Source organism: Monodon monoceros, unplaced genomic scaffold (genome assembly GCF_005190385.1).
Source record: "Monodon monoceros isolate NGI ecotype Baffin Bay Population unplaced genomic scaffold, NGI_Narwhal_1 Super_Scaffold_13, whole genome shotgun sequence".
In the NCBI taxonomy this organism is placed as follows: Eukaryota; Metazoa; Chordata; class Mammalia; order Artiodactyla; family Monodontidae; genus Monodon; species Monodon monoceros.
In genome coordinates, this window is record NW_021703769.1 from 48,267,259 (window position 1) to 48,383,110 (window position 115,852).

The following is a 115,852-nucleotide window of genomic DNA, read 5'->3' on the forward strand; positions in this document are numbered from 1 at the left end:
GGTGAGACCACAGGGCGCAGGAGAGGGGCAGGGGGTGGGCAGGGGGCAGGCAGTGAGTGTCCGGCGCTGGAGCACGTCTGTCCTCCCTCGGGCCAGCCAGCCTCCCCCGAGCCTGGGCCTATAAACACAGGGGACCCTGGAAGAGAGTTTTCTGTCTGGCTGGTTCACTGAGGCTGGATGTTTGTGGGGACATGGGCCAGCCTGGTGGCCCCGGTGAAGACCTCGTTCTCTCTGGGGGAATGAGGTGGACACTCAGTCCCCGCTCTGTGGATGCTCTAGCCCTCTGGGTGTCGTGTCTCTTCTTGGGGGTCACTGGGGCTTTATCCTCACTCCATGGGGTATGGGAGGGGAGGGATGGATTCGTCCTGGCCTAGCTGTGCCTGGGCTCCTGGGGAAGATCTCTCTGGCCCACAAATTCACAGGCCTCAGTCACCCCTGCTCGACATCCCCCTCCAGGAACTCGGCACGAGGACCTGCCCTGTGAAACGGGGAGCCTGGGTCGGGGGCGCTGGTGGGTCACTTCTCAGATGACCACGCTCAGGTCTCAGGGTGGGGTGGGGTGGCCTACATCCACTCGCCGTGGTCACCATGCCGCTTTGGCTCCTTTCTGGGGCCTGAGATGCCCCAGGGGTGGCGGGGGTAAGGTCGCCGTTACAGGGACATGTGGGCTGGGAGCCCTGGGTCCCTCCCCGAGGAGGAGTGGGGGTCATGCCCAGAGGGGAGGGGCCAGTGACGGTCCTGGGTGTCAACAAGCACAGTGTCCCCTCCCCAGGCCGGGTGTGGGTTTCCTGCGGCCCCGTCACTGCACACCAGATGGGGGGCAGGGGTTGGAACAGGGGACATTTACTCTCAGGCCAGGAGCCCTAGATCAAGGTGTTGGGGGCCCTCCCCTCCCGTGGGTTCTGGGGTCAGTCGGTCCCAGGCCACCCTCAGCCCCGTCTCTGTCTCTGCCATCACACTGCCTTCTCCCCCGTGTGTCTGTGTCCAAACCTCTGCCCATGAGGACCTCCCCACACACAGGTCAATGACCTCGCCTCTCCCCGGGCACTTCTGCGGTGGCCCATCTGCCCACAAAGTCCCATTCTGAGGTCCCAGGGAGTCTGTCTTCCAGGGCCTCTTGAGGTGACCAATCCTGGTGGGTGACACAGCTCGTGGGGGTGGGGCCCCAAGGCCGGAAGCCAGGAGCCTCACGGAGGACATGGTGTCCTGACTCAGGGAGGACAGACGGACAGGCAGAGGCGAGAGGGCGGCCGAGCGGGTGGTCAGCCCTTCCCTCCGGGGAATGAGGAGTTTCTTGAGGGCCGGGCCGGAGCTGGCGGGCGGGACGCGGAGGTCAGAGGCAGGCGGCCTGGTCTGCGACATGTGGGTCACCAGCCCCAGCCCTAATGCTAACCCTCCAAACCACCAACACCAAGCCAGATCTAATCAAACCACACAAATACATCATACAAAAGAAAATTACACCAGTATACCTTGTAAATATGAACGCAAGCATCCTCCACAAAATTAGAGCAACATGAAACCAACGGAACATGAAATGGACGATGCCATCAGCAACTCTCTCTACACCAGAAATGTCAGGTTGTCCAACATATTAAAACTAAGCAATGTATTGAACCTCTATAACGGTGTGAAGTAAAAACACATGATCGCATCAATTATTGCAGAAGAAGCTATAATCAAAATCCGGTGCTATTTCATGATACAAACACTCAAGCAAGTAGGAATAAAAGGAAATTTGTTCAATATGAAAAAGAGCAGTACACAAAGCCCCAGCTAGCATCATGCTCAATGTTAAAAACTGAAAGCTTTCCTCCTGAAATCAGGAACAAGGCCAGGAAACTGGCCTCCACCACTGTTACTTAATAGTGTACTAGAAGTTCTACCCAGAGTTTTGAGGAAAGAAATAAAAGGCATCCATGTGTGAATGGAAAAATTAAAACTGTGTCTACTCACAGAACACAGATCACATCATCTTATATATAAAACATCCTGTAACAACAAAAAATTATTTGAGCTAGTCAACTAATTCAGCAAAGTTATAGGACAAAATATCAATTCACAAAAATCTATCTTATACGTATACGTTAGCAATAAATAATCTGAAAAAGAACTTATGAAAACAATTTAAATTTAAATAATGTCAACATTAATATTTAAGAATATATTTAATCAAGATACAAGACTTGCTTTTATGTATGTAAAGTTGTCTATACATTTGAAATTATTGGGAAGTAAAAAAGCCAAAACCATGCCAGAAAAGCAGAGAAAACATCAAACTTCCATACTGAGGCCAAGCCTTACCCAGACCCAGTTCACCCAAAGTCCACATGTCATTTAGAGGCATTGTGGGAAGACTATATTAGGACTTCCCAATATAAAAGACTTCCCTTTCTTCACTGTTGTGGATGACCTGGATGTGGTAGAAACAGTGGGATTTTGGAATTCCAATTTTCTACAACATTCCACCAAAAAGCTATTAGAAATAATAAATGAATTCAGTACAGATCAATTCACAGAAATCAACTGCATTTCTAAACACTAATAATGAACCATCAGAAAGAGGAAAAAAAAAACTCCACTTACAATTGCATCAAAAAGAACAAAATAACAAGGAATAAATTTAAGCAAGGACGTGAAAAACCTGCACACTGAAAACTTTAAGACGTTGATGAAGAAACTGAAGAAGACACAAATCAATGGAAAGATACCACGTGCCCATGGAATGCAAGAATTACTATTGTTAAAATGTCCATTCTGGGCTTCGCTCGTGGCACAGTGGTTAAGAATACGCCTGCCAATGCAGGGGACACGGCCCGAGCCCTGGTCGGGGAAGATCCCACATGCCGTGGAGCAACTAAGCCCGTGCGCCACAACTACTGAGCCTGTGCTCTAGAGCCCGCGTGCCACAACTACTGAAGCCCACAACTACTGTTGCGGAATCCACGCTCCGCAATGGGAAGCCAGCGCACCACAACGAAGAGTAAGTAGCCCCCGCTCACCGCAACTAGGGAAAGCCCGCGCGCGTCAACGAAGACCCAACGCAGCCATAAATAAATTTATCAAAATAAAATGTCTATTCCCCCCAAAGCAATGTACACAGTGAATGCAAGCCCTCCTAAAATTCCAATGGTATTTTTTCACAGAAATAGAGCAAAGTCTCCTAATATCTGTGTGGAACCACAAAGGACCCCAAATAGCCAAGGCGACACTGAGAAAGGAGAACAGGCTGGAGGCATCTCCCTCCCCGACTTCACACTACCCGTATGAAGCTACAGTCACCAACACAGTGCGGAATTGGCACAAAAACAGGCGCACGGGCCAGAGGAACAGGACAGAGAGCCCAAAATTCAACCCACATGGAGGGGGTCCATTAATTTATGACAAAGGGGCGAAGGACACACCAAGAGGAAGGACAGTCCCCGCCATAAACGGTGCTGGGAAAACTGGACACCATCTACACAACACACCAAACTGACTAAAAACCCAGCTTTCCACTGCAAGCGCTTCTGGGTCGTCTGAAAACAGACGTCAGTCACCCAGAGGAAGCTTCTCCCCACTTCTCCTCACCTTTTCCTCCCGGCGTCGCCTGGGTCGTCAGGAAACCCAGCTCCCGTCAGCGTGGACGCAGCCCCGTGTTGTCCTGAAGCTGAAACCCCGGCGAGTCCTAAGGAGACTGAGCTCTGTCAGCAGAGACGCTGACCCGGGCGTCCCAGCCGAAGCCCCGGCGGTGCCTGAGGAGACCCAACTGCTCTCAGCTGGGCGCAAAGTCGAGCCCGCGGGGAACGCGTGTGCGCAAGCTCAGGAAGTCTCCCCACTTTCTCCTCACAATTTCCTCCCGCGTCGGCACCTCTGGGCAGGTCCTGAGGAGACTGGACTCCTGTCAGGGAGGACACGGCCCCGCGTTGTCCCGAAGCCCTGGCGGGTCCCGGGGAGGCCGAGCTCCCGCCAGCCGGCCGCAAACCGAAGTCCGGGGGCGGAACTCGCACGCTCGGTGGGGTCAGCCGGGTGGGTTGCGCGCCCCCTGCGGGACGCCCAGGAAGTGCAGGCCCCGCAGCGCTCCGCTTTCAGCCAGGCCGCACTCCCTGCGGGCCCTTGGGGTGCTCCCACGAAATTTTGGAAATTCAAATTGAAATCGAGTTGAATATCCTGGCGTGTCTTCTCAAAACATAGTTAAGGAGCAACTAATTGGAAACCATATGGAATGAAATGAATGCAGACAGAAGCTTTACAACTGACACCGAAAGGCACTCAAAATTGTCCACAGGCCTTCCCTGGTGGCGCAGTGGTTGAGAGTCCGCCTGCCGATGCAGGGGACACGGGTTCGTGCCCCGGTATGGGAAGATCCCTCATGCCGCGGAGCGGCTAGGCCCGTGAGCCATGGCCGCTGAGCCTGCGCGTCCGGAGCCTGTGCTCCGCAACCGGAGAGGCCACAACAGTGAGAGGCCCGCATACCACCAAAAAAAAAAAAAAAAAAAAAAATTGTCCACAAATTTAAATCGCAAAACTAACAATTCTAGCGGAGGGGCTTCACTGGAGGCCCAGTGGTTAGGACTCCGCACTTCCAATGCAAGGGGCGCAGATTCATCCCCGGTCGGGGAACGAAGATCCTACATGCCCTGCAGCACAGCCAAAATAATAATAATAATAAAATTTTAATTAAAAAATACGAGCTAGTGGACTAGACAGTGATGGCGGGTGGCCTCGGCCTGCAGCGGCTTGAATCAGTGTTTCAGTTCCCTGCCAGAGATTGAAGTCAGGCCGTGGCAGTGAGAGCGCTGAATCCTAGCCACTAGACCACCAGGGACCAGTGGCCAGTGACAAGGCCCTGGCCTATCAGCTGTGTAGAAATGAATTTCCACATAGAGATGGAAAATAGTGAAACAAGTAAAGTGTTTATTAGGAGGAAAAAGGGTACGTGTAGATTGACACAAGGGCAGGCTCAGAGAGAGATTTTGCGCCCTCATGGTAATTTGAATCACTTTTATGGGGCATTTCTTCCAGGTTTCCTTTGGCCAATCATCTTGCTTTGTCTGGTTCTAAGTCTGTATTTGGTTTATCTCAGGGTCCTCCCATGTGTGCGCGTGCATCTCTTAGCTAAGAGGTAGTCTAGAGGAGAGGCCTATGGGTAGGTTGGCATCACTTACTGTGGGGTGTCGCCCCCTCCCTATTTGACCCCCAGGAGCCTTTCTGCGCATGTGTAGCCGGAGAGGTCTCCTTGACCTCGAGAATGAGGAATATGTGGTCTTTTATCTCTTATCTGGGCAGGACTCAGCTCTTCTCTTTCTCCTCATCTTGGAGTATCTGTCCACAGGGGACAAACTCCAGCTGCTCAGCCTGGGGCCCATCTATCTCCTGCCTCAACAGGAATTCTCCTTCCTTGCTGGTGGGATGCACGTACAGCCACGTGGGAGGCCAATTTGGCAGTTTCTTCCAAATCTAAACAAATCTCACTTTAGGATCCAACAATCACACCTCCAGTATTTAGACGACTGCTTTGAGAAACCGTATTCAAACAAAAACTAACATAAAATTATGTTATACAAAACAAACAGTCCAAGACTGTTGTTTTGGGTCTGTGTAGGGATTTTTGGGGTTTTTTTTGTTTGTTTTCTTCTTAACTCCATAGACATTATAACTGTACATACAATCAATGTTTGTATTTACCACTGTTTTTGTTATTCATTCTTTCTTACAGCTCAGACTTCTGAAATATATCCTTCAGTAGAGTGAGGACAGGGTGGGACTAGTGACGCACCAGGGGCACGACATTCAAGGAGGAGCTCCTGGGACTTCCCTGGTGGTCCAGCGGTTAAGACTCCCAGGTTCTATCTCTGGTCAGGGAACTAGATCCCGCATGCCGCCACAACGAAGATCCCACGTGCCGCAACTAAGAACCGGCGCAGCTAAATAAATAAATATTTTTTAAAAATTATGCACAGCACATTCCTAACGGCTAAAAACTTAAAGATATCAGGATGTCCTTCTGTAGATGAATACATAAGGAAATTGGGGCACATACATGTCAAGGGGAGCAGAATGTGCCACCCCAAAATATGTCTCTTTGGCATAAGGATTATTGTGAGCTCATTTTTTTTTTTAATATTTATTTATCTGCCTGCTTCAGGTCTTAGTTGTGGACCGCGGGATCTTCATTGCAGTGCCCAGGCTCCAGAGCACATGGGCCTAGTTGCCCTGCGGCATGTGGGATCTTAGTTCCCTGCAGGGATCGAACCCACATCCCCTGCATTGGAAGGCGGATTCTGAACCACTGGACCACCTGGGAAGTCCCTGAGCTCGTTTATTTTTAATTAATTAATTTTAATTTAATTAGTTAATTTGGGTGTGTCGAGTCTCAGTTGAGGCACACGGGATCTTTGTTGAGGCATGCAGGATCTTTTTTTTTTTTTAAGTTGTGGCATGCTGACTTTAGTTGCAGCCAGCGGGCTTCTTAGTTGCTGCATGCGGACTGTTGGTTGCAGCATGCAGGATCTAGTTCCCCGACCAGGGATCGAACCTGAGCCCCCTGTATTGGGAGCTCAGACTCTTACCCACTGGACCACCAGGGAAGTCCCTCATTTATTTATTTATTTATTTGTTTAATTTATTTATTTTTGACTGCGTTGGGTCTTCGTTGTTATGCGCTGGCTTTCTCTAGTTGTGGCGAACGGGGGCTACTCTTCATTGCAGTGCGCTCCCTCATTTATTTTTAAAAACAGCAGACACAGGAGAATCTCTGAAAAATGAGTAGAATTTGCCCTTTTGGGAGGGAAATTTACATTTATGCAAATCTCCATTTGAAAGGGTTCTCCCTCTCTGCACAGGGAATTGAAGGATGACTAAATCACATGAAACTGTTGTCAGTGGAGAAGGCCTGAACTTAAATCTGCATAAGAATCATACCCTTGTTCACTGTGCTTTGCCTGATAAGCTCCCTTACTGGCTCCCCCCCAACCCCATCATCTTTCTTTTGTTTTTAGCTGAAGATGGCATTTAAGGAAATAACTTGGGTCATTTAAGGGAGTTACTCAGTTTTCCTGGGTATCTCCCATGTATACAATAGGTATACATGTTATCAAACTTCTATTTTTTTTTTCGCCTATTAATCTGTCTTTTATTGGTGGGGGGTAAGGGGATCTCAAGCAAACCTAGAAGGGTAGAGGGAAAATTACTTTTCCTCCCATACACATGCAATGGAATTTACCGATAGAAAGAAATGAACCATCAACCCATGCAAAAACATGGATGAATCTTACATATGTCACCGTGCAACTCAGATTGGGACTTGAACCCACGAGGGAGTGGAAGTTACAGATAAGCAAGGGGAAAACCTTTGCCCTCATAATCCTGGATCTGGGCTTCCTGGGAGGACGGTGTGGGGAGTCGACTGGCTGGGGGAAACACACAAATCTTCACGCTTGGAAGACCCTGCAGACATCGGAAGCTCACACCCCATCTTTCCACCCACACCTGCAGCACACACTCAGCCCTCCATAATCAGCCAGTTGCAGTTTTTAAGACATTCTTGGGACTTCTTTGGTGGAGCACTGGCTGGGAGTCAACCTGCCAATGCAGGGGACGCAGGTTTGATCCCTGGTCTGGGAGGATCCCACGTGCCACGGAGCAACTAAGCCCGTGTGCCACAACGGCTGAGCGGAACGAGAGAATGTGCTTCAGAACCTTCCGAAATGAGGGAGAGAAGAGTGAAATTGAAAGAGAAGAATCTGAGGAGCTTTTCCTATAAGGGCCCCTGTTGGGAGAGGCAGGGATGGAAAAGCAGGGAACTGGTGGACAGCAGCCCTCACCCAGCACCTCCCTCACACATGGGCGGTTTTGAAACACAGAGGACCTCATGCCCTCCTGGAGGAGAGCAGTCCCAAGACCCACATGCATCTCCTGGTTTGGGATGGGGATCGGGGTGGGGGACCCCTCACCCAGCATGTGTCTCTAGGTGACACTCTGGTCACCTGACACATCAAAGGCCACCTACGAGGGGACCCTCCCATGAAGACCTCTGAGAGGTGAGTCCGAGCAGGGTAAAGTGGGCTGGAAGGAGGGGGTGCAGGCCTTACCAGGGATGTCATCTCGAAGCCCCTCCAAGTGTCAAGGTCTCAGGGGGTTCCAGCTGCTGGACCTCATCCCTTCCCCTGGTCACACTGACCCCACCCCCCACTCCCCACCAACCATCTCCTCAGCCTCCACACTGGGATAAGCGGACATCCTAACCATGGGGGCATCTCTTCTAAGGAACACAGGCCTGTGGGTGCTCTGCCCCCTCTGTAGCCCCGAAGTGCCCCTAAAGCACACATGTTCTGGTGGACAGGTTGTCACCCTGAACAGGTGAGCATCTGCAGGCTGCAGGGGGATAAGCCAAGAAAATCATACCCAGTGGTGGAAATGATGAAGAGACACCCAGACCTTTGGAAGCAGCTCTCCTCCCCAACCCCATGAATCCTCCCCCTGGAACCCTGGACCCTAGAGCACCAGCCAGGGCTGGTGTGAAGCGCTGGGCTGACAGCTGCTCTTTGCTTGTAGTTGATCTTTCCTTTCTCAGATGTGACTTGGAGTCTTGGAAAGAAATGCTGATTCTGTGAGATTGGCTTTTTCAAGTGGTCTCCTTCCATCTGGTCCTGAAGCAGGAGGTTGGGGCCGAAGATGACTTGATGCTGCCAGGGATGGGCCAGAAGGGGGAGAAATCGGACCTGGGACAGTTTGCTGCTCTCCACCTCCCAGGGCTAATAGCCCCTCACTCACCTAGAACTGGAATTTCTAGTCAACCGTTTACGGCAGGAGGAGGTGGGGTAGGGGGAGGCCAGGGGGTCATTTCAGCACCATGGATGTCTGTGTCAGCCATATGCCCAGGTAGCTCTGCTCTGAGGGCTGGATCCCCTTGGACGTTACATCTGGGCTCAGAGATTGTTAGTCTCCATTCCAGCTTCCATGCCAGCGGCCCATCTGGTTGTGCTGAGCCGTGTATGTGCCATGGATGGAGGCCAGCCCTGGGGTTGATCGTCACCTGGCAGCAGCAGGAAATGTGGCATGAGCCACGGAGTGGAGTTTATAGGAAAGCCTCAGCTACAAGCCAAGTCACTGGGCTGTGAGTTGCTGCTCCATAAGTCGTGGCTTATTTTCTGGAAAACTTACTTGTGGGGGTAGCCTTGTCAACTCAGATCTTCAAAAATGTCTAATTTGATTTGCTGTGAACTAATGTAATATGATAGAACCTAATTTGATCTTATTGACATGGATGAGGCTGAATTAGCTAATGTCAGGCCCATTTCCAAAGTGCACAAAGGCTGCCGAGGAGGGGGCCCCGTGAGGTCAGACATCGCTGCATTGGAGGCCTCGTCTTTACTGCAGCCCCCTGAGACCTGGAGGCCTGGGGTGCAGCTCGCAGAGACCACTGATGCTCTTGTTCCTCAGACAGCGAGAAAGACACCAGCTTGAGTCATGACTGCAAAGCACCTGCTACAGAGCCTGGGAAATCCCTTGCCCACCGGGGCCATGGCATGCACATCTGCAAGATCAGGCCACGCCTCACTGAACAAAAGAACGGCTCTTGGACCCAAGGAAGCAGCCCTGATACCACCTGCTCTGTGTGCTGGGCTTTTTGATCTCTCAGATCTGCTGCTCAGTTTTCCGGTCTCTTCCTCTGGTCATCGCTGCCAGCGTGCCTCTCCTGCAACAGCAAATACCTCCTGCCTTCCATCCTCTGTGCTCCAGCTGTCCTGCGGCTGCACTTTTTTTTTTTTTTTTTTTAGAATTTGATCTTATTTTTTTAATTTATTTTCTTTACTTATTTTTGGCTGCATTGGGTCTTTGTTGCTGCGTGCAGGCGTTCTCTAGCTGCGGCGAGCGGGTCCTGCTCTTCCTTGCAGTGTGTGGGCTTCTCTTGCTGCAGAGCACGGGCTCTAGGCACATGGGCTTCAGTAGTTGTGGCACGTGGGCTCAGCAGTTGTGGCTCGCAGGCTCCAGAGCGCAGGCTCAGTAGTTGTGGCGCATGGGCTTAGTTGCTCCGCGGCATGTGGGATCTTCCCGGACCAGGGCTCAAACCCGTGTCCCCTGCATTAGCAGGCAGATTCTTAACCACTGCGCCACCAGGAAAGCCCTGCACTTTTTATAACAGAGCAGAGAATAAGTGCCTGGTGAGCGCACTGTGAGCAAAGCGGTGCCCTCACTGTGACTGTCGGGATGTGGTGTGGCTCCTTAGGGCTTCCTGGATGTCTGGGTCAGCCGCACGTGGGTGTCACCTGGTCACATGCACGTACGTGAGTGCCCGCTCTTCTGAACTCTCATTAGACAAAACGTCTGATCTCAGGGAGGCTGCACACCTGTACACCAGGTGACACTCAATCTCCTGAGGCTGACAACCATTAGGGACAGATGCCATCGGGGCCTTGTGTCTGAGTCAGAGAGGGAGCCGATGCCTCCAACACTGCACTGCTCCCTGAGGGCAGGCAGGACGTCTCACCTCCCTCCCTGGACTGGGCACGTGCACTTCCAGAAGGAGAGCAGCCCACACGACGGACACTTCATTTGGAAAAGAGAAGCAAAATTTAAGTGAAGCAATTTGATAACTACTATGATATCTTAATCCCGAATACCACTCAAGTGTATTTTTTAGAAGGTTAACATTATTTATTATAGCTTAAAAAATGGAATATCCAGCAACATGGCACTAAGTAAACAAAGGAACGCTCTGGAACCTTTGCAGACCAAGAGAAGACGTTCACGTAACAGTGTTTACTGAAATGAGAAGAACGCAAACACTATAGCATAGATGAGAATAGGTGCCTGGTTCTGCACACGTGAGACAAGTGACATGACAACTGTGGACCAAGTCTGGGGACGGACCAGGGGTTCTGATGTCAGGCAGCAGTGACCTCAAGTAGAGGCCAGGTTTCCATGGGGAACACCCATCTCCCCCAAACCTAGATGTACCTCCTGAGAGCAATGAACACAGGAAGATGATGTAGGAGACAAAAGAATTCACTCATGGGCTTAATGTCCCCAAGACCGTTTGGCCTTTGTCCTCCACCCACAGATCTAAGTATCTATTAAACAGGAGCTAACCAGGGCCAGAGCCAAACACAGAAGCTGCTACACTGCAGGTGCTCCATAAAGCACCGTTGAATTAATGGAGCTGCTCCTACGTGGAGGCTGAGTAAGGGATCTGACGCATCTCACTGCCCTTTACTGACTGAAAATGCCAGCCCACTAACAAGGTCTAAGTTGATTGATTATAGAATTTAACACATTTATTTTAAAAGGGATTGCAAAAGAGTGTCTTGATAAAAACACATACAAAACCGGTCACATTCTTTATCATACAGATTGATTGATTTATGTGCAATGTAGCCATTTATTGAAAAGCTAGCATTCACTAGATATCAATTATCAGCAGGTGAAAACTGGATATCATGTCCTAGGCATGCATGTTTATTCACATGCTAAATCATGGGTACAATCGCCTCTCTAGATGCAGCAGAAGACACACAACACGAGTTGCCAATTTATTTCTAGAAGTTCATGATGAGGTGGTGGGAGTGTTACCAAACCAAACTCAGGTCCACTTACCTGCGCACAGCAAAGCCAACCTACTGACACCGGGTAGTGGTGAAGGAAAGTGCAGCGTTTATTTCAGGGCCATCGAGGAGGACGGGCAGCTCACGCTCAAAAGGCCCAAACTCCCCGAAGGCTTTCAGGGAAACGTTTTTAAAGACAGGTTAAGGGAGAGGGTTGCGGGGTACGTGATCAGCTCATGGACATTCTTCTGACTGGTTGGTGGTGAGGTAACTAAGAGTCAGCATCACCAACCTTCTGGTTCTAACAGGTCTGGGCTCTATGTGCTTGTGGTCAACATGAAGTTAACTTCTTCACCTGGTGGGGGTTTCAGTATCTGCAAAACAGCTCAAAGTATATGGCTCAGAATATTATCTACAGCCCTTGAGGAGGAATTAAAGGTCCTTGACTTTGTCTAATGGCTAAACTATTATTATTTTGTCTTGCCTGACTGTTTTCCTTTGTCTCTGAATTTTTCCCTTCTCTGATTAAATCTATTCTTTGGAACTTGGGGAAGGCCTAGGAGGCTAAAGCTTTTCTACAAACAAGAGGCCATGGACACAGAAGGCGGGTGGTGTTTCTGTCCCAGGAAAGGCCCTGCAGGGTCCTGCTTGGTTTCAAAACTCTAAACCCAGAGGAAAAGGGTGATTTCCTAGTAAAAATACACATTGACAAAATGGACAGTAAAGTAAGGAAAATATAAAAGCTCCCATTGGAAAATATTGGTTTACAGTTAACAACTGAATGTTAATTGACCTTTAACACATTCTGATTTTAATATCAAAGCTTGATGTACTTACATGTTTCATCTAATATAGGATGTCAACGTTTTACAAAACAGACATTATTTTACGTACCATTACAACTCTGATGCCAATTAAATTTTGACTTGATCAAAAAAATTTCTTGATGAGATTACTTCCATTAAAGCCAGAAAAGTAAATTTTTAAAAAATATATATATTTATTTACTTATTTGGCTGTGCCGGGTCTTAGTTTCAGCACACAGGATCTTTAGTTGCAGCATGCAGGATCTTTAGTTGTGGCATGCAGGCTCTTAGTTGCAGCATGTGGGATCATTTAGTTGCAGCAGGCAGGCTCTTTATTTTTTAAAGATTTATTTATTTATTTGGTTGCACTGGGTCTTAGTTGTGGCAGGCAGGCTCCTTAGTTGTGGCTCCAGGGTTCCTTAGTTGCAGCATGTGAACTCTTAATTGTGGCATGCACATGGGCTCTAGTTCCCTGACCAGGGATTGAACCTGGGCCCCCTGCATTGGGAGTGTGGAGTCTTAACTGCTGGACCACCAGGGATGTCCCCAGAAAAGTACATTTTTAATAAATTCTGGTTTGGGTCTAAATATTAAATTTAAACTTAAATAATGCTGCGAGTTTTAATACACCTACTTTTCAGTGTGTCAATTTATTTTTTAAACTGTGTTAACACTGTAACAAAAAAGGACCATTACAACACTTGAGGGCAAGAACACAGGGGCATCTGGCCCTCAGGTGGACGCAGGACTGCCATCCCCACGGCCCAAGGGACTCCTCCCCATAAACACCCTGAATCTTTAAGAACCACAGGGTGCCATGAGTAAGAGCGCCCAAAGCCTTCATGCAGGGATGCTTTTATAAAATAAGTCCTGCTGAAATACTCCAGGAGAAATAGAGATACACCATGTGGCAGAGTCCAAGAGACAAGCGTAGAAGACTAACATCCCTGGGAGGACGCCACACCTCCCCGCTGCGAACTCAGGGCTGCCAACACGATCCCAGCTGTGTCCTCTGGGATGCAGCGCCCAACACGCCCCACTCACAGTTTAGCAGAGGCCAGTTCATCCCCTCCGACAGTCCTGGTGAACCTCTGAAATTCAGTGTTCTGATTATTCAGTGCCATAATTTAGAAATTCCAAGTGAAGTAGAGCCCACCAGTCCTGTGCCTTGATCAGAAAATATACAGGTAAGGAAAAGCAAAGTAGAAGGTCAACCAAAGTCAACTGATTTTCTATATCACAGTGCTATGGTCGGAATGTTTGTGTCCCCCCAAAATCCACAGGTGGGAATCCTAACACCCATGTGATCGTGGTAGGAGGGGCAGCCTTTGGGAGGTGATTAGGTCATGAGGGTGGAATACTCAGGAATGGGATTAGTGCCCTTGTAAAGGAGACCCTAGCCCCTTTCCTCCATGTGAGATACAAGGAGAAGTCTGCCACCAGAAAGCGAGCCCTCACCCTACCAGGCTGGCACACTGATCTCAGACTTTCAGCCTCCAGAACTGGGAGACATAAATTGCTATTGCTTATGAGCCACCCCGTCTGTGGTAGTTTGTGATAGCAGCCCAGATGGACTAAGGCAATCAGCAATGATGTAGGGGACAAACTGGAATTCGAAATGAAAAAAAAAAAATTACAATAGCGCGCAGCAACAAAGAGTAGCCCCCGCTCGCCGCAACTAGAGAAAGCTCGCATGCAGCAACAAAGACCCAACACAGCCAAAAATAATAAATAAATAAAATAAATAAATTTATTAAAAAAAAAACCACTACGCTAGGAGAAAAAAAATGAACACGAAAGGCCATGCATTATATGACTCCATTTATATGAAATATCCACAGCAGGTAAATCCATAGAGACAGAAAGTGGACTCGTAGTGGCGAGAGGTCAGAGGGAGGGTGGGGAGGAGAGTGACCGCTTAAGGGGCAGGGGATTTCCCTTTGGAGGGTGAAAATGTTTTGGAACTAGATAGAGGTGATAGTTGCAAATATTACAGATGTACTAAATGTCACTGAATTGTACACTTTAAAATGGTTACTTTCGTACTATGTAAACTTCACCTCATCAAAAGCCAAAGAAAGAGAAAGCGTCCTGCAGCCTCCCCTGAGCAGGGTGAGTTTGCTCCCCTCACCCTGCCCTGGCCTGGCCTCCAAGGTCTTCCCCGGTCCAGCCACATTTTGGACCTTTGTGCTCCAGCCACACCATGCTCTCAACTCCTCCACCTGCAGCTTCCTCATCGAGTCCCAGGCCACCTTCTCTGACTCCTTCCTAGACACCTGGGGATCAGCGACTCCTCACCAGGGCTCACGGGGTCTTTTGAACGTTGCGATCTCAGCGTGCGGTTTCCAAGGGTCGTCTCGTCGGAATAAGTGGAAATTAGCATTTTCTGAGCCCCACGACATGCAGACACCTGGCTCAGGTACTGCCAGGCCTGTGTCCTGAGGGGCGGGCGTGGCTCACCTACAACCACCGGCCTCTGCATAGCTCCTCACTCAGGCGCCACCAGGACCGAGTGTGTTAGTCAAACGAACACTGTCCCCGGGTGTGGAATCCCATGGGGGCCCAAGTCCACGTGAAGCCACAGGAGCCATGCAGCTGCTGTCATATACACAGCAGCTGGGGGTTCCAGGGTTGGCTCCAGGAAGTGGAGTCACACTGGTATTTTTACCCTTGGTTAGAGCGGACGGTGCCTGCGCCTCATTTCGATCTACACCCCTCCGCTCTCTGGATACTAAAGATACATGCGGGGTCCTCTTCATCCCTGCTGATCAGGATCTGGCTCTGCTGCGGCCCCCGCAAAACCTCAGGGCTCCACAGGCACACAGAGGGGACCTTTGCCTTCGGGGGCCTGGGGCTGCATGTGCTCCTCTCTGCTCAGGCTGCAGGGGACCCTGGACCCCCAGAGAGGTGCCCCCTCTGGCTCAGCACCCAGGGAGACAAACCTCCATCTATCCCACATTCAGTACTTCAGCACCTCCAACGCCAGGACAGTCTTGGTCCAGCCCTCACTGGGTGGAGGATCCCAGCACCAGACCCAAGTCCTGCAGCCCGGCGGCGGGATAGGGTCTCCTGCCTGAGGCCCCGAGTAAGAGTGACGGGGCTGCCCTGGGAGGGACCACGGCGCCTCAGGCCAGCAGAAAGGTGGACATGGCTGGCAGGGGCACTGCCCAGAAATTCATATGTTGAAGTCCTAACCCCCAGTACATGTGAACATGACCATATATGGAAATAGGGTCTTTACAGATAATCCAGCCAAAATAAAGTCATTCAGGTTGGCCCTAATCCACTATGATTACATTGGTATAAAAAGAGGGGCTTTGGACAGGAACACACAGAGGGAAAACACCTTGTGAGGACTAGAGCTGCGCTGTCCCAAGCCAGAAACTACCAGAGGTGCAGGGAACCCTGAATCAGATCCTCCCTGGTGCCCTCACGGCCCTGCCAACACCTAGATGTCAGACTTCCAGCCTCCAGAACTGTGAGACAATAAATCTCTGTTGTTCTAAGCCACCTAGTTTGTGGGACTTCGTTACGGCAGCCCTAAGGGACGGATATAGGCGCCCTCTGCTCTGTCCCCCTCTCTCCAGACCACGGGGGTGGGGGTAGAAGCAGGGCCCTTCAGAGGCCAAGACCACTGCTGGGTGGTCACTCTGGCCACAGCACTCAGCCCCCGGGGGCCGACGAGGAGGGGCGGGGAGGCGGCCTCCCTGGAGCTGGTCGCTGAGCCTCCCCCTGCTATTCGTGGAGCCCAGAAAGCCCAGGAATAGCCAGACGCCACCCTTCCTATGTCCTCTGGGCCCCTCTCCCAGCCATCAGCAGTTTGAAACAGCTGCTATGTCCCTTTTAATCTCAGTAGGGGAGAGACCTCAGGAAGGCACAGAAACAGGACACTAGGCCTGGTCACCGTGTCTCACCTGTGTCCACAGGGCCCAGGCTGGCCCTTTAAGGGACTGAGGGCAGAACTGGCTGTGGGCCCTGGGATTAAGCCAGGAAGCAGGGAGGGAAGTGGTGGACGGGGGGCCAGGATGGCAGAATGCTGAGGGCAGAGCCCCCTCCCGACAGATGCAGAGGGAGGGGAGAAGGGGAGAGCCTCCTGCCTCCACCCGGACCGGACATGTGACCGCTGCATGGGTGGCCCTCCGCAGGTCCAGTGCCAGTCAGGTGTTGGCTCCATGGACTTTGCTTCATGTTCCCCAGGATGGACGTGCTGCAGCACTGTGGGGACGGAGCCCACGGTCTGCCGAGAGCAGGAGAGCCTCATGCAGCCCATCCACCAGCGTCCTGCCTCTGACTGTGACCAACGCCTGCACAGTTACCTCCTGGCCGGGCATCCAGGCTCTGCTGGTCACAGAAAGGGCCACAGGCCAAGGCAGCGTCGGGCTCAGAGCTCTGCGCGCTTCCTGTGAAGGTGGAGGGGCAGCCCCACCTGGAGCAGCCCAGGGTACAGTAGTCGCTGCTGCTGCCCTGGGACTGCGGGGGAGCCAGTCTGGTAGGGCCTGCGGGGGCCCAGGCCTCCTGTGGCAGGTAGGCGGGCAGCGGCCCCCCCTCCTCCACACTTCCTGCGGGCAGCGCATCTGCTGGGAGGCCGGTGCCCGTGCTCCCCTCCTCCTCCAGGCCCGCTAACGGCCCCACGTCCACCGGGTCATAGGTGAGCAAAGCGATGGCCTCCCGGACACGGGTCTCCCAGGCTCCTCGTGCGGGGCCTGTGCAGTCCGGGCTTGGCTGTGGACCAGCTCTGTGGGCCCCTATCCAGGTCTGGAACAGAGCACCGAGAGGAGGGAAGGCCTCAGGCAGTGTGTTCAGGACTCACTGTGGGAGCAGCCTCCCCTCCTCCAGGAAGCTCTCCAGAAATCCACTCCCAGAGACCAAGAGCACCTGTGCCCAGAACATTCTGTCTTCCCCCCCATGGGCCAGCCCAGCCTCAACACAGAACCCCCATTCCCTTCAGGACCCTCCCCTGGCTCCTAGCACAGGCCTGTGCTCACAGAGGCCTGAACCAGGGTACAGATGGTGACAGGGCTGAAGACACTGCTGCCTCACACACTGCCAGCAGCTGCAGAGCCCGGGCACCCTCACCCAAACCCCACTACACGCACGCATGCATGCACACACAGGAGGTGCTGTTGGGCCTGGCACCTTGGGGCCAAGGCCAGCAGACCTGGACCCTCTGTGGGGCCACAGGAGGCCCACTACCTCCAAAAGGAAGATGTTCCTGCATGTAAATCAATGACGTTAGAACACACCCTCACACCATACACAAAAATAAACTCAAAATGGCTTAAAGACTTCAACATAAGACAGGACACCATAAAACTCCTAGAAAAGAGCACAGGCAAAACATTCTCTGACATAAATCATACCAGTGTTTTCACAGGTTGGTCTCCCAAGGCAACAGAAATAAAGACAAAATAAACAAATGGGACCTAATCAAACATATAAGCTTTTGCACAGCAAAGGAAACCATAAACAAAACGAAAAGACAACCTACAGAATGGGAGAAAATATTTGCAAGCGATGCGACCGACGAGGGCTTAATTTCCAAAATATACAAACAGCTCATACAACTCAATAACAAAAAGAAATCCAATCGAAAAATGGGCAGAAGACCTAAATAGGCATTTCTCCAAAGAAGAAATACAAATGGCCAAGAGGCATGTGAAAAGATCAACATCACTAATTATTAGAGAAATGCAAATCAAAACTACAATGAGTAGGCTTCCCTGGTGGCGCAGTGGTTGAGAGTCCGCCTGCCGATGCAGGGGACGCGGGTTCGTGCCCCGGTCCGGGAAGATCCCACATGCCGTGGAGCGGCTGGGCCCGTGAGCCATGGCCGCTGAGCCTGCGCGTCCGGAGCCTGTGCTCCGCAACGGGAGAGGCCACAACAGTGAGAGGCCCGCGTACCGCAAAAAAAAAAAAAAAAAAAAAAAAAAACTACAATGAGCTACCACCTCACACCAGTCAGAATGGCCATCACTAAAAACTACAAATAACAAATGCTGGAGAGGGTGTGGAGAAAAGGGAACCATCCTTTACTGTTGGTGGGACTGTAAGTTGGTGCAGCCACTGTGGAAAACAGTATGGATGTTTCTTAAAAAATTTAAAAATAGAGCCACCATATGACCCAGCAATCCCACTCCTGGGCATATATCCAGACAAAATTCTAATGCAAAAAGATACATGCACCCCTATGTTCATAGCAGCACAATTCACAATAGCCAAGACATGGAAACAACCTAAATGTCCATCAACAGATGAATGGATAAAGAAGATGTGGTACATACATACAATGGAATACTACTCAGCCATAAAAAAGAATGAAGCAACATGGATGCAACTAGAGATTATCATACTAAGTGAGGTGAGTCAGAAAGAGAAAGACAAATACCGTATGATATCACTTACATGTGGAATCTAAAATATGACACAAATGAACTCATCTACAAAACAGAAAGAGACCCTCATACATAGATAACAGGCTTGTGGCTGTCAAGGGGGTGGGGGTGGGATGAACTGGGAGTTTGGGGTTAGTAGATGCAAACTAGTGTGTATAGGATGGATAAACAACAAGGTCCTACTGTAGAGCACAGGGAACTATATTCAATATCCTATGATAAACCATAATGGAAAATAATTTAAAAAAAAAAAAAGGAAGCTGTTTCCTACGTGGGACCAGGAGTCTCCATCAAGTGCACCACACACCACACCTTCCATCATTGTCCTGCCCCCTGGAGAGCCAGCCCGTGGCTCCAGACCACCTCCCAAGGGGTCTAACTAACCCCTGACAGGTGCTATGGTTCTACAGAGAAGGGGCTGGGTGCCTGCAGCCCAGAAGATGAGTGCAGGGCATCAGAACATTTACTCCCCATGCAGCCCTGACAAAGTGCTCGGCTTTAAGCTTCAAATTATATTTTTGGATGACAAGCTTGAAAACTAGACTCCCTGTTAAGAGAGAAAAGAGCCAGGCGGAAGGCAGCCACGCAAAGCTGGTGTGGGAGAACCTGGGCAGCACCACCTCCATCCTCTGCCCAAAGTGAGGGGCCCGAGAGGGTGGGGACCAGAGACCACCCATTGGAGCTCCTCCTCCCCTCCTCCTGCCTGTGGAGCAGGAACTACCAGGCCAGCAGGGAGGGTCCGACGGGGCCTCCAGGCTGTTCTCAGCGTCGCGGCCTGTGAGAGTCCACCAGGGCACCACGATGTGGGGGTGGTGTAGGGTCAACTCATCGCTACCCAGGGGGCCGGGAGGGGCCAGGCACTCCATGACGGCCACCAGAGTAGCCCAGGGACCAGGGAGGGCCCCAGGGGCAGCACAAGACACAGATGCCTTCAGGTGCACACTGCCCCCTGAGCTGGCACCTTAAACTGACCATTTACCTCCAAGGGCTGCTGCAAACCAGAAGAGGCAGAGATAATGCCATGAGAAACTTGACATTTTTTCCCATCAGCAATGGAATCAGAGACATGACAAGAAAAAGAACTCAGCAATAAAGAATAAAGCTAATTTGTCTTTGGCCCCTTTGAGTCACAGTGCGTACATATACTACATATATACTATATATACCACTATATATAGCAAAAAAGCTCAAAGCACTGACAGAGGCCCCCAACCTCACCCAGAGCCCACACCCTGGGCGGTCCAGACATCTGGGCACCCCGGGCCCACCGGGTCACGAACCTGAAAGTCCCCGTTGTGCACACTGTACAGGGACTGGAAGAACGGGCCTGGGGATGGCACGTCCTGGTACAAGGCTGTCTTCATCCTGAGGTCAGGAGACAGCAGTCAGAGGTCCAACTCCAGGAGGTCACTGCCAGGAACGCGGCTCCTTCCAAGCAGCAGGGACCAGCCCTGCCCCGTCGGTGCAGCTGTCGCCCTCTCCTCTCGTTGGGTCCAGGCCTGACACCTGGCACCTGCGGCCCCCTCGCTAATGACCCCACAGAACTGATTTATACCAAGACATGGGTCCCTTTAAGGTGAGTGGTGATGGCGGGTTCAGGGGTGGGGGTGACCAGCTGTGTCTTCAGCCGGAGGGGGAGACAGCACTTCCGGGAACCCCATCAGACTTCTCCCCGAGCACCGGATCTACCCGCCCAAGACCCACTGCTCCTCCCCTGAGAACGGCGCCCCAGACTCCAACCCAGCAAGTCCAGATCAACCTCACCAGCCTTCCTGGGGGCCTGTCCCAATTCCCCACCCCAGGGTGGCATCAGGGGCCACGAGTCACATCGCATCCACCCAACGTCCCCTCACTTTCCCATCCTGAGACCCTGTCACTCCCTGAACTTTGCTCCAGCTCTGCCTCTCCCGCCAGCTCACACACAATTGCCTCCCTCTGGACCCCACCCCTGGCCACCCCGCAGGTCCTCCTCCTCACTTGTACCACAAAACTCCATTCTCAAAACATAAACCAGATCCCATCCCACGTGACCAGGCTTCAGGAGCTCTCCTGGGACCCGAGGGCAAGCCTGAGCCCTCCCTGGTCTTCTTGGCCACCCATCGGGCCCTGCCCAGCACCCCGTCCCTCCCTCACCCTGGCTGCCTCTGTCCAACCTCCTCTCATCCTCTCTGCTACCCGTCCACGCCTGGCCGGTCTCCTGCGGGACGAGGCCCCTGTACCCCCTCTCGTAAGTTGACATGTGTGATGGCTTGTTTCAGGAGAGCTTTTTTGTTCATCTGGTTGTCCGTGGCACCCATCAGGGCGGGAAACAGGGCCCCGTGAAAACCAGATGCCCAACACTGTCTGCATAAAACCACTGTGCAAATGAGCCAGTGCCAAGCACCTCCAGAGGCAGGAGACAAGGGCCTCAGGCGACTCGGCCCCAGGGACTTTGGGTCCCTCCAGGGCTCTTTTGGGCCACACTGCCCACCACCCACATGCACCTGGCAACTGGGGACATCCCCACTGGTCCGGGTCAGAGGCCTGAAAACCCCTCCCCACCCAGGAGCGTTGTGGGAGGGGGTGCGGGTTTGGGCCCTCAATGCACCGCCTACCCCACACCCACAAACGCACACACACGCTCATGCACATACAAATTCTCACACCCACATGTACAATAACACATTCACGTACATGCACACACTCCCACACACACTCCTTGGCTACAGACCTGGGTGATAGCTTGAACAGCAGGTAGGTCAGGCTGGTCAGCAGGAGAAAGATGGACACAGAGACCAGGGTGCTGTCGCGCTGCCCCAAAGCTGGGACCAGGAGACCTATAGTAGGAAGGGCCCAGGGCTGTGTTCCTCCAAACTCACCTGGCAAAAGCACCTGGATGGGCGCCTCAGGCCAAAATGGAAGGTTTATGTCGCGCCTCCGAGAGTACCCTGGGCGAATCACGCACCCCTGGGCCTTGCCTTTCCCATCCATAAGATCACCAGGGTCCGAGATCCTTTCCAGTACCTCTGTGCACAAGAGTCAGCCCAGCGCCCTAAGCAGACGAGGCCCTGCCCGGGCTCCAGAGACAGCAGCACCAGCCTGCTGTGCAGCTGGGGCCACACTCGCTCCAAGGAGACCGGGAGCCGCAGCTCCCTGGGAGGCCCAGCACTTAGCAGGTGTTTCCCCTTCACACAGACCTCCAGGGGAAGCCAGTCAACTGGGCCACGAGGGAGGAGGTCCCAGGAGGGGTAAGGGGTGGGATGCGAGGGGGCGGGGAGGCCCCACCCAGGCCCCTGAAGGCAGCAGCGCCCACCTTGTCTCTGGGGGGAGTGGAAGCGGGCGGGCTGGCTCCAGTCACTCCATGGGCCCTCGTAGCGCTCCTCCTCCGCCACCGCGTCCTCTGGTGTGGCCATCTGGACACGCAGCCGGGCCTCATAGGTGGAACCAGGGTCCAATTCAGTGGCTTCAAGTTTCAGCCAGGTCACCCCAACGATGTGATCCTTGTGCCGAGCCCGCTGTGGGGTGAACAGTTAGGAGGTGCTGGGGGTGAGACTGGGCCCATCAGCCCTTGAGGACGTGTACACACACACGTGGGCACACTTACACGTGTCCACACACTTACATGCATCCACGTGCATGCACGCTCATCCACACAGGCACGCCCTGTGAACGCTCACAGGTACACACAGGCACACTCACCACACCTGCACTCACTTACCCTTGTCTCTGGTCACTTCCCTCCTCACAATTCCAAGGTGACACCACCCTAGATGGGACGAGGAGTGACCCTGGCTGCTGCTCCCAGGAGAGGCCCCCAGGGTAGGCAGACCCAGCCTTACCTCCCAGGTCTCCTCCTGCCTCTTGAAGGCCAGCTCGTAGCTGAGGAGTGAGGCCAGCGGCTCCAAGGCAGGACTAATGCTCCAGGTCAGGACACAGTGGTCAGAAGTGATGTTGCTCAGCAAGTCAGAGGGAGGGTCCAGCTTCACTGAAACAGAATGAAGCTGTGTAACCGTGTGGGGGCCAGCACGCCCAGGACTGGGGATCGCAAAGATTCCCGGGAAGGACGGGGCATGTGGCCAAGGCCTTCTCAGAGCAGAGGCCTCACTGGAAAACTGGTCCAGAGAAGCCCCAGGTGGGACAAGACAGCAATGACTTCCTCCAGCCTCTGCAGCCAGACAAGGTGAGTTTCAGATCTAAGCTGCTGCTGGAAGTTCTTCCTCCTAGTGTCTTACTGAAGTCCTTCCTGCTGTGACTGAAGTAGATCGCAAGTGACTCAAACTGCAGCTCCTGCCCCAACTCAAAGCCCTGCACCTTCATCCTCCTCCAAAACCCTCCCCCTCCCCGGGGGCCCCGCCTGATGCTAGCCCTGGTTCCATCAGCAGGGACCGTGGCGGGTGATGTAGCCAGAATGCTCCTGGCCAACGCACTGACCCAGGCCTCACCGTGTCTCCGGGGCAGGTACTGTGGATCCACCAGGCTGACCTGCTCCTTCCCAGAGACGTGACGGTGGAAGGTGATGGTGAAGTTGTCAGAAGGCACGAGCACCTCCTCGGGTGGCAGCTCCACTGTGCACACGCTGGCCCGGAAGACGCACCTGTGCTTGCTGCCTGGAGCGTGGTTGCTGGAAAGGGCACGTGTCGGCACCAAAGGGCCACTGCACCAGCCCGGCTCCCTACCCCCACCCCTGCCCTCTACCCCCTGCCCTCCGGCCTCACCTGGTGAAGAGCAGCCAGGGGCCGGCCCCCTGGCCCAGCTCTGGGGCAGACCAGTGGCAGTCAATCCTGAGGATGTTGTTGGTGTGGCACGTGAAAGTCCCAGGCCCTGGGAACAGTGACCCTTGCAAGCCCACAGTGGCTGCTTCAGGGCAGGGCTGGGGGAGGGGGAGGGCGTGGCAGCTGACCCCTCGGACAGGGCAGGCCCCAGAGAACGAGCTCAGGAGAAGTTATCGCGGGCAAGGCTGGGAGACCCCGAGGGGATGGGCTCTGGCCGTGCAACCTGGGTGGGGCTGAAGCCCCGGCTGATCTCAGGAAGATGGGTGCCCGCACAGCCCAAACCCAACCCTTCCCCGTGGAGCCTGACGGGGGCACCCCTGCCCCCAGCTCTGCCCCCACAGCCCCCCCACACACAGTGCCAGCCCTCACCTTCTCCGTCCCCTGGGACAGAGACGCCCAAGCCGGCCCAGGCGCACATGCAGGTGCAGGTCAGGAGCCAGGTGCCCACCTCTCGCATCAGGACCTCGCTCTGCAAGGTCCAACCTGGAAGACGCTGGGCTGAGGGGCTGTGTGCAGAGTGCCCCAGTGGGTGCTCCCGTGAGGGGCACTCCGAGTGGGTCACCACCTACACCCTCACCCTGTCCCGTGAAGGAGGCTGAGCACCGCTGTCCAAGTAGCACCGGCAAGAACCTCCAGCTCAGGCTTCCCGGGGTCGCTGGACTCTGACTCAGCCACGTGTCCAGGTCTGTCCAGTGGGCGCCTCTCTGGGCCCGGCCCCTATCCCTGGGCCCAGGTCCCCTCCCGCAGGGGAGGCACGGTTGGGGGAATGGGGTCGCGGACAACAACCACAGGGAAGCTCTGCTGGACCCCCTGGTCCCACACCTGGGCCGACTGTGTGAGGCGCATCACCCACGCGAATTCCCACCATAGCCACATGAGGTGGGGGACAGTCCCTGATCACTGACAAGGGAGCTGACCCCAGGGTCACACAGCTAGCTGCTCCCATCCTGGTGCTCTGCCCCAGGAAAGTGGAGGAGGATGGCAGCGGGGTGTCCATGCGACAGCCAACACCTCCCACACGCTGTCTGTCACACGCCTGTCCCCAGGTGCCCTGCAGAGGACAGCGCCCCCGGGAGCAGGGCTCTCAGTGCAGGGGTGTCAGCCCCAGGATCCCTGGAGACAGGGGCTGGGTGCTGGGAAGCATCTGGGGGTGAACAGGCCGCTAACACCCTGTCACCCCATTTGCAGCTCCAGATGGTGCACTGATAGCTCCTCTGCAGGAAGCAGGACCAGCCTGGTTATGCAAGCCTGATGAGTGATAAGGAAGCAGAAGAGAAGCAGACATGCACAGACCGCAGCACGGAAGCGCTCCAGGAGCCCGCACACACTCACCTGGTAGCAGACACCCTCCCACCCCGCCCCCTGCAGCCTCTCTGTGGACCCACAGGATGGACCCCTGTCAAGGCCAGCAGTCAAGAAGACCCCACCCTTCCCTAGACTGAAGCATCACCTGCTACAACAGCCACGGCAGGAGAGGCTGCAGCGGCCACTGGATGGAGACAGGCAGCCTGGCAGCAGCTGGCTCCCAGGGCGCATGAGGACAGGATCAGAGGGAGCACCAGGATGGGGGCGGATCAGGCACAGCCACCACTGCCTGGCTAAGGGCTGGCCCAGGCCACAGTGGGGATGGCCACTGCCCCAGCGGTGGAGGGACACCTGCATCTGTGAGACTTGGGCCGGCACGGCCACAGGCTGACTCAGGAGCGTGGACTGGGGCGCTCCAAGCTCAGCTGGCCCCAGGGGCAGGCGTGGGGAGGACAGGACCCACACGGGACACTCATGCAAAGTAGCAGGCCAGGCCCACCCTGGGGAGAGGTGGGCAGGGCACACGGCAACTCGGCCATCTAGGGGGAGGGTCCCTGCTTTTCCTCTGCACAACGATTCTGTCCAAACATGGTGAGCCGAGCAGGGCCACCACCCTCCTATGGACGAGGAGGCTGAGGCCCAGAGACACCAGACTTGCAGGATTGGGGGCACTGGTCACCTGGCCTGGGCACTTGCTCCACCAGCTCCCACGCAAGCCTGTGAGCTTCCCCCTCCCCGGGGCATCAGTCTCTCTCCTCAGGGAGCCTCGACACTGAGGCAGGGCTGCCCCCATCCTTGGCAACAGACACCGGGCCAGGTGGGGCAGAAACCCCACCTGACTACTCCCTGGTCCTGGAAGAGGCACTGGGATGGCCCCAGGGAGGCCTAATCACAGCTCAGACAAGACCAGGTCACGGGACGGCTGTGATGGCAGGAGGATGGGACCCAGAATCTGGGCCCTCGGGCAGAGCCGCCCACTACACCTCCCATCCTGCTGGGAGCCTGGCTGACATGTCCACCCAGCACCGTCCCTTTCCATCAGGACCTTCAGCACACAACCACCCTGGCCCCTTCTCAGGACCCCATCTCCTCCCTGGCCTCTGGGTCAAGTTCTGGCCCAAATGACCACTGGTCCCCACAGCTTGCCTGCCCTGGTTTCCCGGCCCAACATGAAGGCATGGGCTGCCGTGCACTGGACCCCTGCCTCGGGGCCCACAGACGCTGCCAGCCCAGGGCCAGGTCTCCAGAAGGACTCAGCCCCCCGCTCCCCTGAGCGCTCACCTGCTGCCAGGCGAACTGCCCGGCCAGAGCAGGCCTCTGTCATGGGGCTGGTGCATCGCAGCACGCCCTCCGGACTGGCTTCATGGCAATTACCGCACCCACTTTCTGTCCCCTTTCACACAGAGTCTGTATTTTTAATGGGGAGCTAGGAGTACCCTGTTACTCTCCCTGCCCACCCCAGAAGCTGGCAGACACAGAGGGGGGTGAAATGGAGACTGCTGCTTATCCACCACTGTCCTCTCTGCTGGGGCAGGAGGAAGAAATCCAGGTCCTGGCTCCCCAGAAGCAGCTGGAACCTGGGGGAGGCGGGGACTAGCCAGGAAATGAGGCTGGAAATGGGAGCAGGCGGCTCCTGCTCTGGGCCCCACGTGCGCAGGTGGGCGACCCCAGCACCCTCGGACCTGATGCTGTGGGGCAGAAGTGCTGGAGGACTCTGCTTCCCACGGTGGTGCCAACCTTGCTGGGGAAGGGCAGGGAGCAGAAGAGGTCAAGGCCAGCTGGGGAGAGCGCGGAGAAGGCGCAGAGGGCAGAAGAGGGAGGAGGCTCCACGGCGCACTTGCCACCTGCCTTCCTAGAGGGCTGAGCTGGACAGGCACCCGCCTCAGTGGGGTGGGTGTCCGGGAGACACTTTCCTCAGTGGAAAGGCCAGGCTTGAGCCAGGGGTGGCCTCGGGTGGACAGGGGCACAGAGGGCGGGGCCCAGAGCAGAGGGAGGAGGAGGTCCGAAGATGGAAGTCGGAGGAGCACAGAGAGGACCTGAGGGCCCTCAGGACGAGCTCTCACTGTCGCCTCTGCCCAGCTGCCTTCTGCGTGATGAGCCTTCATGAAGCCCCCGAGTCCCCTGGCTGTCTCCCCAGCCAGAGCAGACACCCCTGAGCCAGGCCCAGCCTGCTTAGGACAGGGGCGGGGGCAGGGCAGGTAGTGGCTATGGGCACGGGCTGGAAGGACACTGACACAGGCCTGGGGCTAAATGGGGGGAAACGATGCCCCTGCTCTTCCCGTGCTGCCCCTGCAGCCCTGGCAGTGAGGCTCAGCCGGCATCGCCCCTGCATCTGGTTCCTCCAGGGCAAGAACCTATCTGACTTACGCTGCATCCCCTGCACCCAGCCCCTGACTGTCGAAGAAGCTCATCCTGAACCTCCCCACAGGCCCGCCCTTGCCTGGGGTAGACAGTGTTAACGCCTTAGGTCCCCTGGGGGCTCTGAAACATTATTCAAGCAGAACCCTCTACTCCCCTCCCTCACTTAGCTGAGTAACCCTCCCAGAATCCCACCCTCACCCACTGCCTCGTCCACAGCTCCAAGGGGAGTCCACAGACTCGCAGCTTCTCTTCTGTCCTAAAGCCCCCCAAAGGTGTCGTGGAGAGAAGGGGCTTTACCAAACTCAGGACTGGGCCTCAGCTCCACTTGTGGTTGTCATGGCTGAGACCACCTGGCCCCAGAACTCCCGCTCACTTGTCCCCACAAAGGTCAGGACCTACAAACTGCCTGACAAGCTCAGAGCCCTTCTTTCTGCCCAGAGGCACCCATGACCCCTACAGGCCTGGGAATGGCAGCCCAGCATCCTGTGATCACCACTGCAATCCTGCTGTCTCTGGGAGATGCCTGAGGCCAGGAAATCAAAGGCGGTAAGATGAGGGTGGCGGCCCAAACGCCCTCCGCCCCTCTCGTCCAAGTGTGGTCCCCAGGCTCTTCCTTGGGCCTGGGATGGCAGGCCACCAGTCTCTCTGCCCCACAAAGTTCACGCTGACCTGAGTGGTTGAGAAGCCCAGATTACAGACTCACCTTCCCAGACGCATCTGCTAGGTCCCATGGCAAGTCTGACTGGCCCCCAACCCTGCAGCCCTGGAGGTGACTTGTCGCCCTACCACCCCTGCGTTTGCAGCAAGTCCCTCAGCCTGATTCAGGAGATAACTGCACCGCCCGGTGACGTGAGCCTCTCATGGCAGGCTGACATAGGCCACCCACAACTGAAACCACGAGCGCAGAGCCGAGCAGCTGTCCCAAGTGGGGATGACAGGCAACCATCACCCCAATCATAAATCCTACCTTTCACTCCTCAGGAACAGAAAAGTTGCTGAACGTGGACTTTGGTGACCCATCCACTGATTGGTGGATGACTGTCCACCATGTTCCTCTCAAGAAACACCAGTGAGATGTATTAAATTAGCGCCGGGAGGTGAGAACCCTGACCAGGCACAGAGCAGGTCTCCTTTCCTAGGCTTTCTGGGAGGTGCAGCTCAGGCGATCCGTGAGCACTGGGGTGGGTGGAGGGGGTGTTAAACATAAAAGTACTGCAGTCTCAGTTCAGGAAGGAAATAAAAAATGGGAGTCCCCTTTGACCTCAGAGAGGCAGCCCCTGTATGAAGTCAGGCACAAGTCCCTCCAGACCACGTCTAAGCTCCAACAAATGCACATTTAATGGCCTCGTTCCTCACTCTGAGCTTTGCGGCCTCCTTGCTGCTCTGGCTCTTTTCAAAATCTTTCTAGGGAACTACATAAAAACCTACCTCACGCCTTTACTGGTGGTGCAGGCCATGGTTTAATAATCCTGCTGATGGACATTTAGATCGTTACCTACATACGCTATTTCAATTTAATTGTCATATATATAACTGACGTTATCATATTAGTTTCAGGTGTATATATGCTACATGCTATTCTAAATGAAGGTAGGAACTTCCCTGGTGGTGCACTGGTTAAGAATCCGCCTGTCAATGCAGGGGACACGGGTTCGAGCTGTGGTCTGGGAGGATCCCACATGCCACAAAGCAACTAAGCCCATGCTTAGCCCACAACTACTGACCCTGTGCTCTACAGCCAGTGAGCCACAACTACTGGGTGGCTAGAGCCCATGCTCCGCAACAAGAGAAGCCACTGCAGTGAGAAGCCTGTGCACTATAACGAGGAGTAGCCCCCGCGCACCGCAAGTAGAGAAAGCCTGCGTGCTGCAACAAAGACCCAAGGCAGCCAAAAATAAATAAATAAATAAATAAACTTTTAAGAAATTAAATGAAGGTTGTGAACAATTCCAGGCCTGGATCTTTAATCACCAGGATGAGTACTGTACAAAAAATGGCTAGGGGGCTTCCCTGGTGGCACAGTGGTTAAGAATCCACCTGTCAATGCAGGGGACACGGGTTTGAGCCCTGCTCTGGGAAGATCCCACATGCCGCGGAGCAACTAAGCCCATGCACAACTACTGAGCCTGTGCTCTAGAGCCCGCGAGCCACAACTACTGAGCCCACGTGCCAAACTACTGAAGCCCGCGTGCCTAGTGCCTGTGCTCTGCAACAAAAGAAGCCACCACAATGAGAAGCCCGTGCACCGCAATGAAGAGTAGCCCCTGCTCGCCATAACTAGAGAAAGCCCACGTGCAGCAACGAAGACCCAATGCAGCCAAAAATAAATAAATACATAAATTTATTTTTTTTAATAACGGCTAGGTGTGGAACTGTTGTGTCTAAGGTTGACCGTTGTAAAATACTGATAGATATTGCCAAGTGGCCCCCCGAAAATGTACCAACTTCTACTCCCACTAGATGTGTAAGAAAGCCTGTAGCCCTCACCAACTGTATACCTTATCAGTCTTTTAAATCTTTGTCAATCTAAAAAAAAAAAAAAAAATCTTTGTCAATCTGATAGGCAAAGACATTTCAATGTTGTCTTAATTTGCACTTGATTATCAGTGAAGATAAGCATCTTTTCATATACTTATTGGCTATGTGTTCTTTGGGGTACCAAATAAGGTCACATTTCAGTGTGTCCTTGTGCCTGCGTTTAGGTGTGAGTGTGCATGTCTGTATTCTGTGCATCAAAACAACTGAGGCACAGTCTAGAGACCCCAGAGCTGGTTTCCAGTTTCTCTGGAGTCTGAGAAACCAGGACCCATGGAGAGATGGAATCAAAGGTTCAAGTCCGTGAAACACCTTAAGAATGACCAGGGGCATAATCATACTTCTTTCTAATATTTAAATTTCAATTAGCTTGGCCCCTATCTTACCTATTATAAGCACGTACTTTCATACTCACTGGTGCCATCCCTTCCCTAGTATCCTATCAAAAGAGCTTCCTTCTCTCTGTCAGGTTAGAACTTACTACCTTGAGACCAGCAGACCACACACCACCCACACCACAACCCCACAAGGAGACACCACCAAGGCTACAAAGGTGGGTTATCATGGACACTTAGATGCGGGAAGAAGGCCAGTGCCTCTTTGCCCAGAAGTGTTCTGACGGCACAACCTGACACCCCACCCCCTCCCATAACAAATGGAGATAAAAAGAAAAACAACATCCATAGATGGAGGGTAAAAGACCATACAACCAGAGTCACCAAATACCTGTTGAAACCCAGCCCCTTGAAAGAAAGGAACAGCCAATAACAAACACCATTGGTCAGACATGTCCTAAGGATGTTACATGTGAAGCTACATAAATCCTCACAACCCTATGAGGTAGACCAGAGGTTAGCAAACTACAGCCCACAGGCCAAATCCACCCCACCCTTTAAAAAAAACCTGTGAGCTAAAAATAGTTTATACGGAGAATTCCCTGGCAATCTAGTGGTTAGGAATCTGTGGGCAGTCCAGTGGTTAAGGCTTTCACAGCCGTGGGCCCAGGTTCAATCCCTTGTGGGAGACTTCCCTGGCAGTCCAGTGGTTAAGGCCTTGCCTTCTAACGCAGGGGGTGCAGGTTCGATCCCTGGTCGGGGAGCTAAGATCCCACATGCCTTGTGGCCAAAAACCCCAAACATAAAACAGAAGCAATATTGTAACAAATTCAGTAAAGACTTTAAAAATGGTCCACATCGAAAAAATCTTAAAAAAATGAAAAATAAATAAAGTCCCAATCCCTGGTCAGGGAAATGAGACCCTGCAAGCCGCGCCTCACAGAAATTAATTAATTAATTAAGATAGTTTATACATTTTTAAATAGTTGGGGGGAAAAAGCTTAAAGAATTATACGGCATGTGGAACTACTATGAAATTCAGATGTCAGCATCCAGCTTCACTGGAAGACAGCCACACCACCCACTCGTGTTATCTGCAGCTGCTCTCATGTGCTGACAGCGAAGTACTGGTGACAGGGCTTCCAGCCCTTGCTCTGCCGGCTCACAACTCAGCAGTGACCTTAACAGCATTTCAAGGGCCACCATACGGTTGTATCCATTCTCTTTATTCTTTTTTTTTTTTTTGCTTACTATGAGTGCACACCCAGCATGTCAAAATAAGAAAAGTGGGCACAGAATGTCATGTTTTTAAGGCACAGGGCAGTGCAGACTATCTTGTCAGCAAACTGGATAGCAGAGCAGTGTTTATCACGCAACGATACCACAATGGTCGACGTTGCCAGACCGAGCACTCATCACTGGCGCGAATCTCAACACAAAACAGAATTCCTGGACTTCCCTGGTGGCGCAGTGGTTAAGAATCCGCCTGCCAATGCAGGGAACACGGGTTCAAGCCCTGGTCCGGGAAGATCCCACGTGCCGCGAAGCAACTAAGCCCGTGCACCACAACTACTGAGCCTGCGCTCTAGAGCCCGCGAGCCACAGCTACTGAGCCGGCATGCCACAGCTACTGAAGCCCGCGCGACTAGAGCCCGTGCTCCACAACAAGAGAAGCCACTGCAATGAGAAGCCCAAGCACCACGATGAAGAGTAGCCCCCGCTTGCTGCAACTAGAGAAAGCCCGCGCGCAGCAACGCAACACAGCCAAAAATAAATAAATTAATTAATTTTAAAAAAAAAAAGAGAGAGAGAAAGTGCTCACAGGCTGTGAGTCTGCACTGCACTATTCACCTGCAAATATGCTGAGGAAAACATCTGCATCTCTCACCACACTGCATCTACTGAATCCATCAGCAATGTCAACAGTGAACTTCCTCTGCTCTCATGGCCTGAACCAGTATGAGATGCACGTTTGCAACGCTGATGACGAGGAACACTAACTCTGAACCTCAATTACGCAAAATGGTATCCATTCCTTTCATCAGTGGACTCGCATTACAAAATATTGTAGGATTATATTTTGAATTTCTTTATAAGACTTTGTTTTCTTGTGTTTTCCTAGATTTTGACTCTTGACCCACAAAACCCAAAATACTTACTATCTGGCTCTTTACAGGAAAAGTTGTAAACTCCTGAAATAGACTATTATTATCTCCATTTTACACAGGAGGAAACGAACTTGACAGGCAGGCAGGCTGACTTCAGAGGGCACGACCTTTGCCACGGATCCACGCTGCCTCCAACAACAAAAACGAAAACAGACATCTGAGGAAACGTAACTAACTAATGGCACAGAAAGAAGACACTGAAGATAACAGCCACAGGATAAAACCACATTTGCAAATCCAGCACAAACTGCTCTGAAACAGAAAAAATTGGACACAGTGAGCTCAGGACCTGATCAACCATCACGTGACCCATACAGATTAATAGTTTCTCGGAAAGATAACAAGTTTCAAAAAAGTAAAAATCTGCATCAGAGACATAAATTTAAGTCCCATTATTTCATAAGTGAGACTTCATTATGAAGAGAATAGATACAGGAAACTACATTCAATATCCTGTAATAAACCATAATGAAAAATAATGTGAAAAAGAATACATGTACACATAACTGAATCACTTTGCTGTACACCAGAAATTAACACAGCGTTGTAAGTCAACTATACTTCAATAAGCTAAAAAAAGAGAGAGATCTGAAAAAGCAATTAAGTCTGAGCAAGAAACCAATCCATCAATAACCAAGATCCTGTCCCCTGCTAGCCCAGGGTGTCCTTTTTCTCTTTAGAGTAGAAAGATAGACACAGAAAGTATAAAGTGTAAAAAAAACATACTACCTATTACGTTTATTGCAATCCTAGGAAAAAAGAATATAAATCATAAAGAAATAGAAATCCATGTTACTCACAATTTTGTAACTAGTTTGGCCCTAAGTAGAGCAGTCAGTTTTGGAATCCTGTTTTGGGGGTTGATGTCTACTTCTTCAGGCATTTAAAACACTGAGAAGGTGATATTAGACTTTTAACTTTAATTAAATTTTCAGAATAAATTTTGATTAAATAAGTTTGCAATTAACAGTTTAAATACTGAGGGACATCTAATGTACTAAACTACTAAGTTTTACTTTATTAGTTGTGCAAACAATGTAAATGTTTGAGTGTCGGCTGATGGTGAGAGAATGTCAACTGCCCAATAAACGTAAAAGATGCAGAACAGGACCTTAAAGTTATGGATACTCCTCTCCACACACACAGTCTCCTGGACATTAATGAGTTAATCCACTGACTGGGAGATGGGCTACATTTCCTCAGCCCCTGGCCAGCCACCCTAAAAGGGTTAGCTTTCTGCCACACTCGCAGCTGGGAATCCACCCTGGGGAATACGGTAAGCAGACGCTGACACAGCTGGGCCAGCCTGGCCCTAGTCCCGCCAGCGATGTCCACACTGAGCATTGCAGCACTTGTAGAAGGTGGTCATGGGCTCGTCTGCAGAGCGGGTCTGAAGCTGCATGAAATAGGCACGAGGATGTTCGCATTTGGGACATGGCTCTGGCAATGAGAAAAACAAACAAGTGACCCACGTTTACTTAAAAAAATGATGCTTGTGACCAACACACTTGTTAGAAGTAGGTGTTATGTGAAAGACAGCTCATCTGGAATCCCTTGCCCAGGGTGCCCTGCACCACGATTTAAGGTTACCAACAGCGTTATCATTCCCACTGCGCTCTCACACTGAGGGAATGAGACCTGTGATCTTGGAAACAGTCCTCCTTTCCCTGGGTCCCTTTTCTTCAACTCTGGCTGAAGACTGGCTAGAAACACCATGCGAAAGGTGACACGGCTGCCGTGTGCATTACAGGGTCCATGCCCTGCAAATTCCCCTAAAAAGTACATCTCCACCACCTGGTAATGGACAGGCCCTCTCATCTTCCCAAAGGAAATCCCAATGCACGACCAATCCACTTCCCCTTGAATTTAGGGATCCGTCTCGGCAGAAGTTGTCCAGGCTGTTCTTATCAAGATCTCAACATACATCCCACGCCTTTTCAAAGTGTCCCAAGGCACGTATTTACTTTCACTGAGATTTCAATTTGAGAACCTTGCTTTTGATGGAAATGCCCTCAAACACTCTCAAACAACATTTTGGTAAGTAATTCACCTCCTAATGACAAATTCTGCCAGTGCTGGATTTTTAACATAGCAGATCTGGATGTTCCCTGGGGGAGAAAGACAGCAGTGATCATGCGCTAGCTCTTCCTCCTCTCAATACAGGTAATGTCTAGGGCTCTCCTTCCTTCTTTGGTCACATCTAATCTCTACCAGAAATGAATCAAAACTTGGAATAAATATTTATTTTACTGAATGTTTAGTGCAGTTTAATACTCTGTATCATTAACTTTTAGAAATCTGTATTAGAACAAAATCCTTAAACTGTTTTTTTATTACTCCAATCACATCTGCTAATTGCCTGCTATATGCCAAACGCTCATTTGTGCTCTCACAATCTATGACTATGGATTAGCTCAGACAAATCAAGGACACCCTGAGACTCTTAAGTCAGGTCTGTGCCAATACTGTTTGCCTAACAAATACATTATTAGAGAAGAAAACACTTTCTAGTTTTAGAAGCCCACTTCACACAAGTACATCACAGACTCTGCCGCAGAGTGGCACAGCCAGCAGCCTCATCCTTACCCACAGCTCTGGAACAGAAAAGGTTTTCCCTCTCACCTGCAGTAGAGTCAACATTCTCCCAGGCAGCTGCTCCACCGAGCACATCATCCACTTCTTTCAGCTTTGGATACTTCCGATTTGTTACCTAATAAACAACAGCAGGTCTTCAGACTCTACAAGTAAGTGAACGGTACAAACCTGGGTCACCAAGCCATACCCGTCCTCAAGTGTCTCCCCAGCCTTCGCTTCCTTCCTTCAACACAAGACTGGAGGAATACTAAATGAAAGCAGAGTTCCTGCTGTCACAGAGCAGGATGCTCCGTCAGAATTTAGAGGATCCGCAATTGGGATGTCCCCAAAAGAAGTGACAAGATCTCTGCAAGGATTGGATGAAGCAACAGAGCAGCAGGAAAAAAATGGCTTAGGTGTGACCCTCTTCTTTTCCCACACCTCTAAGATACTTGGTAATCCAAGATAAGAGAACCAAATACAACTGAAGCCAAAAAGGAGTCCAGCCACTCTCCCCAGGCAGAGAGTTTTCTGTTTTCCAAGTTTTACCAGACGTCCTTGAAATGTCACCCTTTGCATAGTTTCAGACTCTAAACTCCCACAACACAGCTATACGGTGGAATAGTATACAAACATTAAGAATGAGGTAGTACCAACGTGCTCTACTTCTAAAAATTAAAGGTGTTCTAAAAAGGAAAGATGCACTACCGAGGGAGAGTAATAAAGTGTGCATCACTCACGTAATGAACATCCAATACATTCCAGTTGTTCAGACTAGAACATAAGAGGGAACAAGACTGAAAAATCTCTGCCCTCCTACAGCTTATGCCCTAGTATTAATAAACAAAGCGCATAAGTAAATTGCAAGGCGTATTGGAAGGCAAATGAGTCTTACGGAAAAAATAAAATTAGGGGAAGGAACATAAAATTTAGAAAGAGGCTGCAATTTTAAATAATCCTTTAAGCAAAGACACGAGCAACGACTGACATGGGTACCTAGGGGAGAAGAACGACCCAGGCGGAAAAGTCGTGCACAGGCTACAGGAGTAGTGCCCGTGCCGGGCGGGAGCGCCTCGGAGAGGCTGGCGTTGCGGGCAGAGGGCCCGCTGGACGCGAAATCTGAGCAGAGGATGGGCGGGGAAGGTTAGGGTCGGCCTCCGCGCTGTGCGCACCGCGCGGCCGGCCGGGGCCCACCTTGCGGGTGACGTTGTGCACATAGGGGCAGGTGTTGCAGGCGAAGCGGTGGCAGCGCTGCCCCTCCTCCACGATCAGCCCGTTCCCGCAGCCCGGGCAGAAAAGCAGCATCGCGGCGACGAGCCCGGTTCTCCCGGCAGCTCTCGCGACCGTTCGGCGCCGGCGCGCCGACGCTCCGACGCTCCGAACTCCCATTGGTCCCGGCAGCCTCCCCGCCCCTACCAGCCCACCAATAGTCACGCCGACTTCGCGCTCCCAGGGAGCACTACGGCGGGCCGACTCCCAGTAACTCACTTCTCACTGGTCCTTGAGGTAGCCCCGCCCCTCGACGCCCCGAGGGAGGGTCTGCGGCGGCGGTCCCCGCGCATGCGCGCCGCACCACGGTCGCGCGGAGCGGCCGTGCGGGCTGAGCCCGCGGGAGGCTAGGCAGCCTGGAGGAGGCGGGGGCCGCGGCGCGGCGGGAGCCGCAGGAGGACGAGGAGGACGAGGAGGAGGCGCTGCCGCACTCCGAGGCGGTGGACGTGTTCCAGGAGGGTCTGGCCATGGTGGTGCAGGACCCGCTGCTCTGCGACCTTCCGATCCAGGTGCGCACGGGCCGGGGGCCGTCGGGGCGCGGACGGACCCCGGAGTGTCGACGGGGGCTGCGGCCAGAGGCCTTAGGATGGCGTCTCCGGGCGTAAACGAAGGTCTAGTCTCCGGCCCGGCCTGGGGGCGAGCGAGGCTCTGGCCTCTGGCGCGGAATTTAAAGGGGCGCCCAAAACCCCCACTAGTTAACACACATGACTTTTCAGCAGTGTTTTTAAAACGCAAAGTTGGTTTACAAAAGTCTACGGCAAACAAAATAATATCATTTTCAAGTAAAAGATCACTGTTACCGGTTTTTCCTTTCTCCTCAATCTTCAGTGAGTTTTGGCACTGTCACGTTTTAAAGTCCTTGTTATTTTGCCCATCGTGGAATTTTTAAATTAACTTCTGTTGTGTTAACGGTTGTATTGACATGTTTATCTTTTACCGTTTTTTGGTGCCCCAGCCTTGCCTGGAGCCCTGGATCCTGATGATCAGGGGCTCTCAGGCCGGAAGGTGGGGCCCAGTGTTCCTCCTCCCACCCAGCACCTGGCCCGGAGGAGCCAGGGGCTGTTCCTCAAGGCGATTCATTCTCCTTGTCCATTTCTCCCAAGCGTCCATCCACTTCATAGAAAACGTGGATAAGACATGAGATTAAAGTGCTGAAAAACCGGGAAATCCTAACATATATGCAAGAACCTCCCAAAAATGTGGCACCACTTTTTGCAGACTATCAGCTGTTTTTCTTTGCTGTCTGGGGTGGGGAAGAGAGCGCCCACCTCCAGCTTTGGTCTCTTCTAGGTTACTTTGGAGGAGGTCAATTCCCAAATAGCACTAGAATACGGCCAAGCAATGACAGTCCGAGTGTGCAAGATGGATGGAGAAGTTATGCGTAAGTGCTGCCCGCCCCCTCAGGCCGTGCAGTCTGAACCTTCACGGGAGAAGATGTTAGCAGGGTTGGTCAGTGGAAACTCAGGGCCATGCCCAGGGGTGTTGGGGCAGCCACAAGCTCCCCCTGCCCAGCCTTGAGCCTCAGGAAGAAGCTTCTGGGTTCCTCTCCTGCCATCTGAGGCTGTGGCTGTGGATTCCCACCACGGATCTTCTCCCATCTGTGCAGCTGTGGTTGTAGTCCAGAACGCCACAGTCCTGGACCTGAAGAAGGCCATCCAGAGATACGTGCAGCTCAGGCAGGAGCGCGAAGGGGGCATTCAGCACATCAGCTGGTGAGTGCAGCCACAGCTCCTCCTTGCAGCCCTTCCTAGGAGCTGGACTTCACAGGAACTCTTGCTGGACACGAGCCTTTTCATCACCTGGGCTCTGCTCCAGAGTGCGGCCTGGAGCAACGAGCTCCCTGTCCCGAGCCTCGGCCAGGGCAGGTGCTTCTGTGCCACGAGCCCTGCCTCAGCTGCTCTTCACTGACATCACCCCACCCAGGCAGCTGGGTATCTTCACGTGGGGACCCCTTAGGGCACTTGCGGTGTGCCTGGAGGTGGTTTCCCTGGTTACAGATGGTGCAGCTGCCAGCTCCTCGCCTGGGTGCTCTCAGCTCTCAGTCTCCTTCTGGATCAAGTGTCCCGTTAACTGTGTCTTGGTACAGCCACCCGTTTCATTAGCAACGTGGGTTTGGCCCCCAGCCACCCCATGCATCCCTTTGAGAGCAGTGCGTCCTTGAACCTGCCTCAGGCCTGGTACACACAAGGTACAGGGAAAGAGCCCAAGGAGGAGGCTGGCGGCCTCAGGCCCCGCAGAGCTGAGCGCCTTGAGCCCTCCTCAGGCACAGTTGCATCCCAGCTGCGCTGCTCACCCTGCTCGTGGTTGACAGAATTCCCATCTTGCAGGTCCTACGTGTGGAGGACATACCACCTGACCTCTGCAGGAGAGAAGCTCGCAGAGGACCAGAGAAAGCTCCGAGAGTAAGTTCAGGCTACGCCTTGAGCTGCAGGGAAGTATCTGGTCTGTGGCCCTCTGATTCCCCATGCCCTGCCATTCGGCTGGGGTCCTCTCCAGAGGCTCGTAAGGGAAGGAGGGATCTTAAATCAGTTCCTGGGGAATGTGTGAGACCAGGAGAGTCCCTGTTTGGACTGAGGCCCTCCTGCAAGGAGCTCCCTGCCAGGAGGACGGGAGACAGAGAAGCAGTGGAAGGGGCCCTGCGGCTCCTCTCCAGCAGCGGTTCAGGGCTGCACAGAACCAGGAGGAGAGAATTAAGAGTGTGCATGGCCCTTGCCATCCTCCTCACCTTCCCGGACACCACGCTCTTCCCACCTGGTCTCTGTTATCCCTCACAAGCCTCAGGTGAGGAGTCACAAATGTGCCCTTCTGTAGATCGGACACTCTGTGCTTTTACTTCTCTTTCAGTTATGGTATCCGGAATCGGGATGAGGTGTCCTTCATCAAAAAGCTGAGACAAAAGTGAATCTCCAGACATGGAAAACCCTCTGTGCTGGTGGCCGAGCTTTTCCCCGAGAGGAGGAAGCCTTGGCCACTGTGCCATTTTCCCAGAAGAGTGTTGAGATAGCCTCACCCCAGCTGGACCCACCTGGACTCTCAACGTGAACCCCGATCCCATGGCGGATCCCACAGGGCTGTGGGCCTGGCCCTGTATACAGAATAAACCTATTTGCTTCTGAGTTTGGAAAGTCAAGCCACTGTATGGGGGCAGGTGGGACTGGCGCTGCCCCTCACAGTGAGGAGGCGAGGGCAGAGAACGTGCAGGCACGTCACATGGTCTGAATGCTGCACCTGAGCCCTTGGCCACCCCATTCCCCAAGCCATACACACCTGTCTCTGTAATCTCTGCAGCGAGGAGAAGGTGAAAGCTGAGCAGCTGGCTCTCTGTTTCTGCTTGTGGGGAAACAAAGGCCTGTGTCTGAGCCCAGCCATGGACAGGGCCTCCAGCTTCAGCCTAAGGGCTCACCTACAGCAGTGCCTTCACCAGCTCCTGGAAAGGGTGGTGGCTCGGGGCTGGAATTGGAGCTGCCAGCTGGGCAGGGAGGGCTGGGGTGGGGCACCTCTCAGTGTGGGTAGGGAAGTGTGACTGTGCATTCATAGGTCCTTGTCCCTTTGTCGCCTACCAGTCCTCCTATAGAACGGGGACAGGGTGTGTGCACTTGGCTGAGGACTTCCCTGGGAGGTGTACGTGACACTGAGTTCCCTGTTCTGGGGACTTGTGAGTGGGAGGCCTGGGCACTGAAGGACCTCCCTCCACAGCCTCCAGCCAGAACCCGGAAAGGAGGAGGCAGCTCTGGTCAAGTTAGTGGCAGCTAAAACGCTCCCGGTCCATTTATTGGCCACATGAGGTGGTCGTCGAGAGGCTAGTTAGAAGGTAATCTCGGGAACTACTGTGATAAATGCCCGGAAGTACGAGGGGTTCAACAGCAGTGAACACGGCACAAGGGGTCTGTGCAAGGGGAGCAGGGCTCGCAGGCGGAGTCCCGAGCCTCAGGCCTGGCCCCGGCCCACAGGGCACACGGCCCCAGCACCCCACCAGCTCAGTGGAGCTGAGCGTCCAGCTCGTACTTCTCACAAAACTTGTCAGTGAAGGGGATGCAGGTGAGGAACTCGCACCACTCACAACGCACAGGGTAGAAGTAGAAGAGGACCACCAGGCCGGCCAGGAGGCCCAGGAAGACCGCCTGAAAGACGATGATCTGGCAGCGCTTGCGGTACAGGTCAAACTTGCCAAAGCTAATGTAGGGCAAGAAGGCAAAGGAGAGGAAGAGGCCGCTGACGAAGCCCGAGATGTGGGCGAAGTTGTCGATCCAGGGCAGCAGCCCGAAGGTGAACAGGAAGAGCACCACAGCCAGCAGCTTGAAGAAGGCACGCCAGGGCCGCGCCAGGACCTGCCAGCTCTGGAAGAGCTCCACGAAGAGGCAGGCCAGGATGCCGAACTGCGAGCCGGCGGGGCCCACCTGGGGGCGTGTGGGTGCCTGTGAGCCGGTGGGCCTGAGCGGGTCGCCCTGTCCCGCCTCCCTCCGCCCAGAGTGTATTGGGACAGGAGCCAAGTGGAGCTGCTCCCAGGCGGGGCACTGTAGGAACTCGACTCTGTGGTGGAACCAGTTCATGCTGGGCAGCAGGTGCACGTAGGAGGGCCCCACCCTGGGGGCAGCCTTACCTCTGCCCGGTATGGCAGGAAAATGGCACTGGCCAGGTTACCAGTGATGCCACTCAGCAGGTAGATGATGGCTATGCGGTGCCAGCCTGCCAGCTTCTCCAGGTCCCGCAGGACAGTCATCTGGAAGCAGACAGACACCAAGCAGTGCAGGATCCTGTGGGGAGGGGGGGCATTCAGCGGGGAAGGCTCACCAGCTACTCCTGGGGTCCCTGGGACCACCCACTCCACCCAACCCCGCTCAGCCCACATGGTGTCACTTGCCCAGCGTGCAAGAATAGGGACAGCCACAGGCGGTAGAACTGGTCGGGCACCTCGGGGTTGAGGAAGGGCAACAGCCCACACACGTCGTCCATGCAGTGCACCTGTGCAGAGTGGCCTGTCAGCACCCGCCATGGCTGCGGGGACGGGGAGGGACCCTCACCCCGGAGGCCTACCTGAGAGCAGAGTGTGGCCTCCTCGTGGAAGTAGCCCCTCATGAAGTCACAGTACTCCCGGGAGGTGATCTCACACCTGGAAGGTCAGGCCAGGGTTGGGAGGGCTTCCAGGCCCAGGTTTCAGCCCCACTTGCCCAGCTTTGTTGGCCCTGGATAGGCCTAGCCCCTTCCTCACCCCATGCCCCTTGGTATCTTGAGTTATTTTGGGACTGGGGAGGGGAAGAGGGCACAGCCCCAGGGCAACACTTTGTGCCCAGGACCAGCTGCACATGCCCACACAGGCAGCCCTACCTGCCCTTGGTGCCAATGCAGCAGGGCCGGCCCGTGATGACACAGTCCATGTGCGGGTGGTTGGTGTAGTTCCCAGCGCTGTTTTTGGTGCAGATCTGTGTCACAAATGGGGGTGAGTTGGGTCAGGGTCTCCCCTAACCTTGGGCCCCACGCTATGCTTGGTTGGGGCAAAGATGGACAGGCTCCTAGGATGGGAAATAGGCTTCCTTTGACTTCAAGCAGGTACTACACCCTAAGCCTCAGTTTGACCATCTGTCAAATTGGAATAATGTCATTTGACCTCCCAAGGCTCCATGGTTCTGCTCAGAGAGGTAGGCTGTGGTGGATGGACAGGCTGGCTAACAGCCAGTGCAAAGCATCTGGAAGCACAGGGTGGTCCCCCAACGGGGACCTCTGGGGCATCGCTGATGGATGAGGTGTGGATTCCTCCCCCACACGATAAGGGTGACTCCCAAACAACCCCTCCACCCCGGCTCACCGGCCACTTGGTGATGTCATCTGGCCACTCATGGGGGTCCTCGGAGGAAGGCTCATCACACACCCTGCACGAGCCCAGGATGTGGTCAGTCCTTGCTTTGTGCCCTTGGCTTAGCCCCCTCCTGCCCGACTGGACAACAAGGAGAGCCATTATACCTCTCTCCACCCTCACTCCCAAGGGAGACGTGGACAAAGGAAGGTAAGGGAGGGGCCAGCAGGACTGACCTGGGGTCCTGGTGGCAGACAGAGCCAAAGTGCCTCTTGTGGCCAGCAAGGTCTGGGGCGCTGGGATGGAAGGGCCACTTCACCCACACTGCCAGCGTGGACTGTGGGAGGACACGGGCTCAGCCCTGGTCAGAGCCCACGTCCCGGTACAGTTCCCAGACGGGAGGAATCAGAAGCACTGATTCTGAGCTCCTCCCTCTGGCTCTACACCCCCACCACTCTGAACTTAAACTCTGGAAATCGCTCGCGTGTTGGGAGATGGTTGTAAGGAATTCAACAGCATAGTTCCTATTAGCTTAAAAATAGAAACCACCAGTGTTCAAAATCAGAGAACTGGTACAAACTACGGCACCTCCAAATAAGATGATAAAAACGTGGATAAAGTTTTTAAAATTCAGGGACTTCCCTGGTGGTCCAGTGGTAATGAATCTGCCTTCCAATGCAGGGAACACGGGTTCGATCCCTGGTCGGGGAACTGGGATCCCACATGCCGCGGGGCAACTGAGCCCTCGCGCCACAACTACTGAGCTCGTGCTCCTCAATGAGAGCCCGCGTGCCACAAACTACAGGGCCCACGCACTCTGGAGCCCGCGCACCACAATTGGAGAAGAGAAAAAACCCCCATGCCACAACTAGAGAGAAGCCCACTCGCCGCAACAAAGATCCCGCCTGCCGCAAATAAGACCCGATGCAGCCAAAAAGTATTCAAAAAAAAATTTTTTTTTAATTTAGTGGGAAAAGGCAATACCATTTATAGAAACTTAAGACACGTGCACAAAAACAAGATGAACACGTGTGGGAAGAGCACACCCAAATTAAGGACACGTGCGTAATTCCCTGGCGGTCCAGTGGTTAGGACTTGGCGCTTTCAATGCCGGGCCTGGGTCCGATCCCTGGTCGGGGAACTAGGATCCCACAAGCCTTGCAGCGCGGTCATAAAAAAAATAAATTAATAAAAATAAATTAAGGACACAGGGTCTACAGGGTGAGCAGCATGAGATGGAGGAGGTGCAGGAAAAAAGGAAAATGTGATGCAAGGGGCCTGGCACAGACGGACGGCATAATGTGCTGAGAACTAGGGGTTTAGGATAACCAGCTGGCTCTATCTGAAGTCCCAAGGTAACCACAAACACAAGGTGCAGACAAGGGTGCGAGCTGAGCTGTGGGCAGGCACTCACCGAGCACTCCTCTTCTGAGGTCTGCACGCAGCCAGACCGGTCGTTGCGCACACAGCAGGCTGAGTGCTTCTCACGCTCGCGCGCAGCGTGGATGAAACTATGCACCTGCGGATCCTGGCGCATGCAGGGTGAGAACTTGGCACCCAGGTGAATGAGAGCCTCCTGCAGGGAAGAGGATGTGCAGCTGCGGCCGGGCCCTCGGCCAGCCCAGGGGCCCTGGGGCCCCGCCCCCCGGCCCCACCCTCACCGAGCTGGGCCCGATCCAGAAGTTCTCCTGCTGAACGTACTTGACATTCTCATAGACCCCTCGGTTGCGCAGCACCTGGAAGTTTGGGGAGAAAGATCAGACAGAGCTCAGCCGAGCCCTCTCCTCCCAGAATGGGTGGGAGGGAGCCCAGAGCCCAGGGCTTGCCAGGGAAGGTGCCGAGGCTCACCGAGTCTACGGTCTCGTGCTGTGAGAAGCCTACGGGTGCCACGCCATAGATGCAAACGGCTAGAATGGTGACGAGCGAGTGCACGAAGGTGAGCCAGTAGGTGAAGAAGGGCCTGCGGGGCAAAGCGTCAGCAGAGGCGGCATCCCCAACCCGGAGCCCCCACACCCACCTGGAGCCTTGCCTTCCCGAAGCCGCATCCCCTCCACGCCTACCTGTGGTCGTCCATGTCCTCAATCTGGCGTTTGACATAGCTGTCGATTCGCTTGCGGTAAGTGCGGTTGGTTAGCCGGCCCACCATGCCCAGCCCATACGGCCGCTTCTCCCTGGCGAAGAACTTGCGCACCGGCATCGCGATGCGCTGGCCCCGCCGCTGACCGGCGGCGCTCACCACCTCCTGCCGCAGCCGCACCTTGGGCTGCGGGGCCCCTGCACCGCCCTCCTTCTGCTTGCGCCAGCCACGTTCCAGGGGCCTGGGGGAAGGGGTGCCGTCACTCCCAGCCCCAGACCTCCCACCTGCCACAGTCCATCCCCGGTGGGCATGGGCGACACTCCGTGTCTGTCTTGCTCCCAACTAGCGGTGAAGACACTGTGTGACAGGCTGATGTCAGCCCACACCTCACCAGTAAAAGCATGATCCCCAGCCGCTCCTGGCATGGCAGGGAGGTGGGTTCGGACCTACATGAGGGTCCCTGGCTAATCTGCGAGTGTTAACTACGTCACCTCCTCCTTCCCCCGAGATTCTCTCCAGCCTGTGGGCTCTGGGACTGAGATCCTCTTCCAGGTGTGGGCAGTCCAGACTCGAACGGTGCCCACCCCTGGGTCCCCCAAACACAGTTGCCAAGCTGGGCTCCCAGTCCACAAGATGACCTCCTCCCGGGGCCCTCTAGGGTCGTGCCTTTGGGGCCAGCCGCTCCTGAGAGCCGCAGGACCTGCCCCCCGGCCCCCTCGGAGCCCGCCAGGAGGCACTCACAACATCAGGTGGCTGCGCTCCAGCTCGCTGCGGTCCAGGGCCCCACCCGTGAGGTCCGCCTGCTCTGGGGCTCTCTCCCAGTCCTTAAGCGCTGCCTCCGATGGGGACTCGAACACCTCATCTGGGTATGTGGACAGCTCCTCGTGGAGGACACCTTCCTGAGCAAACACGCATGGTCAGTGTGGGAAGCATAGGCACAGGGGTCATGGGTGATGGTGCCAGGCTCTTACCCGGGCAAAGAAGGATGTGTCCAGCTCGTCGGGGAAGTCAGCCGTGTCCTCCTCCAGGAAGCTGGCAGGAGTGAAGCTTCGGCGCTGGACCCGGCGCAGTGTGCCATCCCTAACCGAGCGGCCCTGCCAGCGAGGGGGTGAGGACGCAGCGTGGTACTGGCTCAACCCCCGCCCCCACCCCGGCCCCTGCACCCACCTTCACCAGCGCAGCGGCTGCCCGGAAGCTCATCTTGGCCACCGACTCGCGCTTGCGCCGCCGCGGGAGCCGGTTGAAACCCGAACGGGAGCTGGAGAAGGAGCAGAGGGAGGCGGCACCCGGCGTGACCGGCGTGTGCGGGGCACTCAGGCCATCGGCGGCATCATCCGCCAAGCGGAAGGCCCGGCCCCGGGCCAGGGGGTCTATGATCTGGAGGAGGGGAGGAGATGCAGGAGTCGGGGGCTGGGTCTAGCCAAGGCGGCTCCTCCCCCACCCGGCCCCGCCATGGAGAACACAGCTGCTGCTCGTCCCGCTCCCCAGAGGCTCCCTGGACAGCTGAGTGGGTACCACCCCCCCCACCACTGCACCAGAGGGGTCCCGTTCTCCGCCTGTATTTCCTTTACGCTGCTGTTCATCCTGGGATGCTCTCCCACCCAGAGGCTGGCCTGTGGTACAATCCCAGGACCTGTCCTCTCCCCCAAGCCCCGCTTCCCAGAGAGTATCTTAGGTGCCTTTACGGGACCATCCGACCACCCGCCCAGACCGTGAGCTCCAAGCAACCTCTGTGCTTAGACTGGCTGTGTCCCCAGCCCCAGCTCAGGGCAGCAGAGTGACGGAACTGTGGGAGGCAGCAGCGGGAGGGCATACCTTCTGCATGCCCAGCTGGCATGGCCCCACGTACAGAGGAGGGGGCGTCTCAGTGCTGGTCAGCGACACGTTGTCCTGGCTGGGCAGGTCTAGCTCCCGGATGACCTGGGGCTTCAGCTTCCCGTAGCGCTGGCTGCAGTGACGGATGCTCTTGCGCTGCCACTTCTGGGTGCTGTCACTGTCCTTGCTCACTCCAAACCAGTCGGCAGTGCCCCTGCCAGGGGAGGGACTCAGCAAGGGGAGGCTAGCTGTCCCCTCTCCCCAGCAGGGGCCTCAGAGGCACTACACCTGGGCAGCATGCCCGCCCCAAGCCTCCGGACACTCCAGGGTCTGGGGTCCAGGTGGGCTGGGTCTGATTAAGAGGATAAGTGGGTTTCGGCCCTGGCCACCCTCTAAACAATTAGCCAGCTCCAAGCTGCCACCAGCACCAGAGATGGCAGGTCTTGGTGAAATAGGTGAGTATTTCACACAGGCCCTCACTCCATCCCTGAGACGGGCATTTGTGGGGAGACACTGAGTCTGGAGACAGACGTCAGAGTTCAGCCCTTAGCTCAGCCCGAGAAAGCGTGGCCCTGGGCAGCAGCTTGACCTTGGACACCACAGAAGTCAGGCAGGGGGCGCCGCACACCCAAGCAGGCTGCCCACAGTCCTTGGACATGCAAGCAAAAACACTGCCAGCACCTGCCGTCAGGAGCCCCCGGGGAACACCAACCACGCTGGCAGCTCCCGAGAGGTCACAAGCCATGCACACACCAGCTGACGCCAACACACTCATGCCCTGCCCAAGGTACCTGAGCAGGGACCGAGAGAGAGACGAGCGCTGTGTGAGGGCCCTGCGGGCAGCAGGGGCGCCCAACAGAGGCAGAGTGTGGACACGCCCAAAGCGCACCTGTCGGCTGTTCAGGGGGGACCAGAGCATTGGGGGGGGGGGGGGCGGGCGAGAGAGAGAGGAGAGAGCAAGTTCTGGGGGGGAGCAGAGAAAGGCAGTAGGTGACAGCAGTCAGTCCCCAGAGCAGGAGGAGGACAGGGTGATGAGGGGACAGGATGGAGGAGAAAGCCCTTGCTCCACTTCCAGCCCCGGTGCCCAAAGGGGACCCTGTATGCCTGCTTCTGTCCCACCGGCCCAGCCCCCAACCTGCCGCGGAGCAGCCGGGACAGCGAAGTACCTGCGGATGGTCTGTGTGATGGACATCTGGCGCTGCAGCCCCGGACGCCGGGGCTCCTGGTGGGGTGAGGGGACGCGGGTGGGCTCGGCCGGCATGCTCACACTGCGCAGGAACGCCTGGCGTCTCAGGGGCTGGGCAACGGGGACCCAGTGAGGCGGCTGGATGGGCTGCACCTGCAGCCCCCGCTGGCCAGGGCCTACCTGCAGGAAGCTGGACTCCTCTGCTGCCGGGGGCACCACGGCCGGGATATCCAGCTTCAGCCACGGCGGCTTCTTGCGCTGCAGGCTGCTGGTGCTGTCCCTGCGGGCCTCACCCATGGTTCCAGGCAGAGCTAGGGGGGCCTAGGGAGCATGGTGTGTTATTCAATAACAGCGCTGACAGGCACTTCCCTGGCAGCCCAGTGGTTAGGACTCCACACTTTCACTGCCGGGGGCCCGGGTTCAATCCCTGGTCGGGGAACTAAGATGCTGCAAGCTGCATGGCGCAGCCAAAAAACAGCACTGGCAGATCTCTGAGGGTTCATGGGGCCCAGACACAGGAGGAGGGAGAAGCAGGGATAGCCCAACAGGCGTGGGCACGGCTCTGCTGCCAGAGTCCCAGCACGGGCTCGGCACCCACGCGCTTGGTTCCTGCCTCTGTCGTCCCGAAAGACACGGCTAGGCACACACTAGGTCCTCAAACAACATGCATTCATGTGATGAATAGCTGAGGACCTACTATGAGCCACTCCTAGATGCTTGGGACATGTTGGTGGAGAAGCAGGGAAACCGAAACAGACAAAATCCCTGCACTCCTCAAGCTTAGAGTCCAGACAAACAATAAGCTCACATGTAGATACACCGTGCTAAAGGCTGCAACGTGTGACAAGGATAAAACAGCACATCAGGACTTCCCTGGTGGCGCAGTGGTTAAGAATCCGCCTGCCAATGCAGGGGACATGGGTTCGATCCCTGGTCCAGGAAGATCCCACATGCCACGGAGCAACTAAGCCCATGCGCCACAACTACTGAGCCTGCGTGCCACAACTACGGAAGCCCGCACACCTAGAGCCCATGCTCCGCAATGAGAGAAGCCACCGCAATGAGAGGCCCGCGCACAACGAAGAGTAGCCCCTGCTCGCTGCAACCAGAGACAGCCCGCGTGCAGCAATGAAGACCCAACGCAGCCAAAAATAAATAAAATTTTTTAAAAAGTTAATTAAAAGATAAAGGAAAAACCAGCACATTACAGTCGTCAGAGGAGCGATGCCTCTCTGTGCGGTGACGTCTGAGCAAAGGCTTTCGAGTTGATCTAGTGAGCAAGGTTAGGTGGCAGGGTGTTCCCCACACTGGGAATGGCCAGTGCAGAAGTATGAATAAGCACGAGGGCAGAGGCAAGCTGAGGGGCTGGCCCGGTCTGTACACGGGGCAAATCTCAAGCCTATTGGACACAGACCTCAGCTTCTTAACCACCATGACAGCTGCTCCAGAGACAGAGGGTTCACTATGCCCACGACAGGGTGCATGGTCCCTCCATCTCTCAGAGGAGGGACCACCTGGCTTCCCAGGGGCCAAGGGCTCCTATAGCCAAGAGACCTCCTGGAAACCACCTGGTGAAAAGGCCGCTGTGACCACCAGGGGGCGCCACAGGCCCAGAAACAGCAGCAAAGCCCCACAGTGCTTCGGGACGCCTTGCTCTGTGCCACCTTAAGCATCTGAGACCCCTGTCCCACATTACCTGGGCACAGGGGGAGGGCCCAGGACCCAGAGCAGAGAGGCCAGGGCTTGATTTGGGCCACCCCAGCCTGGCCATGTGACCGTGAGGCAGTGGCCACATAAGCATGGCTCCTTGGCACTTAATTCTCCCTTTACGAAATGGCAGTTTCAGGGCGTATCTGCTTCCCTGGCCCCAGAGAAGGATCACAGGGCCTGGAAACAGGATATCCAAGACTAGAAGGGTTCCTAGAACAACGGGGGCAAGGATAGCAGGGGCGTGGTGGAGACTCCAAAATTCCTCAGCCTCTCAAAGAGCTTCAGACCCTGAAGATTCTGACCTGCGGGGTCTGTGACCCATCCACTGAGGTCGCTAGAAACAGCTTCTACTTTGGAGCCTCCCTCTCAACTGCCTGGAGAGATACAGAGAAAATACTTTACAAATCGGGAAACTGAGGCCTAGAAAGAGAGGCTTGTCTTGCCCAAGGCCACATATTCAGGCGGCATAACTAAGGACACAGTTGCTACTGGCCCTTTACAGATCAGGGAAGGTCCAGGGGTCCAGAACCCTGCTCAGAGCCACCACCACCCCCAGCTCTCTATGGACCTGGGAACGGCCAGGGATGTTGCTCATCCCGCACCGCCCCCCCCCGGCCCCGTGGCACAGACGCGGGATGGCACAGAACGCTGCTGTGCTGCTCATAAGACACGGGGGGCCCAGGACGCCGCTCCTAGCTCCTAGCGGCCCTCTGCTACCCAGGGATAGGCCCAGGACAACACTCACAGCTTCTATTGGCCCTATGACAATCGGGGACCAGCCCGGGACCCAGCACACAGGTCCTACTGGCCCTGTATTGACTGGAGATCAGGCCAGGATGCAGCTGGCAGCGCCTACTGGCCCTGTACCAAATGGGGCTGAGCCTGAACACTAATCACGGTTCCCACTGGCCCTACCCCAACCAGGAACAGGCCTGGAGGGAGGCAGTCCGGGGATGCCTTCTGACTCTTGGCCCATCCCTCACGTTCCGACCTTTTCCCTGAGCTGACTATGCACTCAGGAGTCTTTCCATCACAACATAGCTCCCAGGGCCAAGCCTCTCTCCCCTGCCCTCACCTGCTCTGGTCTCAGGAAAAGGGCTGAGGGCAGCATTTGTTCCCACATCCCTGGGAATCCCTTCCTGGCCCCGCCTACACTGAGCCCCACAAGCTGCGGTCAGATGGAGGGTCCCTGGAGGGGATGGAGGCAGTGTCTGACATGAGGGCATCCTGACTGAGAACTGGGTCCCTCTGGGACCAGCACTCGGCATCCAACTCGCACCACAACCCAGCCCAGCCCTGCACGGCTGTGGCTGACCAGGCCACAGGTCAGCATCCTGGGAGGGCAGCGTCTTCCTTGTCATCCGCCAGCCCTCCCTTCACAGACCAAGGTGATTGTAAGCTCTCCCTGCTGGTAAGGAAATGACTGGGCAGGACAGCTCCAGGTCTCAAGCACTAGTGGTGGAACCTCAGACAGTGTTAGGCTTATCGAGAAGGCAGAAGGTGCTGAGAGGCGCGTCCAGAACCTGCAGGGCTGGGACAGCACCCTGGGTGCACCCTCTGAGCCACGGCGGGCCGGGCCTGCCAGGTGGAGATCTGGGCGATCGGACTCCTCAGATGGTGCTGTGCCCATGGGGCCTTGTCGGGAAGGGGCCAGACAGGATGGGGACCCCCTTAGCATTTCAGATGGGGGAGGCTATGGTACCTTAAGTCTGTCTCTGCCACCCAACCACCCCATGCCTCACAGAGTTTCATACGCTCCTGGTAGCGCTATTGTGAGGTCTAGAGAGGCCAAGTGTGGACCTGGGATCACTGCTGGTACCCGGCAGGCTGGGTGCCAGGGACGAGCCCCTACAGGAGCCTGCGCACGCCCAGCACCTCTAGGTGACAGAAGCTGGTTCTCCACTCAGGAGTGCCAGAACCGTTGCCAGCTGACTGGCTCAGCACCACACACACACTTGCGACCCTCCCTGGCTCCCACTGTGCTCCCACAGCCTCTCCTCACACCTGGCTCTCCCAGTACACGCATTCTGCCCACGTGTTCAAGGATCCCCCGCCTCAGTCAGGCGGCCCCTCCCTGACAGGCCCTGGATTCCCTTGGCACGGTCGGGAGCGCACCCACGTGTGTGCGGTCCGGTCCTGTCATGCCGGGTCCACAGTGCCTAGGACAGGGCTGCTCCAGAGCCACTGCTGAATGATCACTGGTCATTTCAGAGCACGAGCTAGCAGGGGCCAGTCCCCATGAAATGGGGTGATGGCAAATTCCCAAAGATGCCCCTTCACTTGGCTCTGGGAGGAGGAGCTACCACATGACCGGGTGGGAACAGAAACAGCACAAGCAAGCAGGTGGGAAGCGGGTGGTGAGCACACACAGGAGCCAGATGCCCCCCTGACCCCCGCTGGCCTGGGCCCACCAGACACAGGAGCCGCTCACCTCACGAGGGAGGCACCAGCTCCCTGCCTGGACATACAGACCTCCCGGTGGCCCTCACCCCACCAGATCCCTCCTGTGTCTGGGGCAGAGGCTGGAGGGTGCCCCATAACCCACACAGCTCCCTGCCCTCAGTGCTATGGGTTCCCGGCCTGACCCACCCCTGTGTGCCCAATCCCCCAGCGCCCCTGCGGCAATCTGGGCATCAAGTGGGTGGGATTCACAAGCAGGGTCGGGGGTGGCTCCACAGTGGACCCTGAGGGTGTGGGGGAGGGTCGGGTCCAGACCGGACAAAGAGTCTGGGCCGGGAAGGGGCACAGCGCCCGCCCAGAGGAGACAGTGGCTCAGTGTCTGGGTCTCCCCCAGGCGCACAGTGGGCTCTTGTTCCTAGACGGTCCCTGAGGGGGAATCCCAACAGCATCTCTGCTCTGCTGCCCCTCAGTGCAGGGAGAGACCACAGCCCAGGGAGGGCCTGCCTGCCGTCTGAGTCACTCTGGTGACATTCGTGGCTGCCCACCCGGGGCCCAGACCCACCAGGAGACACCCAAACAGGCAACTAGAAGCGCAGTGGGGAGGCTGACGAAGCAAAAGCTAACTGTGAAGACGGAGCTCTGAGCAGCTCAGGAGTGTGGGGTGAAGCTGGAGGGGATGCAGAGGGAGGGCCTGCAGGGTACCGGGACCACCAGGGCTGCTTTAAGCGGGAGCGAGGGGAGGGGAGCCACTGTAGCCAGCAGGGTGGAGGGCTGTGGGGCAGCCCTGAGAAGCAGCCATGCCTGCTCTGGGGATGATGGGGGACCCTGGGCAGGGGTCCAGGGGGGGTCCAGAAGCAGGAGCCAGTGCAGGCAGGCCGGTGTCGGGGAGCCTGGCCTGAGACACTGTGCACTGACCCAGCTCCCCTCTACCACCTGCAACCCTGAGATAGCCTGAATTTTCCCCTCTGAAATTCAGGCGCCACAGCAGTGCTGGGCACACAGTAGGTGCTCGAGAAGCAGCAGCTGAATCAAAAAAAAACCAGGCTGGACCTAAAACGAATATAATATTGTAAGTCATCTATACTTCAACTAAAAAGAAACAAACAAACGAGCAGGCTGGTGATGCCTGCCATCTGTGGGGAGCTCCCCAAGGAGGGCCCGGGAGCACATTCAACCAGAGCACAAGGCGTGGGAGGACCCAGGCCACACCCTTTGGGGAGGCCCAGTTTGGGAAGGTGTGGCCAAGAGGCAGGAGGAGACTGGGGAGAAGTTCTGGCCCACCCAGGCCTGGACAGGCTGTGGCCGGGGTTAAGCTGGACCCTCTATTTCTGCACTTAGGCCTGCCCCGCACACTTGAGGGACAACACAGACCAAGGGCAGCTGGAGGTCAAGCAAGCGGCCCGGCCCCAGGGCCAGACCCACCAAGCCTGGGGCCTACCCTGCCCAGGGGACCACCCGCCACCCAAGTCAGTTGGAGCAGTTGGGCCCACCCCAGGACACCTGCCCAGACGTGTGCCCAGCTCACCTGAGCATGGTCCCAGGATGCGCCAGCTCCTCTGACCTCCCCACGTGAACCGTGACCTCTGACCCTCAGTGTCCTGTCTGACCCCTAGTCTGATGCCCAGCCCCAGGTCTCCCTTGGGAGGGGGGAATCAACAGCTGTCTGGCAGCCTAGAATTCAGTCCTCCACTACGTGCTCCTATGTGGCAAAGCGAAAGTGAGCTGGCTGCTCTGTGCCTCTTGACCTCACCATCAGTAACCGGCATCTTGTCGGGAATGATCCTGGCCAGGCCCTCACCCCTCCCAGAGACCCCTCCACTCTTCTGTGGAAGATATGAGGTTCAGAAGGGAGCAGGGCAGACCTGACACCTGGCCAATGGCTTGCTGGGTGCCCCGTGCTGTCCCCAGGAGGACACATCGGATCCCTGCCCCCCCAAGGCGCCCATCACCAGCTGTCACCCCAGATGATAGGAATGCAGGGATCCAACAACAGAACCACAGGAGGCTCTCTGCACAGGAGGCCCTGAAGGTAACTGCCCTGGGAGGGTGGTGCAGGAAAGGGAGCACTGGCCCTGTGGACTGGGCGCTGCCCAAAGCCTCAGCAGACTATGACCCAGAGGGTCACTGGCCACCAGAATTAAAGCCTATGACCCGTCTGGGTCTGGCAGGGTGGACGCACCCTGGGGTCGGGGCGCCCCAGGCTCAGAAAGGTCAGAGGACCCGTCCGTGCCACACAGCCAGCAGTGGGGTAGGGCAGGGGCTCAGCTATAGCTTCTGGGTGGGACGATCTGGGATCTAGCTGGACCTCGGGGGTTAGGTGCAAGCCTGTCTCAAGCTACACAGTGGAAAGACCCACATCCCAGCAACAGGCCTGGAGAGAAGGCAGGTGAGCAGCCTAGTCACCAGTCAGAGGCCCCACAAGTGCCCCTGACCAACCCCCCACCCCCACACGAGCTCCCGATGCCCACATACCCTCTGGCTTAGCAACCCTTCTCAGGACACGTCAGCTGCTGGATAGTATCTGTAAGGCCGCGGGAGGGGACACCAAGCCCCTGAAGTCGATTATCGGAGCAGAAATGGCTTCAGTCAGCAGAAGCCTGGCACACCTGCCTCAAACCTGACGCTGGCTAGCCCCACTGACCTGTCACAACCCCTGCAGGGGTCCTCTGTGTCCATCTTACAGATCAGGAAACTGAGGCTCAGAGAGGCCAGTCACCACCTGTGGTCACCAAGCCTCCGGGGGGTTCAAAGCCTGGGGCCATGTCTGCCCAGGAGCTGGGGACGTGGCCACAGCCCCCCAGGGGAGGGGCAGACCATCTGGGCTCCTCAGGCTGGGGAGGGCTAACAGGCCCCTCTGGGCCACCACTCCACCCCACCTCCACCCAGAGCATCTCAGTTCAGGGAGGAAGGAGTCACCCTCAAACACACCTAACCCAGAAACAGGCAGAAGCTAAGGAATCTGATCCTTGGGCTGAAAGTCGATCCTGTCACAGACACCGATCACATGGAGAGACAGGAGCTGGGGAGGTGCGGGCAGGGGGAGCCCCTCACATCTGGGGAGAGGAACTACAGGAGGTGCCCTGAGCAGCAGCTTGAGTCCAGAGGCCCTGAGGGTGGGCCCAGGAAGGCAGGCGAGGCCTGGGTGACTCCCTCTGAACCAAGGGCTCCCCTAGAATTCGAGCTCCCAAGGGCAGTGGTTTGCCGGCCGGCCCACTAACGCTGGACGGGGGATGCTGTCACTGCACTGCTCCAGCTCTGGTGCTCTCAGTCAGCTCCCTGTGCAATGGGCAGAGATTGCTTGGAGGGTTTGGGAAGCAGCCTGGGGCCTGGCACATACCATCCAGGGCCACTCAACTCTTATGCCCCACTAGTAGCCCCTGCTTTTCTCAAGGAAAAGGACCCAGAATAACCCCTGGTTGCAGGGGGCTCAGCCTCAGGGACCCCTTGGGCCCCCGCCATCTGCTGGGTGGCCCAGCTTCCTCCCAACCTCTGGGTGGGGGCTAAGGGGGCTGGGGCTGGCTCCACAGGGGTGGGGAGAACCCAGCATCTGGCTGGGCCAAACCTGAAAAGCCAGTTTCATCCTTGAATCTTCTCTGCCAGGAAGTCCCCAGATGGGGATGGGGGGGCCTTTCCCAGCACAGGGCTAGGGCCTCCAGACCCAGACCTCGCCCACCCAGACAGACACACAGACGCACCACCCCAAACTGCACACACAGAAGAAGGAACTCTGCTCAGGACCGTCTGGCTCCCCTGCCCATTCCCCACCCAGCCGCACAGACATGCCCCCAGCAGGGCAGAGAGCCAGGCCCTCCCCCAGTGCCCTGAGCACCTGGGGTCCAGCAATCTCCCCAGCCAAGAGCAGGCCTGCTTTGAGGCACCGTGTAGTGGCCACAGGCTCAGCCCTGGCCTGCTCCTCTTGGCCACTGAGCACAGGGTAGGGAAAGTGCCCGGCAGCTTCCAGTGTTTAGAGCCGGGGAGATTGGGTTGTGAAGCGGAAGGTGGGGTCACTCCCTCCTCGCACCGCCCACCGCCCCCCCTCCAGTTCCACAGCTACTGCTATTATTGCTGAAATTATTCCCATCCCCAGGGAACACGACTGGGACAGGGATGATCCGGAGAAGTCCCACCCTCTGAGCTGGAGTTTCGACTTGGAGACACCACCCACTGGTGGTGGCCGGGAAGGAAAGCGTAAGGGGGGGAGGGTACAGCTCAGAGGCGCCTGGGGACACCCCCGGACTCCGAGCCCTCCCGCTCCCGGGACCCTCAGCTGTCGGGCGGGGGATGGAGCCGAGATGTCCGGCCGGGTCAGGCCGCCGGGACGCGCTAATCCGGCCGCGGGCTATTTTTGCGGCGCGCCGGGTTAGGAATCCGGGGCTGGGCCGCCTCCTCGGGCGGCTCGGGAAACTCCGGGAAGGAAAGTCCGGCCGCCTCGGGCGGAGAGTCGCCCGAAGCCGGGACGCAGCCAGACTCCGGCCGCTCCGAGCTGCTTCGGCCGTGGAGGGGTGGGGACGGGCCCCGCGCGCGCGGCGGACGCAGCCCCGGAACCCACCCGGTCCGCGCCCCGCGCCCCCCGCCCCGCGCGCTCACTCACCGCCGCCGCCGGCACCGGGGCCTCGGGGGTCCTGAGGGCTTCGGGGAGGGGCTGCCGCCGCCGGCCCGAGGGCACCCGCGCCGAGTCCCCGCCCGCCCGCCCGGGAATGCCATGGAGCGAGGGGCGTGCGCGCCGGGGGCGGGCCCGGCCGGAGGGGGCGGCCGCGCTGACTCAAGGCTCAGGAATGCGCGCGGCCCGCCCGGCCCGAGTCACCTCCTCCGGGAGGGCGGCGGGGACACCTGCGGCTGGGGGTCGAAAGCGCCTTGGTCGGGGAGGGAGGACCTGGTGGCCCAGCTGGACCGAACCTGATGGTCAGCGTCAGCCACTCCCGGACTCCGAGTGAGTCCTGACCTTATTCTGCTTTGACTTGTGCTTGAGAAGTGGGCGGGGGGCGCTGTGCGGAGGGGGAGGGGGAGGGGGGAGGCGGCCCTGGATCTACAGTAAACCGGACCGCCAGCCTCCTCCGAAGGCCGCGCTGCCCAGTCTCTCACCTTAAGCCGCACGGGAGCCTCACTCGCACACACATGCCCCTGCGTTCATGCACTTAAACACACACGCTCTGTACGCACTCACACTCATGCTCGCCCACGTGTTCCTTTACCCACACCTGTTTACAGACTCACATACACACACCTCCGCATATACACACTGTAACACCTCCATGCTCACTCTCACCCATTTACACACGTGCACACAACCACTGATGCACACTCAGTCGCACTCCCACCAAAGGCAGGATCAGAGCAGTGACCTCCTCCCGGGGCCCCAGTGCTCCCCACCCGCTGAATCCCTGCTCCCCCAACAGGCACTCCCAGGCCAGGCTAGAACCCCTGGAGCAGAGGCGCAGAGGCGGCAGCACCATTTCCGGCGACCACTCTGTGCTCCTCCCTCTTTCAGGGCTCACCCACCAGCCCTGTGGGCCCATCCCTGCACTCCCTGAATCGAACACAAAATGGCCCATCTGCTCTAGGCTGAGGCTGCTGGCGGGAGTTTTCCAACATTCCTCTCCCTCTCTCCTGACATTGCAGAAGTCGGTGGGGCACAATCACCAGAGAAAGACCCGGGAATGGGGGAGGGGGTGCCAACAGCAGGGCAGGGCTGACCAGGAGCTGTGAGTGGTGGAGGGGCACAGACTTCCACCCCGTAGGGAGCAGAACTCGGACCATGGGTGTCCTAAGGACCCTTCTGCTGGGAACGAGAATACTGAGGCACATGAGGCCCAGCCCCTCCAGCTTTGGAGGGTCCACAAGTGTGTCTTCACAGGCCCTTTGCTGGTCTGGGATCAGGAGGCAGTGGTCCTCTCTGAACAGAGGTGCTGCCACGGTCAGGTCAGCAAGCTATGCCCAGGGTATGACCGCAGACAAAGCCCTGGTCCTTGGCTACACAGAAAGTAGACAACCTGAGGTGGCAGCCAATTCACAGTTGGCCCTGGAGCCTGGGAAAGGGACAGAATCCTCCAACTGTCTCCTCATCCATACCACAGGGCAGAGTGGTGCCTGCACACTCTGGGTCATTTATGAGCTCAGGTAGATCAACACAATTCCTAGGTAGAGAGAGACAATGGAAGCTTTGGAGGGGCTACGAGAGGACTCCTTCACTGGGGGGTGGGGTGGTGACTACAAGTGCCTTGGGGACACAAGGCAAGAAGAAGGCTGAAGGCTGCCCAGTGCCGATGCTCAGGGCTCTGGCTGCCCACACTGCCACCCCTCCCATGCCAGGCTCTCACCCACAGAAAGGACAGTCTCTCCATGCCTGGCATTCTCGACCCCCGCCAGGAATAAGCATGCCCCGTCCACCTGGACGCTCAGCCTGGGCTGGCAGGGCCAGCGGCAGTGGTGTCATCTCTGGAGTCCAGGGCCTGGGCTCACCTCCAAAGCTTGCCGTGGCCAGGCGTCCAGTGCTGCCAGGTCTCCTGCAGTGGGTACTGCAGGGTACCCAGGCCCCCTCCGTGACCCAGACACTCATTCCCAGCTGCCAGGAGCATAGCCGTAGCTGGCTCACGGCTGAGACAGGTGCCCATCCCCCAGTCCCCCCCACCTCAACCCCCGCCCCACCTGGAGTCACCTTTAGTGAATGAGAGCTGCCTTGCCCCAAGTAACACCCCCTCCCCAGAGAGGGTGGTCTATGTGTCCAGTCACAGGTAAGTGGCTTCCCCCTGGTTCATTCGTTCAGGTTACCTCCAAAGGACCCTCTCAGCTCCAGTGGGACCCCAGCAGCCTCTGTTGCAAACACTTGCCCCTCACAGGTGTGGCTCCCAAGTACACCTTGGCAGGCAAACCCAGGAATCCCCAGGTTCTGAGCCCACCAAGCCTCCTGAGCGACGACCCGGGTATCAGAAGGACAGTATGAGCAGAGGCCTGGACCCAGTCCACAGGGACACGTGTGTGCACACACATGTGCTCTGTCTCACACCTGGCCCACTGCCCTGTGTTCTGGTGGAGGAGGGCCTGACACGGAAACCCAGCTCCCTGTCCCTCTTTTTCCTTTTCCCAGGCCCTGGAAATAGAAATCAGCTGCAATTGCCCAGTATGTGTGCAGGTGAGTGGGGATGGGCAAGTATCTGGAGCACCCCCTGACTACACTTCACTGTAGGACCTGAGGGGGTGGCAGTCCTGACCACTGACAGCAATCCCCACCAGCCACTCTGGAATCAGCTCAGCAGGCCAGCCTGAGCTTTGGGGGGCCTGAATGGGCCCGGGACCAGCCCCTGGCTATTTGGGGAAGAGGCAGAAGTGGGCCAGACCAGCCAGGGCCTGAAGTCACTGTCTATTTGAGGCAGCTGCCCCTCCCCATGTCTTGGGGCCTGGCAAGGGGGGCCCTTAAGTACCTGGCCTCAGGGCCCGGCAGCACTGGCGGCACAGCCCCAGGAAAGGAAGATGCAGCCCACAGCTGCTCACTCTGCCCAAGGAGCCTCCGAGGCCCCAGGACCTGTCAGCTGCAGAGGGCCCCAGAGGCCGCCCTACTGAGATGTCACCCCCAGAAGGTGCTGCCCCTTTCACGGTGTTAGCTGTCCCTACATAGAGAGAAGGACAGTGAACAGTGTGCTGGGTAGGAACAGTGCTGGCCTCTGTGGCTGGTGGAGCCGCTGTCCTTTCTCTCAAGGCTCCAGGGTCTGATGGCTCCTCCAGAGGCCATGGCTGGCCTGGCAGGGCACAGAGCAACTCACCCCAGTACTGGCCCCTTTCAAAGCATTGAGGGCGTCCTCACCTTCATCCTCCATGGACATCCTCCAAAGGGCCTCTCCCAGCCCAGAAGCAGGGCACTCTGGGGATGAGAAGAGAAGGCCCCAGGCCCCTCCTCCCACCGAGACCACCTTCTTACCCCAGCCTGCCTGCCCTGTAGGCCACAGTGGGAATGCTCAGCCCACCACATCCAGCCTGTGGTGGAGCCTCAGACCGCAAACCAGGAAGTGGGGGGGGGTGGGGGGAAGGGGGGGCAGAGGTTGTGCAAGGCCCTGCACTCAGGCTGGAACATCTGGAGAAGGGGTTGCTGGCTCCAGCCCTGCCTCCTCCTCCTGGGCTGTCCTCCAAGCCTCTCTTTCCTCATCTTCAAGTTGGGAAAAAGATGTCCCTCTGGGAATGCGTGGACTCCCCATGATTTCTACAAGGACCATGCACTATTTGTGAAATCAAAATGAAAATGAATACAAAACCGCACCCACCCTGCCCCTGCCCCCACCAGGGGGACTGGCCCAACTGTAGCCTCAGTTTCCCTCCCAGAGCAGGGAGAGGGGGAAGAGAGGAGGGAAGGGAGGCTGGGCACACAGGAAGGCAGGAGGGGGAGTCATTGTTCGGGCAGAATGGCTGCAGCGGGTAAGGAGGAAAGAAAGGGGTGGGAGTCACATCCAGGCCCGCCTCACAAGCACTCATTGACGACACACCGCCCACCCCCGGAAGGAAGCGGCACAAAGTGCCGCAGACAGCTGGGTGGCTTCCGGCAGGAGCTGAAAGGCTGCTGCCCCTCCCTCCGCAGGAAGTCCTGATTGGGGCCCTGGGCGGAGCGGGGAGTACAGCTGGGCCTGGGCCTGGGCTGGAGTTGAGCTCCTGGGCTGGTCCAAGGAGGAGGAGGAGGTTCCCCCTGGGAGACCAGGGTTCCCCCAGCTGGACTTGCCCTGAGACCAGGTGCCACACTCGCTCATCCCAGGGGCCCAGTCACGTGGCCCGTCCAGCATCTCCCCCCCCCCACACACACCATCCTTTGCCCAACTGTTCTCCAAGGCCCCATGGGTACCCCTCACAGGGCCAGGGTGACACAAGTCAGACAGCTCAGGACATGGTCCAGGGCAGGGGCGTTCCCCCTGCTGCCCCAAAGGGCAGTGGCATACCTCACACTGCCCCCAGCCACTGCCCTGCAGAAGGGGTGTTCCTGGGTTCCCACAGCCCTCCTGCTCGCCTCAGCCTCTTCAGGAGGCTGGCCATGCTCCAGCAGGCCCACCCCTGGACTTGGGCGGGCTCCTCTCAGCATCCTTCCGTGATGGGAAAGGTGGGGGCCCCACTGCAGACACATAATCCCAGGACCCATCCATATTGTGATGGGAGTGGTGGTGCTTCCAGAAAGGCCTGGGTCCACTTCCAGGACAAAGTCTTCCTGGCCCACTCCCCCGCCCTATCTGTCCCCTCCACCCAAATGCTCCGCAGGTATGGAGCAAGTAATGCCCCTCCGCAGTCCCAAGGACCAGGGGCTCCGACACCACCTCCCTCACGCACACTCCACGCGCACCCCACCGAACCGTCTGGGGCACCCCCAAACCACTACACCCCCAGCCGGGGCCCCTCTAGGGCCCAGTCAAGGTTCACAGGGACCAAGCCTCTTTCTTGGTGGTCTGACCACCAGCTGGAGGTCACCAGGTGGAGTGAGCGCTGCGGCTGCGTTGGGACCAGGGTGCAAGTGGGGCGGGGGGCATGTCACTGGGAGGGGCGCGGGGCGGAGGGCTTCCCTCCACCCCAGCTGCCTGCTCCCCCTCCTCACACCACAACTGTCCCAGCAGCCCCGGGCCTTTGTCCCGGATGGGAGGTAAGGCGCGGGGCAGGAGCGGCAGCGGGGAACTCCGATCGCTAGCCCGGCCCCACCCCCGGGGCGGATCCGCGCCTGCGCCCGCCCCCTCCCCCGCCGGGCCTCCGTCCCTCTCCGCGCAGGCGCCGGCTCCAGCCCCGGACCCGGCGGCGCTTCCGGGTGGGCGGTGGGACGCGTTCCGCGCCGGGCTGGGCTCAGCGCCGGCAGGTACAAGTTTCGAGAGCCCTGACGGAACTGCCGGTTGCCCGCGCGCCGCGGGGCCCAGGTGAGTGCGCGCCCAGGTGAGCGTGCTCCTCGCCGGACGCACGGCCGAAGGACTGGCTCGGGGGCGGACCCCCCGGAGTCGCACCGCCACCGCAGTGAGCCCTGAGTGGGAGCCAGTAATGTGCGCACGGGCCGCCCGTAGGCGTCTGCAGTTCCCAGACGAGCGCCTGACGGCGGGGTTGGGCCGGCTCGGATGCTCCATTTGCCAGAAACAAAGCCGAGGCCCTGCCCGAGGTCGCCAGTGAGGTCTGAGAGGAGCGCCCGCCACCGGTTTCCTGCTTACGTGCTGGGCGCTCAGCCTGGCCCAGACTCCCCCTGCCCCGAGCCCGTCTGCTGCAGAAATGACCATAGGGTTTCCTCGAGGGGCCACTTCCCCACACTCCTCCCTTCAGTGTCTGTCCCACACGGATAAATGCTCTTCCTTTATTTACTAACCCACTGTTTGCCCAGGTTTTGATGGAGGGCTGGCGGATCCCTTGGGTGCCCCCATCCAGGCTGCTGTTTTCTGCCCTCCACTGGCTGGGCCCAGCCTGGGAAGTGACCCTTGTCCCCAGGTTTTGCGTTTCTTCCTAACATTGGTGAGCGCTCGCTGTACCCAGACAAGTGCTTACCCGGCTTCTCATTTTATTCTCAGAACCATCTTGTATGACAGTGTTGGTTCCCTTTCTGCAGATGATACAGAGGCACAGACACCCTAGGTCACTTTCTGGGGCAGTGGTCACTCTTGGGTGCAACGGCAGGGTCACCCCACTCTTCAGTCTGAGGCTCTGAGGCAGGTTCAAATCCTAGGTCTGCAGAGGGGGAGACAAGGCCTCTCTGAGCCTCAGTCCCAGGGCATCTGCATGAGCCGACCCCCACTGCCCAGGGTGGGTCAGGGCAGAGACCCAGCGCCACCCCAGAGCCTCGGGGCAGGCCGGGGGCCAAACCTGGGCGGAGAACAGGGGCCGCAGCGTCCTGGAGTCAGCCTGTGGTGGGTGTTGGCAAATGTGCCCGGCTGCAGACAGGGTCATATCAACATCCATTCTCAGCAGGCTGGCGGCTCCGGACAACATAGAATGTCAGCACTTACGCTAAAAATAACGGGTCTGTCACATGCCAGGGAGGTATGGGAATCAGCCCCTAAGGAGGGTGTTTCCAGGCCCCAGTGCTCACCTGCTGCTCCTTTCCTTGGAGAGCAGCTGGTCCCCAAACGGCCAAGGGTGTGTGGTCAGGTTTTCCGGGCCCTGTGGCAGCAGGTGGGAGGCAGACAGTGTGCCGGTCTCGGCAGATCCTCCTCATTCCTCACACCTCACTTTTGCCTCACTTATCCTTATTCTGACATCCTGGGTCATGAGACAGAGGACAGCTGGGGACTCATTGGGGGTCATACCCTGAGCGCTTGGGATGGGGCCAAGTAGACAGTCTGCCTGGTGCTCACCCATGTGCGTGTGTCAGGCCTTCTGGGCCATTCTAGGAGGGGTCTGGCACAGTGGGAGCCCTGCCAGCATTGGGGAGGGGTGTGGATGACACAGTGACCCACAATCCGTTCCTCGGCCAGGCCCCACTGAGGTCACAGCTGTTTTAAAATTCCTGGTTAGGGGCGGGTGCAAAGGGAAGGGTTCCAGAAAGAAGCTCAGAAGTTCATTTGGAGACCACGTGATGAGTGGCAATCAGAGGGCAGCAGCCCTCCTGTCCCAGGCTTGGGTGTCACTGTCCCCTCCCCAGGCCCTGCAGCCCTTTGCCACTCCTGCTTGTGGATGGCACGTGCAGCAGAGTGGCTACCAGTCACTGCTGCCACCAGCCTGCCTTCACGTGCCGTCATTTCCCAAGTCTTCCTGGGTCCCAGCGGAGGGCTGAGCATGCCAGGTATGGCCCAAGTATGGCATTCTGTTTGCACAGGCTGGTTGCCCTCTTTTTGCATATGAGGAGACAGGCAGGCAGTTGAATGAGTCCTTGAGCTCCTGAGTTCACTGCACAACCATCTGTCCTCTCCTCTTCAGACCCTTTATCTTGTCCTTTCCCGTTTCAGCTTTCCTGAAGAATGGGGCAAAAAAAGCAGCGACTGTTGGAGGCCAAGCGGCATCAGAGCCCGCCAGATGGGACCCGGACATCTTCCCCCAAGGAGCCCCGCTTGGAGCCACCCACGACCCTCGGCCCCCAGCGCAGCATCTATTTCTCAAGCCTAAAGGGCCGCCCTGCTCGCCTGGGATCAGAGTTTTTCGACCAGCCCGCAGTCTCCCTGGCACGGGCATTTCTGGGACAGGTAATGGAAATGTAGCAGCGTGGCCTCTGCTGAAGGGTCATCACCGTGCAGCGTCTGTGGGCCCCAGCCCTCTCCCCGCTGGGCTCACGTCCCTGACTTGGCCCTGCGTGGCCGCGTGCAGTCAGCCGCTTTGCCCGCATTTGCTCCTGGGTAGCTTCACCTCAGTCATCTGGGGCAGCCTCTGGGTCCAGGGTCAGCTGGGAAGAATGCCGAGGTTTTTAGGGGTGCCTGCCTGCTCTGGGCAGTGAGGACGGGGCAGCTACAACATTAGCCTTCCCCCTGGTCCACCTGGGATTGCCCTCAGGGCAGGTTTCTTACAAGGACCACGGTCAATGCTGGCCCCCCTGTCTGTGAGGGGCTGCTTTTGCCTGCCCCATCCCCTGACACAGTCAGTGCCCCTGCTGGAGCTTGTCTATGTGTGTAGCAGCTTTAGACACATGGCAGCTGAGGCCATGGCCTACGGGCTGCCCAGCATCAGGATTGTCTTGATGAAGGACAGCCTCCTTCTCCCCACAGTGGCTCACAGTGCCAGAGCTGGCTTCCCAGCAGCCCCTGCAGCTCCAAGTTCTGGGGTGGGAAGCAGGACCGCCCAGGGCCCTTGGGGGTGGAGCCTGTCACCATGTTGTGTGTACATGGCATGTGCCGCAGCTGCAGAGTTTTGGCCACATCCATCTGGAGTACCATCTGGCTAGGCCTGGCTTGCTGGTCCTCCTGGAGGTTCCATGGCTACCCTGTGTCCTTTAGTGATCCTACTTTTAGGTTAAAATGGCCAAGGAGAGTCAGTTTCTGTGGCTAATAGAAAATTGGTGCCAGGAACAGATCCTAAAATGTGAGCTAGTGGAGTGTGACCTAAAGTGTGGCCTCATTGAGAAGCGACCAGAGTCTGTTACATGAGGATGCTTTCAGCTGCAAGGGCCAGAAGGTCCTTGTAAAAGCACCTGAAGTCAGGAGAGGTTATGATCTCATGTAAAAGGGCACATGGGGCAGGTGGGCCCAGCATCGGGTAGAGGGCCCAAGGGCCTCAGTGTGTCGCAGTCTCCCCCTAGGCTCCCCTAGGCTCGCATCACGCCTGTTTGAGCCCGAGGGTAGACAGGGTGATGTCCAGCAGAGAAGGGAGGGTCTCACCCTGTATGTGCCTTTGGTTAGGGAGGAGAGCCTTTTTCATTACCCCTCAGTGGACGTCCTCACAGACCTCTTGACCAGCCTTGGTCATGCACTCATCCTTAAGCAGGTCACTGCAAGGAGCAATGAGTTGCCATGACAACCCAGACCACTCTTGTGTCACCCTCTTGGCTGAGAAGGGTCTTGCCTTTCTCGGGACCCTCCACCAGCAAGGAGGAGATGTGTATAATGGGGGTGAGGGGCAACCATCATCTGCTATCTGGAAATGATATCAGTGAAATTCAGGACAGGAAAGAAGACAGTGAGGAAAGGGCTGTGGGAGGCTCCTCCCCAGGCCCCATGGAGGTGTCAGGCTGACAGGGAATGCTCCCTCTCATCTCCTGGGAAGATGGGAGGGAGGCCTCATCTGAGGTGCTCTGGCCAAGCCTACCTGTGCACACATATAGGGATTTGTGGGCTTTGTCTCCAGGAAGGCCTCCTCTAACCCTTACCCCCGAGTCCGGCCTCCAGCACACCCCTCCCTGCCCCCACGACACTGACCCTGGCCGCAGACACATTGAGCTCCGTGGGCTAAGGCATGGTGGCCTGGCCATCCAACTTGCCTGAGGCTCTGGCCTAAGGACAAGGCAGGTGCTAGGGACAGGCCTGGTGAGGTGGCTGGCCCCTGAAACTCCACTGTGAACCCTGGTTGAGTCAGACCTGGGGCTCCGGACACTGGGCATGACTGCTGGCCATTCCTGGAACCGTACCATGGTGATGCGTGGCGAAGGGCAGAGGGGCTCCAGGCGGGGGAGGACTCAGCTCCCGGGGTACTCAGCGCTCCGCAGGCCCTGCCTGGCTCTCCTGTGGCCTACTCTGTTCTCCTAGGTGCTCTGCTGGCCTGAGAGCACCCACCCCTCTAGGGACAGCCCCTGACAACTGTCCCCTGCCCTGTCCTCGGCTGGGCCCTCTGTCCCCTCCTGTACCCACCCTGCCCAGGGTGCTGTCCGACGCAACCGTTGCCAGGCTTGCCTTCGTGGCCTGCTGCCTGCGCTGACCCACTCCTTGTGGAGCTCGTTACCCCCAGGGCCGTGGGCCAGGCCTGGGGCACTGCTGGGCAGCTGGTCCTGCTGCTTTCAGAGTTGGCTGGGTAGGGGCTGAATGTGACGGTCCTTTGCAGTTAGTCCAGGGGGAGGGGGCTCCACAGGCTCTGGAATCCCAGTGTGCCCTTCACACTGCTCGGCCCCAGGCTAAGCTTTAAGTCCAAGGGGACCCTGCTGAGAGGAAGTGTGAGAATTCACTAGTGCTGGTGCCCAGCCCAGCCCTGGTCGGCCTGAGATGGCTGCACCTTGTGGACAGGACACTTGGTGAGCAGGGCCTGTGGTCCAGTGGTCCAGCAGGATGGAGGGGATGGTGGGGAAGAGCCAGCTGTACCTGGGTGTCCTGTACCTGTACACCCTGAGCTGGGGAGATGAGTCCAGGCTGTGGACTGTCAGGGTGGAGCGAACCCGCCTCCTTCCTACGCTGAGCAGGTCTTGGTCCGACGGCTGGATGATGGCACAGAGCTCCGTGGCCGCGTCGTGGAGACTGAGGCATACTTGGGGCCAGAGGATGAAGCTGCCCATTCGAGGGGCGGCCGGCAGACCCCCCGCAACCGCGGCATGTTCATGAAGCCAGGGACACTGTATGTGTACCTCATCTATGGCATGTACTTCTGCATGAATGTCTCCAGCCAAGGTGAGCGGTGCTGGGGCTTGGGGAAGCAGGAGGCCTGGGCAGAGCCCCCTCAGCTGGCAGACCCCGGGAGGACCGGGTTGGCTAGGTGATTGAGCAGGGGCTTCCCTTGCTAGGCTAGGCGAGGGTTTCAGGAACTTTGGCTGCACGGATGGTGGTTAGAGGTGCCAGGGGCCCCACAGAATAGAGGTCATGGGTTGACTTGAACACAGAGCACATGGGTTCACGAGCCCACCGCTGGCCCCAGAGCTCAGTGCTGGTGTCACTGCCGGCCCAGAGAGGACTCGGGAGGGGCTGATGTGGGGAAACAAGAGTGAGGTCGATTTGGGGTGAGCTGGGCTCAGGCAGGAGCCTCGCCAGGCGGCCAGTTATGGGGTCTGGGTCAGTTGTTCTCAACTGGGGATGATACTGCCACCCTGGGGAACATTAGGCAATGTCTGGAGACATTTTTGGTCATCACATCTTTGGGGATGCTCCTGGCCTCTAGTGGGTGGAGGCCAGGGAGGATGCTCAGCAGTTCACAATGCACAGGATGGCCAACTCCACAGAATCATGGCCCCAAAGGTCAGTGGTGCCGATGGGAGAGATGCTGGTCTAAAGCTCCCGGGAGGGTCCACGCACCTTGGGGGACCCACTGGGTCTTTCGTGGGTAGGCAGCTGTGTTTTCTGAGTGGTCTGTGCTGGGAAGGAAGTGCCCAGTACCGTCTTGCCAGAGCCGCTGCTGACCAGCAGCGGCGGGTGGGGTGGGGGGTGGGGGGGCGGTCTGCCCAGCCCACTCTGGCTAGCAAGTCCTAGCGTCCATCTGCCAAGCCTCCCGTTGCCGACGCAAGATGAATGAAGGCTCGAGGACAATAAGGGGCTGCCGGTCACACACGTGGAAGGATTCCATTAACGTGTGAGTTGTGATTGCCCAGAATAGACAGCTGGGGATGCCTGATGCCAGAGCCACAGGGCCAGAGGACACAGGGAATCCACGACTGGCCCTGTGCCCAGCAGAAGGCAGGTGCTGTGTGAAACTGAGTGACAGGGACTGCCCCTGAGGGCCCTGTTATCAGGCGCAGAGCTTATTCCGGTCGCTGAGCTTTTCTTTGGCGTTAGAACCAACCCCTCACGTGAGAGGAGACTGCACTTGGACAAGGGGCTGCAGTCAGTGAGGAAAGGGAGGAGCCCAAGTTTCTGCGGGTACAGTGGACAGAGCAGATGTGGGAGGTGGTGTGTTACTTTCTCGTTACGTGACCAGGATGCCCCAGGAATGTCGAGGTTAGGGGAGCTGAAAACCACATGGGTACAGACAGGGCCAAGGGTCATCCAGGTGGAGTGAGGGAGAGGGGCAGCTGAGACAGTCCTTGCCTGTGGGGTGGAGGCCGTGCAGAGACCGGGACTTGGGGCTGCGCGGTTGGTGCAGGCAGACGGGGTCGGCAGGGGGTGATGGGGAGGCCTGGTGCGATGAGGTAGGGGTGTTCTGTTCGTCAGGAGTCTGGACTCAGGTGCATCCCAGGAGAGGAGGGGTCAGCTACTCCTCCAGACCTGTCTGCAGGTGGTACCCACTACTTTCAGGATGGAACCAGAGAGAGCTTTGAGGCCAGTGAGGGGAGCTACCCGGGAATCACAGAGGGACTAAAACTCAAGGCTTTAGGTGCCCTTGGGCACATCCTGAAGTGCTTTGAAAGCTGGCTGGTTAAGGGACATCTGGTCGCACACACCCCCACACTTGCTGGCTGTGCAGGAGGCCAGCTCCTGGGTGCTGATGGGAAGGCCTGTGCGGCTGAGGCCTGAGAGAGGGACTGGCCTGGCCACGCCTCAGGCTGAGCCCCTCAGACTCCCAGCTAGTGGGTGGGCTGAGAGTCAGGGGAGCAGGTGTCCCAGGACAGTGGCCTTGCTGGAGGGTCAGGGCGCCTCTGTCCAGGGCGCAGGGGGTAATCACTGTCCCCAGCCAGGAATCCAAGGGGCTCTGGACAGAGATGTCTTCTCGAGGGAATCCCTGGGCCTGGGTGTCTGCTTGCCGTCCCACAAGTGGCCTGAACTGGTTGGGGAGGGGACCCCACAGAGGTGGGGGGCTATTCCTGCTCTGTCAGTTTCCGCACTGGATCCTAGGGTGGGGCTCACCTGCGTCCTGTGCACACTGGTGGCTGCTCCAAGCCAGGCTTCCAGCTTCCCCAACAGCCAGTGGGGTGGGGGCGGGGGTGGTTGGGGGACCCTGGGGTTTTCTTTGCTGACCTCACAGAGGGAGCTAGGGAGCTCCATGCCTCCCCAGCTGGTGCCCATAGGAGGCACAGGTGCCTTGTGGGTGCAGGTGTGCGTGAGGGGGAGGCAGGCAGAGGGTCTGGATGGTGAGTGAGCACAGGTGTCACCCCCAAAGCTTTGGTCGGGCCTTTGGTAGTGGGGCGACAACCTGGGAGGCTTCATCTCTTCCACAGGGGATGGGGCATGTGTCCTGCTCCGAGCACTGGAGCCCCTGGGGGGCCTGGAGGCCATGCGGCAGCTTCGCCACACCCTCCGCAAAGGTGTTGCTGGACGAGCCCTCAAAGACCTTGAGCTCTGCAACGGTCCCTCCAAGCTGTGCCAGGCCCTGGCCATCGACAAGAGCTTCGACCAGCGGGACCTGGCCACAGACGAGGCTGTGTGGCTGGAGCGGGGCCCCCTGGGGCCCAGTGAGCCAGCTGTGGTGGCAGCAGCCCGAGTGGGCATCGGCAATGCAGGAGAGTGGGCCCTGAAGCCCCTGCGCTTCTATGTGCAGGGCAGCCCCTGGGTCAGTGTGGTAGACAGAGCGGCCAAGCAGAACACACAGGCCAGAGCAAAGGCCAGCCGGGATGAGGATTTTTAATTATTTAAAAATGAAATAAATGCTGTGTTTATAGAAAACAGTGTCATTTGTGTCTCGGCCGGAGCCCCTGTCGGTGGCCAGCTCGTCTCTGTGGGAGGACCCGGGGCCAGCAGGTGCACTTCCTCCTCAGGCCTGAGGCAGCCGTGTGTGGGGAGCAGCGGTGCAGACACTCCTCCCCACCCCACCCCACCCCCGCCGGCCAAGGGGAAGCTAAGACAGCTGTGGGACACCGTTAGCCCAGGTCCTCGTGCCTCAGGTGGCACGGGGGCGACCGCTTGGCCATGGCCTCCTGGTGGCTAACACAGGACTGTGGGGGCCGGGGAGGGGCTGGGCCAGGCACCGGCAAGCTGGGGGGAAGGGTGCCTGCAGGCGGCCAGGGCTGGCCATACAGGCCAGGCCAGGCCCTCGAACCTGAAGCTCTGGATGGCCCAGGCCCGGGGAACACGGGAGGGGGAGCGGGGCTCTGAGAGAAATACGGGCCAAGTTGGTGTGGGCAGCATGCAAGCCTCACTCCGAGGCAAGAGTCCTGGACGCTTTCCCAGCTCGAGCCTCACCTTCTCAGCTCAGAGCCCCTGAGGCTGTTTCCAGGACTGGAGGCAGGTGAGGATGTGGAGAGCAGGGGCCCCATGGGGAGGGAAGGAGCCTGGGGTGGGGGAGGCTCCCTCCGGTGCCCCAGCTCAGGTGAGCAGGGCCTGGAAGACAGTGATGACCGGATCCTCGTGGGTGGTCACCACCAGGACACTGCGGAACTTGTCCACCAGCGCGAGCAGCTGGGAGCGCCGCGTGTTCTCGTTGTACATGATCTCCTCCAGGTGGTGGCGGCCGCGGAAGTAGTGCAGGAGCCTGGGGGGTGGAGGGTGGGTATGAGCACAGCTACGGAGCTGGCGGGATGGGGGGGGGTCCTCAGACAGGCCCCTGCCCCAAGCAGTGCCCTGGACCCGCTGCCCACCGTGGCCCCTGAAATGTCACCCTGCCTCAGTGCCCACACACATGCTGCTGTGGCTCTTAGGGCACCTCGGCTGGGGGCTCAGTCCCTGACAACCTGACGCTCCCAGAACACCATACACCCCGTGCACCCAACTCAGGGTTGGGTGTGACAAGTCTGTGTCACCTATGGCGTGGAGACCAAGGGCCCCACCCGATCCCCATGAGGACAAGAACTTGCTGCTGCTTCCCAAGATGTGACAAGAAACACCCAGGAAGTACAGAAGAGACCCCCCACATGCAGGTGCCAGGTAGCGACGGCTGTGTACTGGAGATGCCACCTCAACCAGTGAGGGCTGTTTGCCATCGGGATTTAAGCTGAGATCCACTTTCTGTCCTGTCCCTAGATGTGGCCCCTGCTCTACCTGGCAAACATGCGGAGGTCCTCAGGGTTCTGTGCTGCGGGCACGCTGAGGATGGCTGCCCGTTCATGCTCGGACAGGCTGGCCAGCAGGTTCTCCGTCATCCTCCTGTTGAGTGGCGAGTCCCCACTGGGGAGCAGCTCTGCACTGGAGTTGTCCATGCTGGGGCTGGTGAGGGTCATGTCATCACTGCTGGCTGAGGACGGGCATAGTCAGGGAGCGGCTGCCCCCAACCCCACAAGTCACCTGCGCCCACCTGGGAAATAACTGCTGTGCCCTTGGGGAGCAGCCCCTCACCCCAAGGCCAGCCTGGTCATCCAACCCGTCCCACCCACTCAGAAGACAGGAGCCCTGGGCAGGCAGGTCCAGCACTGAGCCTGATGTCCAAGGCCCCGCCTTAGCCTGGGGAGGTGCCTCCCCCTAAGCCTTCCAGCCCCTCGTCTTCCCCAAGCCAGGGACCTGGGGCTCGGGGCTGCTGCCTTAGGGGGCACACCGTGGCCAAAACAGCTCCTTCGAAAAGGGACTATGACAGTCACTGTCTCCTCAGGCCCTGAGCATGGCGGTTTCAACGGTCCTCCCAGGGACGGGGTGTGGTCTGCTCTGACCCCAGGCTGGGCCAGGCTGCTCCTGACTCAGCAAGGTAGAGCCTCGTCCTCAGGGAGGCGGGGGAGGGGACCTCCCCGAGGGAGAGCTGCCCAGCTGGGTGAAGTGGCGTCCTCGGGGACACAGCTGCCCACGGACACTGTGTGTGCACGTTCTCGAGTGCAGCCCTGTGAAGGTGCTGTGGTCATTCCCTGAGGCGCCCAAACTGGGCCTCCTGGCCGCCTGCCTCTTCCAAGGGCGCCCAAGGTGCTCACCCCCCACCAGACACATGCCCTGGGCAGGGGGTCCTACTTGGGGAGCCAAAGCTGAGGGCGTTGGGCGTGCTGAGGCTGCGGCCGCCAACCCTGGTGGTGAGGGGCGCGTCATCCTCCCGGGGGCGGGGCTCGTCCTCACTGGGCGAGGCCATCAGGCAAACGTAGGTGTGCAGCTGGACCAGGAGCCTGCGCTGCAGCATCCACACCACCATCTGGATGAGCTGTGTCTGCAGGACGGGCAGGCCTGAGACATGACCCCCAGGTCGCCCCGGAGGTCAGGGTGAGGCCCCACCCCTCAAGAGAGGGAGCGCCCCGCCGCCAGCCGCTCTGCAGCCCCAACTCCCATCCAGAGGAGGCAGCGGGGCCACACCTGCCCTTGCTCCATCACACGCCCGGGCTGCCCACGGCTGTCCTTTCTTGCCCAGAGCTGAGGAGCAGGACCTGTGACGCGGAGGACCTGCTCTGCCTCCTCTTCCCCAGCCCACTGGCCTCTGTGGGGACCCTGGACACTGTTGAGAAAAAGGCTGCTGGCAGCTGCCCTGACAGCAAAAAAGTCCTCCCCTTGGGTCAACCTGAAAGCCTGCCCAGGGACCGGGAAGCCTGTGCAGGTGGTGCTCCAGCAGCCGTGAGTGGGGGTGTGTGTGCACATGGCGTCCACGTCCTCAGACCCACACGCCCACCTGCTCATCCCTGGGGGTCCCTTGCTGGGAGGGGCTGGCTGACCGGGCATGGAAATAGGGGCATATGTGACCCAGTCACACCAAAGAAAATTGAAAAGGATTGTAAAATAATTAAATTATGAGGGACTTCCCTGGTGGTCCAGTGGTTGGAGGTCCGCCTGCCGATGCGGGAGACACGGGTTCGTGCCCCAGTCCGGGAGGATCCCACGTGCCGTGGAGCGGCTGTGCCCGTGGGCCGTGGCCGCTGAGCCTGCGCGTCCGGAGCCTGTTGCTCCGCGACGGGAGAGGCCACAGCAGTGAGAGGCCCGCATACCGCAAAAAAAAAAATAAAATAAAGACTCCTTGCTCCCAATGCAGGGGGCCCGGGTTCGATCCCTGGTTGGGGAACTAAGATCCTACATACCACAACTAAGCCTGCGTGCCGCAACAAAGACCCAGCGCAGCCAAAATAAATAAATCAATCAATTTAAATAAATAAAAATTATATTAAGAGACTTCATCAGCACTTGAGCACATTCTGGGCCTGAAGTAGTAGGTATGGAAGGCAGGTGGCCTCACCCTGGGACAGAGCAGAACCAGAACTAGCTCCATCCGGGCCCCTCGGGCTTGGCCTAGAAAAGCCACCCGCCATCCGGACCACTGGGAAGTTTCCACTGGGGAGGGGAGAGGGTGAACATGCAAAGTGTGTCTTTTATTCTGCTGGCACGACCTGGCACAGTTCCTGGAAACCAAAGGTGCCATGAAAGACAGCATTCAGAACAGTCACGCTTGGCATCTAAATGAGCGGACCAACAGGATCTCCTCCTCATTCACAACTTGAGGAGGAAAAGGGTTTCCTTTTAAGCTTTTTTTTTTTTTTTTTTTTTTTTGGCGGTACGCGGGCCTCTCACTGTTGTGGCCTCTCCCTTTGTGGAGCACAGGCTCCGGACGCACAGGCTCAGCGGCCACGGCTCACGGGCCCAGCCCGTGATCTTCCCAGACCAGGGTATGAACCCGTGTCCCCTGCATCGGCAGGTGGACTCTCAACCACTGCGCCACCAGGGAAGCCCCCTTTTAAGCTTTTAAGGACTGGTTTTGCCTAACAGACCTGGCACTTATTAAAGCAAATACTTTACTTTTGAAGACAAAGCCTTGAGAACACCCAGACCCATCTCCGACACCTGTCCCACCTGGCCCTGCCCAGAGCCCCAGAGCCCCAGGTTTGCAGTGGAGGGGAGGAGGCAAAGCCTCTCGGATCCAGGCTACACTCAACCCTGCCACAAACGCAGAACTCACCAGTTCGCTCCACATGTCTCACCCTTCCCTGGTGGCCAGCCCACCGCACCCAGCAGCCTGCCTGCCTCTCGCCCTGACCAAGACCCAGGACCCCTTGGATGAGGAGATTCTGGGGATCAGTGAGCCCAGGACTTACACCCACAGACCCTGTGGTCACCTGGACCGTGGCAGGCAGGGGAGGGAGTAGGAGTGTAGGGACCAGACTCAGTGAAAACAAAATCCCCTCTGCGTCCCCCAATTATGGGATCCCCAGGCCCAGAAGGGGGCACCAAGTGGCTCTGTCCTCCCAGGAGAGGTCACCGATCTCCTGCCAATTGGGCCTCTTACCTGCGTTCTAACCCTAAGAAGTGCCCACCATGGGCAGGGGGGCTCCATGGGGGGAGGGACTTGCAATGCTCAAGTGTCTGCAGGCGGCCTAGCCAGGGACACGGCTTCTGGTCACCCTGGCAGGGCAGGTACCACCTACACAGCAAGCACCTCCCCCCAAACCAAGGCTAAAAGTACGGCAGCACTGAGAGCCTGGGATCAGGGACTGACGCCAGGTGGGTGGTTCCTGGGCTCCCTGAGCTCCTGAGACTCACCTCCTGCACAGCAGGGGCCAGGGGGTTCCTAAATTCTGACAAGGAGACCGGCAAGGAGAACTTAGCGAGGACAGACGGCAGGTCGTGAGATGGAAACTGGCGTGAGAACTGCTCAGCCAGCGGAGAGTACCTGGGGACAGGGGGTGAGGGTCCGTGAGCTCAGCAGACCTCCCCACCATTCAGGCGTCTGCACCCTCGCCATGAGCCTGTGGTGGGCAGGAGGCGGCGCAGCCTGGTGGGTGGGCCAGGATGGGTGCAATGAGGACAGAACCCAGATGCTTTCCCCACACCACAGCCCCTATGAGCCCCTTAGTCAAGGCCAAGGCTCCTGACCTCCCACCAGGTGCCCCGTGCAGCACCCACTGGCTGGCAGGTACGGGCAGGCGCAGACCCTTCCTGGAGGCCGTAGGTGCTGGAAGAGCACAGGCTAGGGGTGCCATGCAGGGCTGGACCAGGCCAGAACTGGAACGTGGGCCCAGCTGACCTGGGGAGCACCGCCTGGCCGGCCCTGCCAGCCACTCCCCTGCCCACTCGGGGGCCCTGGGCTCTGGCAGCCAGGGGCACTCACAGACACACACTGGCGTTGGGAGAAAGCATGTAGACGTTGTTCTCACACAGCGGGTAGATGATGATGGCCTTGCCCCAGTACACCAGGTGCGCCGCAAGCTGGAAAACCTGCGGGCAGAGGGCCGGGAGGACGATGCTGGGGAGGCCAACCCACGCAGCCCCCTGGCTCATGGCCACAAGCCTCTCCATCACTGGTCCCTGAGCCGTCCTGGCTGGCACCAGCACGGGGACGCTGGGGCACCCGAGATGAGGCCAGTCCAGCTGATCAAGGGGCTTGGCTGCACATCCCAGCAGAGGCCAGCCCACAGCCCAGCCGGCGCCCAGCACGGAGACGGGGCTCCACGTGACAGTGGATGTGGGTCACTGCACCTGCCCCCTCCACACACTCATCCCTGGAGAACATCCCACTGTCCTGCTGCCCTGACTCTCAAGACACACAGACCATGATGACAGGACAGGGAGCCAGGGTGAGACCACGGCAACGGGCACCGCTCATCCTGCAGCACCACGGCCAAGTGCCTCTGAGGGTGCATGCATACCTGTGACAGTGCCGGGGACACCTCTACCTCGTCTCGGCAAACAGGGCCTCCAGTGCCACAGCCAAATCAAACACAGAAGAAATTTCAGTTCCATCGCTGACCCTCTTCTTTCTCAGCCCAAGTCCCAGTGCTGATGGCTCTAAAGGACACAGGCCCCCTTCCTTCCATCTCTGCCACCACCCTCGCCCAATGGGCTCCACCTCCCACCTCTCTGCAGCCAGAGCGCCCTCTGCAGGCCACAAATCTGAAATCAGGATCACCTGGCTGGAGTCAAGCTGTCAGCAAGGAGACTGTTCTTTGCTTCCAAGTTGCTGTGACCACACGTCTCATCTCTGCCTCATGGTCACATCCCCGCCTCCCTCTCAGAAGGGCCCACCCAGACCATCCAGGATCATCACCCTGTCTCAAGGGCGTTACTCCCATCTGCAAAGTCCCACATAAGGAAGGTCACACTCACAGGTCCCAGGGATTAGGTCTACGGGGCCACTATTCACCCAATCACAAGTAATGTGTGATCCTAATTTTGTTATTCAGAGATTATGTGTTAATATGTACATAAAAAGCTTGGAGGAATCTAGGTTACCACTAGGATATGGGATTATGCGGACTTTCTCTTTTTCTGTTTATAATTTGTATGATATTTGAATTTTTATAAGAATATATTAATTTCATCATGACAAAAAACCCTCAAAATACTTGTAGAGTTTTTTTGCCTAGGATGGAACATGAGTGATTTTAAATCATCTGGTGACATTCACACCTGTGCTTGAGGTTCCAGCTGGCTCGCTGGCCTCCCTCCCCACGGGGGCCTCCGCTAGGTGGTCTGCTGCAGGAAGCAGCAGTCCCAGAGGCTGGTAAGGTCAACCACCAGGGTTGGGCCCCAGGGGGCGTCTGCACGACCACACCAGCGGCAAACCCTGACTTGCACCAGGTTCAGCGGGAAGGGGCATGGAAGGAAACGGCAAGGGGACCCCATGGCAAGGCCGGGGAGAGGCGAAGGGGACATCATCAGAGCTTTGTCTGTGTCTGGGGGAACTGTGAGGCACAGTGTCCAAGCAGGCTCCGTGTTGGGCAGCCTCAGGAGACAGTGAGGGTCACCCCCTCAGAGCCGCACACTCACAGGCACCTGCTGATCAGCCAGTACTGGTCAGAACACAAACTCCGCAGCACACACGCAACAGCCAGCGCGTTAAATGTTCTTTGTCTCGTGGGTGCTAGGAAGGCAGTCCAGGAGCCCATGTGAAACACGAAGGCAGAGTCCGATAAACACTTTCAGATGGGGTGGACAAAGGTCATGGGGTAGAGATGGGGGAAGGGCTTATTTGGGACGAAAGAATCCAGAAAGGCTGCTTTGGGGAACATGGCCTGAGAGTCAGGCCTGGTAGACAAGCTCCCCTAACGTGCTAAGGAGCAAAGGCCAACGGCTCCCTGGAGGTGCCTCGCAGGGGCCTAGGTGGCCTGCCTCATGGCGCTCCACCCTTGGCCTTTGTAGGAGCCGCTGGTCCCTGGGCCAGGCCCTGCTGCCCCCTGGCGGTCACACAGTGCCCCATTCCAGACCCTGAGTCCACCCTCAGGCTGTCGCTTGGAAGGCCCCCTGCCCCTGGCCTTCAACTTCTCCCTGTGCTTTTCCTTGCCCCCAGCCCCTGCCCAGGTTCAAACCAGATCCACAGCCAGGGAGAAGGGGCCCCCATCTGATCAGAAAGGGCAGCTCATGAGCACGTGGCTCGGCAAGGAGGTGGCACCTTGCACAGAAACACAGGCCTGTGTGCCCGTGGGGCGTGGCGTGGGGAATCAAGGCCACTGGGTTTGGTGCTGGCTCTGCATGGCTCCCACGTGGGCTAAGGCACCCTGCGTACCCCTGCTTCAACCCTTCAAGCCCCCAGCCCTGGCTCTGGTCCTGTGCGGCCCCGTCACCTGGCACCACGATGGCCTCACTCCTTTGCCACAGTTTCACTGCCCCCTCCCCTCCACAGAGGAGGAAGTCAATCCCGAGGCCTGATCCCAGGTCAGACTCCAGATCCACCCACCACCACAGCAGGCCACGCAGCAGCCCTCGGCTGGATGGAGGCCCTAGGGAGGCGACCTGAGGTGCCAGCTGTGATGCGTCCAGCCCCTCCCTGCTGCCCATCCTGCCCACCCAGGGTGTCTCCTCAAGCCCCCAGGGTACCTGCAGCAAGGCCAGGTCTGCGTCCTGGGCCAGCTGCTGCAGGTTCTTCACAGCAGACGTGGTCTTGATCACACGCACCAGGGCTGGGGAGCAGTCAATCGGGAGCTCGCCCAGCAGGGACTTCTCGTCGCTGAGCAGCAGAAGGGCGTGGTACGGGCTGTGGGGCAGAGACACGGGTCATCACAACCAGCGAGCCCCAGGCCCTTGCCCTGGGTGTGCATCTGCAGAGAAGAGGCCGGGGAGGAAGCGGAAGACAGTGCTGTGCCCTGAGGCCTTTAAAAACCTGCAAGGATCACCCACAGAAAAAACTGAGGAAGGCCTGACGGGTGACCTGGCCCATCCCACCTCTGGGACTGCCCAGCAAATGTCCGTTCGAAAACGAGTGAATCTTTCCTAAGGAAAGAGTCCCAAATATGGGAAAAGCAAAATCCCCACTGCAGACTATGAACAAAACTACCTAGAAATACGCTTAGCAAGGAAGCCCGGGGCGGCGCACAGGCCTGGGGAGGGAGGAGGGACCAGGCAGTGCTTTGCTTTCTGTCGTCTCAACATTTTCTGTTATGTACCCAGATTTCCTTTTCTGGTTAAAAAACGTTTAAGGAAACAAAGGACTTGATGGAGGAGGGGGAGGCAGAAGATTGGGCTCAGCGCTTTCCTTGAAGGAAATCAGTGACATGAAGAAACAGATCTCACAAGTTCTGATCTGAGCAGGAGGTCCGGTGAGTAACACCATGAAGACACAGCGTCTCCCGTGGTTGGCTCCTGGCCCCTGCCATGATGTGTAGCCCCACAGCCCTGCCCAGGTCCTCGTCTGGGACCGCAGCACAGCGCCCCGCTTGGCCAGGCAGTGCTGAGAGGGCCCGTGGGGAACCTGGGGTGGTCATCTCTAGACAAAACTGGACACAAAAGCGTGTATTTTTACTCTGTAAACAGCAGCGCCCTACCTGCCAATTTCTGTGGCAGGAAGAGGAAAAGACGATTTTTGGAACCAAGTACTTGGCAAACCTCAGGACACAGGAGAGCAGGGCCCCAGCAGGGTGTGCGTGGGGCTGGCACTCACCGGATGGCCTTCAGGCTCCGCTCGATGGCCTCGGGGGGAATAAGGCTTGTGGCCGCGTAGTGGATCTTATGGGGCAGGCAGAAGCTCACCTCCAGCCAGCTGTTGACGTGGAGCCGCACCACGCCAGATGTGCACAGGCTGCAGAGAGCGGGCCGTCAGCCACCCACATAGCAGCTCCCAGCCGTGCACACAAGCCACACAGACACCCCTGAGGGTGCCTCCTCCCAGCACACGGAGGAAACTGCAGGGGGAGACTTCCAGAGCAAGAAAGCATCTTGTCCCGGACCTCAGTATGTGTAAGAGAAGAAAAAGTATTAGGAACACCCACAAAAACTGTATTCCTGGCCAGCCCTGGAAACTCTAGTCCAACTAGAGAGCCAGGGCTCCCATCTCTGTCCCACAGGCTCAGTGCACTAGGGGTATCCTAAGGCCACCTCTGCACACCTGAGGAAGGCTCCATCACAGTGGGCTGCCTGGCAGGGCAGGGCCTGTCACCAAAAGGGAGAGTTGAGCAGGACAGGAAGGTCCTGCCGGGGAGGGGCCCATCCCCCTGCAGACACCAGCAGCCCCAGGGGCTCCACGGCCACCGCCAATGCCAGCCTCGGCTCAAACCTTCGGCTTCCCTCGTCTCCGTGATGGAACTTTGGTTCTTTCAAGCCCTGGCCTTGCTCAGGCCAGACATGGCAACTCTGTGTCTGACCCTCATTTCTCACATCCCACCTCAAACCATCTGTCAATCCTATCTGCTTCATGGCAGGGACAAAGTCCAGACCTTCTCCGTTCCGGCCCCCTCTGTCCGCCCTCTCCACTCAGACCCCCAGGGCTCCCACGTAAGCAGTCCCAACCAAGACCCCAGAGTGCCGGAGCCCTGTGGGACCTGCCCACTCTTCTCCGACCCTGTCTCCTCCCCGCCTCCCGTGGGTCCAGCAAAATAGGCTGCCCTGCGGCTCTCCAGGCCCATGTAATTGCCCTGGCCACACACTCTCCCTCAGGTGCCCCGGGGTTCCTTCCCCCCTTTTCAGATCTCAACTCAAGCGCCACCTTCTCAGTGGCTCAACCATGAGCCAGGCCCCACAGGCTGCTCACAGTTCCCGTGTGTCCTGTGCACCGGGCAGCAGCACGACCTGCCGTCTCCTGGTCAGTGCTGTTTCCCGACCAGAATTCAGTCACAAGGTGCACTGCTCACCGTACAACCCGTAATGGTGGGGTACGTGGGGGCACTGAGGGCATTTCCTGAATGGAGGAAGGAAAAGGCCCGAGGAACATGTGTCCGCTCTGGGGGGACCATCTCTCAGGAAGACCCTGCCAGGAGAACAGTCTCCTAGCGGCGCCGTGCAGGGGGACCACACACAAAGCTGGGGCCATGGCTCCATGGCATGGCACCTGGTGTGGACGTGGGGGGAGCGACTGCTGGAGCAGAGGGCAAGGGGGTCTGTGCCCAGCCGAGGCCCGCCTGCCCTGCCCGGGGTACCCTCCCCGTCACACTCCAGCCCCACTCTGCTGGCCCCGCTGGTGCTCAGGTCTCAGGGCTCTCAGGCACACAGATGCATGATGCTGGGAGGCGGCCCCGCGGCCCCCCCAATCCCGCGCCCACAGGCCGTTTTTACAGCCTCTCCCCACAGCTCCGCCCAGACGGACGGCAGAATCCATGGTCAGCAGTTTCAAATGTAAAAATAAGCCTTCATTGTCTCCAGCAGGGAATGGGCAACGGGCAAAGGACCGTGGGAAGAACACAGAGCACGTCTGTGACCTCAACTGCCCCAGGACTCCTGCCAACACCGGCGTCTGCTCCCTCTGCCTGTCCTGCCACCAGGGCGTCAGGAGAACCAGGCCCCCAAGAGCCCCCCTCAAGGGACGGTCTTAGGCTCTGAGCTGCAGGCTGTAGCTGAGTCTGGAGGGCAAAGGTTTGGCCATTGCTGATGACACAGCCCCTTAAGGTGAAACCCAGGCACGGGTTTGGTGACTGTCACAATTTGGGGAAGAGACCCCGGGTCCTTCCCCAGGTCCCAGTGGAGGACATCGCTCTTGGCTTCTTCCAGAAGGAAGCAAGTACACCTGAGCAGACAGAGGCTCCTGGAGCCTCCCCACTCCTTGGCCAAGGGCCTTTGTGGGCTGGACGGCTCAGGTCAAACCCTGGGAAACAGCGTCTTCAGGGATCAAAAGTCACACGAAGGGGACCCAGGGTAGTGGCTCCACTTGCCTGGGCAACATTTATGCTCTCAGCATCTGTGTATGAGAGAAGCAGGCAGGGGAAACTGGGCGCCAGCTCCTCCTCCATTCACTTCACCCCTGCTCGGAAAGGCTGGTGGATTCAAAATCAAGGTCTTCCTGTCTCTGAGCTCCCCTCTAGGACACGGCTCAAAGTGCCTGCTAGAATGAATGCCGCAGAGTCAGAAGTAAACACTGAGAGGCCTCTCATTTCAGAGGTAGCCGTGTGGGCTCCTCAAGGAGCCCAGGGATGCCACGTGCAGGTTGCCGAGCCACATGGCACATGCAGAGGCCCCAAGCACTGGTTCGGGCTCCTGGGGCACAATTTACAGCCCTGCACTTGGGGGCTCCCACTCAGCGGTGCCGAGAAAGACACAGGGAATCGTAAGCAAACTGTGTGAACACGAGAAGCCCAAGAGAATGGTAAGAAAAGGGATGGGGGGAGGGTGCAGGGGTGTGTATGGGCTGGGAGGGGGCTTGGGACAGGCCTCATGGAGACTCAGCTGCAAGTGCCGAATCTGGGTACCAGGGAAACGAAGAGTCAAGGCCGGTGCAGACTCTCCACCATGTCACTGTCCCCAGAGCCCTGGCCACACAGTCTGGGCACATGCTGGCATGGGGTCCTCTTCTCTGGGGGGAGACACACCCTCCCTGGGTCCCTAGTTTCCACGTGGACTTTACTCCACATTCCCAACACTGGCGACCGCCTCCCGTGGGGCACTTGGCACTGAGGCTGGTGCCTCTTTACAAACAAACGGAGCTCTGTAGTGTGCAGACCCTGAGCGCCATCTCCAGCGGCACCCGAGGGCCAGCTGCACGCCCAGGCGAACCCCGGGACACCCTGGAACAAGCCAGGAGGGAGGGCGCCGCACTGGGAATGTCCTATAAACCCCACCGCCATCAAGAGGTGAGCCCGGAGCTGTGCTGAGGTCTGTCAGGAGGAGGAAAGAGAGATGTTTGCCCTTGTTTCTCAAGTGTGTGTGGCTTTAAGACAAGACTAGCAGAGTAGAAGTTGGGCCCGAAATGGGTCCTGGGAAGCTCTCACTTCTATTTGCCGGCAGTTAACGGTTGGGTCTGGGAACTCTGAGGAAAAACACTGCCCCTGTGTGAGGCTTATCCGGCCCCTCACACAGCTCCGAGACGCCGCCCCGCCTGCGACTTGAGATAGATGCTCCTCCAGAGCCCGCGTCCTGAGGCGGCCACACCGGCCTTCCAACAAGCTCTTATCTTTCACACCCCAGACGACTGTGCACCAGCTCATTTCATCAGCTCACACCTCAGCATCCTAGAGAGAATTTCAATTCCTAACCTAACGTCCTCCTCTAGCCTCGGACCAGTCACCCTTCTTCCTGCCCCAGGCCAGAGACCTTCGAAGCCAGCCCTACACCCTTTGGTCCAAACACAACATGCACTGGGACGAAACTGCACATGACCCACGAGGTCTGGGTGGGCTCCAAAAGGCCAACCTTGAAATGTTTAAGTTTAGGTTTAAGTGCGTTTCATGGCAACAGAGACTGAAATTCCCAGGATACTTGCGGACGTGTCTGTGGGCCCACCCCTGCTCTGGATGGGCAGCAGTGAGGCAGCATCCCCAGCACACACAGCACCGCCCACAGGCCCGGACCTGGGTGGCTTCCCCAGGCTCCCAGCCTCCCGGGCCCACCACAGGCCCTGTCAGCTCTGAGAACTCTTCAACAAGCACTCCTTCGAGCCCCACGGAATCCACATCAACGGGACTCGTGTTTACTCATCCCTTCAACCACATGCCGAGCACGAGGGCTGTGTCACAGAAAGCAAGGGGATGTCCCTGACCTCATGGGGTGCTGTCACTCAAGTCACAAAGCTGCACAGGCAGACACAGGTGCTGGGCAAGTTGAGGCGGCCACAGGCGCCTAAGTCCCGGGGCACAGGACCGCCAGGCCACACCACAAACCCGGATTTTAATTAAAGCAGCCAATCCAGAGCCATTCCTTTGCAAAGTCCCACCCCAACCCCTAACCTCAACCAGTTCTCACAGCTTCCAGCCTCTCACTTCTGCTCTGAGAACACCCTTCCCAGGGGTCAGCCAGCAAGTCTCCACCAGGAAAGAGCTGTATGTTCCCCACCGCCTGCGCAGCCTCCCCTTCTTAGCTCCAAGGTGCAGTCCACCCTGCAGGAGCAGAGTGGGCCAGGCCAGGCCCTCGAGGCCAACATGGACCTGGTGGGTCAGAGGGAAGGCCACAGACCAGGGGGCTCCTGGGAAGTCTCAGAGCCGCTGCTGTTGCCAGGCGGGGACAGGGGACGGGGAGGACACCGATGGCCCTGGGACTCCTGCGGGAGAAGCACCGCCGGTTTCCCTGGGGCCGGACCCAGGACCCAGGAGCCTGTTTCCAGACCCGACTTGGTCAGAGTGAGGTCTGGAAATAGGAAGGAGGGGGTGGTGTTTCACCTGGAGGAAACTGACACACCTCGGTTCTGGAAGGAATCTAAGTGCTGAATGGTGGACCCTGGCAGCTGTTTTTGCCGCAAACGCTGACTCCTGTCCTTGGAACTAGTGCCACTAGAGGGTGCTGGGCTGCCCCAAGTCCCAGCTCGGCCGGCCCAGCAGGTCACCAAGGAAGCAGCCAACTCTCCAGGGCCTCATTCCCTCCAACTTTCCAACACAATTCAAACCTAAGAAATCACAGCTCATTATTCACTTAGAAACATAAAGTCTGGTTCTGGTTTGCTTTTTATTGTAATTCCACGTTAGCGTGAACTTAGCTTGTAGTCTAATCCTACTTGAGGCATGCAAACTCCCACTCAGAAAATGGCAACAGTTTCCAAGGAAGGGGTTTCTCATACCAGCCCACCCAGACCAGAGGGCAGTAATTCTCTTACTGCAGGAAAAACTGCCATGTGATCATGTGGATAAAAAGAGACAGGGTCAGACTACAAGACCAGAAATCTGTTCTGGGTCAAGACCAAGGCTTCGCCAAGAGGTCTCCAGAGCAGGAGGGACCAGAAACCAAGGCAATCATGCAGCAAGGGGCGTTTCACGCTGCTCTGATTTCCCCCAACGCCCAGAGGTCACCGAAATAAAGAAACGGAAACTCCAGCCCAGACGCACACCCCAAAGGACAGCTCTCCCTCCCACATAAAGGCACCTGTGCCCCCAACAGAACACGGGTGAGGGGGGAAAACTTCCCTGGCGGTCCAGTGGTTAGGACTCCGCTTTCACCACAGAGGGCACAGGTTCAACCCCTAGTCGGGGAACTAAGATCCCCCAAGCTGTGCAGCTGGGCCAAAAAAGAAAAAAAAAAACAAAACAGGTGAGGAGTCGGAGCAGAGCGCTCACAGAAAAGGAAACAAGGATATTCCACACGTGAAGTCGGGCACACCTGCGTTCAGATAAAGCTGCCCTGAGACCCCGTCCTCCACACATCACGGTGGGCAGTACCCAAAAGCTCACAAGACCCTGTGCTGGCAAAGCTCAGGTGCTGCTGATGGGAATGCAGACTGAGCCACAGAAAGAAGCGCCTCCAAATGACACGCACACCTGACCTATTCAGCCCGGCAATTCTACTTCTAGGAATTTATCTCATGGATGCACAAGCACTCGCACGAAATAACACGGATATAGTTGAGCAGCACCTCTTTCAGCAGCAAAAGCTGGAGTCAATGATGCCCCAGGGAGGGGGCAGGCAGCTGTGCAGCAAGAAGTCAGTCCCTGTTTACCCACAGACAGACGTCTGTCGGTAAGCTGCACGTCAAAGTGAGGAGGTAAAGGGCGAACCGTGCACTCAGTGCGCTCTGGCTACGAAAGGGTTCACTGTATGTGCTTTAGCACCTTGCGACGGGGCGCACGACACTCACTGCCCGATGCGACGCACCTGCCACCAGGAAGGAGACCTGGCGAGGGAGCAACGGGAAAGAAACTCTGTGCTCTGACTTTCAGACTCAAAGGACAGGTGACCTTTTCAAAGGCTTAAGTTAAAAAAAGGAAACTTACCAAAAGGTCATAGTGATTATCACTGGGTATGGGATTATAGATGATTTTTATTTCCTTTATATTTTTTTATATTTCCTAAATGTTTATAATAAACACATATCATTGGTGAAATCAGAAAAAATATTAACATTAAAAAAAAAGAAAGGGACTTCCCTGGTGGTCCAGTGGCTAAGACTCCACGTTCCCAGTGCAGGGGGCCCAGCCTCAATCCCTGGTCGGGGAACTAGATCCCGCACGCCGCAACTAAAGGTCCCACACACTGCAGTGAAGATCCCCGATGGTGCTGTGGCCCCAGCTCTCAGATCAGGTCCACCTCCAGCAGGGAATGTGGGTCCACTGGACAGAACGAAGCCCCGAGAAAGCCGGGGTGGGGGAGGTGAGGGAGCAGAGGAGAATGTGGGCAAGTTGGGGGTGGTGGAGAGGAGAGAGGCCTGCACCTACACACTATCTGTCCAGCAACATGCCTGGTGCTGCAAGGTCCCCTCAGCCCTGAGAGGCCCCTGGTGAGCCAACTGGCCAGATGCACTTGGGCAGACAGCCCCCCACCCCCATTCCCCATCCCATCCCCACTGCAGACCCAGGGCCAGGGAGCAGTGGTCAGAGCCACACGGACGCTCTTTAAAAAGAAGAGAAGTGGGGCTTCCCTGGCGGCGCAGTGGTTGAGAGTCCGCCTGCCAATGCAGGGGACACGGGTTCGTGCCCCAGTCCGGGAAGATCCCACATGCCACGGAGCAGCTGGGCCCGTGAGCCATGGCCGCTGAGCCTGTGCGTCCGGGGCCTGTGCTCCGCAATGGGAGAGGCCACAGCAGTGAGAGGCCCACATACCGCAAAAAAAAGAAAGAAAAAAAAAGAAAAAAAAAGAAGAGAAGTGCCTTGCTGGTCCACATTTAAGAGAGTTGGTGCTGAGCCACTAATATGAGCAGTGTCTCCAACGCCTGCTGCCCTCACACACTCAGGGTCCCAAACCCCCACGACCCCGGTGCGGGGGAAGCAGAGCCAACCCCAGCCCCAGCCCCTGAGCCTCAGTCTCCTCGGGGGTGAGGTGGCGACAGTGACCGCGCCTAGTGAAGGTGGGCCTGGAACTTGGCACGGTGTTGCACTCAATCAGCGTCATCGTGCATTTCAGGTCCCGCGCTCAGCTTTCTTCAGGTTCATTTTCTGGCTAAAGACAAGTCTGGAGGTGACCGTCCCAGCGGGGCTCCTCCCCAGCCTCCCCCCATCTCAGGCACAGCAGGGAAACGGCACCAGCCCGGGGAGGCCCATGGGAAGCAGGCCACCGTCTCACCTGTCGTAAGCGTCCTTGAGGTCCCTGGCCAGCTTGCACTTGGGCAGGATGTGATGGAACGGGGACTGAGGCCCATCATTTGCTGCAAGAATTGTAACACAGAGGACTCAGAGTCTGCACAGCGAGGAGCTTGCACAGACCAGAAGACAAGCTTAACCTAAAAAGAATTTTAAGTGGCTGTAAACCAAACATCAGGAAATTCTCCACCGGTGTGCTCAACCGTCTTTATACGGGATGTCTAGATTTACCCTTCACCAGTGGTCCAACCTGACCCTGTAGCCACAGCCCTCGCACCCTCACAGGAAGAAACCCTTCTGCAGCTACCCTGCAGGCTCCCCGCAGGCTGCCAGAGCCACCCCCACCTCAGACCAATCACTCCCTGCCTCACTCCACTCCTTCCCCCACACACTTACACCAGAGCAATTTATTTTCATGATCCAAAGGCTCTTGTTAATCTTTTCTCATAAATGTCTAACAAAAAATATATGTACTTAAATTGAACTTTTAAAAATTTCCTGTGAAAAAGTCACAGATTCTAAAGAGAATGTTTAAAAAACAAAACTTCTGGATTGTTATTAGCTAGTACATAACTGGGCAAAACAAATATATTACACATTTTGACAACTAACTGTCAAACATCAAAAGATAACTTTTACTGAAAAAATGCACCCGAGTGACACAGTTCATGTACACTTCTACTTATTGCTAAAATTAGCCCCGGCTCACTGGCGAATCTGTTCCTAGTTTTCTGTTATGGAGGTGCTGACCCGAGAAGACGGAGGTGAAGTCTGTGACAGGTGGGCATCTCTCTGCTCTGAAATGTTGACAGTACACCAAAGCCTCATGGGGATCTATCATCAGACATTACTTTTAATAACTGGTCAGCCGATAACTCAGTTGGGTCCCCCTTCAATTTAGGTGAAAGCAAAGAACTCCCCCCCCGCCGCCGCCAGCTCAATCTTCCTGCTGCCCCTCTGCATGCCCCCTGCTTCAGGCACCTGTCCAGCAGCACCAGGGCGGGGCAGGCGGTGCCTGACCTGCAGGAAGAGCCACCGTGCAGGGGTCTGGGGGGAGGGGAACGTTTTAGGCTGGGAAGCCACTCCTGGAACATCAGTTCAGGAATCTGGGTCTAGCTGTGTCCCTTGGGGATCTTCCTGTGCACCCAGGGCATGCTCAGCCCACCATACAGACCATTAGTTTCCACATCGGCCCACCCAATGGGGTCCCTGCCCAGAGAGGCCGCCCGCCGCCCTCACCGTCAGCCATGGCAGACACCTCGTCCTGCAGTGCCAGGATCAGCTTGGCCTCCCGCGTGAGGTACTGGCAGCGGCGCTCCTCGTGCTGCAGCACGGTGGCAAGGCGGCGGGAGAGGTTGTGCAGACAGTTTATCACCGATGGGTCAGCGTTGGCCTGCAGGAAAGAGGCCACAGCCAACTCGATCGTAGCACATGCACTCGGGGAGGACATACAGCAACACTCAGAGCCCCTCTCTGGGTGCCACCACTGTCCCCAGTCCTGGGTCCCCTCTAGGGCCTGTCCCAGCAACGTGGGCATGGAACGGCCGCCTGGACGGAACACAGATGGCTCCGTGGGGGTCCCCGGTGGGGAGGGAGGGGGGACACAGGCATTTCTAACAAGCAGAGAGAGGTGCCTATGCTCAGGGCCCCAGGCCAGGACCATGCAGGAAGGCAGAGGATGCTCAGGCATCCACTCTGGACATGACAGAGGCAGCCCAGTGGCACAATGGAAGGCACAGATCCCATCAGCCACCTGCTGTGCGACCCCGGGTCACAGGCTCTCATCTGAGAAAGGAGAACAGTGGCCCCTCTCTCAGCAATCAGTCAACATGTCAAGTGCTCAGAACAGAGCAAAACCCCTGGCAGTGTCTGCGGTCACCAATGTGCCACTGAGTGCTAGTGGACAGGATCGGCTGTGTGAGAATTTGGTCACACAGCCCATGTTACAACAAGGACACAGTGTGAGAAACAGAAGCACCAGGCCCACTGTTCAGTGAAGACCTGTCCTCAGGGTAAACAGCTCTTCCTGAGACCCTGGCTAACAGAGAAGCCAGGAGGTGCCAGGCCATCCCCTTCCCTCCGCGCCCATGCTCACTCTGGGACCTATCAGGGGCCACAGCCAGGCCAGGCGGGCGCATCCACCCAGGCCAAGGGTGGGGCAGGCAGCTGTGGGGTCTGTGAAGATGGGACACGGAGCAGATAACCAGCCACCGTGACTCAGTGCTCCAGGAGGCCACCAGAACAGCTGAGTCATCCCGTGGGTGGAGGTGGGAGGAGTGGTGCCCACGATTAGAACCTCTGGTCGTCCCGCTCCCGGTTATCTACAGGCAGGGCCCTGCGGTGAGTGTCCACAGCCAGGCTCCTGGGCCAGACCCTGACCTGACTCAGTAAACCCGTTCACCACCTGGAGCTGGAGACACTTTCTGAGCTCCTACAGACCCATGTTCGCCAAGAGAACACACCCCAGGCAGCACACCTGTGCGGGGACAGGGCTGAGGGCCGACTCCACACCGGGCCCACCTACGGGCAGCAGCCCTGCCCCAAGCCCAGGACAGCCCCTCAAGTGTCCCCACAAGGTCACGGAACGGAGGGTCTGGGGTATAGGGTGTACACAACTGCCTCAGAACAAAATGTTCTGCTTTAGATTTTAGAGAAATCTGTGTAAAATTCCTCCCCGCAGCAAAGCAGAGAGAGGAGAATGACCTGGGCGCATGGTTACTTCCTTGAAGAAGTAGCCCAGTCACACCTGAGAGCCTCATCCTCCATCACGCTCCTACTGGCTAGGGCACAACGGTGTCGCAAGTCAGGCGTCTGGGGCCGCTCGCTCACACTCCGGGATGAGCGAGGATGGAGCGTGCCTGGGTGTCCCAACCGGCTGCACAGGCCAGGCTCGGCTCAGGGTGCCCACAGAGCCTGGGCTACGTGGGGTCACAGTGAGAAAGCGACCGCCCAGGATGTGCCAGCCCTGAATGGAGCTCTGAGAAACACCCACTCTCCCCACACGCGACGTGAAGCAACAGTGAAGTGTAGGGATTTGCCTGCGAGATTTTCTCACCCTGAAACTTGTACCCAAATCCAGTCAGGCCTTCAGAGCTAACGTTCAGCTTGCGGAAAACACACGGACATGGAGCAAGCCTGACTGCACACTGAGATGGGTCCGACCGTGGACCCTTCACAGGACAAAGGAGGGGAGAGTCAGAGACCTGGAGACACAACCCCCAAGCTTGTGTGGGCTGGCTTCTGGTTTTCACCCAGGTTCAGACAGGTCAACGGGAAAAAACGCTGTGGCAACTAGGGCACGTTTCCATGGACCAGGTACTAGTTGATACCAACTTACGGTGAGTTCTGTCAGGTATGGTATAAAATAGCTGTCCCCCCTTTTCCAGAGATGACTTCTGAAGTATGTGGGGGTGAGCAGACATGAGGTCTGAGACTTGTCTTGAAATACTTGAGTGATGGGTTGGGGGCAGATGGAGCCAGGGTGCAAGGCAGCTGCTGTGGGATCTCAGAGACAGGTGTGCAAGGACCATCAATCTATTGTCACTAGCTCAGGGTTTGTTTACAACTTTTCAAAGTAAAAAGGGTGCACATTTTTTTTTTAGCATGCACATTTTTAAATAACTACAGAAAAGAAGAAAAAAACTGGCCCACCCTTTATGCTATTTTAAATTCCTCCCACTGTTCACCTCACGGCCTCTGTGCTCTGAAATCCTACACTGCCCTGTTCCCACTGCTTTAACCTGGCAGTGAGCCACCCACCCGCTCCAGGGTCTGGCCTCGCCCCCATTTCTCATCTTCAGTGGCCACAGGACGTTCCAGTGTGTAAAACCACTACCCTGTCTAATCATTCCCCAACTACTGGATACGAGGATTATTTCCAGGCTACTTATTATAAAACTCTTCGTACAACTTTAAAATCTGCCTGTTTTCTTGACTGTCGGGTCCATGGGTGTCATACACTCCGCTATCACGCCCTGCTCCCCAGAGATGAGGGCTTGCCAGCAACGTCCAGGGTGGGGCCGAGGCTGCTTCTCATGGCCCACCCCACAGGGGCTATCAGTGCTGACGGGGGGAGAGCACTGGTCATGGTTTTGGTTTGTCTGTCTTTAACTTGAGTTCTCTTTGTGGATGTCTGTATTACGTAATGATATAAGTAATAAAGGGACACTGTGAAAATGCAAACACTATGGAAGTGCACGGAGCAGAAAGTAAGAGTCTCCTCTCGGAACCTCAAGTCCCAGGGACAGACACCAGGAACAGCTGACTTTGTTTTAACTTGCAGCTCTTTATTTATCAACAAGATGGGACAGTTTTAAGAATTAAGCTCCCTTCAGAAAGGAGAAAGCTCCATTCAGGAGCTTTTCCCTAGCATTTTTTTGATTCTGAACTCTTCAGTGAGACCTGTGGTCTTCACAACAGAAAAGCCTCAGTGGGAAAAACACTGAGACTAAGGCACCTGATATGACAGGCTCCCTCCTGCTCAGGCTCACCCGCGCCACAGCAAAGGGTACAGAGCACACTGCTCCTTGTCACCAAGATCTAGCCACTTTCTCACTAACACTTCTGCACAAAAGCCGTCGTGCAGCCCACATGTGCCCAGCCAGAAAGAACTACTGGATTCTTTGGTGAAAACCGACAGTGGGATATTTCTAAGGAATGCCATTATTTAGCAGTATGGAATATATACATTTCCTAAATTTCAAAGTCCCTTCATAGTAATACCAGCCAGTCCTTACCCAGGGGTGCTTTTTATATTTATTTAGAGCCCTTGTATTTTGACAGCTTTATTGAAAAGAAATTCCCTGTAACTAGTGAAAACACAACTTCAGACAGTGCTGGGAACTGCCAAAAGAAATAATTACACTTAATTATAAAACAACAGAAAATAACAAATGTTGGCAAGTATGTAGAGAAATTGGAACCCTCGTACATGGCTGGTGGGGATGTAAAATGGTGCAACTGCTGTGGAAAACAGCCTGGCAGCTCCTCAAATGGTTAAACATAGAGTCACCACGTGACCCAGCAACTCCACTCCTAGCTATCGATCCCAAGGGAAAGGAAAACCTGCCTACACAAAACTTGAACACAAATGTCCTTAACAGCATTGTTCTTATAGCCAAAAGGTAGAAACAACCCAAAAGTTCACCAGTAGATAAACAGATAAAGTATGGTCTATCGTACAATGGAATATGATTGGGCCACAAAAAGGAATAAAGTACTGATATACATTATAACATGGATGATTCAATTAAAAGATTATTTTTTTAAAAAACTAAAAATAATTTTTAAAAACCCACAAGGACCTGCTATATATCCCTACTGTATAGCAGTAGAGATATATATGTATCTATAGATATACATGTGTATTCTTTTTCAGATTCTATTCCATTATAGATTATTACAAGATACTGAAGGTAGTTCATATATATACCTAACTGAATCACTTTGCTGTACACCTGAAACACTGTAAATCAACCACACTTCAATTAAAAAAAAAAGATTATAAAAAAATGGATGAATCTCAAAATCATTATGTTAAGTGAGAGAAGTCAGACACCAGAGGTCACATATCGTAGGATCCCTTTTATGTGAAACATGCAGAACAGGTACATCCACAGAAAGAGAAAACACATTAGTTGTTTCTGGGGGCTGGAGGAGGGGAGAATGAGGAATAACCGGTGTCCTTTTGGGGCAACAAAAACTAGATAGTGGCAATAGTTACACAACACTGCTACCAGATGCCACCAAAATGTCTCTTTAAAATGGTTAAAATGGTAAATTTGATGTTATGTATATTTTACTTAAAAAAAAAGAAAAAAGAGGGAAACAATGAAGTTAGATTCTTCCAGCACCCCAGGGGGGCCAGTGCTGTGCCCACAGCGGTCTGAGCTCTAAGTCAACAACACGGTCACTGGAAATGAACTCTGCCCTCTCACCCCCTCCCCACCGCCCTCCCCAACCCTCCTCCCCACCCCGCCTCCCTGATCTGCTCTTCAGCCATTTATACACTCACCCTCAGTGCAAATACCACATTAAAAAGAATCATGGTGGGAGCCTCCCTCTTCGGAGATGGATCTGTTTTGGAGACCTGTGAAAGAGGCATAGTTCTAGTGAATGAGAGCCACCACCTCCCAAGAAAAGCACTTAGAGCTATTACTTCAGGCAGGGAAAGTGTTCCAGAATACAGCAGAACCAGAGAAAAGCAGAGCCCTAGGTCTCTGATAAGCGACCAGCACCTTTGCACAGGCAAGTGCTGGCTGCATGGACAGACAGTCACAGTGGAGAAAGGAGCAGGAAGGTGCTGTGACCCAAAGTGACAAGACTGTCCCAGTCACCTCGAGTGAGCTGAGGTGCCCAGCGGAGAAAAGGTGGAGAGGTGCCCAAGTGGCTGGAGTGCTCCCTGACCAGACCCTCCCTTCCCCACGCCAACCCCCGTGCCCACTTGAGTCCTCCCAGGCAGGACAAGTACTCAGGACAATGCTCCCACCCAGGAGAGACAGGGCTGCCGCTGGGGCACCCAGCCAGCCCAGGGCCCAAACACCAAGCTGCCAACAAGTGTTGCCACCAGAGGGCAGAGGAGTCCCTGGGCCATCTCAATCAGGCCTGTCACCATCCCTGTCCGTCCATGTCTCCAGGCCGGTACTGCCAAAGCTCCCCTCCGTCACCCACAGGCCATCAGTGGGGCTGAGCCTGTCTGAGCAGCATAGGTGCCACCACAGCCATCTCCTCAGCCATGGCCCCCTGCCCTGGTGCCTCCACGTCTCAGAAGCTCCTCCTGTGGGCTTAGTCATGGAGAAGATCTGAGGACCACAACCCAGACCCTCACGGGATTTCTGGATTGTGTAAGTGGAGCTAAGTCTTGTGCTGTCACATCAAAACCCTTCAGAATCTAAGTGACACGGTGTGCAAAGGACTGACTGGCAGCTTCTGGTGTGTAAATTCCCTTGGGTAACAACAGTGCATTCAGGCCCCATCAGAGAACGTATAGAGAGGGTGTGGCACAACAGTAAGAGCTAAATTAATAACAATATTGGCTATGATATCACTTAATAAGAAGAAATGCTTGTACTACTTTATATAAAGTTCAAGAATCTGACAAATGCTGCTTAACTCGTCCTCTTGGCCTCCCCGCAGAAACTGGCATATATCTACAAAGTAGAAGGCCACAGTCAGGAGAAAGGCTGGACGCAAACAGCAAAAGCTAAGGGCAGGGGCTGAGACACCAGGGCAAGGATGCCTGTGTCCTTCTCTGCCAGGCCCTCAGGGCCCAGGAGGAGGTGCAGCTAGGCAAGCACCTGACGGGATCTGCTGCACGGGGCTGCCTTCTACAGGCCCGCGTCAGCCCAGGGAGGGCGTACCTGGCCCAGCGCATGCTGCAGCAGCGTCGGGTGCCCGACAAAACGCACGTTATCGATCTTCAGTTCAAACTTCTGCCCACACATTTCAGACTTGGTTGCCAGAATTGTTGCCAGAATGACATCTGAAAACCTTAAAATTAAAAAAAGGTAGAGTGGAAAAGAGTTAACCAAGTGCCACAGCACCAGACCTGCTGCCCCAGGGGTCGGGGGTAGCTGCGCGCAGGGTGGCTCTGCCCCCACTGCTGACCTGTAAGCTTCTGACAGTCTCCCTTCTTTTTTTTGGACATTGGAGATTTTTCCTTTATTTTTTATTTATTTATTTTTTGATGTGGACCATTTTTAAAGTCTTTATTGAATTTGTTACAATATTACTTGTTTTATGTTTTTGGTTTTTTGCCCCAAGTCATGTGGTATCTTAGTTCCCCGACCAGGGATCGAACACGCACCCCCTGCATTGGAAGGCGAAGTCTTAACCACTGGACCACCAAGAAGTCCCTATTTTTTAATTTATTTTTGGCTGCATTGGGTCTTTGTTGCTGTGCGTGGGCTTTCTCTAGTTGTGGCGAGTGAGGGCCACTCCTCGTTGCAGTGTATGGGCTTCTCATTGCAGTGGCCTCTCCTGTTGCGGAGCACTGGCCCTAGGTGTGCGGCCTTCAGTAGTTGCAGCACGCGGGCTCAGCAGTTGTGGCACGTGGGCCCTAGAGCGCAAGCTCAGTAGCTGTGGTTCACGGGCTTAGCTGCTCCGCGGCATGTGGGATCTTCCCAGACCAGGGACCAAACCCACGTCCCCCGCATTGGCAGGCGGATTCTCAACGACTGCGTCACCAGGGAAGTCCCCCGACAGTCTCCCTTCTGAAGCAATCCCCAAGACTAGCGTCGCAAAGTCACCAGAACTACAAGGCGGAAGGTGCGTGCTGCCACCCTGGCCCCCGCCCGCCTGGGAAGGCAGGAGGAGCAAGGCACCTGCCTGGAGAGGAGGAAGCTGCGGGAGCCTGCGTGGCTTGTCAGGGTGGGGGCCTCCCCCACCGGCCCAGGCGTGCTGGGCTGCTCCCCTCAGCTCCCGGGACCCCCACCCCTCAGTGCTGTGCGAAGGCCGAGGGGAAGCACGAATTGCAGCGTATTGATCACTCTCCTCACAGCTCGGCTGCCGGGCCCTTCCCTTATCCTCAACACTTAAACCTTCCAGTTTTTATTAGGGAAGAAAGGTTCCAGACACACTAGATGTGCAGACCCACTGACTGACATGGACGGAGGGCTGGACAGGGCTGGACACCATGGAGGAGGAATGACTGGGTGCAGGTAAGAGCAGTTTGGATATGATCCCTGTAAAACTGCCCCTTTTCCAGGCTCTTCTGCACCTTTAGGTCTCCTTCCTGCCTGGGGGGCGGGGGGGGGGATCAGATAAGGGAGAGTCACTGCAGGGAGGAGAGGACAGTGCAGACTCTTATCTCAGAGCCCAGGCTCGGGGCCTCCACTCTGGAAACTCGGATGCACCGTGTCTAACCTGGAGCCAGAAGGCAGACAAGTCCTGTGCTCATTTCTCCACCTGGGGAAAGCATCTCCATCACGCAGGTCGGAGGACAGGTTGTGCTGAGAGGGGCCCCAGCCTCCCTGGGGCCGCATTCTGTCCTAAAGAGCCCATCAAGGACAAACACTCAGCGTTGAGTCCTGGGCTTTCCCGAGGAGCTGTGGTGAACGGGCACCACACCAGATACTTCTCTCCAGGAGGCCCTTGCTCTAGGGGGAGGGAAGCACTTCACACCAGAACCCTCGTCTTCAGAGAAGGGAAGGGTGCTGCACACTGCTGCAACTCCAAAACAGCAAACACCTCCAGGATAAACAGATCTAGGAGAGGGGCCACTAGCTCCTGGCTCCTCGCACACTGCAGGGCTCACCAACCGATGCAGGAGTGACTCAGAGCCACCTGTAGCAAGGGCCTGGCTACGCTCGACCTGCACCGAGCAAGACAAAGCCCGGGACTTCCCAAGCCTCTCCCCTCCAGAGGGCGGGGAGCCTGGGGGGGGTCACGCTGGTGTCCAGCCTTCCTCCAGGACTGACGTGGTCTTCTAGGCATCCTAAGTCGCCCTGTGGCTCCCAAACAAACCAGATGCAGAGGGTCTGTCAGAATGGGCTGCCATTCCACTTGCACAGTCTGGGCTGCGGTCAGACCTTCGGACACCGGTACCATCAAAGACATTCTGGGACACGCGGCCCCCACAGCCAGAGCCCTTGGCCTCCCCTGTGGGTGTCTCCTCCCTGGAATACTGCTCCCTGGAGTGATTAAACCAGAGATGGAAGATTCCAGTGTCTTAGACCAGAATCATTACATGCTTTCTTCAAAAGCCCCTAGTGGCTCACTCTGCCCTGGAAGCCGCATCTGAGGGCCCAGTTAGGGTAACGGAGGGCCCAGGGTGGTGGAACCTAACAAACACTGCTGCCCTAGAGCCTGACCCAGTGCCAACACTACCCGCCCTATCTGAACAAACACCTCCCTCTACTCTGCCACCCACTGACTCAGGACACACCAATAACAGATAGAAAAACAACCTCCCGCCACCCCAGAGACTTCACTTTTTACTGTGATATCCAAAAATCTCCACCAAAAACCTCTGCTCTGCCACGAAGAGCCTCAGATGGGCCTGAGCCCTGGCCCTCAGCCACCATTCCAGGAACCTAAGTTAGCCGGGCTGTGGGATGGGGACTGAGATTCAGATGCAAGAAGTGGGGGCCTAGCTCACGACTATAAACGTCCAAATCCAAAGGCCAAACAGAAAGCGCTTTCCCCGCTTGGGCCCAGAGAGGCCGGGGTCTCCAAAAGCAGCCAACCAGAAAGCCAGGTGCTGCTCAAGTTAAAAGCCACACTGCCCTAAGTGGCCACTCAGGGAGGTCCCTCTGCTGTTTGGCCACTCTGCTTGTCTGAGCAAGTCTGGCCCACAGAGAAATCCACTCACCAGAGCTTAATATTACACACTGATGACAGAAAAAAACACTTGAGTGGCTTTATACTTTATACAGCATCTGCTGACATAACATGCACAAAGACAGAGTTACGTCCATCATGACATAACTGCCATAAATAGCAAATCGAAACAAAAACAAGTGTCAATGTTTGTTTGTTTTGGCCACGCCACGTGCCTTGAGGGGTCTTAGTTCCCTGACCAGGGATTGAGCCTGGGCCCTGGCAGTGAAAGCACCAAGTCCTAACCACTGGACCGCCAGGGAATTCCCTCAATATTTGTTTGTTGTTTCCAAAATTTAGAAGAATACTTTTCCCTTGTTTTGATGGTGAAAGGTCTGGTAAATATATTGTAACACAATAAAATCGCTGCTACAAAAACTAACATTTAGAGATTAAGAAAGAAAACACATTTAGAAAGATGAATCAGCCCAGCTGGAAGACAAGTCAAGACCTTCCATTCCTGCTGAGACACTTGGGAACAGGGCTTTTTCTCTGACCTGGGCAAAAAAAGAAGGGACAGCACGGAAGAGAGCTCGACTCTGCCCCCTCCCGTTCTGGGGGCTCCCAGATGCTCTGTGCACCTCCAACACCCAGGAGGTACGCCCTGTCGGGGATGGGAGGGCCCCACTGTATCCCTGCCTCCCAGAGAAGTGTCATATAAACCCCATGGGAACATTTTTGCCTCTAATGGGCACACACAACAGCATCCAAGCCCAAGCATCACATGGAACACTCAGCCCTTGGTAGAGACCCCCACTAAGCCCCTCTGATAAATGAAGGCAAGGAGCAATGATCAAGGGTCTCTCTGGGGGGCAGCAGGTGGGTGAGACAAGCAACCTTGCTCCTGCTTGCCAACCACCCTCCCAGGGCACGGTGTCTGCCTGGAGGAGGGGGCATTTGTGTGCATGCCTAGTCCCAGAAGTCCCTGGTGCCAGCCAACCCTGTCTTGGCACTCAGGTACAGAGAACCAGCTAACTAAGTCCAGGGGGAGAAAGGGCAGGGGCTGTGGAAAGCCTGGGCACTCATGGGGCACAGGGCAGTGAGCCTGTGTGCCCGTCAGGCCTTCTCCAACACTGAGGGAAATCAGGAGTCCAGCACAACCACGGGAGAATGCGGCAGGAACTGAGACAGAAGGACGGTGGAGAAGCCTTGGCCTTACCCTGCAGCCAACCGCCCATCGCCTGGAGGACACGGCTCGCTGAGACAGGAACAGGACCATCGAGACCAAACAAGAACACAGCAACTCTAAAAATCATGAAGAGTTACGAGGTCGTGATCAACACAGTGCTACGGTCTGGCAGAAGTACCACCACTTACATTAACTACTGAGGTCAAGGCTAAGCCACTCTGCCACACAAGCAAGAACAGACACTCCCCACGTGGAAGACGTACTGCACAGTCTTTCCACCAACGCTCCAATTCTTACGTGTGAACCCAGGCCGGGCAAGAATGAGTCAGTTCCCAGAAGCAAGAGCAAGGCCAGAGGACACCAGTCAGAGCCCAGCACCACATGCACTAGCCAGACGCCTGGGCACAAGTGTTCAATCTTCTGACCAAACCGTCTCAACAAGATCAAATGAGGTCCCACAGGTAGAAGCCTCACGAAAACTGCAGAGCGATGATGAGTATCTCAGCCCCAATTCCCGAGGTCCTGTGGCCACTTGCAGAGCTTACCTCCCTAACAGGAAGACCGCACCTTTCCTAAGCTTGACCTTCAGGCTGTAGAGAAAACAGACAATATCCATTTTCTTCTCTCCCTAGTGAATTCTAGAAAAGGGTTAAAAGAATTGTGATGGTCAATTCCTGTACCCTGAAACACATCATCATGATGATTCATCTCATAAAACTAGCCCGTGCTCTAAGGCAGTGCAGCCAACAAAGCTTTCGACACGATGGAAAGACACTAAACCTGCGCCTTCCAACACAGTGGCAGCTGGTCACGTGGGGCCACTGAGCACCTGAAATGCGGTCAGTGCAACTGAGGAACTCAATTTCTTTCTTTCTTTCTTTTTTGGCCACACCGCACGGCTTGCGGGATCTTAGTTCCCCAACCAGGGATCGAACCCACACCCTCGGCAGTGAGAGCGCAGAGTCCTAACCACTGGGCTGCCAGGGAAGTCCCCGTTTCTAATTTTATTTAATTTCAGTCCACCTCATTTTAAACGGCCACCCGGGCCAGGGAGGACAGCCCTGGGCAGCGCAGCTCTGCGTCCTCCCTCCCCTGAGGCCAGCCATCACCACACGCAGAGGCAACCCATCAGGCCTATTAACGTGCCTTTGACCTGGCAAACCGACAAGCAGGAACGTTCCACCGGTTGCAGAAGAAAAAGCACCTCTGAAAATGACAATCAAGGAAAATGGAGAATGGGTGTGAGGCACCGTCACTGCGTGGCTCCGGGAAGATGTCTGGGCTGGGACAGCGCCCCCCGGGTGCCAGGGCAAGAGCAGGAGCTTGGCAGGTCTGTACAACAAAACGCAGCTGGGCCCCTGGGGGTACTGACCTGTACCTCTGAAGGTGGGGTGGGGAGTGGGATCACCAGGTGCTACAATGTGTTAAAATGACCAAATAGAGGCATTCTTCAGTTTTATGAATGTCTAAAGAGACCAGCTTGTTCTCCTTAGGGAACAAGCATGTCTGGGGTCCCGACAGACCCACAATGTCTTATTCCCTTCCCCTGGTTTCCTCTCTTCATTATGCTAAATACAGAATGAATTCCCCAGGAAACATCCTCATGGTCATTTTATTACAAGCCTCTGAAAAGTAACTGCAGCAATTAGGTGCTGCCAGTCCTCCTCACAGACTGTTCGAAGAGCTCTTTCTGAATCTTCAGCAGCCCGAGCCTCACGTCACGGAGCAGGCGGGTGGCCAGCCCTGCTCTGAACTCTCCATGACACAGGTGGGGGACAAAATGCACTCAGCGGGTGTGCAGGGGCAAAAGCTTTCTATGTGCCTCACAAACAAGAGTTTGTTCCCTGTTGCCATCTTTAAAGGACACGACATCCACAGGCCTCTAAGTCAAGCAGGATGACCCACGGGGTATCCAGCAGCACCCCCCCACCACTGGTCCCTCTTCCAGAACCCACTCCCCTCAGAGATAGTCACTGGTCATGCCAGAGGTCCCTGACACCCTTACACAAAGGGATACAAACCCCTCTTGGAAGTACACAGCACTATGGCAGGTGTGGTGCCGTGTCAGAGAACTGAGGGAAACCATACTAACGCACTGCATGGCGAGGGCCCAGCATGGGGACCTCAGCTACTTTCCCACAGACGTTACCTCACGCAGGACTGGCAATTTACAATCTTTTCTCCTTCATCTGGGCCTGAGTTACAATTCATTAAGCTTTAAAATGAACATAAGAAGGCAGAAGTGGTCATTTCTCAAGGCTGCCACCCAGAAAGCACTTCCCAGAGAGAAGAGGGGTAGCATGCACAGGAAGGAACAGGACCTGCCTTTCATCCGGGCCCTAAAAAGCAAGGGTCACGACAGCCCTGGCTCTCAGGCCACCTCACCACCTGGACAGGCTGTGCTGCACCCAAGCACCTACATTTGACCTCTGGACACGTGCTTGACGACTAGGGTCTGAGGACAGCACCGCGATCTGCCGTCCTGCACGTTCCTCTCATGGGAGATAAATGTTCTGCAGGGACACGGCTTCATCTGTTCTCCAACCTGCCCTACCAACCACACAGCCCACAACAGGACCATAAAGCCAAACTAGGCAGAAAGCCAGAGACTGGCAACACAATCCCCACCTCTGTCTGCCTGAAACTCCTGACCAAGTGGAAAAGAGAACACGGGGTTCCTCAGGGGAAAAAACATCTGGGTCAATGGGAGGACCAGGCCCGCCACGGAGTGAATGCAGAGCCCGTACCTGGAGTCACCGTCCTGGTCCTCGGCATGCTCTCTGGTGCTGTTGACAGCATATCTGCTACGAGGCTTACCTGAGTGAAGGCAAAAAGGGGAAAATAGCTAAGAAAACAGGATCCATCCACATACAGGAAGGTTGTTGAACCATTAAAAGTGATGGCTTCTGCTCTTGGATTGGAAGAACTAATATTGTTAAAATGACCATACTACTCAAAGCAATCTACAGATTTAATGCAATCTCTATCAAATTACCCATGATATTTTTCACAGAACTAGAACATATAATCCTAAAATTTATATGGAACCATAAAAGACCCAGAATTGCCAAAGCAATCCTGAGGAAAAAGAATGGAGCTGGAGGCATAACCCTCCCAGACTTCAGACAATACTACAAAGCTACAGTAATCAAAACAGCATGGTACTGGGACTTCCCTGGTGGCCCAGTGGTTAAGACTCCGTCCTTCCACTGCAGGGGGTGTGGGTTCAATCCCTGGTCGGGGAGCCAAGATCCCGCATGTCACATGGCACGGCCACAAAAAAAAAAGTTTAAAATTATAGTTTCCAAGAAGCTGTGATAACATGGGAAATGTTCTTGCTACTATGTTAAGTTAAAAAAAAAAGGGATTATATATATATGCACGCGTGCACCACACGCTCTCAGTGTATGCTGGCAACTAGGCTGGAAAAAGCACAGGTAAAAGAAAGAATTTTTAAATGTCCATACAGCAATATCCTTCATATACAAAAACAACAATATCTTACCCAAATAATAACGTTTAAAGACTTAAGGACAGGGACTTCCCTGGTGGCACAGTGGTTAAGAATCCACCTGCTAATGCTGGGGATACAGGTTTGAGCCCTGCTCAGGGAAGATCCCACATGACGTGGAGCAACTAAGCCCGTGCACCACAACTACTGACCCTGCACTCTAGAGCCCGTGAGCCACAACTACTGAGCCTGCATGCCACAACTACTGAAGCCCGCGCGCCTAGAGCCCGTGCTCTGCAACAAGAGAAGCCACTGCAATGAGAAGCCCGTGCACCGCAACGAAGAGTAGCCCCCGCTCGCCTCAACTAGAGAAAGCCCGCACGGAGCAACGAAGACCCAATGCAGCCAAAAAATAAAGGAAAAAAAAAAAAAAGAGACTTAAGGACATTTATCACAGGCAAGTTTTTCATGTACAAGAGGCCCAAGAAGAAAACAGAAATGCTAACAAGGGTGACGAGGATGAAAAGAGGACAGACTATGTTCCTGAATGAGAAGATTCAACATAAAGATCCCATTTTCCCCATTTAATCACCATGTTTAATGTGACCCCCAAAACAATAGCAATGGCTTGGGAGTGGGATCTAACACAGTCACTGCTAATGTTTACAAGGAAAGCAAGCAGAAACACCAGGATGATGCTGAAGAAGAAAGGTGATGATAAATGACTAATCCTACCTGATGGTATAACACACTACAAAGTTACAATAATTCATCTGTGTGGAACCCACACATAGATAGATTATTGGGAGAGGTAAGAAAAGTCAGAAAACAAACTCAAATAAACATGGGAATTTAGTATGCCATGAAGGCAGCAAAACTAATCAGGAGGGCAACGTGAATGAGTCCATAAAATGATGCTGGGACTAGGCAGCCACACGGAAGAGAAAATTATACTGACTCTGAGCCAACCCCTCTCTAGCCGTGTGTGGGCCGCATGTTCCCACATCTTTCTTCATCCATCACAGCGCCTGCTCCACAAGGCTCCAGGAGGCAAATGGGGGCATACACACAACTCTCAGCAAGTGCCCAGAAAACATCAGCTCCAGGAAGGAGCCTTCACCTTACACCAAAAGAAACACATTTTTAAAACAAGAAGATAAACATTCCACGGGAAAACACAAGAGACTCCTTTTGTTAATAATCTTGGAGAGCAGAAGGCTTTTCTATGTGTAACAAAACTCAGAAACCACGAAAGAACAGACTGAAAACTTGATTCCATAAAAATCAAAACTCAGAGGCACGGCTTCCCTGGTGGCGCAGTGGTTAAGAATCTGCCTGCCAATGTAGGGGACACGGGTTCGAGCCCTGGTCTGGGAAGATCCCACATGCCGCGGAGCAACTAAGCCCGTGAGGCACAACTACTGAGCCTGCGTGTCTAGAGCCTGTGCTCAGCAACAAGAGAAGCCACGACAATGAGAAGCCCGTGCACCGCGATGAAGAGTAGCCCCCACTCGCCGCAACTAGAGAAAGCCTGCGCACAGAAACGAAAACCCAACACAGCCAAAAATAAATAAATAAATAAATTTATTATTAAAAAAAAACTCACAGGCAAACTGGCTAAATATGTACAGCTTTGTCAAAAAGGTCTATTTTTATCCTAAATATATAAAAAAACTCCTTCAAATCTGTAAAGAAAAAAAATCAAGCAATCCAAGAGGAAATTAGGCAAAGGTTATGAATAGGTGGTTCACTAAAAAGGAAATCCAAACGGCTTTGAAAACAGGAAAACATGATCACTCTCAGCTGGAAGGCAAGTGCCCATTAAAACTACTATCCGATACAATTTTTCACCTATCTCATTAACAAACATAGAAAAATCTGATCTATTAAAAATATATAGCGGAGGGGCTTCCCTAGTGGCACAGTGGTTGGGAATCCGGCTGCCAGTGCAGGGGACACAGGTTCGAGCCCTGGTCTGGGAGGATCCCACATGCCATGGAGCAACTAAGCCCGTGCGTCACAACTACTGAGCCTGCGCTCTGGAGCCCACGAGCCACAACTACTGAAGCTGGCATGCCTGGAGCCCGTGCTCCGCAACAAGAGAAGCCACCGCAATGAGAGGCCAATGCACCGCAGCGAAGAGTAGCCCCTGCTTGCCACAGCTAGAGAAAAGCCCGCGTGCAGCAACAAAAGACCCAACACAGCCAAAAATAAAATAAATAAATTAAAACAAAAAAACACAGCAGATCATCCCTTGGATATGAACACCCCGTTTCTGTGAATTGATCATATATTCTGCAGAATGAAAATATATATCCATAAAGGACATTCACACTGTATTAGCAAAAGACTGGAAACAACTTAAATGCCCATCAACAGAAGACTGGATGACTAAATCACAGCAAATTCCTCCCATGATTCTGATAATTCTGAATCTATATCCAAGATGTAAAGTGAAAATGGAAACAGGGCAGAACAGTGTGAATTGTGTGCTCACTTGTGTTTAGAAAATAAAACAATGCATGTATATGCTTGTATTTACACAGAAGGTTTCGCAAAGATGCACAAGAAAATGGTAACAGCACCTGACCCTACAAGGGGATGTGGGTGGCTAGGATCGATGAAAGAACTTTCTTTTCATAATCTAAATCCATTTGTACCTTTAAAACTTTGTACCATAGTTAGAAATTTAAAAGTAATTTTTAGGGCTTCCCTGGTGGCGCAGGGGTTAAGAATCCGCCTTCCACTGCAGAGGACACGGGTTCGAGCCCTGGTCCAGGAAGATCCCACATGCCACGGAGCAACTAAGCCCTCGCGCTGCAACTACTGAGCCTGCGCTCTAGAGCCCACGAGCCACAACTACTGAGCCCACGTGCCACAGCTACTGAAGCCCGCGTGCCTAGAGACCGTACTCCACAAAAGAAGCCACCACAATGAGAAGTCCGCGCACCGCAACAAAGAGCAGGCCCCGCTCGCCGTGACTAGATAAAGTCGGTGTGCAGCAACGAAGACCCAACACAGCCAAAAATGAAATGTATTTTTTTAAAAAGTAATTTTTAAAATCACATAAATTACAAATTGAACATTCATGATAGTGAAAAACTGCAAGTAACCTACACGTCCACCCATAGGGAAAGGGCATGTTCTTACCAGGCAGCTGTGTACAACCAAAAAAGGAGGTGATCTGTTTACTAGGTTGGAAAATGCTCCAAGGCAGATGGCCCAATGGAAAAAAGAGCGACTGAGAACAATACAGCTATGCGAGAGGGGGAAAAAACCCAAAGCAATAAACTATTTTTCTATGGAAGTATATTTGGTGTCTATGTACAGGAGGAACAATTATGAACATGGTAAGTGGTGATCCCTGCAAGCGAGGGAGGAGCAGCAGAACTGGGGGGAAGAGGTCAAAGAAAACTTCCGATGTACCTGGATTTCGTACTTAATCCAAGCTGAATATATTCATACGGTGCTTTAGCTCTTTTAAAAGGCCAGAGACACCGATGAAACGTTAGCAGGAGTGGCTTTGGCATGCTAAAATTATGAGTGATTTTTTTTTTCCCTGCTTCTTTTTACTTTTCTATCCTTCCCCAACACTCTGTGATGAGAAGGCACCGCCTGTACGATAAGAAGGAAAAAGGAAACGACTTCTCCGCTAACGGCGAGGGAGGCGGCGCCAGGCCCTCCGCCCGGCGCCCACTTACTTGTCTGGGACGCCGGGTGCTCCTGGCTCCTCTGGAAGGGGTACCTGAACAGCAGCTTATTGCCCCGGCTCCCCGAGCTCACCAGAATCACGCTGATGGGGCTGGTGTTGTCCCCCATCCCGCCGGGGGCCTGGGGAGGGGTCGGGCCGGGGCCAAGGCCGGGACGGGACCTGGGGGAGGGGCCGTGGGGACCCCCAGGTGGACGGGCCGGGGACGCGGAACAGAGCGCTCTGAGGACTGGTTGGGGGCGGGGGTCGAGGGGAGCCAAGCCGACGTCTCCCGCGCGACAGTGACGCAAACCTGACTCCCCCTAACGCGGCCGGCAACGCTCGCGAGACGCGTGCAACAGCACGGGGTAAACGCGCATAAGATGCCTGCGCGCGGACCGAAGGTGTTTGCGCAGGCGCAGGCTGCTGTGTGCGCAGGCGCGAGGCCGTCTCTGGGTGCTGTGCTCGTGCGCATGCGGGGCGCGGCCCCTTTCTGGAGTGGGGAGAAGAGCCAACGGGAACGCTAGCGGGAGGGTGTGGCTGGGTTAGTCGTACGGTTCAAGGAATCTTTCTCTAAATGTTGCTTTATTCGTTATAAAAGGAACACTTGCTTTGGGCAGAAAGTTCTTTCTTAGAAACATAAAGGAATAAAATAAAAAAGTAAAAAAAAAATTACTTCAGTGGATCACGGACTTAAATGTAAGAGCTGACCCTGTAAAACTCTTAGGAGAAAACACGGGGGTTAAGTCCTCGTGACCTGGGGCTAGGCAGAGGTTTCTTAAATACGACACCAAGTGCACGAGCAACCAAAGAAGAAGTTAATTGTCCTGAGTAGAGTTGCGAAATTTTGTGCTTCAAAGGACAAGATCAACAAAGTTAAAAGAGCGCTCACGAACCGTGAGAAAATGTTTGCAAGTCATATATCTGATGAGGGAATTGTATCCAGAATATATATATTTTAAACTCTTACAACTCTACAAGAAAAAGACAAGTAGCCAACTGAGAAGTGGGCAAAAGATGTGAATAGATATTTCCCCAAGGAATATAGACAAGTAGCCTGGAAGTACGTGAAAAGATGCTCAAACATCATTCCTCGTTAGAGAAACGCAAATCAAAACCAGAAAGAGAACACATCACACCCACTAGGATGGCTATAATCCAAAAGAAAAATGACAAGTGTTGGTGAAATTGGTATCTTGAGACACTGCTGGTGGGAATGTAAAATGATGCAGCTACTGTGGAAGACAGCCTAGCAGTTCCTCAAAAGGTTAAACATAGAGTTCCGATATGACCCAGCAGTTCCATTCCTTAGTATATACCCAATAAAATTAAAACATACATCCACTCAAAAACTTGTACTGTGTTCATAGCACCACTATTCATAATAGCCAAAAAGTGCAAATAACCCAAGTGTCCTCCAACTGATGAATAGGTGAATCCAATAAGGTATAATCTATGCAATGGAACAGTATTCAGTCATAAAAAGGAACAAAGTACCGATACATGAGTGAACCTTGAAAAAATAGATACCGTATGATTCCATTTATATAAATGTCCAGAATAGGCAAATCCTTAGAGACAGAAAGTAGATTAGGTTGTCTGGGGCTGGGGTAGTTGGGGGGGGTGTGACTGCTAATGGGGATGGGGTTTCTTTTGGGTGATGAAAGTGTTCTAAAATTGTGGTGATGGTCACATAACTCTCTGAATATACTAAAACCCGCTGAACTGCACACTTTGAATGGGTGGAATGTATGATATGTGAATTCTATCTCACAGTACAGCTGTTTTTAAAAAGTAAAAAAAAAATCACCCCACCCACCCCATCCCAGTCTTCCCCCGGAGATTACTGTAGTGAACAGTCTACTGCAACTGTTTCCAAATCTTTTCAAGCACATCAGACGCATGAGAAAGTAACCAATGGGCTAAGGAATGAGATTTTCATTGCCAAAGTAACCTCTTGCACTGAAGATGACACAAACGTGTATTTTGCAGGACAGGTTCATGGGTTGAATCTGCCAGGATAATGGGTACATGCATCTGAAATGTCTCAGACGTTGCCCACCAACATATTGCCCTGCCCAGGGCTGCATAGCATGGACTTTATTTTTTCCCAAAATTTCAAAAAAAAAAGGAAATAGTGTGTTATGTTGCATTTTTTTATTGCAGAGGAGAAGAACTAACTGTATCACTTGATTATTTGCCAGAGCCTAAGAATTGCCTTCATGTTTCCTTTTGGGTTGTTTGTCCTTCTTTGATGTATTTTTATTTTGTGAGGGTTAGTTACCCTCTGTTACAGATTCTGCAAGCCTTTTTCCCAGTCTAGAATATATTGATTTTATGTATCATCAAAAGTTTTCTGAGTTCTCCCCCAGTTCCCATGAATGTCCCCAGAATGGAAACAAGGGTACAGGAGCAGGATGTGAGGTTGGGAGAGCTGGGTAGATGGGCTAGCTGTGGTAATGGGGGCCTCCCCACAGGGGTGCTGGGAATCTGCGGGTGCCCAGACATAAGAACCAGGACTCTGACTCAGGCCTCCTTCCTCCGACTTCCCTGGACATGCTGCTGCCCCATTGGATGGTCCTATGGCCCCAGAACCTGGCTGTCCTTGGGCTGGGGGAAGGCCCAGACATGGAGAAACCATCATTCCTCAATTACCCACTCAGGGCCCTCTCCCTGCTAGCAACCTTCACGAAAGTATCCATTGTTTATTTTTCTGGCTGTGTGGCTAATGTCTTTTTATTGTAACAAGCACTGGAATCCATGAATGGTGATGGGAGCTCACCAGGATCCCCGCTCCCAGAGGTCATGGATACAACCCTTCCCAAGGCCCAGGTGCAGGGCTGTCGGAGGGCTGGACTGGAGGAAGTGCGGTCCGAATCCCACATCACCTTCACTGGCAGCATCTCAGTCCATGTCTGTCTGTCTGTCTGCCTCACTGGGCTGTTAGGGAAACCAGGGCTCATGGTCACTCCCTGGCCAATCCAGCCTGGTGCCGGCAGCCAGAGGGACCGAGGGTAGGCTGGCCCTACTTTGGGCCTCAGGTTCCCCACCAGTAACAGCAGTGGGAACAAATGGTCTCCTGAACAATGATGTGCCCAGGCCCAGCCTCTGCTCACTGCAGGGTATGTCCTCAGACTCCTCCCTGCCAGCACCCCACACCTCTAAGTCCTCATTTTAAATTTAAATAACTCTCTTTAGTAACCTGCTTTTTGGAAGGTAAGTGGATTCTTGGAAACAGAAACTCTTGACCTTTCCTCCCAGCCTGGGTTCTCCCCCCACTCCCCGGGGCAGGGCCAGGAGGCCCCTTGGACGGCCAGGCCTTATCAGTCCTGCCACTTGGTCTGGGCCTGATAGAGCCACCACAGACTGCCAGAGGGCCAGGCGGGGCTCACAGACCCTATCTCAGACCCACCTTGACATCTCCACCATCTCTGCCCAGAAAGAATCATTCACCTACAATAGGAACCACAATAATCTTGAATTCATGCTGCTGTGTCCCAAGGTCACATGGTGACAGCTCATCCCTCTTAAGAGTGTGATGGAGGCTATTCTAACCCCCATCCGAGGTTAAACCAGGGAAACTGGGGCTCACCCGGGGCTGCTTTTGGGTGAGGGTATGCAGATCCCTCCTCCGTCTTCTGCTGAGACCAGGGCCCTCTGAACTCAGGCCCAACTGCACAAGCTCAGAACAAGCCTGGGGCTTGGAATTCGGCCCAGAGGCCAGCAGGTTTCAGCACCATGAAGTCCTGCACAAGCTCAGGCTCCTCTTGTTTCAGGCGGGGGATGCAAGGCCCAGAGACAGAAGACCTTGCCCACAACAAACCTTGGTCTCCTCTGCCCACTGGGGCTGGTCCCCCTCTACTGAAACTGAATGTGTTTTGTAACCTTCCCGAGCCTCTGTTTCCTTATCTTAAAACATGTCATGATAATAAAATAAAACTTCTCTCACAGAGCTGTGAGGGTCAAATACCCAATATGAAGAGTATCGGTCTATGCCCAGGACTTAGAAAGCACTTGGTAAATGTTAGCTAGGGCCACACAACAGACCTTACCTCACACCACACAAAATCAGTCCAAGGTGGACTGTTGCCCAGCTCAAAGGACCAAACAGTAAAGTTCTTAGAAACGTAATACAGAAGGTTCACTTCACTGAAGCCTTCAGTCCAACGCTTATTCCACTTGCTTAAAAAATTGAGGTAAAATTTGCACAACGTAAAATTAACCATTTGAAAGTGAACAGTTAATTCAGTGACATTTCGTATATTCGTAATGGACGCAACCATCATCACTAACTAGTTCCAGAATATTTTCATCATTCCCCATCCTCCCCACTGCCCTCCCCCCAGCCCCTGGCACCCACTCATCCACTTCCTGTCTCTTTGGATTTGCCCATTCTGGATGCTTCATATAAGTAGAATCACACAATATGTGGCCTTTCACATCTGGCCTTTTTCACTCAGTATAATGTTCTCAAGGTTCATCCATGTCAGGGTGTGTTGGTGCTTCATTTTTATGGCTGAATAATATCTCATTGTACAGAAGTATCATGATTTGTTGATCCATTCCTCCACTGATGGACATTTGGGTTGTTTCCACCTTTTGGCTGTTGTATATAGAAAGGTACAACACTTTTTTTTTTTTTTGCGGTACGCGGGCCTCTCACTGTTGTGGCCTCTCCCGTTGCGGAGCACAGGCTCCGGACGCGCAGGCTCAACGGCCATGGCCCACGGGCCCAGCCGCTCCGTGGCATGTGGGATCCTCCCAGACTGCGGCACGACCCCGTGTCCCCTACATCGGCAGGCGGACTCTCAACCACTGCGCCACCAGGGAAGCCCGAAAGGTACAACATTTTTAAACCCAATTTTAAAAATCACTAAATTTTATTGCATTAAAATTATAAACTTCCATTCAAAAACAGTGCTAAGAGAGTGCAGGCAAGGTACAGACCTGGGGGATATAAGACACGTGAAACTGACAAGAACTTATATCCAGAATATTTTTAAAATTCCTATAAATCAATAAGACTGGCAACACAGTAGAAAAATGGCCATGACTTGGAAACTTCAAAAAAGAGGAAATCCAAAGGACAGCAAATATGTGAACAGGGGCCCAAGCTCATCAGCGTTAGGAAAGTGCAAATTAAGACCATGTGAGAAACTAATACACACCCACCAGAATAGCTAAAATTTGAGACCAGGAGACCTACCACAGCAAACGTTTGTAAGGATGTGGAGAACGAGGAACTCAACCATCACTAGGGGAATGCAAGGTGGTACAGCTGCTCCAGAAAGCGGTCTGGCATTAATTACTGAAGCTGAGAATTCCCATGCCCTAGACCCAGCAGCCCCGCTCCTAGGAATATATCTGACAGAATGTTCACTGCAGCATCATTCACAGCAACCAAGAACTAAACAACCCAAATGTCCATTCCCCAGTACCCTGTGTAACTCTGTGATATATTCCTACAAGGAAATACAACACAGAGATGACAATGAACACCCACAGCATCTCTGGCATGTCACAAACATGGGTGACAGAAGACACTGTACTGTTTCATGTACCTGAAGGCCAAAATCAGGCAAAACCAACTAAAGTGCCTAAGGACACATATTTGGGTAGTAAAAAGTTATTGAGGGACTTCCCTGGTGGCGCAGTGGTTAAGAATCCGCCTGCCAATGCAGGGGACACGGGTTCGAGCCCTGGTCCAGGAAGATCCCACATACCGCAGAGCAACTAAGCCCATGTGCCACAACTACTGAAGCCTGCGTGCCTTCGAGCCTGTGCTCCACAACAAGAGAAGCCACTGCAATGAAAAGCCCTCGCACCGCAACGAAGAGTAGCCCCCGCTTGCTGCAACTAGAGAAAGCCAGCGCACAGCAACGGAAGACCCAACGCAGCCAATAAAATAAATAAATAAATAAATAAATAAAATAAATCTTAAAAAAAAAAGGAAGTACTAAAAAAAAGAAAAAGAATCTGCCTGCCAATGCAGGGGACCCAGGTTCGAGCCCTGGTCCGGGAAGATCTCACATGCCGCAGAGCAACTAAGCCCGTGCGCCACAACTACTGAGCCTGCGCTCTAGAGCCCACGAGCCACAACTACGGAAGCTCGTGAGCCTAGAGTCTGTACTCCTCAACAAGAGAAGCCACTGCAGTGAGAAGCCCACACACTGCAACAAAGACCCAACGCAGCCAAAACTAAATAAATAAGTAAATAATTTTTTTTAAGTTATTGAAAAGCAAGAAGGTAAGTCAGGGTAGGGGTCACCTTTGGGGAGGATTGGGTTGCTGAATATGTGCCTTATAATAATTAATTAGGCTATGACATAATTCATTAGGCTATGATGTAATCTTGTGCTATATTTTACAATGAAAAAAGTAAAAAAAGAAAAGGGCTCCTGCCCACACCAATGCTTTGCAGGGCTTGGTAGTTTCAGAAACAAAGTGGCTTCCTGTGGCTCCCTCTCTTATGGAGGCCAAGGATGGGGGGAGGTGCTGCCGGGAGAGAAACAGGAGGCCCTGAGGCCAGAGAGGAGGGGAGGACCGGCCCCATAGTGGGAGGCCTAGAGTCCACACTCATTACCTCCCACACTGGCTCCTGGCCACAGACCCCAGACACTGCAGCTGGGGGGCTTCTCCCAGACACATCCCTCACTGAGACTCTACTGTGCCTCCCCCTCTGGCAGACTTAATACCTTCGCCTGGCAGGCCAGCTCCAGCCTCACCCAGGACCTCCAGACTCCCTCCCTCTGCGTGACCTTCCACCTGGCGCTCAGCCTCCTCTGTCTCCCTCGCTCAGTCTGTTTTCTCTGCCAGTCTGTCCATCTGTCTCTGTCTGTCTCCCTGCTGACACCTCTCCTTTCTAGGAGCTGAAGCCTCAGGATCAGGCTTACATACCCTTATGGAAGGCCCATATGCTGGTGGTGGCCCTGGAGTTTCCTTCTGAACCAAGCAACAGCCAGAGGTGACTGGGGAGGACCAGGCTCATCCCATTCTGGAACAAACCCAGAGAGGCAAAACACTCCCTGTGAACACCTGGGGCCCTGGAGTCAGCACTGCCAGGAGAGGTAGCAACAAGCCTAAGGCCAGTGGAGGGTGGGCACCTCCCTGGGAGAGGGTGACCCTGTCACAGGAGAAGAGGGGGACAGCTGTGAAATGTAAGTAGGGAGAGACCGGGAAGGGGCTTCCATGAAGGCAGACTCTACCTCCAGGCCACAGACAGGCACCAACAGCCCAGGTGAGATCCCCGCCCTCTCTGCTCAGCAGTGGGGAGGTATCCATCGGACTCAGCTCCTGCATTCGAACTCCACACTCCCATCAAGCCCGGCTTGGGCGTAGAAGAGACCAACATCATGACACGACAACGTGCCGAGCACAGTGTCTGGCATACAGAAGGTGCTCGATCCTTGCTTATTCTTGTACACATTTTCCAATCAGAGGGCTTGTCTGAGCCTCACAATTTTCTCTAAGAATAGTTCAGCAAAATATCTGTGATCAGAACTCTCCACGCGGGAAATGTTTACCCATTCTGTAAATAGTCTCATAGGCTTTTGTGCAGATAACTCTTTGACTCACTCCAAAATTCATACGGAAAGGCAAAGGAACCAGAATCACCAAAACCATTTTGGAAAAGAATAATGAGGGAGGAATGACATCACCCAGGCTTTTAACACCTTTACTGAGATAAAATTCACATACCATATATTCCACCCATTTAAAGTGTGCAATTCAGCGGGTTTTAGTATATTCGAGAGTTATGCAGCCATCAGCACAATTTTAGGACATTTGCATCACCCCAAAAGGAAACCCATCCGCATTAGCAGTCACACCCCGCAACTACCCCGGCCCCAGACAACCTAATCTACTTTCTGTCTCTAAGGATTTGCCTGTCCTTGACATATATATAAATGGAATCATACAATATATATTTTTAATTTTTTTTTTTTTTTTGTCTGTGGTGGGTCTTTGTTGCCGCATTCGGGCTTTCTCTAGTTGCAGCAAGTAGAGGCTACTCTTTGTTGTGGTGCGCGGGCTTCTCATTGTGGTGGCTTCTCTTGTTGTGGAGCACTGGCTCTAGGCCTGCGGGCTTCAGTAGTTGCAGCATTCAGGCTCAGTAGTTGCAGTACACGGGCCCTAGAGAACGTGGGCTTCAGTAGTTGTGGCATGTAGGCTCAGCAGTTGTGGCATGTGGGCTTTAGGGTGTGCGGGCTTCAGTAGTTGTGGCTTGTGGGCTCTAGAGCACAGGCTCAGGAGTTGTGGCACATGGGCTTAGCTCCACGGCATGTGGGATCTTCCCAGACCAGGGATCAAACCCGTGTCCCCTGCATTGGCAGGTGGATTCTTAACCACTGTGCCACCAGGGAAGTCCCACAATATGTATTTTTTCGAGGTTCATTCATGTATCAGTACTTTGTTCCTTTTTTTGATGGAATACTATTCCATTGCATAGATTATGCCATGTTTGATTCACCCATTCATCAGTTGAAGGACATTTGGGTTTTTTGCATTTTTTGGCTATTATAAATAGTGGTTGGTGCTACGAACACAGTACAAGTTTTTGAGTGGATGTATGTTTTCATTTTATTGGGTATATACTAAGGAATGGAATTGCTGGGTCATATGGGAACTCTATGTTTAACCTTTTGAGGAACTGCCAGGCTGTCTTCCACAGTAGCTGCACCATTTTACATTCCCACCAGCAGTGTCTAAAGATTCCAATTTCACCACCTCCTCACCAACACTTGTTATTTGTCTTTTAAATATAGCCATTCTAATAGGTGTAGGTAAGGTTAGGGTTAGAGTTCAGGGTTAGGGGTTTTGATTATAGCCATCTTAGTGAGTGTGCTCTGTTTGGTTTTGATTTGCGTTTCCCTAATGAGTAACGATGCTGAGCATCTCTTCATGTGCTTATTGGACATCTGTATGTTTTCTTTAGAGTATTGTCTATTAAAGTCCTTTGCCCAGTTTTCAATTAGTTTTTTGTCTCTATTTTTCAGTTGTAAGTTTTTTTATATTGTGGATCAGTCCCTTATCAGATGTATGATTTGCAAATGTTTTCTTCCATTCTTGGGACAGGATCTAATTTTAAGACCGAACATAAAGTTTACAGTAATAAACACAGTGTGATTTTGGTGAAGGATAGACACATAGATCAATGGAACAAAATAGAGAGTACAGAAATAGACCTGTAGAAATATGTCAAATTAATCTTTTACAAATGAATTAGAGAAGGCAATTCAATAGAGAAAGTATAGTGTTTTCAACAAAAGGTGCTAGAAAAATTGAACACTCATAGGCAAAGAAAAAAAACCTGGACATAAACCTCACACTTCATACAAAAATTATCTCAAAATGGATCATGGATCTAAGTGTAAAATATAAACTATGAAACATTTAGAAGAAACCACAGATAAAAGTCTCTGTGACCTGGGATTAGGCAAAGAATTCTCAGGCATGACTCTAAAAACATGAATCTTAAGAGAAAAACTTGATAAGTTAGACTTCATCAAAAATAAAACTTTGGGGCTTCCCTGGTGGCGCAGTGGTTGAGAGTCCGCCTGCCGATGCAGGGGACACGGGTTCGTGCCCTGGTCCGGGAAGATCCCACATGCTGCGGAGCGGCTGGGCCCGTGAGCCATGGCCGCTGAGCCTGCGCGTCCGGAGCCTGTGCTCCGCAATGGGAGAGGCCACAACAGTGAGAGGCCCGCGTACCGCAAAAAAAAAATTAATTAATTAATAAAAAATAAAACTTTGGCTCCGCAAATGACACTATTAAGAAAATGAAGTGACAAGCAACAAACTAGGAGGAAATATTTGCAAATTGCATATCTGACAAATGATTGCATCCAGAATATATACAGAACTCTCAAAATTCAACAATAAGAAAAGAAACAACCCAATTTTAAAATGGTCAAAAGACCAGAAGAGATATTTCACCAAAGAGAATATATGGGACTTCCCTGGTGGTGCAGTGGTTAAGAATCCGCCTGCCAATGCAGGGGACACAGGTTCGAGCCCTGGTCCGGGAAGATCCCACATGCAGCGGAGCAACTAAGCCCATGCGCCACAACTACTGAGCCTGCGCTCTAGAGCCTGCGAGCCACAACTACTGAAGCCTGCGTGTCTAGAGCCAGTGCTCCGCAACAAGAGAAGCCACCGCAATGAGAAGCCCGTGCACCGCAATGAAGAGTAGCCCCTGCTCACCACAACTAGAGAAAGCCTGTGCACAGCAGCAAAGACCCAACGCAGCCAAAAAAAAAATTAATTAATTAATTAATTAAAAAGAGAATACATGGATGGCAAATAAGCCCATGAAAAGACGCTGCACATCACTGGCCATCAGGGAAACACAAATTGAAGCCACAATGATATATTGTCTCACAACCGTCAGAACGACTAACATGTAAAGATTCTGACAAAGATGCACGGAAACTAGGACTTCCCTTCATTGCTGAGTGGAATGCAAAACGGTAAAGCCACTCTGGAAAACAGTTTAGTGGTTTCTTACAAAGTTAAACATACACTTAGCACATGAACCAACAATCCTACTCCTAGATATGGTATCATCCCAGAGAAATAAAAACTTATGTTCACATAAAGACCTACACAAGAATGTTCATAGCAGCTTTATTTGTAATAGCCCCAAACTGGAAAAAGCCCACGTGTTTGAGTGGGAGAATGAATGAACGTTAGTACCGTGGAGTGCTACTCTGCAATAAAAGGAAGCCAACTACTGATACCGGCAATAACATGCATGGGTCTCAAGGGTATTATTCTAAGTAAAAGAAGCCAGTCCTACAAGATGACATGCTGTATGGTTCCATTCATAGGATATTCTTGAAAAAGACAGAAATATAGTGGTTGTCTGGGTTTAGGGGACAGAGGAAGGTGAGACTGCAAAGGGGCAGCCTGTGGGAGTTTTGGGGCTGATAGAGCTGTTGTGTGTCCTGACTGTGGTGGGGTTACACAAATCTACACACATGTCAAAATTCACAGAGCAGTACATTAAAAAAAATCAACTGTATTGTATGTTGAAATAATAACGTGGTGAGCAACAGAGCAGTCCCCAAAAGCACATGACATTAGGATTCTCTTATTGACCGGCCACCTCCTCCAGCTTTTCAGGAACAGAACCAGTCAGTACCTCCCTCCTCAGGGCCCACTTGGCAAAACCATTGCTTTCTTGGAGGAAACCCAGGGATCCTAGAGCCAGTGTCTGGCGGGGGTGGTGGTGGTGCGGGGGGGATGCTGGCATGTGGGTCCAGCCACAGGACCCACCGAGGAGCAATGCAGGCAGCAGGGGCACAGGCCAGCCGAGGAGGGTGTGTGGGCACTGCTCCTCTGGCTTCTCCCATTTTGTGATTCTGAAACGGACAAGGGCAGTGCAGCACTGGGCTGCCTGGGCCCCTATCTCCCCTGGAGTCTGGTCAGGCTGTGGCCAACGCCCCCTCTAAGGCCCAGCAAGGGCAGCCGGAGTGATAGCCCCTCACCCAACCAGGCCCACCGGGCCCTGACTGCCCACTGTCACTGGATCTGATAAGAGACCCACCCCCCATGGCCCCCTCCCCTCTCCCAGCGATGACCACAGCCTGGCCCCCACCCTGGCTCCACGTATATAAGGGGACCCTGGAGGCTGAGCACCACGGACACCAGTTCTCAGCACACCCAGCTCCCACTGAGCCGCCACCATGTCTCTGACCAGGGCTGAGAGGACCATCATCGTGTCCATGTGGGGCAAGATCTCCACGCAGGCAGACATCATTGGCACCGAGGCCCTGGAGAGGTGAGCACCAGGTGGGCGTGGGTGGAGCCTGGTAGGGGACAGTGTGGGCCACTGAGGACGGGGGTCAGTAGGAGGGGTCAGGGAGGATAGGTCAGCGAGGAGCGTCAGTGAGGAGGGTCAGCGAGGAGGGGACAGTGTGGAGGGTCAGTGAGGAGGGGACAGTG

General features: G+C 55.1%; 7 protein-coding genes across 23 annotated transcripts in view; 3 read left to right on the top strand and 4 right to left on the bottom strand.

Annotated features, from left to right (window-relative positions):
- Positions 1-14,105: 14,105 nt before the first annotated feature.
- Positions 14,106-27,871, bottom strand: IL9R (interleukin 9 receptor). Its single transcript, XM_029219370.1, has 9 exons — positions 27,844-27,871; positions 23,844-23,957; positions 23,418-23,523; positions 23,145-23,323; positions 22,542-22,687; positions 22,016-22,217; positions 21,434-21,539; positions 20,004-20,088; positions 14,106-17,086 (listed from the first exon to the last, which is right to left on the bottom strand). The coding sequence occupies exons 1-9, from the start codon at positions 27,869-27,871 to the stop codon at positions 16,589-16,591; spliced, it is 1,464 nt and encodes a 487-aa protein (XP_029075203.1). The 3' UTR covers positions 14,106-16,588.
- Positions 27,872-32,902: 5,031 nt separating this feature from the next.
- On the bottom strand, positions 32,903-36,129 carry POLR3K (RNA polymerase III subunit K). The gene is made up of 3 exons (XM_029221346.1): positions 35,947-36,129; positions 34,801-34,888; positions 32,903-33,618 (listed from the first exon to the last, which is right to left on the bottom strand). Exons 1-3 carry the CDS (start codon positions 36,055-36,057, stop codon positions 33,491-33,493), a joined length of 327 nt encoding a protein of 108 aa, XP_029077179.1. The 5' UTR covers positions 36,058-36,129; the 3' UTR covers positions 32,903-33,490.
- Positions 36,130-36,357: 228 nt separating this feature from the next.
- SNRNP25 (small nuclear ribonucleoprotein U11/U12 subunit 25) lies at positions 36,358-39,361 on the top strand. The gene is made up of 5 exons (XM_029219420.1): positions 36,358-36,530; positions 37,312-37,402; positions 37,628-37,733; positions 38,349-38,423; positions 38,866-39,361. Exons 1-5 carry the CDS (start codon positions 36,489-36,491, stop codon positions 38,921-38,923), a joined length of 372 nt encoding a protein of 123 aa, XP_029075253.1. The 5' UTR covers positions 36,358-36,488; the 3' UTR covers positions 38,924-39,361.
- Positions 39,362-39,572: 211 nt separating this feature from the next.
- On the bottom strand, positions 39,573-58,980 carry RHBDF1 (rhomboid 5 homolog 1). Of its 7 annotated transcripts, none has more exons than XM_029219834.1 (18): positions 58,913-58,980; positions 47,071-47,211; positions 46,871-47,001; positions 45,705-45,918; positions 45,057-45,266; positions 44,861-44,983; positions 44,631-44,788; positions 43,873-44,130; positions 43,661-43,772; positions 43,474-43,548; positions 43,227-43,388; positions 42,049-42,149; positions 41,825-41,888; positions 41,347-41,441; positions 41,056-41,131; positions 40,883-40,983; positions 40,622-40,775; positions 39,760-40,418 (listed from the first exon to the last, which is right to left on the bottom strand). In XM_029219834.1, exons 1-18 carry the CDS (start codon positions 58,961-58,963, stop codon positions 39,999-40,001), a joined length of 2,646 nt encoding a protein of 881 aa, XP_029075667.1. In that variant the 5' UTR covers positions 58,964-58,980; the 3' UTR covers positions 39,760-39,998. The 7 variants fall into 7 exon arrangements, with proteins under 7 accessions (XP_029075664.1, XP_029075666.1, XP_029075663.1 ...); XM_029219835.1 differs by lacking the exon at positions 58,913-58,980 and adding an exon at positions 55,592-55,681; XM_029219831.1 differs by having other exon boundaries at positions 39,573-40,418; positions 46,871-47,211.
- Positions 57,903-68,807, top strand: MPG (N-methylpurine DNA glycosylase). Of its 2 annotated transcripts, none has more exons than XM_029219844.1 (4): positions 57,903-58,129; positions 62,877-63,110; positions 65,744-65,948; positions 68,363-68,807. In XM_029219844.1, exons 2-4 carry the CDS (start codon positions 62,889-62,891, stop codon positions 68,767-68,769), a joined length of 834 nt encoding a protein of 277 aa, XP_029075677.1. In that variant the 5' UTR covers positions 57,903-58,129; positions 62,877-62,888; the 3' UTR covers positions 68,770-68,807. The 2 variants fall into 2 exon arrangements, with proteins under 2 accessions (XP_029075677.1, XP_029075676.1); XM_029219843.1 differs by lacking the exon at positions 57,903-58,129 and adding an exon at positions 60,710-60,869.
- Positions 68,808-69,055: 248 nt separating this feature from the next.
- NPRL3 (NPR3 like, GATOR1 complex subunit) lies at positions 69,056-104,224 on the bottom strand. 10 transcript variants are annotated; one of them, XR_003793037.1, is made up of 14 exons: positions 103,920-104,224; positions 99,515-99,584; positions 92,680-92,809; positions 91,335-91,409; positions 86,561-86,714; positions 85,305-85,386; positions 77,842-77,979; positions 76,782-76,938; positions 74,077-74,183; positions 73,509-73,638; positions 71,343-71,481; positions 71,010-71,216; positions 70,119-70,307; positions 69,056-69,612 (listed from the first exon to the last, which is right to left on the bottom strand). XR_003793037.1 is itself a non-coding variant. In XM_029219837.1 (14 exons), exons 1-14 carry the CDS (start codon positions 104,035-104,037, stop codon positions 69,447-69,449), a joined length of 1,866 nt encoding a protein of 621 aa, XP_029075670.1. In that variant the 5' UTR covers positions 104,038-104,224; the 3' UTR covers positions 69,056-69,446. The 10 variants fall into 10 exon arrangements, 5 of the variants coding, with proteins under 5 accessions (XP_029075670.1, XP_029075672.1, XP_029075671.1 ...); XM_029219837.1 differs by having other exon boundaries at positions 70,119-70,311; XR_003793036.1 differs by lacking the exon at positions 69,056-69,612 and adding an exon at positions 70,609-70,885 and having other exon boundaries at positions 70,131-70,311.
- An 11,320-nt stretch (positions 104,225-115,544) lies between these two features.
- LOC114894708 (hemoglobin subunit zeta) overlaps positions 115,545-115,852 on the top strand; it is a 6,394-nt gene continuing 6,086 nt past the window's right edge. Inside the window, exon 1 of the mRNA XM_029221682.1 lies at positions 115,545-115,688. Coding sequence (XP_029077515.1) covers positions 115,594-115,688 — 95 coding nt within the window. The 5' untranslated portion in view covers positions 115,545-115,593. The remainder of the gene's footprint in view (positions 115,689-115,852) is intronic.

Coding starts and splice junctions, on each gene's coding strand:
- IL9R (XM_029219370.1), bottom strand. CDS start 27,871: ATGGGACCTAGCAGATGCGTCTGGGAAG. Junction 23,958..27,843: donor TAGCAGATGCGTCTGGGAAG/GTGAGTCTGTAA, acceptor AGCGTCTTCCAG/GTTGGACCTTGCAGAGCGAG. Junction 22,688..23,144: donor GTACCTGCCCCGGAGACACG/GTGAGGCCTGGG, acceptor ATTCTGTTTCAG/TGAAGCTGGACCCTCCCTCT.
- POLR3K (XM_029221346.1), bottom strand. CDS start 36,057: ATGCTGCTTTTCTGCCCGGGCTGCGGGAACGGGCTGATCGTGGAGGAG. Junction 34,889..35,946: donor TGCACAACGTCACCCGCAAG/GTGGGCCCCGGC, acceptor GTTGTTTATTAG/GTAACAAATCGGAAGTATCC. Junction 33,619..34,800: donor GAATGTTGACTCTACTGCAG/GTGAGAGGGAAA, acceptor TCTCATTGCCAG/AGCCATGTCCCAAATGCGAA.
- SNRNP25 (XM_029219420.1), top strand. CDS start 36,489: ATGGTGGTGCAGGACCCGCTGCTCTGCGACCTTCCGATCCAG. Junction 37,403..37,627: donor GATGGATGGAGAAGTTATGC/GTAAGTGCTGCC, acceptor CCATCTGTGCAG/CTGTGGTTGTAGTCCAGAAC. Junction 38,424..38,865: donor GACCAGAGAAAGCTCCGAGA/GTAAGTTCAGGC, acceptor CTTCTCTTTCAG/TTATGGTATCCGGAATCGGG.
- RHBDF1 (XM_029219830.1), bottom strand. CDS start 58,963: ATGTGGTGGGCTGAGCATTCCCACTGTGGCCTACAGGGCAGGCAGGCT. Junction 45,919..46,870: donor ATCACACAGACCATCCGCAG/GTACTTCGCTGT, acceptor CTCCCCTGGCAG/GGGCACTGCCGACTGGTTTG. Junction 41,132..41,346: donor TGCATTGGCACCAAGGGCAG/GTAGGGCTGCCT, acceptor CTGACCTTCCAG/GTGTGAGATCACCTCCCGGG.
- MPG (XM_029219844.1), top strand. CDS start 62,889: ATGGGGCAAAAAAAGCAGCGACTGTTGGAGGCCAAGCGGCATCAGAGC. Junction 63,111..65,743: donor CACGGGCATTTCTGGGACAG/GTAATGGAAATG, acceptor TACGCTGAGCAG/GTCTTGGTCCGACGGCTGGA. Junction 65,949..68,362: donor CATGAATGTCTCCAGCCAAG/GTGAGCGGTGCT, acceptor TCTCTTCCACAG/GGGATGGGGCATGTGTCCTG.
- NPRL3 (XM_029219837.1), bottom strand. CDS start 104,037: ATGGGGGACAACACCAGCCCCATCAGCGTGATTCTGGTGAGCTCGGGG. Junction 86,715..91,334: donor ATGTGGTATTTGCACTGAGG/GTGAGTGTATAA, acceptor TCTTTCCTGCAG/GCCAACGCTGACCCATCGGT. Junction 71,482..73,508: donor TGGCCCCTGCTGTGCAGGAG/GTGAGTCTCAGG, acceptor TTTTCTCAACAG/TGTCCAGGGTCCCCACAGAG.